Source organism: Symphalangus syndactylus, chromosome 13 (genome assembly GCF_028878055.3).
Source record: "Symphalangus syndactylus isolate Jambi chromosome 13, NHGRI_mSymSyn1-v2.1_pri, whole genome shotgun sequence".
Classification (NCBI taxonomy): Eukaryota; Metazoa; Chordata; class Mammalia; order Primates; family Hylobatidae; genus Symphalangus; species Symphalangus syndactylus.
In genome coordinates this window covers 32682984-32812051 of record NC_072435.2, presented here as the reverse complement: position 1 = coordinate 32812051, position 129068 = coordinate 32682984, and the positions used below count along the sequence as shown (strand labels likewise).

At 51.4% G+C, this 129068-nt stretch overlaps 5 protein-coding genes across 30 annotated transcripts; 4 read left to right on the top strand and 1 right to left on the bottom strand.

The window, feature by feature from the left end:
• The first annotated feature begins 3872 nt into the window (after window positions 1–3872).
• SH2D3A (SH2 domain containing 3A) lies at window positions 3873–22954 on the top strand. Of its 11 annotated transcripts, none has more exons than XR_010115263.1 (10): window positions 4487–4609; window positions 8200–8336; window positions 10991–11340; window positions 12173–12249; window positions 16488–16972; window positions 17072–17187; window positions 17378–17751; window positions 18163–18348; window positions 19050–19589; window positions 22899–22954. XR_010115263.1 is itself a non-coding variant. In XM_055240221.2 (10 exons), the coding sequence occupies exons 2-10, from the start codon at window positions 8268–8270 to the stop codon at window positions 19208–19210; spliced, it is 1728 nt and encodes a 575-aa protein (XP_055096196.1). In that variant the 5' UTR covers window positions 4487–4609; window positions 8200–8267; the 3' UTR covers window positions 19211–19645. The 11 variants fall into 11 exon arrangements, 10 of the variants coding, with proteins under 10 accessions (XP_063471900.1, XP_055096196.1, XP_055096195.1 ...); XM_055240221.2 differs by lacking the exon at window positions 22899–22954 and having other exon boundaries at window positions 16491–16972; window positions 17378–17552; window positions 17640–17751; window positions 19050–19645; XM_055240220.2 differs by lacking the exon at window positions 22899–22954 and having other exon boundaries at window positions 17378–17552; window positions 17640–17751; window positions 19050–19645.
• On the bottom strand, window positions 20284–33308 carry TRIP10 (thyroid hormone receptor interactor 10). 9 transcript variants are annotated; one of them, XM_055240234.2, is made up of 15 exons: window positions 32158–32273; window positions 30819–30934; window positions 30663–30719; window positions 28826–28973; window positions 28685–28747; window positions 28342–28446; window positions 28115–28243; window positions 27251–27397; window positions 26966–27160; window positions 25743–25910; window positions 25378–25487; window positions 21719–21851; window positions 21350–21489; window positions 21149–21270; window positions 20284–20731 (listed from the first exon to the last, which is right to left on the bottom strand). In XM_055240234.2, the coding sequence occupies exons 1-15, from the start codon at window positions 32179–32181 to the stop codon at window positions 20583–20585; spliced, it is 1806 nt and encodes a 601-aa protein (XP_055096209.1). In that variant the 5' UTR covers window positions 32182–32273; the 3' UTR covers window positions 20284–20582. The 9 variants fall into 9 exon arrangements, with proteins under 9 accessions (XP_055096209.1, XP_055096211.1, XP_055096210.1 ...); XM_055240236.2 differs by lacking the exons at window positions 25743–25910; window positions 32158–32273 and adding an exon at window positions 33061–33308; XM_055240235.2 differs by lacking the exon at window positions 25743–25910 and having other exon boundaries at window positions 20284–20760.
• Window positions 33309–34242: 934 nt separating this feature from the next.
• Window positions 34243–42345, top strand: GPR108 (G protein-coupled receptor 108). Of its 7 annotated transcripts, none has more exons than XM_055240244.2 (18): window positions 34243–34504; window positions 35246–35365; window positions 36007–36057; window positions 36257–36339; window positions 37946–38070; window positions 38195–38244; window positions 38336–38404; window positions 38770–38874; window positions 39133–39266; window positions 39372–39447; window positions 39882–39955; window positions 40048–40165; window positions 40273–40403; window positions 40494–40537; window positions 40907–40956; window positions 41148–41231; window positions 41376–41443; window positions 42017–42345. In XM_055240244.2, exons 1-18 carry the CDS (start codon window positions 34385–34387, stop codon window positions 42087–42089), a joined length of 1575 nt encoding a protein of 524 aa, XP_055096219.1. In that variant the 5' UTR covers window positions 34243–34384; the 3' UTR covers window positions 42090–42345. The 7 variants fall into 7 exon arrangements, with proteins under 7 accessions (XP_055096219.1, XP_055096216.1, XP_063471920.1 ...); XM_055240241.2 differs by having other exon boundaries at window positions 34246–34504; window positions 41116–41231; window positions 41319–41443; XM_055240242.2 differs by having other exon boundaries at window positions 34247–34504; window positions 41196–41231; window positions 41319–41443.
• A 9107-nt stretch (window positions 42346–51452) lies between these two features.
• Window positions 51453–94071, top strand: C3 (complement C3). Its single transcript, XM_055240183.2, has 41 exons — window positions 51453–51641; window positions 52736–52928; window positions 53816–53981; window positions 54064–54134; window positions 57812–57906; window positions 58010–58092; window positions 58176–58266; window positions 58826–58928; window positions 59020–59146; window positions 59711–59826; window positions 59918–60067; window positions 61433–61642; window positions 61784–61990; window positions 62702–62860; window positions 64622–64751; window positions 65014–65085; window positions 65276–65473; window positions 70175–70283; window positions 70542–70627; window positions 74617–74759; window positions 74855–75067; window positions 75743–75809; window positions 75937–76023; window positions 77788–77991; window positions 78719–78794; window positions 79125–79284; window positions 81419–81517; window positions 84933–85089; window positions 85546–85709; window positions 86746–86904; window positions 87058–87117; window positions 87242–87332; window positions 87453–87504; window positions 89663–89750; window positions 89861–89950; window positions 91635–91740; window positions 92402–92491; window positions 92691–92774; window positions 93452–93535; window positions 93619–93754; window positions 93883–94071. Exons 1-41 carry the CDS (start codon window positions 51568–51570, stop codon window positions 94022–94024), a joined length of 4992 nt encoding a protein of 1663 aa, XP_055096158.1. The 5' UTR covers window positions 51453–51567; the 3' UTR covers window positions 94025–94071.
• A 7659-nt stretch (window positions 94072–101730) lies between these two features.
• Window positions 101731–111023, top strand: TNFSF14 (TNF superfamily member 14). 2 transcript variants are annotated; one of them, XM_055240280.2, is made up of 4 exons: window positions 101731–102092; window positions 104485–104521; window positions 104781–104822; window positions 106568–111023. In XM_055240280.2, the coding sequence occupies exons 1-4, from the start codon at window positions 101874–101876 to the stop codon at window positions 106990–106992; spliced, it is 723 nt and encodes a 240-aa protein (XP_055096255.1). In that variant the 5' UTR covers window positions 101731–101873; the 3' UTR covers window positions 106993–111023. The 2 variants fall into 2 exon arrangements, with proteins under 2 accessions (XP_055096255.1, XP_055096256.1); XM_055240281.2 differs by having other exon boundaries at window positions 101775–101984.
• Window positions 111024–129068: the final 18045 nt, after the last annotated feature.

The window sequence follows — 129068 nt, the reverse complement described above, 5'->3', positions numbered from 1 at the left end:
CCTCTTCACTGTGTTCCAGCCACATAGGCCTCTTCACTCTTCCTCCAACATGCCAGGAACATACAGCCTTGCCCCAGGGCCTTTGCACGGGCTGTGTCCTCCACCTTAAGCAACTTCATGGCTAGCTCCCTCACCCCTACAGGTCTTTGCTCAAATGCTACCTTCTCATGAGGTCTTCCTAAACCCCCTGATTTCAAATCACAGCCTTTTCCACATTCCATCAGCCCTACCCACCTCCATAGGTTAAGCTCTGATCTTCGTCCAACAAATCTGATTTTTTTATAGTTATTTTTTTCCTTCCTTCCTTTCTCTCCCTCCCTTCATTCCTTCCTTGCTTCCTTCCTGCCTGCCTGCCTGCCTTCCTTCCTTTCTTTCTCTCTCTTTCTTTCTCTCTTTTTCTTTCTTCTTTCTTTCCTTTTTCTCTTTCTCTCCTTGTTTCTTTCTTTCTTTCTTCTTTTTTTTTTCTTCTTTTGAGATGGAGTTTCACTCTCATTGCCCAGGCTAGAGTGCAGTGGTGTGATCAGCTCACCACAACCTCTGCTCCTGGGTTCAAGCAATTCTCCTGTCTCAGCTTCCCAAGCAGCTGAGATTACAGGCATGCATCACCACGCCCAGCTAATTTTGTATTTTTAGTAGAAACGGAGTTTCTCCATGTTGGTCAGGCTGGTCTCGAACTCCTGACCTCAGGTGATCCACCCGCCTCAGCCTCTCAAAGTGCTGGAATTACAGGCATGAGCCATCGCGCCTGGCTTTTTTTGTTTGTTTGTTTGTTTTGTTTTGTTTGTTTGACAGGGTCTCATTCTGTCCCCCAGGCTGGGGTGCAGTGGCATGATCTAGGCTCACTGCAAGCTCCGCCTCCCAGGTTCTCCCCCACCTCAGCCTCCCAGGCAGCTGGGATTACTGGCGCCTGCTACCATGCCCAGGTAATTTTTGTATTTTCACAGAGACAGGGTTTCAGCATGTTGGCCAGGCTAGTCTCAAACTCGTGACCTGAAGCGATCTGCCCGCCTTGCTCTTCCAAAGTGCTGGGATTACGGGCTTGAGTCACTGTGCCCAGCCTCTTTCTTCTGTCACCCAGGCTGGAGCTCAGCGGCATGATCATAGCTTACTGCAGCCTCAAGCTCCTGGGCTCAAGTGATCGTCCCGCCTCAGCCCCCCAAGTAGCTGGAACTACAGGCTTGTGCCACCGTGCCTGGCTAATTTTAAATTTCTTTGCAGAGAGGGGCTGTTACTATGTTGCCCAGGCTAGTCTTGAGCTCCTGGCCTCAAGCAATCCTCCCACCTTGGACAGATGTGGCCCACGGTGCCCGGTCATCCTTGTTTCTTTATTGTCTATTCAGGAATTTGTGTCTCTTTGGTTCACTACTGACCCTCCCTTATGCAGCACCTGGCACGTATGCATGCCCCATAAATACCTGTTGAATGAATAAATAATTGAAAGCTCTATTGACTGCACCTGACATTTATCCCAAATCCATCCCTTTATCCCCATGTCCATGGCCACCACCCAAATTCAAGCCACCATCATTCCTCTCCTTATAGACTGCAATAGTGTCTTTTTTTTTTTTTTGTCTTGCTCTGTTGACCAGGCTGGAGTGCAGTGGCACATCTCGGCTCATTGCAACCTCCGCTTCCCAGGTTCAAGCGATTCTCCTGCCTCAGCCTCCCGAGTAGCTGGGATTATAGGTGTCACCACGCGCGACTAAATTTTTGTATTTTCAGTAGAGACAGGGTTTCACCATGTTGCCCAGGCTGGTCTCAAACTCCTGGCCTCAAGTGGTCCACCTGCCTCAGCCTCCCAAAGTGCTGGGATTACAGGCATGAGCCACCGCGCCAGGCCCAATAGTGTCTTTCATAAACTCATTCAACAAACATTTACTGGCTTCCCAGCCATTACCTTATCATTAGCTGAAATCATCTTCATGAGATTAGGTCTCTCTGCCCCCACCCCTAGCTTCCACCCCAGTAGAGTGTAAGCAGGGCCCTCCCCCTCCACCTAACACGTGGCCCTCGTCATGGAGTTTCTTTTTAAATTGTCATTATTATTATTATTATTATTATTATTATTATTATTATTAGGAGACAGAGTTTCACTCTGGTTGCCCAGGCTAGAGTGCAATGGTGCAATCTCTGCTCACAGCAACCTCCGCCTCCCAGGTTCAAGTGCTTCTCCTTCCTCAGCCTCCCTAGTAACTGGGATTACAGGTGCATGCCACCACACCCAGCTAATCTGCTCACAGCAACCTCCGCCTCCCAGGTTTAAGTGATTCTCCTTCCTCAGCCTCCCCAGTAGCTGGGATTACAGGTGCATGCCACCACACCCAGCTAATTTTGTATTTAGTAGAGACAGGGTTTCACTATGTTGGTCAGGCTGGTCTGGAACTCCTGACCTCAGGTGATCTGCCCACCTCGGCCTCCCAAAGTGCTGGGCCCCCTTTTTAAATTATTATAACCACGAGGAGGCGCTAGACCCCTTCCCTGGACAGGCCCCTACCCTCTGACTGTACCAATACTAGACTGGTGGGGGATAAGGAAGAAACTTCCTTCCCCTCTTGACCCGGGAGTCTCTTTCACATCTGCCAGGGCCGGTGGGGGGAGCCCAGTCTGGAAATTCCCTGCTTTGCAACCTACAGGCATCAAAACTTTTCATCTCCAAGCATCCTTGGCCCTCTAGGCCTCAATTTCCTCATCTGTAAAATGGTAGGTGAGTAACTTTCACCGCAAAGCAGCATCTTGGAGAAAGTGGGCCTGCGAAGATTGAAAGGGAGGCAGACAGGATAAAGCTCCAGGGCTGCGGGTTTGAATTTCTCCTCTACCACTTACAAGCCAGGTTAACTTGGGCAAATGGTTTAGTTGCCCTGTGCCTCAGTTTCTCCATCTGGAAAATGGAAGTAATGAAAATACTACCTACCATCCTTACAGGGTGGTCTGTTTGAAAATTAAAATAGAGGCCTCATGCCTGTAACCCCAGCACTTTGGGAGGCCGAGGCAGGTGGATCACATGAGGTCAGGAGTTTGAGACCAGTCTGGCCAACATGGTGAAACCCCGTCTCTACTAAAAATACAAAAATTAGCCTGCAATCCCAGCTACTTGGGAGTCTGCAGCAGGAGAATCGCTTAAACCCGGGAGGTGGAGGTTGCAGTGAGCTGAGACTGCTGCCACTGCACTCTGGTCGGGGCAACGAGAGTGAAACTCCATCTCAAAAAATAAAATAAATAAAATAAAATAAAATGAAATGAAATGAAATGAAATGAAATGAAATGAAAATAAAATAAAATAAAGGCAAGTTGACAGAACAGCCCTTGTGTACAGTAAGTGCTCAATAAATGTTAGCTGCTGCTACTGCTTTTAAGACTGTGGTTACTGGAGCCAAGCACAGTGGCTCATGCTTGTAATCTCAGGGCTCTGGGAGGCCAAGGCAGGAAGATCGCATGAGCCCAGGAGTTCCAGAGCCTAGGCAGCATAGTAAGACCCCATCTCTACAAAAAATAAAATAAAATCAGCTGGGATGGTGGTGTGCACCTTTAGGCTCAGCTGCTTGGAAGGCTGAAGCGGGAGGATAGCTTGAGCCCAGGAGGTTGAGGCTACAGTGAGCTATGATCACGCTGCTGCACTCCGGCCTGGGCAATATAGCAAGACCCTGTCTCTACGAGACAAGACTGATGTTAATATGAGGAACTCATGAATAAACGTGGCCAAAGCGTCCTCTCTCTTGCTCTAGGTCCCTGTCACCTTTTCTCTTGTTCGTCTCCAGGCATCACGATGGAAGTCCTCCCCACCCTTCCTCCCACCTGGGAAACCACCTGAATGATTTGCCTTCCACCTCCCCCAAAGTCCCGCCCCGCTCCAGCGTGCTGTCACTGAAGGAAGCTGTCGCGTTTTCCCGGACGTCTCTCCACAAAACCCGCCACCAAATGGGGCTTCTTTCCGGAAAATCCGGGAGGGCGGTCTGGAGGAAGCGCACCCCTCCTTACGTCACAGCTGCCGCAGCTACCCCAGCCTGGCGTAAGAGCCCGAGGGAGTTGCCCTGCCCTGACCCGGAGCCTTGGCGGGGAGGGGAGAGAGACACCCCACCCCACCCCGCCCTGGTACCAAAGGGCCCTGGGTGCCCGGGGCCGCCCGGGTGGAAGGGAGGGGCAAGGTTCTAAGGGGCGGGAACGTTGGGATGAAATTTGTTCTATTTCCCTAAGGAATGGGGCTAAGAAGGAGGTGGTTGCGGGTGGGCGCAGTCACTCGGCGATGGGCGTGGCTATGTGCAAGGGGCGGGGCCATTGGCAGGAAAGGATGCACCATTGGCAGGAAAGGATGCCCTAGTGGGCAGGGTCTATGGAGAAAGCGATGCGATGCAAAAGGGGGCGTGGCTAGTAGCAAAAAATTGTTTTGAGGGGGCGGAGCAAGGGCCTGGGAAGTTAGTTTGAGGCGGGGCCCGCAGGGGGCGGGGTCTGCAGGAGGCGTGGTCAGGTAACTGGGCTGGGTTCCCACTAGGTGTGGTCTGGGAAGTCTGGGGCGGTGGCAAGGTGGAGGGCGGGGGTGACAGCAGCCCGGAGCCGCAGAGCCTCAGCTTCCGCCTGGACCCAGCCTCGTGGGAGCCCCGCGGGTCCTGCCCAGGTGAGTGGAGCCCCGGGGCAGATCCAGAACCGGGATTATTGGGATGGGGAGTCCTCTCTTTCCAGGTGGGGCCACCGGCTCGCAGGGAGGATCTGGGGTAGAAGAGGTCGCCTCGCGAATGAGTGGGTCGCTGTGCGTTACGCGTGTCGGTGTGCCCGGGCTTACCTGGGCGTGCCTCTCTAAGTGTATTTCCTGTGCAGCACAGAAAGCCATTGTTTCCATTTCTGCCCGAGTGATCCTTTTAAACGGCGAATCAGATCGGGCCCCTCCTTCACTTAAAACCCTTGGGCCATAGAGATTAAAATTCAAAGTCCACCAGTTTCTGCCTGGTCTCTCCTGATCTCTCTAACCTCGTTTCCCTCCTATCTACTCCTTGCTCATCGTATTCCGGCTACACCAGCCGCCTTGATGATGTAAAATATAAAAAGCAAGTCCATCTCAGCTCCAGGCCTTTGCCCTTACTGTACCCCTCATCCGGGCGACTCCTCCAAATCTTTGCCTAACTGCCTCCTTCTGCACTGAGGTCTCAGTTCCAATGTCACTTTATAGGAGAGGCTGTCCTGTCCAGCCTCCTCTATCACATCTCCCTGGCTTGTCACTTTCATTGATAACTCTTAGAAATGGTCTGTCTTCTCCATTCATCTTGTGCTTGTTTGCAGTCTGTCTTGCCCAGCCTACTGCAAGCTCTGGAGGGCAGGGCGGTGCCGGGCTTTAGTCTCCTTAGTCACTGTATCTCTAGGTCCTAGAACAGAGCCTGGTGCACAGCAAGTGCTCCAGCAATGTTCGTCCAATGTCAAAAGCGAGTCCTGCATACATCTGTGTTTGTGTTGCCTGTACTGGTGGTTCCCACCCTCCACGTCCTCCCCACACGTGGACACATGTTTATGATCCAACTGGAACATGAATAATCCCCTCTCTCCTCTCCCTATGCTTGGTCTGATTCCTGATTCTGCCCCCTTCTTCTCTTCCGTGCCCACATAAATGATCCCAAAGGACTCAGAGGCAGGAGGATGACTTAGTTGGCCTTTGGCTGACCTATGGCCACCCTGTGTCCCCAAACTAACCAGAACCTTGCTATTTACTCAACTTCACTCTCACTAAGGGAGACACAAGACAGGAACTTGGGGTTGGGAGACTCTGAGACTGAGGCTAGCCCTGGTCCAGGTGACAAACAGGAAGCGCACAGGCATTCCAAAGACACACCTGGCTTCAGGTATGCGGCACTGGCAGCTGGCTCCCTGCCCAGCGCTCCTCCCCTAAAGCCACCTAGGGCTGGTCTGGGAACTTCCTGCTGACTCAGGAGGCAGGAATTTCTCTGCAGACCCTACCAGAAGACTTTGCAGGGCTGCGGGGAGAGCTTGCAGGAGAGTAAGAAGCAGATTATCTTCTTCTGGACCATCCAGAGAAATCTCCCCAACCAGACACCTGAGACACACTGGCCCTGAGGCCTGTGAGATTATCAGGAAACTACCAAAATGTCTGAGATCTAAATTGGATCATCATGATAACCAAATGTATGGGCTCCGAAATAGAAGGATCTGCAAAGGCAACATTGCTGTTTGCTGACATTGCTACGAAATGTGACCTTTTAAAAATCTTAACCCTGGGGTTACATTCTTTTTTTTTTTTTTTTTTTTTTTTTTGAGACGGAGTCTTGCTCCGTCACCCAGGCTGGAGTGCAGTTGTGTGATCTTGGCTTACTGCAGGGTCTGCCTCCCGGGTTCAAGTGATTCTCTCGCCTCAGCCTCCTGAGTAGCTGGGACTACAGGCCCACGCCACCATGCCTGGCGAATTTTTGTATATTTAGTAGAGACGGGGTTTCACTGTGTTGACCAGGCTGGTCTCAAACTCCTGACCTCAGATGATCCACCTGCCTCTGCCTCCCAAAGTGCTAGGATTACAAGAGTGAACCACTGTGCCTGGCCCCCAGCGTTGCTTCTAAAGCAAAAAATAGGGGTTAGACTTGCACCTATCCAGAGAACCTCTGAGTGTGCGCATAGGTTGCCAAGAAGCCATGGATGTTTGTAAGTTAAATTCCCCCTGACTGGGATGTTTTTTCACCCAGAGAGTCACCTGGCACACTCCCCAGAATTCCTTCCAGACTTTACTCAATGAGACCTTCCCCGGCCACATGATCAAAAATGTTCACCCAGCCTGGGCAACATGGCAAGACCCAATCTCTACATATATATATTTAAAAATTAGCCAGGCACGGCCAGACGCAGTGGCTCATGCTGGTAATCCCACTGCTTTGGGAGGCTGAAGCGGGTGGATCACCTGAGGTCAGGTGTTCAAGACCAGCCTGGCCAACATGGAGAAACCCCATCTCTATTAAAAATATTTGAAAAATTAGCCGGGCGTGGTGACACACACCTGTAGCCCCAGCTACTCAGGAGGCTGAGGCACGAGAATTGCTTGAACCCAGGAGGTGGAAGTTGCAATGAACTGAGATCATGCCACTGCACTCCAGCCTGGGCAACAGAGTGAGACTCGGTCTCAAAAAAAAAAAAAAAAAAAAAAAAAATTAGCTGGGTACAGTGGCCCATGCTCATAGTCCCAGCTACTCAGAAGGATGAGGTGGGAGGATCACTTGAGGCCCAGGAGGTCAAGGCTGCCATGAGCTGTGATTGCACCACTGCACTCCAGCCTGGGTAATAAAGCAAGACCCTGTCTCAAAAAAAAACGAACAAAAAAAAGAGTGTTCACCCCAGCACCTGTAGTTTCATTATATCCCATCCATGGTTTAGTTTTTTTGTCTAGCACTCACTCATGTACGCCATCATCTAGTTCTTTTCGGAGGTGCTGCTCCCCAGTAGAATGTCAGCTTCCAAGGACAGAGATTTCCATCTGTTTTGTTCAATGCTATGTCTCCAGGGCCTGGAACAGAGCCTGGGACCCCATAAGGTGCTGAATAAATAGGGGTCCAGTGAATTCATTAATTACATTTCTGCAAGATGGGGTGGCATGATGTTATCTTCAGTCATTTTTTTTTCCCTCAATTGCATTATATTTGGAACAGGCATGATGGTGACATCTGTAATCCCAACTACTTGGGAGGCTGAGGCTAGAGGATTCCTTGAGCCCAGGAATTCAAGGCTAAAGTGTGCTATGATCATACCTGTGAATAGCACTGCACTCCAGCCTGGGCAACACATGAGACCTCTCTCTTTACATGTAAAAAAAAAAAAGTCTGGGTGCGGTGGCTTATGCCTGTAATCCCAGCACTTTGGGAGGCTGAGGCAGGTGGATCACCTGAGGTCAGGAGTTCAAGACCAGCCTGACCAATATGATGAAACCCCATCTCTACTGAAAATACAAAAAAAGAAAAAAATTAGCTGGGTGTGGTGGTGCACGCCTGTAATCCCAGCTACTTGGGAGGCTGAGGCAGGAGAATCGCTTGAACCTGGGAGGCAGAGGTTGCAGTGAGCCAAGATTGCACCATTGCACTCCAGCCTGGGTGATAGAATGAGACTGTCTCAAAAAAAAAAAAAAAAAAAAGATTTGACGGAGCTGTCTCCAAAATTAAGAAGAGGATGGAAGGAGCTGACCCAGACATTCAAGAAGAAGGGCTAATTATTCCCATTTTACAGATGTGGAAGACTGAGGTCTGTTGAAAGTGCAGAGCTCAGCCCTGGCACCTTCTGTCCGCAAGAGCTCCATGCAGGTGCCACAGGATGGAGAAGACCTTGCTGGCCAACCCTGGTACCACGGCCTCCTGTCCCGCCAGGTACCACCCACAGCAGGCCCTCCCCTGGTGGGGAGCCTCTCCCACCCTTGCTGAGGACTCCTGGGTACCTGAATGAGGGACTTAGTGCCAAGGTCTATTGGGACAGGTGGCAGAGGGCTGGGGACTGTCTTGAAGGTTGGCTGGCTGGGGACTGTCACTATATTTAAATTATCACTTTCTTTGGGATGATGAGATTGGTGATGGAGCTTAAGGAGAGTCCTAACGCCCCCAAACTACTCTTGGCTCTGGCCGTCTCTCCCTCTGAACTCCATCTACCTCCTGGTATTTCCCTCTAAATGTGAGGCTCCCAAGCCAGGCACAGTGGCTCACGCCTGTAATCCCAACAGTTTGAGAGGCTGAGGCGGGCGGATCACTTGAAGTCAGGAGTTCAAGACCAGCCTGGCCTACATGGTGAAACCCCATCTCTACTAAAAATACAAAAATTAGCTGGATGTGGTGGTATGCGCCTGTAGTCCTAGCTACTTGGGAGGCTGAGGCAGGAGAATCTCTTGAACCCGGGAGGCAGAGTTTGTAGTGAGCCAAAATTGTGCCACTGCACTTCAGACTGGGTAACAGAGCGAGACTCTGTCAAAAACATAAATAAATAAACAAACAAACAAATCTGAGGCTCCCACCTCCATCTGAAACTCAGTTGTCACCCCTAAAAATTCTGGGACCCTGAGCATCTCATGAAATCATGAGAGGCAGTAGAGCTTAATAGTTAAAATCCCATAATCTAGACCCAGACACCCTAGGTTCGAATCCAAACCCTACAGCTTATATTGTGTGTGACCTTGGGCAGGATATTTGACCTCTCTGGGCCTCAGTCTCCCCATCTTTAACACAGGGATAGCAAGCCAGGCATGTTGGCTCATGCCTGTAATCCCAGCACTTGGGGAGGCTGAGGCAGGAGGATCACTTGAGGCCAGGAGTTCCAAACCAGTCTGGGCAACATAGCAGAACTCTGTCTCTACAAAAAAAAAAAAAGAAAAAGCAAAAATTAGCCAGGCATGGGTGGCATGTACCTGTTGTCCCAACTACTCAGGAGGCTGAGATGGGAAGATTGCTTAAGCCCAGGAGGTCAAGGCTGTGAGTGAGCCATGATTGCTCCACTGCACTCAGCCTGGACCATCGAGAGAGACCTTGACTCAAAAAAAAAAAAAAAAAAGGCCAAAAGAAAAAAATGGACCGAGCACAGTGACTCATGCCTGTAATCCCAGCACTTTGGGAGGCCGAGGTGGTTAGGTCACCTGAGGTCAGGAGTTCGAGACCAGCCTGACCTATATGATGAAACCCCATCTCTACTAAAAATACAAAACATTAGCCGGGCATGGTGGCACGCGCCTGTAATCCCAGCTACTTGGGAGGCTGAGACATGAGAATCACTTGAACCCGGGAGGCGGAGGTTGCAGCGAGCCAAGATCGTGCCATTGCACTCCAGCCTGGGCAACAAGAGTGAAACTCCGTCTCAAAGAACAAAAAAAAAAAGGTATAATAATACCTACCACCCTTGTTACAGGAATTACAGGAGTTAATACCCTTTACATTCAAAGCAGTGCTTGACATACAGTAAGGGCTACATACATGTGTCTGCTACATCTATTATTCAGTCCCCAGACCCCACGTTCAGCTCTGCTTTGCCTCTCTGTGGGGTCCTGGCCCTTCTACCTACCTACCCAAGCCTTTTTTTTTTGAGACATGATCTCACTCTGTCACCCATGCTGGAGTGTGATGGCTCCATCTCGGCTCACTGCAACCTCTGCCTCCTGGGTTCAAGCGATTCTCCTACCTCAGCCTCCTGAGTAGCTGGAATGACAGGTGCACATCACCACACCCAGCTAATTTTTATATTTTTTGGTAGAGGCAGGGTTTTGCCATGTTGCCCAGGCTGGTCTCAAACTCCTGATCTCAAGTGATCGGCCTACCTCAGCCTCCCAAAGTGCTGGGATTACAGGTGTGAGCCACTGTGCCCCACCCTTCCTACCCTATTTTGACACCAGCCACCACAGCTGGCATAAGACTGCTTGCAAATGTTTATAAAAGAGGGGGCCCCAATCTGGAAGCATCCAGCTAATGGCTTCTCTTGAAGCCACACTTGCGTAACAAGCCCAGTGCATTTACCAAATTAGATGTTGCATTGGTCAGCATCAGCTAGTGGCTGTAACAAACATTCCCAAGATATCACCAGCTAAACACAGTCAACATGTTAATGTCATAGTCCAAGGTGGTTGAGAAGTGGAGATGCAAATCTCCATAAATCAATCGGGAGCCAAGTGCATCTTATAGCTCTGTCATCCCTCTGGGCTTTGGGGAATATCAGCTGACAGATAAGGGACACAACCTATAAGATTGTGCAGCAGGGTTTTATGGGCCAGGTCTGGATATTTCCCATAGCCCTTCTACCCCACATCCCATTGGCCAGTTCTCATCACATGACAACCCTAGCTGCAAGGGAGCCTGGGAAATGTAGTCTACTTAGGTGCCAAGAGAAAGGGGGACACAACTTAGTGTGAAAGTTCCCAGTCTTTGCCTGCCACAGAAGTTTCACTGGGGTAGCTGTTCTTGGGTGGTGGGGGCGATGGTTGGGGGAGCCACCATTAACCACTGCTCTGGACTCATTCCTAATTCCCCTGCCCCCTGACCTCCATCCACAGAAGGCTGAAGCTCTTCTTCAGCAAGATGGCGACTTCCTGGTTCGTGCCTCTGGGTCCCGTGGGGGCCACCCCGTGATCTCCTGCCGCTGGCGGGGCTCAGCCCTCCATTTTGAGGTGCTCCGTGTGGCCCTGCGTCCCCGGCCAGGCCGACCCGCAGCCCTCTTTCAACTGGAGGATGAGCAATTCCCCAGCATACCCGCTCTGGTTCACAGTTATATGACAGGCAGGCGCCCACTGTCCCAGGCCACAGGGGCTGTGGTCTCCAGGCCTGTGACTTGGCAGGGGCCTCTGCGACGCAGCTTTAGCGAGGACACCCTGATGGATGGCCCAGCTCGGATACAGCCTCTCAGGTACTCACAGTCTCCCTGCCTCCTTGAGAACACCCAACACTCCCAGGGTTTTCCAACTCAATGGTTGACTTTTTTTTTTTTTTTTTTTGACTGAGTCTCACTCTGTTGCCCAGGCTGGAGTGCAGTAGCATGATCTCAGCTCACTGCAACCTCCACCTCTCAGGTTCAAGCAATTCTCCTGCCTCAGCCTCCAGAGTAGCTGGGATTACAGGAGTGCACCACCACGCCCAGCTAATTTTTTTACTTTTTTATTTCTATTTTTTTCCTGAGTGGAAGTCTCACTCGTTGCCCAGGCTGGAGTGCAATGGCACAATCTCAGCTCACTGCAACCTCCGCCTCCCGGGTTCAAGCGATTCTCCTGTCTCAGCTTCCCGAGTAGCTGGGATTACAGGGGTGCACCATGCCTGGCTAATTTTTGTATTTTTAGTAGAGACAGGGTTTCACCATGTTGGCCAGGCTGGTCTCAAACTCCTGACCTCAAGTGATCCACCCGCCTCGGCCTCCCATAGTGCTGGGATTACAGGTGTGAGCCACTGCACCCGGCCTTGGTTGACTTTTGAGGCCCAAACATTCTTAGTTGTGGGGGAGGAGGTGGAGATATCCTGTGCATCGTAGGATGCTGAGCAGCATTCCTGAGCTCCATCCAACTAGATGCTACTAGTCGTGACAACTAAAGATGTCTCCACACGTTGCTAAGAGTCCCCTGGACGTAGGTCACCTTGGTTGGTTGAGACTTATTGGTACAAAGTAACTGGACACAGGGTTTTCCAGATATTGGTGGGGGACACTGCTTAGGTGGGGACTACAGGTCTCTCCCACTTCTGTCCCCCAGGGCAAGGAAGTGGAGCAACAGTCAGCCTGCAGATTTGGCACATATGGGGCGGTCAAGAGAAGACCCCGCTGGGATGGGTGAGCGTCTGCCAGAATGGCCTGTGGTTCAGGGATTGGCTCTGCCACTCACCACCTAAGAGAGCTTGGTCAGGTGCAGGAACCTCTTGGAGCGTCAATTTCTTGCTTTAGAAAATGATGACAATCACGATGACTTAAAACACGCAGGCACTTTATGGGTGCTTAAAATGTGTGTTTACAAGGCTGAGCGCGGTGGCTCATGCCTGTAATCCCAGCACTTTGGGAGGCCAAGGCCGGTGGATCACTTGAGGTCAGGAATTCGAGACCAGCCTGGCGAACATGGTGAAACCCCATCTCCACTAAAAACGCAAAATTAGCCGAGCGTGGTGGCACGCACCTGTAATCCCAGCTACTCTGGAGGCTGCGGCAGGAAAATCGCTTGAACCTGGGAGGCGGAGGTTGCAGTGAGCCGAGATGGCACCACTGCACTCCAGACTGGATGACAGAACAAAACTCCATCTCAAAAAAAAAAAAAAAAAAAAAAAAGTGTGTTTACAATTATTCCAAGGAGCTGTACCTGTTCTGACCACAGCTTACCTTGCTAACAACTTCTGCTACATACCCTCCTCATGCTGGTCACACAGCCCTCCTTGCAGTTGTTCGAACCCTCAGGCTTTTATTCCCGCCTCGGGGCCTTTGCACTTTACATTTCCACCAGTGATGGGAACATTCGCATTCCCCTAATTGTTTCCTGAGTGGCTCCTCTCCATCCAGGGTAAGTTCCTCAAAGCAGTTGAGTCTGACGGTCTTACCTAAAGGAGGACTCAACTGAATGCCCCCTCATGCCCCTTTTTTCCCATCCTTCTCCCAACCCCATTCAACATGAGCCCTCTCTGCATCCCAGGCCCTGCACAGAGTGCTAGGATACATCAACGAACCAGAAAGAGACAAAGATCCCTGCCCGATGGGAGCCAACAGTCTATGAGAGGACAACAAACCATGAACCACAAAAATAAGGCAATTTTGTTTGCTTCAAGATGAAAATTAAAACACAGTAAGGCAAGGCCAGGCACAGTGGCTCAGGCCTATAATCCCAGCACTTTGGGAGGCCGAGGTGGGTGGATCACCTGAAGTCAGGAGTTCAAGACCAGCCTGGCCAACATGGTGAAACCCCGTCTCTACTAAAACTACAAAAATTAGCCGGGCGTGGTGGCGCATGCCTGTAATCCCAGCTACTCGGGAGGCTGAGGCATGAGAATTGCTTGAACCCAGGAGGCGGAGGTTGCAGTGAGCCAAAATCGCACCACTGCAGTCCAGCCTGGACAACAGAGTAAGACTCTGTCTCAAAAAAAAAAAAAAAAACAAAAAAACCAGTAAGGGAAGGGTGAGGTGGCTCGGGTCTGTAATCCTAGCACTTTGGGAGGCCCAGGTGGGTGGATCACTTGAGGTCAGGAGTTCGAGACCAGCCTGGCCAACATGGTGAAACCCCATCTCTACTGAAGAAAAAAACAAAAATTAGCCAGGTGTGGTGGCTTATGCCTGTAATCCCAGCTACTTGGGACGCTGAGGCAGGAGAATTGCTTGAACCCAGGAGGTGGAGGTTGCAGTAAGCCAAGATTGCACCACCGCACTCCAGCCTGGGCGACAGAGTGAGACTCTGTCTCAAAAAAACCAAAAAAACAAAAAACAAAAACAAAACAAAAAAACAAACAAAAACAGAGTAAGGGAGGTAAGGACTATAAAGATGGAGATGTATATTGCAATTTTATTTTATTTTTAATTATTTATTTTTGAGATAGAGTTGTGCTCTTGTTGCCCAGGTTGGAGTGCAATGGCGTGATGTCGGCTCACTGCAAACTCCAACTTCTGGGTTCAAGCGATTTTCCTGCCTCAGCCTCCCGAGTAGCTGGGATTACAGGCACGTGCATCACACCCTGCTAATTTTGTATTTTTAGTAGAGATGGGGTTTCACGACATTGATCAGGCTGGTCTGGAACTCCTGACCTCAGATGATCCACCCACCTCGACCTCCCAAAGTGCTGGGATTACAGGCGTGAGCCATTGTACCTGGGCAAGCAATTTTAAATAGTATTCAGGAAAGGCCCCATTGCAGAAAAAAATAAAATAAAATTGAAGGAAATGAGGGAGGTAACAAGGTGGATAACTGGGGGATAAGCAGGCAGGAAGAAGAGGCAGTGCAAAGGCTCTTGGGTCAGAACAAGAATTTAAGCTGTTCATTCAACCAAAAAATGAGGGGGCAGCTGGGTGTGGTGTTGCACGCCTGTGGTCTTAGCCACTTGGGAGGTTGAAGCAGGAGGACTCCTTGAACCCAGGAAGTCAAGGCTGCAGTGAGCCGTGATCGCACCATTGCACTCCAGGCTGGGCCACAGAGTGAGACCCTGTCTCAAAAGAAGAAGAAAAGGAAGGGCTGGGTGCAGTGGCTCAAGCCTGTAATTCCAGCACTTTTGGGAGGCCGAAGCAGGCAGATCACGAGGTCAAGAAATCAAGACCATCCTGGCCAACATGGTGAAACCCCGTCTCTACTAAAAATACAACAATTAGCTGAGTGCGGTGGTGCCTGTGGTCCCAGCTACTCGGGAGGCTGAAGCAGGAGAATCACTTGAACACAGGAGGCAGAGGTTGCAATAAGCCGAGATGGCGCCACTGCACTCCAGCCTGGTGACAGAGTGAGACTCTGTCAAGAAAGAAAAGAAAGGAAGGAAGGAAGGAAGGAATGAAGGGAGTGAGGGAAGGAGGGACAGATGAGTGTAGCTGAAGCAGAGGGAATGAGGGGAGAGTCAGAGAGGGAGACCGTGGGGCTCAGATTGTGAGGATTTTTCAGCTACTGTGAGCACTTTGGACCTTAACTCAGAGTGAGCCAGGCACTGTTGGATGATTTCAAGTTCCCAGAAAAGAGCGTATTCAAAGGCCTGGTAAATACAGTCTCCCAAAAGTCTTAGTACAGTTTTAAGTACTAATAGTCCAGGAGGTCAACATGCCATCAACTCACAAAGGACATCATTTGAAAGTTTAGGGTGAGGGGAGGGAACTTAGAGGAGGGGTCAGTAGGTGCAGCAAACCACCATGGCACACGGATACTCAGCCTCCACATTCTGCATGTGTATCTTGTTTTATTATTTTTTTTAGAGGAAATTAAAAAAAAAAGAAAAAGTTTAATAAGCTTGGTTTCTTTGACACTTATCTGAGTGTCATACCATACATAGCTTTGTGAATTTTTTATACTTTGTCTCTCTATAGATATCTATATTAATTATATATATATATTTTATATAGATATATCTATGGAGAGATATAATATATATTATCACAAAAAAGTAAAATATCTATCATATATAAATGTAATTATATATAGTATATAGGGCAACATTATACATTTAATGTTAATTTTATTTAACATATACTTAATTTTAATATATATTATATATTTATATAATATATAGATATCTATCTCTATAGATATGATATAGAGAGATATATCTATACTTAATTGTAGATAGACAGATATCTTTTTTTTTTTTTTTCGAGACAGGGTCTCACTCTGTCATCCAAGCTGGAGTGTAGTGTTGTAGTCATACCTCACTACAGCCTCTGGCTCAAGTGATCCTCCCACCTCTGCCTCCCAAGTAGCTGGGACCACAGGTGCATGCCACCATGCCCAGCTAATTTTCTAACTTTTTGTAGAGACAAGATCTTGCTATGTTGCCCAGGCTGGTCTGGAATCCCTAGCCTCAAGCAATCCTCTCACCTTGGCCTCCCAAAATGCTGAGATTACAGGCGTCAGCCACCACGCTCATCCTTTTTTTAAAAAAATTTTTAATTTCTTTGGGTCACTGCTTACCATCTTTCAGTCAGAGGGGCAAAAACAAAGAATTCAAATTTAGAATGTAGTATTCAGAATTCATAGGGTCAGGCAAGGTGGCTCATGCCTGTGATCCCAGCACCTTGGGAGGACGAGGAGGGAGGATTGCTTGAGACTAGGAATTCCAGACCAGCCTGGGCAACACAGTGAGATCCCATCTCCATAAAATAAAATAAAATATTTAAAAAATAACTTACAGAACTATAGAGATGCCAAAGTTTTCCAACCATGTGTAAGCATGTAGCATTTCTACTGTCAAGGTGGTTGAAATTCAAAACTGCACCCGGATAGGTTGTTATACCCCATTATTGGAATGAGTGGATAAATCAGGTGGGTGGTAGCCGATGAAGCTCTCACCCCCGCCTATTCAGCAGTCTTCTCTGTGTATTCCCATTGACCCCTCTTGTATGACCTCTAGGAGCCTCCACCATGCCTGTATCTGCCTTGCCCCGAACGGGCAGTGACCCCGCGTTGCTGAAGGCCCCCGCTCCCCTAGGAACTGTTGCCGACAGTCTCAGGGCCTCCGATGGGCAGCTTCAAGCCAAGGCACCAACAAAGCCCCCCCGGACACCCTCCTTCGAACTGCCTGATGCCTCTGAACGTCCCCCAACGTACTGCGAGCTGGTGCCCCGAGTGCCCAGTGTCCAGGGAACATCCCCGAGGCAAAGCTGCCCAGAGCCAGAGGCCCCATGGTGGGAGGCCGAGGAGGATGAGGAGGAAGAGAATAGATGTTTTACAAGACCACAGGCTGAGATCTCTTTCTGCCCCCCTGATGCCCCCTCCTGCCTGCTGGGCCCCCAGAATCGGCCCCTGGAACCCCAAGTCCTGAATACTCTCCGTGGCCTGTTCCTGGAGCACCATCCTGGGAGCACCGCCCTTCACCTGCTATTGGTAGACTGCCAGGTGGGTCACCTTCTGGGATGCTCCTCCCCAGGCCCAGGGCAAGACCCAAACATACCTACATAATCACTCTTCACCTGACTTCCCCATTCGCTTCTGCAGGCCACAGGCCTCCTGGGAGTGACCAGGGATCAGCGGGGCAACATGGGAGTCTCATCTGGCCTGGAGCTGCTCACTCTTCCCCATGGACACCGCTTGAGGTTGGAACTGCTGGAGAGGTGAGCCAGCAGCTTGGAATCTTGGTTGGGGGAGGCCAATTCCCCCCACTTCCCAAGGTCTCCAAACAGCTCCCCACTCATGGCTCCCCAGGGAAGAAGGGAGATGGGGCAATGCCACCTCCTGTCCCCCCTCACCCCTGCATTACAAACCTCCCCACTTCCCCCAGACCCTTGCCCTCCGCCTCTGCAGGCATGAGACACTGGCGCTGGCCGGGGCGCTGGCGGTGCTGGGCTGCTCGGGGCCGCTGGAGGAGCGCGCAGCCGCACTGAGGGGCCTGGTAGAGCTGGCGCTGGCGCTGCGGCCAGGGGCGGCGGGGGACCTGCCCGGGCTGGCTGCGGTCATGGGCGCCCTGCTCATGCCCCAGGTTCGTGGGGAGCAGGGACTGGAGGAAGCTGGAGTGCGGGTGACTGGGAAGACTGGAAAGGAGGCATGCGCAGGTCTCTTCTCTCAGGTGTCCCGGTTGGAGCACACGTGGCGCCAGCTCCGAAGGAGCCACACGGAGGCTGCGCTGGCCTTTGAGCAGGAGCTAAAGCCGCTGATGCGGGCTCTGGACGAGGGCGCTGGTGAGTGAAGGTCTGGGGCTTGGCATCCCTGGGGGCCCAGACCAAATTTAACAGGACTCAATCTAGTCCTATGCCCAGTCCCTGCATCTGTTCTAGGCCCGGTCCCTTCACCATAGGCCCCGCCCTCCACATGAGGGTTGGTCCTGGCCCTTTCCCTAGGCCCCGCCCTCCACACAAGACTTGTTCCTAGGCCACGCCCCCCCACCAGCCTTTGTCCCAGCCCCTTTCCCTAGGCCACGCCCCTTCGCCATAGACCCCGCCCTCCATACGGGGCGTCTGGTCCTGGCCCCTTTCCACAGACCCCGCTGTCGCTCAGTCCTAAGCCCCGCCCCTGCATTTGTCCTAGGTTCCACCTCCGCCCTATGCCCCATCTACAGCCCCAAACCCTGATCAGACCCTCCACCTCCGCAGGACCTTGCGACCCCGGCGAGGTGGCGCTGCCGCACGTGGCGCCCATGGTGCGCCTGCTGGAGGGCGAGGAAGTCGCGGGGCCGCTGGACGAGAGCTGTGAGCGGTTGTTGCGCACCCTGCACGGGGCTCGTCACATGGCCCGGGACGCACCCAAATTCCGCAAGGTGGCAGCCCAGCGCCTGCGAGGTGAGCGTTCCCTCTGCGCTGGACTGCAGACTTCAGAGCACCCTGCAAGTTCTAACCGGATCCCCCAAACCCAGCCTGTCCCAGGAGGGGAGCCTCTCGCCACGCCTCCCGGAGCCCCACCCAAACTGGGATGGCTGCACTCCAGGAAGGTTCTCACCCCAAGCAAACGCTGCATCCAGCGGTGTTGATAGGAACAGGGCCTTCCACCTCAAAACGGGCTGCCCTGCCCCCAGAGCCACCTCCGCGGGTCCCCACTCTCCCTTCCCACCTAAGACGATCCCGCCCCGCAGGGATCTCGATCCCCAAGAACGCCCTGCTCCCTCCAAAACGACTCCTCCCTCTTATCCTAGGGCAGCCCACCCGGCAAGATCCCCCACCTTCCCCGACAACCTGGGATCCCGTCCCCGGGGCAGCCCCACGTCCAGCCACAGCCCCTAAGGCGGGACCCCCAGGATCTGGCACCTGGAACAGGCCGCCCCCTTGCACTGCAGTAGAGCCCCTCAGGCACCCCACCCCCATTCCTGCAGAGAGCTGGAAGCCCCCTCCCCTCTGACCCCGCCTAGTCATCCCGCAGGTGGGGCAGGTCCTTCCCGGGCCCCTGTTGGGTCAAAGTCCTCTGGGGAGAGGAAGGTGCGGGGAGGTTGGGAGGGGCAAGGCGGGCGCCTGGGCCCAGCCCCCAGCCCACCTGACCTTGCTTCCAGGATTCCGGCCTAACCCGGAGCTGAGGGAGGCCCTGACCACCGGCTTCGTGCGGAGGCTGCTCTGGGGTAGCCGGGGCGCGGGAGCTCCGCGCGCTGAACGCTTTGAGAAGTTCCAGCGCGTCCTCGGCGTCCTGTCGCAGCGCCTGGAGCCTGACCGCTGAGAGCGCAGATACCCTTCTTCACACCCGGGACCCCCAGGTTTTTGCGAACCCCAGAAGAGACCAAAGAAGTCGTCCCAGGCTCCTCACACCTCAGGTGGAATCCTGCCCTGTGCCTCACAGAAGAGGTGGGGAGCGCAGTCAGGGTCACCTGGGTCATGGTGAACATGTGACCTGCAGATCTGGCATCAGAGGCCAGAGTTCGAATGTGACTCCACCTCTTAAAAGCCGTGATTTCTAGCAGATGACTTCACCTCTCTGTGTCTGCCTTTAACAAAATCATAGCGGTACAGCAGCTCAGGCCCATAATCTCAGCACTTTGGGAGGCCGAGGCGGAAGGAAGGCTTGAGGCCAGGAGTTCAAGACCAGCCAGGGCAACATGGTGAGACCTCATCTCTACAAAAACTGAAAAATAAAAAACTCTTAAAAAATGTAAAAGTTGAGGCTGTGTACTTTCTAAGAATTGTGGCCGGGAATGAGACGGCAGGTGGAGAATGCCTGGCACACAGTAGGTCTTCAATAAGTGCTACCCATTCTCAGAAGCTGCAGTGCATTCAGAAGGGATGAAACTTGGTGTCCTGGCCAGGCGCGGTGGCTCACGCCCATAATCCCAGCACTTTAGGAGGCCGAGGCAGATGGATCACTTGAGGTCAGGAGTTCGAGACCAGCCTGGCCAACATGGCAAAACCCTGTCTCTACAAAAAATTAGCTGGGCATGATGGTGTGTGCCTGTAATCCCAGCCACTTGGGAGGCTGAGGCAGAATTGCTTGAACTAGGGAGATGGAGTCTGCAGTGAGCTGAGATCATGCACACCACTGCACTCCAGCCTGGGCAACTGGGTGAGACTGTCTCAAAAAGAAAAAAAAAACTTGGTATCCTTCTCCAGACCTGAGTCACAAGCAGACACCCACTGACAATGACATAGGCCAACTTCCAGAAAGGGGCAGGGTTGACTCAAGGTGTGCCCAAGATCACCTCCCCTTCCTCATTCCCTGTGTGGCCTGTAAGAAACGTGGCGTTAGGTACTTCCAGTCCCAGTATTTAAATCCTCTAATAAGACACCGACTCCAGGAACTTGATATGATTTCTTTTTTTTTTTTTCCATTTTTGTATAAAACAAAATGGCCGGAGCCGAGCGGCAGGAAGAAAAGATGTAAAACATGAGTATGTACATCAATGGTGGAACGATGGTAGAAGGCACAGCGGGTCCGTCCAGAGTGACAGGGGGGGATTGGTTTGGGGGTGGAGGGGGCAGCAGGTTACACAGGTCTCAGCCGAAGCCACGGGGTCAGAAATAAAGTGCATAGGTCCTGGGGCCCCCCGTGGCCCAGAAGCAGCAGCCGACAGCCCCCCTCTTCCCATCTCTGGCAGGGTTCAATTGAGCGTGACTCGGAGGTAGGAGGTGGGCACGTAGCCCTCGCCTCCCTCTTTCCGCCTGACCCGGGTCCAGCCGTCCCCTTTGTCTTCTTCCATAAGACTGAGGTCTTCACCCTCGGCCATAGAGATGGTGCCCTCGCTGGACCCTGTGATGGGGGTGGGGGTGGGCCCAGATCTGCTTTAGGCAAATTTATTATTTTTGAGACAGGGTCTCGCTCTGTCACCCAGGCTGGCGTGCAATGGCGCGATCTCGGATCCCTGCAACCTCCGCCTCCCAGGTTCAAGGGATTCTCCTGCCTCAGCCTGACGAGTAGCTGGGATCACAGGCGTGCGCCATCACACCTGGCTAATTTTTGTATTTTCAGTAGAGATGGGGTTTCACCGTGTTCGCCAGGCTGGTCTGGAATTCTTGACCTCAAGTGATCTGTCTGCCTCAGCCTCCCAAAGTGCTGGGATTACAAGCCTGAGCCACCCGCCCAGCCTTGCTTTAGGCGAATTTAAACTGAACCTAGCCAGAGACACTGCCGCCCATCCCCCACCAAGCCCACTCTGGCCGTTCTCACCTTCAAAGTGGTAGATGGCCACGCAGTGACCTATGGGAGATGTGGGTTCCTCCTCGAAATCCTCATCAAACTCCGTGTAAATGGGGGTGTCCTGGCTCTCTTCTGAGGGAGGCTCTTCAGAGCTGTTTGGGGAAAATTCGGCAGATAAAGACAGGCCCTCCTGGGACACTGGAACAGACCCACTCTGGCGTCACCCCTCACCTCTCCTTGGTGTCCTGTGATGCGCTGTTGCTGCTGCTGTCTGGCGGGGCACTTGCGGGGGGGTCGGGGGGCCGGGCGTGCCGGCTCAGGCTGTCTCCCCGGTTGCTAAGGACTCGAGTTTCAGCTTCTGCCAGCCACGCCTGGGAGGAGGGGACAGGAAAATCGTTCCAGGGCAGAGCTCCGGGGTCAGCCCACTCTGGACCCAGAGATTCCCTGAGATCACCCACGCACAGCCAAGGCTGTGATGGAAAACAGCTGGAGACCCCCTGCTCTGAACACCTCCCCAGTCCCCGACCCCCCCCCCACCCCACCCAGCAGTGACTCAGCCAGGCCCGCTGGCTCCCGCCCCTCCCCAGGGTCTTTCCTGACCTCATACTTCTGCACTTCCAATTTCAGCCGTTCAATGTTGCTCAGGGTTTCAGCGATCTGGGGCTCCAAGCTGGCGGGGTCCCCCATCTGGGGTGTCTTCTCATAGACACCCTTCATTTTCTTTAGGGCTTCCCTATGACAAGGGAGACAGGTAGACAGGAAAACATAGTTCCGTGTGAGTTTTTTTGTTGCTGTTGTTTTGTTTGAGTCAGGGTCTCGATCTGACTCTTTACCCAGGCTGGTGTGCAGTGGTGCAATCATGGCTCACTGCAACCTTGACCTCCCAGGCTCAAGCGATACTCCTGCCTCAGCCTCCTGAGTAACTGGGACTATAGATCCGCATCATCACACTTGCCTGACTTTTCAAAAATTTTTAGTAGAGATGGGGTCTGGCTATGTTGCCCAGGCTGGTCTCAAACTTCTGAGTTCAAGGGATCCTCCTGCCTCAGCCTCCCAAAGTGCTGGGATTAGAGGCATGAGCCACAGCACCAGGCTCCATGTGATTTAACAAGCAAAACACACGGGTTTTGCATCAGGGAGCAAATAGCAAGGCAGGACAATGGTTAAGGATGCAAATACTAGTGCCCAACTGCCTGGGCTCGAATCTCAGTTTGAATATTTCCTAGTTGTGTGAGCTTGGCTTAAATCATTGAACCCCCACTGCTGTTTGCTTATTTTGGAAAGGGAGATAATGATGTAGGATTAATACAATGCCTGATACCTAGGAAGTCCTCACTATTACTCATATACATATTGAGTACCTACTGCGTACAGATCCTATTCCAAGCATCAGAAATATAACACTGGGCTGGCCGTGGTGGCTCACATCTGTAATCCCAGTATTATTTTGAGAGGCTGAGGTGGAAGGATCACTTGAGGCCAGGAGTTCAAGACCAGCCTGGGCAACAGTGTGAGACCTTGTCTCTAGTAAAAAATCAAAACAATTTTTAAAAAATAAAAAAGGGGGGGCGAGCTGGGGAAAAAATAAATAAAGATAAATATAACACTAAACAAGACAGGATCTTAAGTCTGCATACAATCTCTCAGGAAAACTTGAAAATTCGAATAAATCCATGTACACTGTTTAGAATAGTGCCTAGAATGCAGTAAGTGACTAATAAATACTATTATCATTATCATTAGTTTCTTATCCCTGTCTCCTCTATATCTATATATACAGGTAGTCACGACTATAATGGACCTTTGGAAAAGACCAGATCTGAGCTCAACTTCCTTCCAGTTATTTTTTATCTTTTTTTGAGACACAGTCTCACTCTGTCGCCCAGGCTGGACTGCAGTGGCGCAATCTCGGCTCACAGCAACCTGTGCCTCCCGGGATCAAGTGATTCTCGTGCCTCAGCCTCTGGAGTAGCTGGGACTACAGGCACACGCCACCATGCCTGGCTAATTTTTATATTTTTAGGAAGGACAGGATTTCCATACGTTGGCCAAGCTGGTCTCAAACTCCTGGCCTCAAGCCACCTGCCTGCCTCGGCCTCCCAAAGTGCTTGGATTACAGGTGTAAACCACTGCACCCGGCCAACTTCATTCCAGTTCTAATACCTGATCCACTTTACAGATGAAGAAACTGAGGAATTAAAAGGTGAAACAAGCTGCCCAAGACCTGAGATGAAGCTGGAAATCAAGTCCAGTTTGTCGTGACTCTAGAACATGCACCCTTAACCCCTCCACCATAGAAACCCAGGAACTAGAGAGTTCTGAATGGAACTTTACACCAATAAAAGCCATTCTGTCCAAGAGGTTACATGCAAATGGCAAAATATAATTCGGCTGCCTGTTTGCAAGTGGCAAACATCATTCCTATTATGTAACAGGACTGGGAGAGGATTTTATTGCTTGGAAAGAGTGAGTAAAGATTTTTTTTTTTTAATCTGGCAGATTTTTTTATTGTCAATATTTTAAGTGTTTGAGCTGTTAAACAGATAACCATATGCTGCTTTTTTTTCTTTTAGCCAATTAACATGGTGAACTAGATTGATATATTTTTTGATATTGAACTATCTTTGCATTATTGGGATAAAACCCAACAAATGGTGGAATTTTTTTTTTTTTTTTTTTTTTAGTTTTTAAAAAATTTATTTGGGTTTTTCTTTCTTCTTCTTCTTCTTCTTCTTGTTCTTCTTCTTCTTCTTCTTCCTTCTTCTTCTTCTTCTTCTTCCTCTTCCTCTTCCTCTTCTTCTTCTTCTTCTTCTTCTTTCTTCTCCTTCTCCTTCTCCTTCTCCTTCTTCTTCTTTCTTTCTTTCTTCTTCTTCGAGATGGGGTTTTGCTATGTTGCCCAGGCTGGCCTTGAACTCCTAGGCTCAAGTGATCCTTCTACCCAGCCTCCCAAAGTGCTGGGCTTATAGGCATGAGCCACTGTGTTCAGCTAATGTATTATTATGATTATGATTATTATTATTATTATTTGAGGTAGAGACTCGCTGTGTTGCCCAGGCTGGAGTGCAATGGTGCAATCTTGACTCACTGCAACCTCCGCCTCCCAGGTTCAAGTGATTCTCCTGCCTCAGCCTCTTGAGTAGCTGGGATTACAGGCACGTGCCACAATGCCCAGCTAGTTTTTGTATTTTTAGTAGAGACAGGGTTTCACCATGTTGGTCAGGCTGGTCTCGAACTCCTGACCTCACATGACCTGCCCGCCTTGGCCTCCCAAGTGATGTATTATTTTTTAAACACTGGATTTGCTTGGCTAGGATTTTGCCTCTATGATCATAAATAAGGTAAAATGAGCCCTCAATTTTATCTTATTGAATTCTTGGCCACTGATTTGGGAATCTGGATTCTTCAGCCTAAAGAGGTTGACAGCTTTCACTCTTTTTCTGTTTCCTGGAATGACTTGTATAAGACAAGAAGTTAACTGTTTCTTCTTTTCTTTTTGAGACAGGGTCTCACTCTGACACCCAGGCTGAAGTGCCAGTGGTGCAGTCACAGCTCACTGCAGTCTCAATTTCCCAGGTTTACTGTCCTCCCACCTCAGCCTCCCAAGTGGCTGGGACTACAGACACAAACCACCACACCCAGCTAATTTTTTTATTTTTGCTAGAAATGGGGTCTCACTCTGTTGCCCAGGCAGGTCTCAAACTCCTAGGCTCAGATGATCCTCCTGCCTCAACCTCCCAAAATGCTGGGATTGCAGGCATGAGCCACTGCACCTGGCCAAGAAGTAGTAACTGTCTAAGTGTGGTAGGAATCACCTGTAAAACCGTCGGGGCCTTGGGATTATTGGGGAGATCTTTGAGCACCATTTAAATGTCATTCATTTACAGACCAGGGCACTGGCTCATGCCTATAACCCCAGCACTATGGGAGGCTGAGGCAGGCAGATCAACTGAGGCCAGGAGTTCAAGACAGCCTGGCCAGTATGGGGAAACCCTGCCTCTACTAAAAATACAAAAATTAGCTGGTGCATGCCTGTGGTCCTAGCTAATTGGCAGGCTGAGGCACAAGGATCGCTTGAACCTGGGATGTGGAGATTGCAGTGAGCTAAGATCACGGCACTGCACTCCAGCCTGGGCAACAGAGTAAGACCCTGTCACAAAATAAAATATAATCAAATCAAATAAAATAATAAACAAATAAATGAAATTCATTTACTATTTTATCATGTTCCTTGCCTGTCCCCCCCTACCCCACCACCTTACCTCTGGTCAACCTCCTTCTGAAGTTCACGACTGCGTTCTTCCAACTGCTGTTGAAGCCGCTTTCGCTGCTGCTCTGGGGGCAAGTGGCTAAAATCCTCGGTCACCACTGTCTGCAAGGTGGGTAGAGGGCTGAATTTGGGATCAAGAAGTCTAGGCTGCCAGACTCTGCACCCTTCTGAGATATTTCACTCCCTTCCCCAGCCATGGTTCTTGGCAGCGAGGCCATGCACAGAGCAAAGCAGGTCTGGGTTGGGCAACCAGGGAAGCGGGGCCCAGCCAGCGGCAGGAAGCGAGCCCAGGGTCCCGCCACCCGCCGCTGGGCAGGCTAGGGCCACCACCTCCTCCTGCCCCGAGGCCTCACTTACCCCACGGCTGCCTCGAAGGCTGCGGAAGGATGCTAGCCTCGGTTTGACCGACTTACTGATCTCGCTCAGTATGGCCAAGGGGTCACGGCCGGAGCGGGGGGACGGGGGTCCGTTAGGCAATGCCGAGGGTACGGGGCCCCCCAGGGGGGAGAGGGGTGGGGGGCGAGGCTACCGGCGGGGGCCGGGGAGGGGAATAGGTTGAAGGGGTGGGGGGGCATAGGAGGATGTAGAGAATGAGGATGAATGGACGGAGGGATGGACGCACGGATGGACGGATGGACGCAAAAAAGAAAAAAGGAAAAACAAAATGGAGAAAGAAAAAAACGGTAAGAAAACCACAACTCAAGATGCACAACCACACAGAGAAAACGCATGCAGGAGCGACACAAAAAAATCTGGAAGGTGGCGGGGAGGATGTTGAACTGTAAGCCCGAAAGCCAGAACTCTCACTCCCCCGGTATCTCCTAGGTCTCTGGAATGTTATGTCCGGGAGCAAGCATGGGGTCCAGGAGGCAGGGAGGCCCATGTCTCTCTGTCCACTTAGCTTTCTGGGCTGACAGTCTAGAAGACGCATGCAGGAATCAAGGTCTCAGACAGGTATGAGGCCACAGAGGACAAAAATAAATAAACAAAAATAAAACCACAAGCTGAGAAGGAGTGGAAGGCAGGAAAATGAGAGGGGTTAGGGGCCTCAGAGGTTTAAGCTTTTAAGCTCGGGGATCACAGGTGTAAGTCAAGGAGAGGTATGAGTGTGTAAGTCAAGCGGGACCCAAAGTATAAATCAAAGGTATAAACCAAGGGTGCTAAGGTATATTAAAATCCAAAACCCCAAGAAAACAGGACGTGCAGGGTGGCTCCCAGAGTCCCATCAGCAGGATGGAGAGAGAAACTCGGGGAGTCCCCAGGGATGGTGTCACCAGCCCTCAGGCCAGCCCCGAATTCCACCAGCAGGTTTTCTCCCAGCATCCCGAGAAGCAGCAGACAAACGCCACAGACCTCCCCACCGCCACAGACCTCCCCACCCTGCCCCCGCCTTCGCCTCCGGGGACTCCCAGGCCAATCGGCCCGCCCGCCTTCCTTCCCTCCAGCCCGGGCTGGCAGCCAAGAGGAAAATTCCTGCCCGGGACTCGGCGTTCAGGCGGCTGGGGCTGACTCAATAGGGGCCCCACTGTCCCCACCTCACTGTCCTTCTCCCCCACCATCCCAAGGGTCCCGGCCCCCACCTTGTTTTTCTTGCCAAAAGGCCAGCGCTTGGTGCGGCTGCGGCCCGGGCCTCGGAGTTCAGGCCGTCCATCCGAGGGGGTGCCCAGACTGCTGTCCGAGGGTGCACGGTTCATGGGCTGGCTGAAGTCCTCGAATTCCACGTCGCCCGGGCGGGCAAAACCTGACTTGTGCAGCTCTATAAGGACTTGGGAGTCCTGGGGGAGGGGGACAGTGGATGAGTAGTCAGGTGCCTAGCCTATGGAGACCTCCCTCTGCCCTTCCCATAGCCCAGACCAGGCACCCACGTTCTTGGGATCCACAGCATTTGCAGCCACCTTCATGCCCTCCAAGCACTTGGCTATGATGGGCACCACCTCCAGCTCAGCCTCCGACAGGAGCCCATACCCGGCACCCAGGCGGGTGGCCCTGCGTTCATCCATGTCTTGGAGCTTCTGTAAGGATGGGAACAAGGGTGGCTCAGGGGTGCTAACAGAGGGACTAGAAGCACAGTGATTCACTCTGCAAATATGATCGCGCTCCACGCTGGCCCCAGCCCCAAGCCAGTCTGGAGGGGAAGACAGAGTCGGGAAGAGAGACTCCAGCCCAGTGTGGTTGGGGAAGAGACACAGGGCCAGGGGCATCTCAGAGGGGGACGCCTGCCTAGGGGGTCAGCAAAGGCTTCTCAAAGGAGGAGACAAAGGAGCAGGGATTTGAAGAAAAAGCAGAACCAGCCCTGATACTCCCAGGGCCAGGGATGGGACAGAGAGTGGAGCACTAGATTGAAACAGGAGAGGGGAAATTCGAGACCTTTCAGAGGGGTTGTTAGAGGTGGAGCTTAGAAGAATAAGTAGGAATTTCAAAAGGAAAGAAAGGTCACTTGAGCACAGGGGTTCCAGGCTGCAGTGATCTGTGATTACGCCACTGCACTCCTGCCTGGGTGACAGAGCCAGGCCCCATCTCTCTATAGAAGTAAATAAACAAACAAGTAAAAGGCATGCCCAGCAGGAAGAACAGCCGACTAAAAGCACAGCTCACTGTTACTATAGGTTTCTGATTCCCTTTCAATCTAGGGACTGGGACATTACAGCTGGGGTTCTGATGAATGAGTAGGAGTTGGCTAACATTTAGAGGCTTTCAGGAAGGTAGATCTGAGAACTGGGAGTACTCACATCGAATATCTGGGGCATCTGTGAAAAATAGAAGTGGGCTTGGTCTCGGTTGAAGCGCTGCAGTTGAGCCGCATATTCGTTTTTGCTTTCTTCGGCCATATGACTCCGAAGGTGGGCTTGCTGCTTGGCCTGAGGAATGCAGAGGTGGAAGGTACTGCCAGGTTCTGGTCACGTCCCACTTGGACCCCCCAAAGCTTGTCCCAGACCCCACCCCCCGCCACACACACCTTCTCCACATCAGCCTTGGTGGCGTTGATATCCTGGTCTAGCCGTTCAGCAGTCTGGGCTGCCTTCTCTGCCTCCCGGCAGTCCCGCTCAAATTTACGCTTACTCTGTGTAGGGGACAGAACCGGAGTGAGGGAGCCACCATCCCGAAGACAGCAGGGTGGGAAACCAAGGTTTCGGGGATTATTTGGATGTCATCCAGTAAGTAGGGGACAAGGGCGTACTGGAAGCCTATGGGGGAGGGAAGGTCCAGGTCTGACAAAGAGGGCAGCTCCCTGACTCTGGGATCGGCAACCCTGCCCCCGTGCCTCCGGGCCACAGTCACTGCCACCTCTGCAAACTCACATTCTCCAGCTGTTTGAAGCCATTTTCCAGCTGCTGCTGGGCCCGCCGCCCTTCTTGGAAGTGCTACAGAAAGAAGAGTGATAAGGCTCGCCAGGGTTCCAGCAGGAGCCCTTTGCAAAACCTGAATCGGGGGGTCCTCACCATTTTCCTCTCCTGTTTCATCTCTTGTGAGTACTTGGTCAGCTCAAGACATACACAGACACTGAGGTTCTCGGCCACCAGCTCCCGCTGGCCTGCAAAGTCATTCACCTCCTGGAGAATCTGTACGAAGGACTGTTGCTGGCTGAATCTGGGGTCGGATGAGAATCAGGGAACAGGGAGTCAAGCCCCCTACCCCCGCCCCCGAGCAGGCTGATGCCCCAGGACACACCTCCAGGTGGAAAAGGGTTAAGCCCCAAGAATTTCATCCTTGAAGCGATGACAAATTCTGGTCCATATTCCTTAACCCCAACCCTTGAGTAGAATTTTTTTTTTTTTTTTTTTTTTTGAGACAGGGTCTTGCTGTCACCTAGGCTGCAGCGCAGCGGCATGATCGCGTCTCACGGCAGCCTCAAACTCCTGGCTCAAGTGATCCTCCCACCTCAGGCTCCCAAATAGCTGGGACCACAGTCACACGCCACCACACCTGGCTATGTTTTTTTTTTCCCAGATGAGGTCTCAAACTCCAATCCTCCCGAGCTCTGCATCTTCCTGCCTGGCCCTCCCAAAGTGCTGGGAGTACAGGTGTGAGCCACCACACAGGACCTCGAATGTATATTGGAACACAGAATTTTCCAGTTTTTAAAGATGGTGTACAAGGCTTATACCATCTTTTATGCATCATCTCAGTGGAGTTGGGGACATCATTTTGTAATCAAACACCATATCTTTTTTTTTTTTTTTTTGGAGACAGAGTCTCCCTCTGTCGCCCAGGCTGGAGTGCAGTGGTGCGATCTTGGCTCACTGCAACCTCCGCCTCCCGGTTTCAAGCGATTCTCATGCCTTAGCCTCCTGAGTAGCTGGGATTACAGGTGCGCACCACGACGCCTGGATAATTTTTGTATTTTTAGAAGAGACAAGGTTTCACCACGTTGGCCAGGCTGCTCTCGAACTCCTGACCTCAAGTGATCCACCTGCCCGCCCTCCCAAGGTGCTGGGATTACAGGTGTGAGCCACCGCGCCCAATCCTTTTTTTTTTTTTATTTTACAATGAGAGGTGTTAACATTGTAACACTAAGTGGGATAAAAGTCAAAACTACAATTACCAGCCTGGCTAACATGGTGAAACCCTGTCTCTATTAAATATAAAAATTAGCTGGGCATGGTGGCAGGTGACTGTAATCCCAGCTACTAGGGAGGCTGAGGCAGGAGAATAGCTTGAACCTGGGAGGCGGAAGCTGCAGTGAGCTGAGATGACGCGCCTGGGCGACAGAGTGAAACTCTGTCAAAAAAAAAAAAAAACAACTACAATTAACAAAAAGTTAGTTCAGGTCAGACATTGCCTCCAAACAAGTGACCAAAACAACTTGATTTCCAGGGCTTTTTTGGATTTTGGAATTGAGGACTCAAAGTCAAATGCACCTTACGGCGTTTAATATGGACTGCACACTGTTTTAATACATTAACTCAGCTCATGTTCATGAAAGCCCTACAAAGCTGGAGGAATCGTCATCATTCCATTTCACAGATGAGGAAAACAAAGGCGCAAAACTTTAAGTCATCTGCCCAAAGTTACCGCTTTTGTAACTGCTGGGGCCTCTGTATTTAAGTTAAGGAAAATAGTGGCAGAAAACCTGAGTCACAAGCCCAAGGCAATTCATCTACATAGCAGTGGACTCAGGATTCCAAGGCAGATAATCCCGCATCTTGCATCCATGCTCTCACCTCTAGAGGGGGAAGTGAGAGGAGCGGTGGGGTGTCCCAGCTGAGGGAGAGGATGTAAGACCCACGCACCGCCTTCCCCCACAAATCTAGCCCTGCAGCCCCTCTCCAACCTTACTTGGACTCAGGATCATCCTTGGCAGGTCTCTTGGGCAGATATTTTTTCACCAGGCTCCTAAGGGGAGACAGAGGTAGGAGGGCTGAGCCCGCAGCCCTCCCACCGCTCCCCGTCGCCCTAGGCGCGTCCTCCGTAGCGTCCACCCCAGGGTCTCACCGCAGTTGTTTGGCGTAAGCCTGTTCCACTTCGGTGCGTTCTTTCACGAACTTTACATATCTGTCCAACAGGTCCAGCCCCCACTGCGTGTGGCGCTCGAGCACCTCGAACTGATCCTGACATGGGACATGGTGGAGGAGGAGGGGAGAGGCTGGGGTCACGATTTTGGGACCCCACAGCCCGCCGACCAGACTCCCAGGGAGCGCCAAGGCTCTACGTTCCTAGAAGGAGTGGCTTCCCGGCGCCGCCCCGGCGTGGCGCGGGGGGAGGCAGGAAACTGGCGGGAACCCCCTCCCCTTCCCGGGAAGGGCCGGAGAACAGCGCCCAGGCCCCAGCCACCCCGGCCGGGAGACGGAGGTCTCCGACATAGGACCGCCAAGAGGGGCGTGGAAGGGGACAGGGCCACTCCCCCAGCTCGGGCTCCCCTAATCCCCCCGGATTCCGGAAAATCCGGCCGGCCCGGCGTGAGTCAAGGCCAGAGGGGCAGGGTTCCTGGCAGATTGGGGGCCCCTGAGTGGCCAGGGGGCAGGCACCAGGTTCCCTGGATCTCCCTGCTTCCAGGGATCCCCCAATGGGTGACTCAATTTACCCCACTGACCCCACTACACATCCAAAAGAAATCGCAGAGGTGGAGGAGGGGGTGGCAGTCTAGTTACCCCCGCTGCACTAAGAACTCAGGGATTCCACCGCCCCCAGGAAGGGGAGGGGTCAGAGGTCCGGCTAGGATGGGGGAAATTTCTGGGGCTTCCAGGGCTGAGGTTATAAGCGACCAGGGGGCGGTCGCGCCCTGGGCCTCGGGTGAGCAGGGGGAAGCCAGGGAGGGGGAGATCAGACCGAGCTTAGCATCCCCCTTCCCCTCCATGAGCGTCCCCAGCCCCTAGGTGTTGATTAAAGGCGAGGGAAAGGGCGGTCAGGACTTCTAGGTCCCACGTGGGTGGGGATGAGGGTGACCAGAGGGTCCCCTCCCCCCTCCCAGCCGGACAGGCGGACGACGGGCAGGGACCCAGGGGCCGTAAGATAAGCCGCCTGCCCGGCCAGGGCGCCCAAAATAGGTGACCTCTCTCAGCCGCCCCGGCCTGGCCCCAGGATTCCTTCTGCCCGCCTCATTCTCAACCCTGTGCCTCAGTTTCCCCACGCCGGTCCGGCAAAGTCGCCCTTCGCCCCTGAGCGTGCTGAAACTCCCAGATAAACTTCGAGAGAGGGCGGAGGGTGGAGGCCGGGGACCCAGAGGTCGGTGGAAAGGAAAGGCGCGGAGCCCCCTCTAAGATACACTGGGGACAAAAGGGGGGTGCCTGGACCTCAGCAAAGGGGAACTTAGAGGCGGGCCGATTGGACTTACCCACAGCTCAGTGCCCCAATCCATGCTGCTCCCGCCGCCGCCGCCGCCGCAGCCACCACCGCACCCGGTCCCCGCCGCCCGCCGCCCGCCGCCCTCCGCCCTCCCCGGGGAGACTCAGCCGAGGGCGGTGCGCCTGGCCCCGCCCCACCCCGCCCGGCCCCGCCCACCCCAGACTCTTCCACGCCCCCCTGCACGCTCTGCCACGCCCCCACCCGCGCGGAGCCCTAGCCCTGCGCTTCGGGGGCGGGGTCGAACGGACGCTCCGCCCCCTTTTAAAGCAACGTTGCCACTCGACTCCGCTGGACCGACCCCTTAAAAAACCCGCACCCATTTTTTCCAAATCCCCGGGGTCCCTCTCGTCCTCTCATCTTCCTTAACCGCTCCAAACGTTTCTTCCTATCTCCTTTTCCCCTTTCCCCGCAATTATTCCTTAAAGGGCCAAGACACTAAAACCCTAAACTCAAGAAGTCCTTCCTCAACCCCATTTCAGGGGCAACCTGAGGTCACCCCGTTCTTGCGAGCCGGCCCAGCTCCAGGCGTCTAGGTTCGTCCCACTAATGGTCTGGTCCCTCCGGCCACAGGGCGGATGAGAGGGCTTCGATCCAACCCAGGACGCGCCTCCGCCAAGGCCGGGTCCATTAGCTCCCGCACCGCATCCTGCCTTCCCTCCCCCAGAGTCTCCGCTGGGAAACTGAGGACAGGCTGTCCTTGGGGCGCCAGGCCCAGGCCCTTCCCCAGCTGCCTTCCAGTTCGCGCCTGCATCTGCCCATTTTCCAGTTTAACCTGGTTTCATTCTCAGTACTGCCCCTGAGATTCCGACTCCGCCCCTCCTCCAGACATCTGGGCCATCTGGGCCCTGGAGAAGGGAAGTCTGTCACCTCTCCCATAAAAGTCTGTTCACACCTTGTAAATCCCTTTGAGGTGCTGGGATGAAAGAGGAGAGGAGGCACTGGGGATTCCCACTCCCATTCTCTCCGGCCTTTGGCGCTTTCTCTGCAGCCTCAGACAAGGCGGGGCGTCTTGCAGGGGGGGCCCTTGGGGATACGTTCCCCTTACACAGAGCACCCAGGCTCCCAGAACAGAGAGATACGGCTGAACCCAGGAGGAGAGCTTTGGGAGCCCACACTGGGACTGATGTCTCTGCTGAGACCTGGCCCCACCTGCCGGTGGCTTCTGAGCTAGAAAATGTCTGATTGCAGTTGGGCAACTGAACCCAGTGAGTTCAGTGGCTCGTCTCAAATGGGGGCTCAGCCTAGCAAAGTTCTGAGTTCACCTCTGCTCAGAGACTCAAACTGGAATTGGGGTTCAGCCCAGGTCAGCACCACCGTGGGGATAGGGTCTCAAACTGAGGCCAGAGGCTTAACCAGAAGGATTAGCAACCCGGTAAGGGGTCAGGTCCAGTCTGGAGTCAGGGCTAGTCCAGATCGGTGGCCTAAACCAGAGATTAAGCCTCAGTGTGTGGTGTGGGGGACGAGGGGGTGTCAGAGTTTCGGGATGAAGTTAGGACTCAACTTGCAGAGAGGGAGTTCACCTGGGGTCAGCGTTCAGCCTGGAGTCCGGTCTAGCCTGGAATCTGGGGGTGGGGCTCCAATTGCCTCACTCTGGAATAAAAGGCTTAGCCTAAGGCTGGGGTCTCAGCCTGGGGTCATAGGTCATCCTAGGGTCAAACTTTAACCTGAGGCCAGCTTTAGGCCTCTCTGTGGACCAGGAAGATTAGGAAAACAGGTCAGGCCTGAACAGATGCGTGTGTTTACCAAAAGCCTGAGCTCTGGCTGGGAGCCACATCTCTGGGGCAAGAAGAGGAAGTCCGTCCTTGGGGATACTGGGAAATGTAGTTTATTTAATGCTTTGTGGACCTTGTCTGCGGCCGCTGCACTCTGGGTAATGTAGTTCCAGACCGTTAAGAGTGGGTGGAGAAATTCCGCTTCAAGGGCCGGATATCAGATCCATGACAATTGGTTAGATAAACTGCTCATTAAATCACATCCGGACAATCTTTATAGCGATTGGTAAGAGTGAGCCCGGCGGTTAAGCGTTATCGGCACTCCCATTCGGAACCGGTGCTGTCCATCGGGTGACGTAAGCAGGCGGGCTTGCGGAGAGGCAATTGCTGACTGGTTGGCGGACTGCAAATCCCGAAGCGCCGGGCCCCGCCGTGCTGCGATTGGCTCATCGGTGGGCGGGCTTGGGCGCCAGAGGCGGAGTCGGGGAGGCGGTGGCTCCAGAGATGGCAGTGAGCGAGAGGAGGGGGCTCGGCCGCGGGAGCCCCGCGGAGTGGGGGCAGCGGCTACTTCTGCTGCTGCTGTTGGGTGGCTGCTCCGGGCGCATCCACCGGCTGGCGCTGACGGTGAGGCCCGCCGCGCGAGGGTCTGGGGTCGGGGGCGCAACTTTGTCTCGGAGAAGCCCCCTGGCTTGGAGTGGTCTCGTCCGCCCTCCCCCCCCGACGCGGTGGAGTGGTCCGGCGCCCCCCGTTTCCGGGCCCGGAGTGGCCTAGTCCCGGGATCCCCTTCGGTCCTCCGGATGGAGTTGCTGGGCCAGCCTCGCTGTGGTCGGCCCCCTCCCTTCGGGGGCGGGGCTCCATCTCTTGGGGACTACACCCCCCTCCCCCCAACTGGGTCTTAGTCCTTTAAATTCTTGGAATCACTTTTGGGGCGCTAGAGACCCTGGAGCCGCACAGCGGGGTCCTGGGGGGCTATAGAGTGGGGTCCTCTGGGCACGTAATGGGATTTGGGGGGTTCCGTTGAAATGTTGCTGGGAGCTCAACTGGAATCTAAAAGTTCTTCGGGGAGGTGAAGGCCAGGCACGCCGAGGTGAATAACTGTTCTCCGGGTGGTGCTCACCCCAATGGGGAGACTTCCAGGTGCCCCAGGATCTCTGTTCCTGGGCTGTCAGAACAGAGGTCGCAGAATGCAGGGCCACCCTTTCCCTGCAGGGAGGAAGTCTCTCTCAACTTTCTCTTGTCATCCTCTGGGCCTGTCCTAAATAGAGGGGTACCAGGAGGCCCTTCTGGAGGTCCTCGTGCCAGACCCCTGGGGCTGGGCAGGCGGAAAGAGGTCTGAACTGCCTCTGCCTCCTTGGTCTCCGGCAGGGGGAGAAGCGAGCAGACATCCAGCTGAACAGCTTCGGTTTCTACACCAATGGCTCCCTGGAGGTGGAGTTGAGCCTCCTGCGGCTGGGCCTCCGGGAGGCAGAAGAGAAGTCCCTGCTGGTGAGGGACCTTGAGGAGTTTGCTGGAGGAGAGCAGGGTGCAATCCCCCGGTTCTGGGTTCCCAGCTCTGCCGCTACCCATGTGATCTTGTACAAGTCCCGTGATCTCTCTGAGCCTGTTTCGTCATCTGTAACTGGGAGTAATGATGTCTTACACAGGATGTGCTAGGCACTTTTCTTAAGACTTGGGGGACAGGCGGGGCGCGGTGGCTCAGGCTTTGTAGTCCTAGCACTTTGGGAGGCCAAGGTGGGAGGATTGCCTGAGGCCAGGAGTTCAAGACCAGCCTGGGCAACATAGTGAGAACCCCCGTCTCTACAAAAAGTTTTTAAAATTAGCCGGGCGTGGTGAGGTGTGCCTGTAGTCCCAGCCAGTCGGGAGGCTGAGGTGAGAGGATCGTTTGAACCCGGGAGTTCGAGGCTGTAGTGAGCTATGATCCTGCCACTGTATTCCAGCTTGAGAAACAGAATGAGGTCCACCCACCATCCCAACTGTAAAAAAGAAAAAGAGAGAGCGTGTGAGATCTAGCACATGTTAGGTGTTCAGTAAATGTGAGGTGAGGTTTCTATTGCTACTGAAAGGGATAGCTGGGAGGTCTCTACTGTCCCTCACACCCTCCCCCTTTTTGTTTTTCCACCCACCAGGTGGGGTTCAGTCTCAGCCGGGTTCGATCTGGCAGAGTTCACTCCTATTCAGTGAGTGGAGGGAATGGGGAAGACGGGAGAAGGGGCTGGAGGGAGGGGGTAGGGTCTGTCCTCTGCACCTGTAACCCAAGGGCCCCTGTTCTTTGTCAGAGGCAGGAGCCAGAAGATCCCGTGGGTGGACAGGGAGGGAGACAGGGTGGAGCTGGACCAGGAGAGGAGTAACCAAGACTGCCTCCTGCCCACCCCCCAGACCCGGGATTTCCAGGACTGCCCTCTCCAGAAAAACAGTAGCAGTTTCCTGGTCCTGTTTCTCATCAACACGAAGGATCTGCAGTGAGTTGGGGACCGGGGGTCGCTCAGATCCTTCATCTGCGTTTCCCTGGTGTGATGCCCACAGGCACCTGGGCTGATCAGGTGGGATGAGAAGCAGAGAGAGAAAGCCACTTACTTTTTAGTTTTGCCTTCAAGTCTTCTGATTGTTGGAAGGAAGGAGAGAGGGACTCAGCGGGTGTTGGTGTCTCAGGGCAGAAGACCCGGATACAGAGGGTTGTTGTGAGAATGAATAACAATTGTTCACACATATTGAGCGCTTCCGGTGTCCCGGAGCTTTAACACATTAACTCATCCATTCCTTATCCTGTGATCATCTCGGCTCTTCAGACAAGAAAACTGAGTCCCAGGAATTGGGATTCTGGGGCCAGAGTGACAAAACCATGTTGCTTTTCTGTAGATAAAATGTTTGCTTTTTAAATAATATACTTAGGGCCAGGCAGTGGCTTATGCCTGTAATTCCAGTACTTTGGGAGGCTGAGGCAAACGGATTGCTTGGGCTCAGGAATTGTAGACCAGCCTGGGCAACATGGCAAAACCTTGTCTTTGGCCGGGCGCGGTGGCTCACGCTTGTAATCCCAGCACTTTGGGAGGCCGAGGCGGGTGGATCACGAGGTCAGGAGATCGAGACCACAGTGAAACCCCGTCTCTACTAAAAATACAAAAAAAAAAAATTAGCCGGGCGTGGTGGCGGGCGCCTGTGGTCCCAGCTACTTGGAGAGGCTGAGGCAGGAGAATGGCGTGAACCCGGGAGGCGGAGCTTGCAGTGAGCCGAGATCACGCCACTGCACTCCAGCCTGGGCGACAGAGCGAGACTCCGTCTCAAAAAAAAAAAAAAAAAAAAAAAAAAAAAAACCTTGTCTTTACTAAAAAAACAAAAAATGTACAGGAATTAGCCAGGCATGGTGGTGCACGCCTGTAGTCCCAGCTACTCTGGAAGCTGAGGTGGGAGGATCTCCTGAGCTGGGGAGGTGGAGGTTGCAGTGAGCCAAGTTTGCACTGCTGCACTCCAGCCTGGACGACAGATCAAGAGCCTGTCTCAAAATAATAATAATAATAATAATAAAGTAGGGCTGGCCACGGTGGCTCATGCCATTAATTCCAGTGCTTTGGGAGGCTGGCTGAGCCAGGAGGATCACTTGAAGCCAAGAGTTCAAGACCAGCCTGGGCAACATAGGGAGACCCCTGTCTCTATAGAAAATTTAAAAATTATCCAAGTGTGGTGGTGTGCGCCTGTGGTCCCATCTACTCTGGAGGCTGAGGTGGGAGGATTGCCTGATCCCAGGAATTTGAGGCTGCAGTGAGCTGTGATTGCACCACAGCACTCCAGCTTGGGCGACAGAGCAAGACCCTGTCTCTAAAGAAAAGAGAAAAAGAGTAGATTAATGTCATGGGAAATGACAAATAATTGCTGATGCAGGCAGCACAGGAAGGCGGCAGCCGCCTTGACGGTGGGAACCAAAGGCTGAAACTCAGTGATAACTGACTCAGCTGGACCCCGCCCCTCAGGGAGGACACGCAGAGGGTCCCAGAGGCCACTGAGTCCTTTGCGAGTACCTGAGCCAGGTTCAGAACCCCAGCCTCATTCCCCACCCCAACCTCACCCCAGGGTCCAGGTGCGGAAGTATGGAGAGCAGAAGACGTTGTTTATCTTTCCCGGGCTCCTCCCGGAAGCACCCTCGGAACCAGGGCTCCCGAAGCCACAGGCCACAGTCCCCCGCAAGGTGGATGGCGGTGAGTCAGGCTGGCTGTGCAGACAGGGGTGGATGGGCAGGTCTGCCCTTTGCACCCTCCATCCCATTTTCCCACTGCCCCTCTATCCATCCATCTCTTAAAATCACTGCCCGGTCTTTTACAGGAGGGGCCTCTGCAGCCAGCAAGCCCAAGTCAACACCCGCAGTGATTCAGGTTTCAGGGAGGCAGGGCAGGAGGGAAGACGCACACCCGAGGGCCCTGCGGGGACCCAGAACCAGCTGATGGAGGGGCTCTGTCCCTTCAGGGTCCTAGCGGGAAGGACAAGGACCTCGTGTTGGGCCTGAGCCACCTCAACAACTCCTACAACTTCAGTGTGAGTGTTTGCAGCGCCTGCGGCCCTACCGTCACCCCAGAGCACGGGACCCCAAGCTGAGCCTTCCTGTGGCCCTACCGTCACCCCAGAGCACGGGACCCCAAGCTGAGCCTTCCTGTGGCCCTACCATCACCCCAGAGCACGGGACCCCCAAGCTGAGCCTTCCTGTGGCCCTACCGTCACCCCAGAGCACGGAACCCCAAGCTGAGCCTTCCTGTGGCCCTACCATCACCCCAGAGCACAGGACCCGCAAGCTGAGCCCTCCTGCAGCCCTACCGTCGCCCCAGACCACGGGACCCCCAAGCTGATTGTCGCCCCAGAACACGGGTCCCCCAGGCTGAGCCCTCCTCTCTCCCCCCGCCCAGTTCCACGTGGTGATCGGCTCTCAGGCGGAAGAAGGCCAGTACAGCCTGAACTTCCACAACTGCAACAATTCAGTGCCAGGAAAGGAGCATCCATTCGACATCACGGTGAGCGGAGGAGAGGGCAGCAGGGCCAGGGAGCGGCCACTGCGGGCCCGGAGCGCCTCGCCCCGCTTAGCTTCTCCCAGCCCTCCCGGGTGCGAAGTAGCTGTTACACCCATTTGAGAGATGGGGCCAACTGAGGCTCAGAGTGGATGAGTGGCCCAGTAGAAAGTGAGAGAGCTGGAGACCCCCACTTGCTGCTCTCCCAGGCCAGCGGTCAGGCTGTGCCCCTGCCACCGCCGCCCACCACTGCCCCCTCCGCAGGTGATGATCCGGGAGAAGAACCCCGATGGCTTCCTGTCGGCGGCGGAGATGCCCCTTTTCAAGCTCTACATGGTCATGTCCGCCTGCTTCCTGGCCGCCGGCATCTTCTGGGTGTCCATCCTCTGCAGGAACACGTAATGCCCCTGCCCCTGGGTGTCCCCCACGTCCCTTCACCAGACCCCCATCCCTATGCCCTGCTGATGCCCCTCACCCCCATCTCTCCCTGACCCTCCCACCAGGTACAGCGTCTTCAAGATCCACTGGCTCATGGCGGCCTTGGCCTTCACAAAGAGCATCTCTCTCCTCTTCCACAGCGTGAGAGTCTTGGACCGGGGAGCAGCGGGGGGTGGGCTGAAAGGAAGAGACCATCCGGGCCATCCCCCAAATCTCCGCAGACCCTGAGCTTGTGGGAGGGCCATCCGCCAGCTATCCACGTGTCCACCCATTTTACCAGTGTGGCCAGCAGCCCGTCCGCCAGTCCTGCTGGGCAGCTCTGTCCACCACTGTCCCTTGGTTCAGCTGTGACTGTCCGTCTCATTGATTGTCCAACCATTCACCCCTCCAACTGTGACTTCCCTCCATTTTTTCAGCCCCAATTACCAGTTTTGAGTCCCACCCACCGTCCTCATTATTCAACTTTCTGACCACCCATCTGATGGTGACGGTCCGTGTTCCTAATCCCACCCCCACTACCACCAGCCTCCCACCCCTCTGTGCACCTCACTGTCCGTCTGTCCGTCCACCCCCAGATCAACTACTACTTCATCAACAGCCAGGGCCACCCCATCGAAGGCCTTGCCGTCATGTACTACATCGCACACCTGTGAGTGTTCCCCACTCTGCTGGACAGCTGGGGGGAGGCGGGCAGGGGAGGGTGGGCCCCCCACCTCATCACGCCCTCCCCTGCTCCTTCAGGCTGAAGGGCGCCCTCCTCTTCATCACCATCGCTCTGATCGGCTCAGGCTGGGCCTTCATCAAGTACGTCCTGTCGGATAAGGAGAAGAGGGTCTTTGGGATCGTGATCCCCATGCAGGTGCGTATGGAGCAGCCTCCGGAGCAGGGCGGGGAGGGCTGCACAGGGAGGTGGGGGCAGAGGGGAGCGTGCCAGGCAGTGCCCACCCACCCCCGCCACCTGCGCAGGTCCTGGCCAACGTGGCCTACATCGTCATCGAGTCCCGCGAGGAGGGCGCCAGCGACTATGTGCTGTGGAAGGAGATTTTGTTCCTGGTGGACCTCATCTGCTGCGGCGCCATCCTGTTCCCCGTAGTCTGGTGAGGACCCTGCCCCCGGGCTGAGGCTCTGCCCTGTGCACGTGGGCGATGTCCGCACTGACCGCACCCTGTGTCCTCCACTTGTCCCAGGTCCATCCGGCATCTCCAGGACGCGTCTGGCACAGACGGGAAGGGTGAGGCCCTGCGCCTGCGGGTCCTCTGCTCATGGCCCCCTTCCTGCCCCAGGCCCTTCTTTCTGCCCCTTAGATGCCCCTCCTGGCCTCTCTGCCCAGCCCCCAGGCCTCTGCCTCCCTGCACGCCCCAGTCTGGCCTCTCTTTCCCCCGAATGCCTCTATCTGGCCTCTCTGCCCTGTTGGGTGGCCCTTCCCTCCTCTCTGATCTCCCCCTTCGGCCTTTCTGCCCCACCTAATGTCCCCTCCAGACTTTCTGCTTCTTGGACACTCCCTCAGATATTCTGTTTGTCGCCTCTCCCAGCCCCCAGCCCCCTCCCCTTCCTCCCACCCTCAGTCTCCCCTGACTGCCCTCTCTGTGCCCACTCTCAGTGGCGGTGAACCTGGCCAAGCTGAAGCTGTTCCGGCATTACTATGTCATGGTAGGAGCCCGCCTCGCTCACAGCGGGTTTGGGGGGGATTACTGGCCTGCTGCACACCCACCCCAGCCCCTCAGCTGCTGCCCCATCCCAAGGCCCCCATCCAGGCTCCCCAGCCCGCAGTCCTGCAGTCCAGCCACATGCCTGCCCGTGCCCCTACAGTCCTGGCCCCACGCCTGCTCGCACCCCTGCAGGTCATCTGCTACGTCTACTTCACCCGCATCATCGCCATCCTGCTGCAGGTGGCTGTGCCCTTTCAGTGGCAGTGGCTGTACCAGGTGAGCCCGAGGCCCAGGTGGGACGGGAGGGCGGCCACGGTGGGGGTGGGGGTGCGCCTGACGCCCCCACTCTGCCCTGTTCCCCAGCTCTTGGTGGAGGGCTCCACCCTGGCCTTCTTCGTGCTCACGGGCTACAAGTTCCAGCCCACAGGGAACAACCCGTACCTGCAGCTGTCCCAGGAGGACGAGGAGGATGTTCAGATGGAGCAAATGTGAGCCGGGCACCATAGGCAGGGCCGGCGGCTCTGGGGATGGAGTAGGGGGTGGGCAGCTCTAAGGGCAGGGTGGGCAGGGGGGAGGGACTGTAGCAGCCCTGGGGACAGTGTTAGGGCAGAGCCTGCTGTTGAGGAGGGATGGAGGGGAGATGGGGGGCAGCCAGGGCAGCTGTGGAGTACCTAAGGCCAGGCTGAGCTAGGGGTGGGGTTAGGGCCGCTAGGGAGACACCCAGGGCTGCTCTGGGGGCGGGGGTGGGCGGGGCCTAGGTAGTTCGGGTAGGACGGGTGGGGCCTGGGCTGCTGTGGGCGTAAGGTGGGCGCGGCCTGAGTGGTTACGGGTAGAGTGGGTGGGGCCAGGGCTGCTGGGGGCGGGGCCTAGGTGGTTGGGGTAGAAGGGTAGGGCCAGCGCTGCCGTGGGAGTGAGGTGGGTGCGGCCTGGGTGAGTCTGGGGTAGAGTGGGCAAGGCCAGGGCTGCTGTGGTTGGGGGGGCGGGGCCTGAGTGGTTCCGGGTAGAGTGGGTGGGGCCTGCTGCCCTGCAACGCTGGACGCCTCCTTGCTGTCTGCCCCCAGAATGACGGACTCTGGGTTCCGGGAAGGCCTCTCCAACGTCAACAAAACAGCCAGCGGGCGGGAACTGTTATGATCACCTCCACATCTCAGACCAAAGGGTCCTCCTCCCCCATCGTTTCTCACTCCTGCCCTTCTTCCACAGCGTATGTGGGGAGGTGGAGGGGGTCCATGTGGACCAGGCGCCCAGCTCCCAGGGACCCCAGTTCCCGGACAAGCCCATTTGGAAGAAGAGCCCCTTCCTCCCCCAAGTATTGGGCAGCCCTGTCCTCACCCTGGGACCACCCCTGCCTTCCAGCTATGTGTACAATAATGACCAATCTGTTTGGCTACGCCGGTGTCTTGCCTTTTTGGGGGTTGGGGTGTACACGGAGGTTGTGTTTACAATGTAGAAACCTGTTTTTGCTGTGTAGGGGGGGGGCGGGCACAGGGTCCGTGTCTTTGCATATTCAATAAATGTTCAGCAACCGCTGCATGCAGGGCCCAAAGCCAGGCTCTGGGACGGAGCGGTCACGAAGACCCACCTGGTCACAGCCCTCAAGGGGCTCCCAGTGCCCAGGGTGGGGGTCAGGCAGAGGGACATGTCACCTGGCAGTACCATCACTGGGTCGTCAGCACCGTGACGGGAACTGCGCAGGGCTCTGACCCAGCCTTGGGAGCCAGGACAGGCCAGTAGAAACATGGTGGAAGAGCTCATTCCCAGATGAGGAAACTGTCAGCATGAAAACTGGGGGCGGGGGGACAACGGGGATTTGAAGGCCCCTAAGTGGCTCAGGCTACAGAGGAAAAGAAAGAATAGGATGGGCGTGGTGGTTCACGCTTGTAATCCCAGCACTTTGGGAGGCCAAGGTGGACGGGTCGTTTGAGATCAAGAGTTTGAAACCAGCCTGGTCAACATGGTGAAACCCTGTCTCTACTAAAAATATAAAAATTTGCTCGGTGTGGTGGCAGGTGCCTGTAATCCCAGCTACTTGGGAGGCTGAAATGGGAGAATTGCTTGAGCCAGGGAGGTAGAGGTTGCAGTGAGCAGAGATTGTACCATTGCACTCCAGCCTGGGCAACAGAGCAAGACTCCATCTCAAAAACAAATAATAATAATAGAAGCTAACCATTGCTACGCCACACTGTATATTAAGGCTTCTGTGGATTTTGATTTGTTAAAAAGCCTGTGAGGCACAGAGAGGGTAAGAAACCTCCTTGAGGTCACACAGCTAATGAGTGAGTGGGAGACTCGGCTCACAGCCAGACACTGACTATATGCATTGCTGCTCCATAGCTAGACTCCCTGGGACCAAATCTCTCAGCCTGTTGCCATTTGCTGTGTGACCCTGGATCACTGGCTTACTGTCTCTGTTTCCTTGCATATAACATGGGGCCTCCTAAGTTTGTTGAGTATCACATACAATAGCAGGTGTCAGTGGCTTGGCACAGCACCCAGCTGCACAGCCTCGACCTGACTTCTAGGAAACGAGCCCTGAATCTTGAGAGGCGACTGAGGAATTGGAGATCTGCTTGTGTGCACACTTAAGGGCAGGTTCCCAAGATGGGTCTCCACCCCCCACCCACCTGCCCTTCAACTAGAGCACCCAGAATGCCTTTTGGAGCTTGGAGAAGGCTTCCTCGCTGGAGACCACAAGCATGGGACAGCGGCAGGGAACAGGGCTGGGGTGAAGGCTTCCTGTAAGCAGAAACAAATATAGCTGGGGCCCAGATGAATAAATAGCCCGGTCAGACAAAGAAGGAAGTGGGAGGCATTGCAGACTGGGGAAGTTACATGAACATGGCGGGGAAGGCTGGGATGGCCCGCAAGGCTGGAGGGGGCAGGAGGAGGGTGAGAGAAGCTGGCAGAGGCCTAAGGACAGGCAGGCACATGGGGCTTTATCCAGGGGTCCACAGGAGCCATAGAGGAATTTAAAGCAGGGAGGAGCATGGCCAGAGAGACTGCATGTGCATGCTGCAGTCGGCTGAGTCATGGTCCCCTCAAAGATGGGCACATCCAGCCGGCGTGGTGGCTCACACCTGTCATCCCAGCACTTTGGGAGGCCGAGGCAGACGGATCACTTGTCAGGAGTTCGAGACCAGCCTGGCCAACCTGGCGAAACCCCATCTCTACTAAAAATACAAAAATTAGCTGGGCGTGGTGGTGGGAACCTGTAATTCCAGCTATTCGGGAGGCTGAGGCAGGAGAATCACTTGAACCCCGGAGGTGGAGGTTGTAGTAAGCTGAGATCGCACCACTGCACTCCAGCCTCGGTGACAGAGCGAGAGACCTGTCTCAAAAAAAAAAAAAAAGATATGCACATCCGAATCCTCAAGACCTGTGGATGTGATATGTTCTGTCACACGGCAAAAGGGACTTTGTGTGTGGGATTAAGGCTCTTAAAATGGGGGAGATTATCTTGGATTATCTGGATATGCCCAATATCGTCACAGGGGTCTTTATAAGAGAGAGGTGGGAGGGTCAGAGTTAGAGAAGGAGATGCAGTGACAAAGGCAGAGACTGCAGTGATTCCAAGAAAGGGGCCACAAGCCAAGGAATGCAGGCGGCTCCTAGACACTGAAAAAGGCAAGGAAATGGGTTCATCTGCTTCCTCCAGAAGGGAACACAGTCCTGTTGACACCTTGATTTTAGACATCTGATCTCCAGAACTGTAAGATAATAAATATGTTGTTTTAACGCACCGAGTTTGTAGTCATCTTTTGCTGCAGCAGTTAAGAACTCATGCAGTTTAAGAGCACGTACTCTATAGGGCCCAGCTGAGTTCAGATTCCGGCACTTACCAGCCGCAGGATCTCGGGCAAGCGGCCAAAGCCTCTGTTTCTTCATCTGTAAAATGGGGCAATGATAGCACCTACGGCGTGTGGCGTAAACAAGGGTTAAAATACATGAAATAGATAAGTTGCCGCCACCCGCATCTCATAGGCGTTTGTGAGCATAAGTGTGCATTCCTGTGTTATACATCATGATTGGTCAAAGGAATACAAAGGCAGGGGTTTTTTTGTTGTTGTTATTTGAGACAGTCTCGCCCTGTTGCCCAGGCTGGAGTGCAATAGTGCGATCTCGGCTCACTGCAACCTCCACCTGCTGGGTTCAAGTGATTCTCCCGCCTCAGCCTCCCGAGTATCTGGGATTACAGGCATGTGCCACCACGCCCAGCTAATTTTATATTTTTAGTAGAGATGGGGTTTCACACTGTTGGCCAGGCTGGTCTCAAAATCCTGGCCACAAGTGATCCACCCATCTCGGCCTCCCAAAGTGCTGGGATTATAGGCATGAGCCACCACGCCCGGCCCAAAGGTGGATTTTAGAAAGGAAGGAGTCCCCAAGCCAGGCATGGTGACGTGTACCTTGTCCCAGCTACTCAGGAGGCTGAGGCGGGAGGATTGCTTGAGACCAGGAGTTTGAGGCCAGAGTGGGCTATGATTGCACCACTATACTCCAGCCTGGGCGACAGGGCCAGACCCTGCTTTTAAAAGAATAAAATAAGGCCAGGCGCGGTGGCTCACGCCTGTAATCCCAGCACTTTGGAAGGCCCAGGTGGGCAGATCATTTGAGGTCAGGAGTTCAAGACCAGCCTGGCCAACATGGTGAAACCCCATCTCTACTAAAAATACAAAAAATTAGCCAGGTGTGGTGGCTGGCGCCTGTAATCCCAGCTACTCGGGAGGCTGAGGCAGTAGAATTGTTTGAACCCGGGAGGCGGAGGTTGCAGTGAGCCGAGATCACACCATTGCACTCCAGCCTGGGTGACAGAGTGAGACTCCGTCTCACAAATAAATAAATAAATAAAATTTAAAAAAATATATTAAATAAATAAAAGTAAAGAGTCTCCAGCTGCTGCAGAATAAATGGGGTGGTAGGGAGGAGGCTGGGGCAGAGGTGAGGGCAGAGATCACAGGTGTGGAGAGGGAGGATAAGCTGGGAGACTCCAGGCAGGGGCTTGGCCAGCAGGTGAATTCTGCGAATGAGAGGAAGGGAGGAGTCCAGCGTGGAAGCCTGGTGGGGCCGTCACCCAAGCAAGGCTGGGTGTTAGCAAAAATAAAAATACAGTTCATCAGGAGTTTGAGGTCAGCCTGGCCAGCATGGTGAAACCCTGTCTCTACTAAAAATATAAAAATTAGCCGGGTATGGTGGCAGGCGCCTGTAATCTCAGCTACTTGGGAGGCTGAGGCAGGAGAATTGCTGGAACCCAGGCGGCAGAGGTTGCAGTGAGCCAAGATCGTGCCATTGCACTCCAGCCTGGGCCGACAACAGCGAGACTCTGTCTCAAAAAACAAAAACAAAAACAAAAAATACAGTTCAAGTGTACTGAGCGCTCAGTATGCACAGGGCGCTAGGCTAAGGATTGTTTCCTGGGTGCCGCTTGGGACTTCCATGCCAAGACTAGAAAGGAGGCTCTAGGCTGTGGATCTCCAGTTGACAGATTAGGAACCGAAGCTGGGAGGAGGGGTTGGACCTTCCTAAGGGCCCTGCAGAGCTGGAATCAAAACCCACTGCTCTCCATTTTCCCAGGGCGGGAGTCTACAGGGCCCCAGCTTGTTTCTGCTGAGTGTACCAGAGGGAGAGGAGGGAAAGAGCCATTGTTGCCAGGCAGATAGATTGATTCAGTCAGGTCAAGGTTAACTTGAATTAATCAGTAATAGGGTGGGAGAAGGGGATGGCCTGGCTGTGGGTCCTGGAGAAAAATTCTAGGAAAGCAGGCACCTCAACCTGGAATTAGACAATGGGATAGGGGGTTTCCCAGCTGCTCCCAGGCCTGGCTGCCCCTTTGTTGGGGAAGGGGAGGGATGGGATATAGGGGACAGTGAGTGAACTCAGGCAGGTGTGAGCTGGGAGCACCTGGGTCCCCCACCCAGAAATCATTCCCACTTCCTTCCTCTCATTTTCTTTCTTTCTCCTTTGTCTTGCTCTGTCATCCAGGCTGGGGGGCAGTGGTGCAGTCATAACTCAGTGCAGCCTCTAACTCCTGCATTAGCCTCCCGAGGAGCTGGGACTGCAGGCACGCCACCATGCTCTGCTAATTTTTTTTTTTTTTCAGTTGTAGAGACGAAGTCTCACTGTATTTCTCAGGCTGGTCTCGAACTCCTGGACTCAAACGATGCTCTCACCTCGGCCTCAACTCAAACGATGCTCTCACCTGGGCCTCCCGAAAGTGCTGGGATTACAAGCACGAGCCACCGCACCCTGGCCCCTTCTCATTTTCCCCTTGCACCCCAGCTAGGATTGCCAAACAGAATACAGGACGCTCAGTTACATTTGAATTTCAGATAAATAACAACTACTTTTTCAGTATATGTAGCTTCCAGATAACGCACGAATAGTCAGCCCAGGTGGCCGCACTCTCCCTCCTTGATTCTGGGAATGCTGGGCTGGGTGGGCCTGCAAATGGAAAGTACCCCAACACACACCCAGACCTCCTTCTCTCCCTCCCCTGCTGGCTCATCTTTGTGTACCATCCCCCTCCCAAACCTCTGGACACCAATGCACATCTCCCAGAAAAAAGTCACGAGGTTCTGAAGAATTCCCCGTCTCATCTCCCTCCCTCCCTCCCTCCCTCCCTCCCAGCAGGCTACCATCCGCCCCAGCCTCCAACTCCCTCACTTCTCATCCTGCCCCTCCCCTCTGGTCACTTCTTGGAGGTCAGTGTAGGGCCAGACCCTTTCCAGGTTCAAGTGATTCTCCTGCCTCAGCCTCCCGAGTAGCTGGGATTATAGGTACCTGCCACCATGCCCAGCTAATTTTTTGTTGTTGTTGTTTGTTTTGTTTTGTTTTGTTTTGAGACAGAGTCTCGCTCTTGTCGCCCAGGCTAGAGTGCAGTGGCACGATCTCGGCTCACTGCAACCTCCGCCTCCCAGGTTCAAGTGATTCTCCTGCCTCGGCCTCCCCAGTAGCTGGGATTACAGGTGCCTGCCACCACGCCTGGTTAATTTTTGTATTTTTAGTAGAGATGGGGTTTCACCATGTTGGCCAGGCTGGTCTTGAACTCCTGACCTCAGGTGATCCGCCCACCTCGGCCTTCCAAGGTGCTGGGATGACAGGTGTGAGCCACCGTGCCTAGCCAGCTAATTTTTGTATTTTTTAGTAGAAACAGGGTTTCACCATGTTGGCCAGGCTGGTCTCAAACCCCTGACCTCCAGTGATCCCCCAGCCTCAGCCTCCCAAAGTGTTGGGATGACAGGCGTGAGCCACCGCACCTGGCCCCTCTGAGCCTGGTGGCTTCTAGGCATCCTGTTTTCTTTAATTGTCACAACAACCAGAACTATCTTCAGTCGCATTGTTTAGTTGGATTAACCGAGGCTCAGAGAAAAGAGGAACCCAGGCTTGCCGCTAGACAGAGGCCAGACAGGAATTCCTTCTCAAGGTTGTCAAACCACGGGGCCGAATGCTTGAGTCTAGAATGACACCAGGAAATGGGGTGGCTTGAGGAGAAAGTGGGGGATAGAAGATGGAATGGGGCAATTGGGAGATCCAGTTTCTTTCCTTTTTTTTAATTTTTATTTTTTTTTGGCAACAGGGTCTCTCTCTGTCACCCAGGCTGGAGTGCAGTGGTGCAATCTCAGCTCACTGCAACCTCTGCCTCCCGGGTTCAAGCGATTCTCCTGCCTCAGCCTCCCGAGTAGCTGGGATTACAGGCATGCACCACCACGCCCAGTTAATTTTTGTATTTTTAGTAAAGACAAGGTTTCACCATGTTGGCCAGGCTGGTCTCCAACTCCTGGCCTCAAGTGATCTGCCTGCCTCAGCCTCCCAAAGTGCTGGGATTACAGACGTGAGCCACTGCACCTGGCAAGGGGATGCAGTTTCAAAAGCTGAACCCCAATTCTGGAGAGCAAGCAGGTGTTTTCATTCTCTCTCCTCCTCCTCCTCCTCCTCCTCCTCCTCTTCCAAAGAGTGTGTCGAAATCATTGCAGACAGACGCTAGGTTTGTTCTCATGCTCCACGCCTCCCCCTACCTCTGGCACGGAAAAGAAAGTGGTTTACAGGAAATCAGAGAAAACTCCCCATTAACCCCTTCAGTGGAGTTTCAGAAACCGCCTCTCCAGGGATAAGGGGACCCCACCCACAGACCCTTCTCCTGCCTTCACCATCCACCTCCTATGCCTGGACAGTAATGCTGCAGAACATCAGAGGAATGCCAGTTAAAATGACACCAGCTGCCGGGGTGTGGTGGCTCACATCTGTAATCCCAGCACTCTGGGAGGCCGAGGTGGGCGGATCACCTGAGGTCAGGAGTTTGAGACCAGCCTGGCCAACATGGCGAAACCCTTTCTCTACGAAAAATACAAAAAATAAAAAATAAAATTAGCCAGGTGTAGTGGCGCATGCCTGTGATCCCAGCTCTTTGGGAGGCTGAGGCAGGAGAATCACTTGAACCCGGGAGGCAGAGGTTGCAATGAGCCGAGATGGCGCCACTGCACTCCACCCTGGGTGACAGCGCAAGACTCCATTTAAAAAAAAACAAAACAAAAAAATGACACCAGGGTACCAGTTTTCACCCATAAGGCTGGCAAAAATCTTCAAGTTTATCGACATGCCCTTGTGATGAGGCAGTGGAAGAAACTGACAATTCATTTTATGCAGGGGTAATAAGTGTGTAAATCAATACAACTTCTGTGCAGGGGAATTTGGTGATATCTAGCAAGATTACCAATGTATTCAGAGATTGACCCTACGTATTTCCTTTCATTGCAACAACAACTCTATGAAGTAGGTGGTAAAGGTTTCCTTTTCCATGAACAAACAGGCTCAGGGCGGTAATCAGTAGCTTGCCCAAAGATCACAGCTAGTTTCAGAGCCAGAAAATAATGCAGGTTCAAGCTTATTCACTGCAGAGAGCCTGGTGTGAAGCCACAGATGTCAGTCTGTCCATCAATAAGAGGCTGGTGGCTGGACACAGAGGCTCACGCCTGTAATTCCAACACTTTGGGAGGCCGAGGTAGGTGGATCACTTGAAGTCAGGAGTTCGAGACCAGCCTGGCCAACATGGTGAAACCCCGTGTCCACTAAAAATACAAAAATTGCCAGATGTGGTGGTGCTCATCTATAATTTCAGCCATTCCGGAGGCTGAGGCAGGAGAATTGTTTGAACCCGGGAGGTGGAGTGTGCAGTGAGCTGAGATAGCACCACTGCCCTCCCGCCTGGGTGACAGAGCAAGACCCTAAAAAAAAAAAAAAAAAAAAAACCCAAACGAACAAAATATCCCCCCCAAAATAGCAGGCTGGTTACTTTCTCACAATATAACAAGAGGCCCGTAACCTGTAAGAATGAGGAAGTTCTTTGCGCACTGAGGTGAAATAGCCTCTGAGGTATATTGTTCATGAAAAAACAAAACAAAACGAAACCCAAGATTTAACTGAAGAGACCAGGAAGAATAGTATGTACTATGTGCTGTCCACAGGGCACAGTGGTTCACACCAGCACTTTGTGAGGCTGCTACGGGATGATCACTTGACCCCAGGAGGTTGAGGCTGCAGTGAGCTGTGATTGCACCGCTGCGATTTAGCCTGAGTGACAGAATGAAAAAAAAATTTTAAAAAGGAAAACACAAAAAGAATATGCTGTCAACAGGGATGGGAGGAAGACTACCTTTCCCTCTACACACATTTGTACATTTTAGATGTTAATCAATATGCATGTATTATACACACAGACACACACACACACACACACACAAAATACGATTTAATATCCTAAGAGGATGTTGACATAAGACAGGTACAAAAGCTCTGGAAATGAGGACTTTCCTCAGTGATGACTTTTTTCACCATCAAAGTCACTCAGGCATCCTGACAAGGGTAAGTGAGGGGAGCTTCCTTGGAAAATAAACTCACTTGGATAGTGAACTCCTACACATACCTCAAAGCCCATCTGAAATGTCCCCTCCTACAGGAAGTTTTCCCTGACTCTCCAAGAAGCAGAGTTCTATTTCACTGGGGAAAACATTTCTCCTTCTTCTTCTTTTTTTTTCCCTGCCCTGCACATGAGCTAGAAAACATTTCATGAGACTGGGAGTTTCTGTGCTGGGCTCTGTCCCTCCCCCATGCTACTTCCCCTCCCTCAGCATGGAAGCCTCTGGAAGTGGGACTCCGACTCCCAGCCTACAGAGAGATTCCTAGGAAGGGTTTGACTGATAAACGCATGGCCAAAAGTGAACTGGGGATGAGGTCCAAGACATCTGCGGTTGGGGGTTCTCCAGACCTTAGTGTTCTTCCACTACAAAGTGGGTCCAACAGAGAAAGGTCTGTGTTCACCAGGTGGCCCTGACCCTGGGAGAGTCCAGGGCAGGGTGCAGCTACATTCATGCTGCTGGGGAACATGCCCTCAGGTTACTCACCCCACGGACATGTTGGCCCCAGGGACTGAAAAACTTAGGAAATGGTATTGAGAAATCTGGGGCAGCCCCAAAAGGGGAGAGGCCCTGGGGAGGAGGGGGGGCTGAGTGGGGGAAAGGCAGGAGCCAGATAAAAAGCCAGCTCCAGCAGGCACTGCTCACTCCTCCCCTTCCTCTCCCTCTGTCCCTCTGTCCCTCTGACCCTGCACTGTCCCAGCACCATGGGACCCACCTCAGGTCCCAGCCTGCTGCTCCTGCTACTAACCCACCTCCCCCTGGCTCTGGGGAGTCCCATGTGAGTGGTTATGACTCTACCCACAAACAGGGCTGCTTCTGGGGCGGAAGCAGGCATTGGGGGTCCAGGTCCCTGTAGAGTTCAGGATGCATTTGGATGTTTGTGGATTCAGGGGTTAGCAGGTTGGGAATGTTTATATACATTTGGGCTGCCTGTGAGTTTGGGTGTTTGTGGTTGGGTGTCTGTGGAATCCAGGTATCGTGGAATTGGAGTTTATATACATTTGGGCTGCCTGAGAGTTTGGGTGTTTATGGGTTGGGTGTTTGTGGATTCAGGTGTTAGCAGGTTGGGAATGTTTATATAAATTTGGGCTGCCTGTGAGTTTGGGTGTTTATGGGTTGGGTGTTTATAGAATCCAGGTATGGTGGAATTGGAGTTTGGGATGTTTCTAGAATCAAGGTCATCTGTTGGTTTAGGGTGTACGTGGTGTTCCGCGATGGTGCGGTTGGGGTGATTTGGAGACTCGGAGGTTTGGACTTTACAAGATTTGGGAGTTTGCAGCTTGGGGACTTACAATTTTCAGTGTGGGTTTAAAGATTGGCTACTTCGGGTTCATGTATAGTTGGGGTATTTGGAATTGATTGTATTTATTAGGACTGGGGTGTTGGAGGTTTAGGCTGGGTTTGGGGTGCTCTAAGATTTGAGGTTTAGAGGTTTTGGTGTATGTGGGTTTGGGTATGTAGAGTTTAGGGTGTCTGGGAGTTTGAGTGTTTAGAGAGGTAGGTTTAGGGTTTGGGGCATGTGTGGGTTTAGGTGATTGTGGGTCTGGAAGTCCAGAGACTTGGAGGAGTGGCTGACTCTGGTTTGGAGGTTCAGGGGTTGGTGGGATGCATGGCCCCTCGTTGCCCAGGCTTTCAAAGGCCAGGCCCAGCTGGCTGAGAGTGGGAGTCATGGTGGCTGCTGTCCTGCCCATGTGGTTGAGACGGTGGCAGTGCCCAGAGAAGATATTGGCATTGGCAAGTGCGCCGGCAGTCACTGGATCCTCTCCAGGACCAGGGGCTGGGGCACACAGCCTGCCAGGCGCTGACTCCAGTGAGGACTGGCGTCTCACATCCCAGGAATGACAGCCCCACTCCCGCGCCCCACTCCGACAGGTACTCTGTCATCACCCCCAACATCTTGCGGCTGGAGAGCGAGGAGACCGTGGTGCTGGAGGCCCACGACGCGCAAGGGGATGTTCCGGTCACTGTCACTGTCCACGACTTCCCAGGCAAAAAACTAGTGCTGTCCAGTGAGAAGACCGTGCTGAGCCCTGCCACCAGCCACATGGGCAACGTCACCATCAGGGTGAGTGCAGACTGGCGCAGGACCCTGCTGACACCCACAGCCACGCCCACTCCCCCTCCTTCTGGGCCCCTCCCCTTCTGTCTTCTCCCTTTCTAAGCCCTGCCTTTCCCTGAGTCTCCACTCCTTTTGAGGCTCCTCTTCTAAGCCCCTCCCTTCTCTGAGCTCCTCCCCTTCTGTCTCCTCCCCTTCTAAGTCCTTCATTCCCTGAGTCTCCACCGTTTTTGAGACTCCTTCCCGTCTAAGCCCTGCCCTTCCCTGAGACTCCACCCCTTCGGAGTTGCCTCTCCTTCTAAGCCCCTCCCTTCTCTGAGACTCCACTCCTTCTGAGTCTCCTCCCCTTATAAGCCCCTCCCTTTTCTGAGACCCCACCGCTTCTGAATCTCTTCCCCTTCGAGACCCCACCCCTTATGAGTCTCCTCCCCTTCTAAGCCCCTCCCTTCTCTGAGACTCCACCCCTTCTGAGTCTCCTCCCCCTCTAAGTCCCTCCCACTGAATTGCTTCCTTTTCCAAGCCCCTCCCCCTCGAAGTCTCCTCTTCGGAACTCCTCCCCTCTTAGTCTCCATCACTTTCTAAGTTCCCTCACCTGAGTCCCTCCCCCTTTCTGAACCCCTCCCATGTCAGCCCCTCCCCTTTCTGAGTCCCTGCCCCTTCTGAGCCCCTTCTCCTATAAGCTCTCTCCTCCTTGTGACCTCTTCCCTCTGAGTCCCCTCCCTGGTCCCCCCTCTCCCCTCGCACCTCCTTCACATGTCCCTCCCTCCCCAAAATGGCCACTCCGGGAGACCAAGAATAATGGGCAGGCAAGGAGGGACCTAGCCCAAGATCCAGAAGCTGGATCGTGGGTACGGGGCCTTAGAACAGACCCCTGACGATGCCCTGCCCACGCCTAGATCCCAGCCAACAAGGAGTTCAAGTCAGAAAAGGGGCACAACAAGTTCGTGACCGTGCAGGCCGCCTTTGGGGCCCAAGTGGTGGAGAAGCTGGTGCTGGTCAGCCTTCAGAGCGGGTACCTCTTCATCCAGACAGACAAGACCATCTACACCCCCGGCTCCACAGGTGAGGCTGGGGGCGGCTGGAGAGGGCGGGGCACCGGCGTGGGTGGGCCAGGGTCTCACCAGGCCTCCTTGTCTCTCCCCAGTTCTCTATCGGATCTTCACCGTCAACCACAAGCTGCTACCCGTGGGCCGGACGGTCGTGGTCAACATTGAGGTACCAGCCAGAGGGTGCCCCAGGGGTAGCAGGGTCACAGGCTTAGGAGAGACAAAGAGATCGGGAGAGACAAAGAGATCGAGAGAGACAGAGAAAGACACACGGGAAGAGGTGCAGTGGCAGAGGCACAGAGGCAAAGAGATGTGCAGACACACACCCACACAACACACACATCCACACAACACACACATACAGCACACAATGCGCACACACACAGCACACAACACACACACACAGAGGCAAAGAGATATGCAGACACATGTGCACACACACAATGCAACACACAACACACAAACACAACATACACGACCACACAACACACACAACACACAACACAATACACACAACACAACGTGCATAACCACACCACACGCAACACACAACACAACACACACAACACAATACACACAACATACACAACCACGCAATACACACAAAACACACACAACACAACATACATAACCACACCACACACAACACACAACCACACAACACAACATACATAACCACACAATCACACACCACACACACAATACACACAAAACACAACACACACAACAAACACAACCACACCACACACAACCACACAACATACACAACCACACAACACAATGCACACAAACATAGCACACACAACACACAACCCAACACACAACCACACAATACACCATATGGCACACACACACACACACACACACACACAGGTCGGAAGACAAGGTGGAGATCCAGGGAGACCCCAGGGAGCAGTGCAAGTGTCTCTGGATTCTGCTTTCAGTTAAACCCCTGATCACTTCACCTCCCTGAGCCTCAGTTACCTTATCTGAATATTGGGATCATGACAGATAATTCTATGTCATCTATTCTGCCGACGGCAGCCAGGGGACGCCTGTGAGCACCTGAGTCAGGGCCCATCCCTCCTCTGCCTACAGCCCTCCATGGCTCCCACCTTCCTATGGGTCAAAGCCCAAGTCCTCCCTGCAGCCCACAAGGCCCTGCACACCCTGCCCTGTCCCTTCCCTGCCCTCCCCTCTTCCCTGTGTCCCCCTTGCTCACTCTGCTGCAGCCACATGGGCCTCCTCCCTGTTCCTCCAACACCCAGGTGCAGTCCTGCCTTGGGGCCTTGGCACCTGCCGTGCCCTCTTCTCAAGAAAACCCTCTTCTTCCAAATATCCACACAGCTCGTCGTCTCTCCTCCTCTAAGTCTTTGCTCGAATATCACCAATGTCTCCATTTTACAATGAAGTCTCTCTGAATAACCTATAAAGTCGCAAATACCCACCCTGAGCGCCCCCCCTCCCCGCCCACACACACTCCTCCTTCCTGCCATGTCCTGCAAATGAGATTTATTCATTTGATAATTGCTTCTCCCCTCGCCTCACCCTCTATTGAACCTAAATCCACCCAGGAAGGAATTGTTACGTTTGTTCAAGGGTTTTGTCACCTGAACTTAGCACAATGCTGGTATATAGTTGGGCTGAATAAAAAACTTACCGGAAGAAGTGAGAAGGATGGGAGGAGAGAAGGGGAAGGAGGGTGTTCTCATAGAATTATCATGAGGATATATTGAAATCATACAAGGCTAGGTGCAGTGGCTCACACTTGTAATCCCAGCTCTTTGGGAGGCCAAGGCGGGAGGATCGCTTGAGCCCAAGAGTCCGAGACCAGCATGGGCAACATAGCCAGACCTTGTCTCTACAAAAAAGAAAAGTTAAAACAAAAAAACAGCTGTGTGTGGTGGTGCATGCCTGTGGTCGCAGCTACCCCAGGAGGCTAAGGCAGGAGGATCACTTGAGCCCAGGAATTCCAGGCTGCAGTGAGCCATGATCCCACCACTGCACTCCAGTGTGGGTGGCAGAGTGAGACTGTGTCTCAAAAAATAACTGGGGTAAATGCAATGGCTCAAGCCTGTAATTCCAACACTTTGGGAGGCAGAGATGGGAAGACTGTTCGAGGCCAAGAGTTCAAGACCAGCCTGGGAAAGGTAGGGAGACTGCATCTCTACAAAAAAAATTTAAAAATTATCTAGATTTAGGGATTGATGTGGTCTGTGGGGAACAGAGACCACACACCTCTTTTAAAGGCACAACAGTTGCCCATCTCCAATTAGATGTCTCCTGCTAACCAGAGTACACTATCCACAGAAATGTCCTTGTTTCCAACAGAAGCTAGAAAAACAGACTTTTGGCCAGGTGCGGTGGCTCACTCCTGTAATCCCAGCACTTTGGGAGGCCGAGGCAGGCAGATCATGAGGTTAGGAGATCGAGACCATTCTGGCTAACATGGTGAAACCCCGTCTCTACTAAAAGTACAAAAAAATTAGCTGGGCGTGGTGGCGGGCGCCTGTAATCCCAGCTACTCGGGAAGCTGAGGCAGGAGAATGGTGTGAACCTGGGAGGCGGAGCCTGCAGTGAGCCAAGATCTCGCCACTGCACTCCACCCTGGGTGACAGAGCAAGATTCTGTCTCAAAAAAAAAAAAAAAAAAAAAGAAAAACAGATTTTTATGTGTTTTAATTCCTAAAGCCAGCTCATGGACTTCAGACATGCCACTTGCCTGATCCCTGTTACCTCTCTACAATTTCTTTTAAACTATTTATTTATTCATTCATTCATTATCATTATTTTTGAGACAGGATCTCTTCTGTTGCCCAGGCTGGAGTGCAGTGGCACAATCACAGCTCACTGCAGCATTGACCTCCTGGGCCCATGTGATCCTCCTGTCTCAGCCTCCAGGGTAGCTGGGACCACAGACGTGCGCCACCACATCCAGCTAATTTTAAAAATATTTTGTGGAGATGGAGTCTCCCTATGTTTCCCAGGCTGGTCTTGAACCCTTGACCTTGAGCAGCCTTCCCACCTCTGCCTCTCAAAGTGCTGGGATTACAGGCTTGAGCCATTGCGCTCGCCCTAATAAATTACTTTTTGAGATGGAGTCTCGCTCTTTCACCCAGGCTGGAGTGCTGTGGTGCAGTGATGTCTCATGATGTTTAAATGTTGGCAGCAGATGAAATGACACTACTAGTTATTAGTATTCAGAGAGACACTGAAAAAACGAGCCCCTACTCATACGAACTATGTCCCAAGCCAATACAGTAGGTGCCATTATTATCTCCTGTTTCTAGATTTGCACATTGAGCACAGAGAGGTTAGGTAACTTGCCCAGGGTCACACAGCTTGTAAGTGGCACAGCAGGGATTCAAACCTAAGGTTGACTGACTCCGGTCCTTGTTTTTTTTTTTTGTTTTGTTTTTTGTTTTTTTGAGACAGAGTCTCACTCTGTCTCCCAGGCTGGAGTGCAGTGAAGTGATCTTGGCTCACTGCAATCTCCACCTCCCGGGTTCAAGCGATTCTCCTGCCTCAGCCTCCTGAGTAGCTGGGATTACAGGTGCCTACCACCATGCCTGGCTACTTTTTGTATTTTTAGTAGAGACAGAGTTTCACCATGTTGGCCAGGCTGGTCTTGAACTCCTGACCTCAGGTGATCCGCCTGCCTCAGCCTCCCAGAGTGCTGGGATGACAGGCGTGAGCCGCCGCGCCCACCCAGGTCCCTGTTCTTAACCACAGTAGACACTGTGCACAGAGAATGTCCAGACACAGAGAGGTCAGGGAGAGCTGAGAGGCTAAGCCCAGCCTCTGAAGAGCCACTTTATCCTGTATCCTTCCCTCCTGCCTCCCACAGAACCCGGAAGGCATCCCCGTCAAGCAGGACTCCTTGTCTTCTCAGAACCAGTTTGGCATCTTGCCCTTGTCTTGGGACATTCCGGAACTCGTCAAGTATGTCGGGTTCTTGAGGAGGGGGCTCAGGGCTCCCCTATCCCAGGAGAGGGAGCGGGGGGCTCCGAGGCCTGAGCAGACCACTCATCCGCCCTCCTCACAGCATGGGCCAGTGGAAGATCCGAGCCTACTACGAAAATTCACCGCAGCAGGTCTTCTCCGCTGAGTTTGAGGTGAAGGAGTACGGTAAGAGGAGGAGGGGCTGGGGGGAGGCAGCGCCCGGAATGCCTGGCCCAGCGCCGGCCCCACCAGCGCCGTCTCTCCCCCAGTGCTGCCCAGTTTCGAGGTCATAGTGGAGCCTACAGAGAAATTCTACTACATCTATAACGAGAAGGGCCTGGAGGTCACCATCACTGCCAGGTGAGGGACTGGGGGTGGGGCCAGGTAAGGGCCAGGTGAGGGACCAGGTGAAGACCAAGTGGGGGACTGGGGGGTGGGACCAGGTGGGAGGCTGCAGGTGGGGTAAGGTGAGGGGGCTGGGGGTGGAGTCAGGTGAGGGGCTGGGGGTGGAGTCAGGTGGGGGGCTGGGGGTGGACTCAGGTGAGGGACTGGGGGTGGAGTCAGGTGAGGGGCTGGGGGTGGACTCAGGTGAGGGACTGGGGGTGGAGTCAGGTGGGGGGCTGGGGGTGGAGTCAGGTGAGGGACTGGGGGTGGAGTCAGGTGAGGGACTGGGGGTGGAGTCAGGTGGGGGGCTGGGGGTGGACTCAGGTGAGGGACTGGGGGTGGAGTCAGGTGAGGGGCTGGGGGTGGACTCAGGTGAGGGACTGGGGGTGGAGTCAGGTGGGGGGCTGGGGGTGGGGCCAGGTGAGAGGCCAGCAGTGGGTTGGGGGCTCCAGTCTTCAGCACAGGCAGGAGAAGCTGGGGGAGATCCCGTTCTCCAGGAGGGACGGACCTGAAGCCCTCCCTATCTGCCCCGTAGGTTCCTCTACGGGAAGAAAGTGGAGGGAACTGCCTTTGTCATCTTCGGGATCCAGGATGGCGAACAGAGGATTTCCCTGCCTGAATCCCTCAAGCGCATTCCGGTACCACAGACAGAAGCCGCTTTGATCCCTGCCCCAGTTCCCGCCTCCTCTGAGCCTGCTCCCCTCTCTGAGGCCTCCTCTCCCTTCCCAGATTGAGGATGGCTCGGGGGACACCGTGCTGAGCCGGAAGGTACTGCTGGACGGGGTGCAGAACCCCCGAGCGGAAGACCTGGTGGGGAAGTCTTTGTACGTGTCTGTCACCGTCATCTTGCACTCAGGTGAGGCCCAGTCTGAAGGTCAGGCTCAGGACCACCAGGTGGGCCGGTCTGAGAGGGGAGACCAGGTCAGAAGAGAAAGCCTAGTCTAAGGAGGGAGGCTCAGAGTGAAAGTGGGGTCCAGTCTGATGGGGTAGGCCCAGTCTGAGAGGGCAGGCTGAGTATGAAGGTGGAGTCCAGTCTGATGAGGGAGGCAGGGCCAGTATAAAGATGGGTCCAGTCTGATGGGGGCACAGGCCCAGTATGAAGTCTGTGTCCAGTCTGATGAGGGAGGCAGGGCCAGTATAAAGATGGGTCCAGTCTGATGGGGGAGGCAGGGCCAGTATAAAGGCGGGGTCCAGGCTGATGGGGGGCACAGGCCCAGTATGAAGCCTGTGCCCAGTCTGATGGAGTAGACAAGGCCAGTATAAAGGTGGAGTCCAGTCTGATGGGGGGCACAGGGCCAGTATGCAAGTGGACTCTACTCTGAGGGACGAGGCCTAGTCTGATGGTGGGGTCCATTCTGAGGGAGGAGGTCTAATCCTGAGGGGTGGCCCAGGAGCCTACACTCACAGCTGGTCCCCTCAGGCAGTGACATGGTGCAGGCGGAGCGCAGCGGGATCCCCATCGTGACCTCTCCCTACCAGATCCACTTCACCAAGACACCCAAGTACTTCAAACCAGGAATGCCCTTTGACCTCATGGTGAGACCCAGGGCGGGAAGGGGTCCCACTCCTCCCTCCGAGATCACTAGCCACACCCCTAAACTTCCCCCACCTGCACCCCACATCACAGGTGTTCGTGACAAACCCCGATGGCTCTCCAGCCTACCGAGTCCCTGTGGCAGTCCAGGGCGAGGACGCTGTGCAGTCTCTAACCCAGGGAGACGGCGTGGCCAAACTCAGCATCAACACACACCCCAGCCAGAAGCCCTTGAGCATCACGGTGCGTCTGGGCCCAGCCTCAGAATCGCATCACTGGGAAGACGCTACAGGGGTCCTGGTGTTGGCACAGTGGGGTCCTGCCATTTGCATAGAGATATTCTCATCTGCATAGAGGGGTTCTCTCCTGCGCAGTGGGGTCCTGCCATTTGCATAGAGATATTCTCATCTGTATAGAGTTTCTTGCAGAGTGGGATCCTGCCATTTGCACAGAGATACTCTCATCTGCATAGAGGGGTTCTCTGCTGCACGGTGGGATCTTTCCATTTGCACAGAGATATTCTCATCTGCATGGAGGGGTTCTCTCCTGCACAGTGGGATCCTGCCATTTGCACAGAGATATTCTCATTTGCATAGAGGGGTTCTCTGCTGCACGGTGGGATCTTTCCATTTGCATAGAGATATTCTCATCTGCATAGAGGGGTTCTCTCCCGCACAGTGGGGTCCTGCCATTTGCACAGAGATATTCTCATCTGCATAGAGGGGTTCTCTCACGCACAGTGGGGTCCTGCCATTTGCACAGACATTCTCATTTGCCTAGGGAGGTCCTGTCCTGCACAGTGGGGTCCTGCTGTCTGCATAGAGGGGTCCACAGTTTGAGAAAACAGAAATCTTCCTCTTGCATGCCCTGCTCCTTCCACTTACACGGAGAGGCGCTCCATCCACGCACGGCCTTTCCACTCCCACGGGGGAAGGAGCCTGAATCTCACAAGGAGGGTTGTGTAGTGTTTGGGACAGGCCCATTGTTGTGAGGTGCTCTCAGTTCTCCTGGCTTCTGTGCACGTGGCTCTGTTGCCCCTCACTGGGAGGGAAGCAAGTCTCACGACAGCTGCAGAGGTTACAGATGGCCTCCCAGTCCCCCTGCAGCTCCCAGGCTGGGTACCCCACTTACCCCTTGCTGTGCTCAGCCTATGCATGAATTTCCGGTGGCTGCCATAAAAATGGCCACAGCCTACTGATCTAAAGCAACACACATTTATGGGTCTATAGTTTGAGAGGTCAGAAGTCCTGGCTCTGGGGGAAAGTTCGCTCCCTTGCTTTTTCCAGTGTCATGAGGGCGCCCTAAAGGCCTGGTTCATGGCCCCTTCCTCCACCTTTAAAGGCAGCAGCATAGCATCTTCCAGTGTCTCTCTTTTTCTCTCTGTCTCTGTCTCTCCTTTCTCCCCTGCCCCCGCTTAATAAAGACCCGTATGATTACATTAGCTCCACCTACATAATCCAGGATAATGATTCCATCTCCAGATCCCTAACTTAATCCCATCTGCAAAGCCCCTTTTGTCAAGAAAGGCCACCAATTCCCAGGTCTCAGGGATTCGAGTGAGGGTATTCTTGGGCGGCGACCAGCATGCATCCCTCTTTCCCCACCCAGGTGCGCACGAAGAAGCAGGAGCTCTCCGAGGCCGAGCAGGCTACCAGGACCATGCAGGCTCAGCCCTACAGCACCATGGGCAACTCCAACAATTACCTGCATCTCTCAGTGCCACGTACAGAGCTCAGACCCGGGGAGACCCTCAATGTCAACTTCCTCCTGCGAATAGACCGCGCCCATGAGGCCAAGATCCGCTACTACACCTACCTGGTCCGTGGCCACCTGGAAACCTCAGCCCCCGCCTCCTCCTTGCTTCTTCTGCAGCCCCGGGACCCCTTCCCCCATCCCGGTTCCCTCCCTGCGTTCCCTCCCACTCACCCTCCCTAGCCTGATGCCAGCCTGTCCCCCCAGATCATGAACAAGGGCAAGCTGTTGAAGGCGGGACGCCAGGTGCGAGAGCCCGGCCAGGAGCTGGTGGTGCTGCCCCTGTCCATCACCACCGACTTCATCCCTTCCTTCCGCCTGGTGGCGTACTACACGCTGATCGGCGCCAGCGGCCAGAGGGAGGTGGTGGCCGACTCCGTGTGGGTGGACGTCAAGGACTCCTGCGTGGGCTCGGTGTGTCCTGGGCTCGCTTGCCCCCTCTCTCCCTCTCTCCTCTTTCTCTCTGTCTCCCTTTCTCCTTTTCTCTCTCCTTTCTCTCTCTCCTTTCCTCTCCCTTTCTCTGCTTCCTCTCTGTCTCTCTTTTTATCTCTCTTCCCCTCTCTCTTTATTTCTCTTTCCTTCTCTCTTTCCCTCTCTCTTCCTCTCTCTCCCTCACTCGCTCTCTCTTTCTCTCTTTCTCTCTCTCCTTTTCTCTCTCCCTCTCTCCTTTTCTCTCTCCCTGTCTCTTTCCCTTTCCCTCTCTCTTCCCTCTCTTTCTCTCCCTCTTTCCCTCTTTCTCCCTCTCTCTCCCTTTCTCTCCCTCCCTCTCTCCTTCTCTCTCCCTCTTTCTCTCTCCTTCTCTCTTTCCCTCTCTCTCTCCCTCTCTCTTTCCCACTCTCTCCCTCTCCCCTTCTCTCTCTCTTTCTCTCCATCTCTCTTTCCCTCTCCCTCTCTCCCCCCTCACTCTCCCTCTCCGTCTCTCCCTTTCTCTCTCTCTCTCTCCCTGTCTCTCCCTTTCTCTCTCTCTCCCTCCCTCTCTCCCTTTCTCTCTCTCTCTCCCCCTCCCCACCCCCAAGGCTCCCCCCAACCTTTCTGTCTTTCCACTGTAGCCCAGCACCCCCTCCATCCCAGGCACTCCTCTCTCCCAGGGCTGACTTCTTTCTGCGTCTCCGCCCCTCCCCACAGCTGGTGGTAAAAAGCGGCCAGTCAGAAGACCGGCAGCCTTTACCTGGGCAGCAGATGACCCTGAAGATAGAGGGTGACCATGGGGCCCGGGTGGGTCTGGTGGCCGTGGACAAGGGCGTGTTCGTGCTGAATAAGAAGAACAAACTGACACAGAGTAAGGTAAAGGCCAGTGTCCCAAGGCCGCTGAGAAGAGGCGGAGGCACAGAGCGGGGCTGGGGGAGGTGGGTGGGACTGGAGAGGGCAGTGCAGTGGGGGCGTGGCTGAAAGCCGAGATCGGAGCAGACCAGACACAGGGATGGTTGAAGCTGAAGATGGGAATGAGGTTGGACATGGGTTCCAATTGGGGATGGTCATGAGAATTGGACTTTTTTTTCTGTTTGTTTGTTTGTTTTTGAGACAGAGTCTCTCTCTGTCACCAGGCTGGAGTGCAGTGGCACAATCTCGGCTCACTGCAACCTCTGCCTCCCAGGTTCAAGCGATTCTCCTGCCTCAGCTTCCCTAGTAGCTGGGACTACAGGCGCCCATCACCACGCCAGGCTAATTTTTGTATTTTTAGTGAAGACGGGGTTTCACCATGTTGGCCAGGATGGTCTCGATCTCTTGACCTTGTGATCCACCCGCCTCGACCTCCCAAAGTGTTGGGATTACATACGTGAGCCACTGCACCTGGCTGAGAATTGCACACTTTCAACTGGGGCTTTGAGAGGCTGGTGGCAGCACACCCAGGGTCATCCAGTGGGGAAGGTTTCCAGAGTAGGGACGAAGACAGAGGTGGGGTTGGCTTGGGATCAGGAGTGAGGATGGGAATGCAGATGGAATCAGAGGGGGAATGGAGATAAGATTTGGAATGGAGGCCGGGTGCGGTGGCTCACGTCTGGAATCCCAGCACTTTGGGAGGTCAAGGTGGGAGGATCACTTGAGGCCAGGAGTTCCAGATCAGCTTGGGCAACATGGCAAGACCCCGTCTCTACAGAAAAATTTTAAAATAGCTGGGCATGATGGCGCATGCCTGTAGTCCCATCTGCTTAGGAGGCAGAGGTGCGAGGATTGCTTGAGCCCAGGAATTTGAGGCTGCAGTGAGCTATGCTTGCACCACTGCACTCCAGCCTGGGAGACAGGGGAAAATCCCAACTTAAAAAAAAAAAAAAAAAATGGAAAGAAAGGAGAAAAAAAAAGAAGAGAGAGAGAAACAGAGAAAGAAAATGAAAAGAGATAAAGAGGAAGGGAGGGAGGGAGTGAAGAATGAAGGAAGGAAGGAAAGAAGGAAGGAAGGAAGGAGGGAAGGAAAGGGGGAGCAAAGGAAGGAGGAAAGGAGGAATGGAGGGAGGAAGGGAGGGAGAGGAAGGAAGGGAAAGAAAGAAGACAGAAAGAAAGAAAAGAAAAAGAAGGCCAGGCATGGTGGCTCACTCCTGTAATCCCAGCACTTTGGGAGGCCAAGACAGGCGAATCATTTCAGGTCAGGAATTCGAGACCAGCCTGGCCAACATGGTGAAACCCCGTCTCTACTAAATATACAAAAATTAGCCGGGCATGGTGGCCTGCACCTGTAGTCCCAGATACTCGGGAGGCTGAGGCAAGAGAATCGCCTGAACCTGGGAGTTGGAGGTTACAGTGAGCAGAGATCACACCACTGCACTCCAGCCTGGGTGACAGAGCAAGACTCCATCTTGAAAGAAAGAAAAAAAGAGAGAGAGAGAAAGAGAGAGAAGGAAGGAGAGAGAGGAAGGAAGGAAGGAAGGAAGGAAGGAAGGAAGGAAGGAAGGAAGGAAGGAGAGAGAAAGGAAGGTCAGAAGCAGGAATGAGGGAGATGAGAGCGGGACGGGGTGGGGTCATTTGGGAAGAGATACACAGGTGCATATGTGGGGGATCCCAATTGTCAGCCTGGCCTCCCTGCGTCCTGCCACCCCATGCCCCCCGCAGATCTGGGACGTGGTGGAGAAGGCAGACATCGGCTGCACCCCAGGCAGTGGGAAGGATTACGCCGGTGTCTTCTCAGATGCAGGGCTGACCTTCACGAGCAGTAGTGGCCAGCAGACCGCCCAGAGGGCAGGTGAGGTCGCCACCAGGGGCCGGTATGGGGACAGACAGCACCTCCACCTCCCAGATGCTGGGAGCAGAGCTCTGGAATCCGGGGTCCTGGGTTCAAGCCCCGCCTCCACCACCACCTAGTAAATCCCTCCCCTCTGAGCCTCAGTTTGCTCTTCCATCAAATGGGAGCAGGAACACCCCCACCTCACACGATCGTGAGGGGTGAACTGAGGACACCTAGTAGGTGCCTCATCCATCTTCTCCTCGGTCCTCCTGCCCTGCAGAACTTCAGTGCCCGCAGCCAGCCGCCCGCCAACGACGTTCCGTGCAGCTCACAGAGAAGAGAATGGACAAAGGTGGGAGCCTTTCCTACCCACTCCTGCCGCTGAGCCCCACCCTAGGAGACCCCAGCCTGGCCGTGTAGGAGCCAGAGAGGGAGGAGGGGAGGCCCTGGCGGCGGGGAAGTCCTCCCTGGGGTCTGTCCCGCGTCCCTCCTGCTGCCGGCCCCCGGCTGAGGGTGTGGCCTGGGGGAATGTGCTCCCGCAGTCGGCAAGTACCCCAAGGAGCTGCGCAAGTGCTGCGAGGACGGCATGCGGGAGAACCCCATGAGATTCTCGTGCCAGCGCCGGACCCGTTTCATCTCCCTGGGCGAGGCGTGCAAGAAGGTCTTCCTGGACTGCTGCAACTACATCACAGAGCTGCGACGGCAGCACGCGCGGGCCAGCCACCTGGGCCTGGCCAGGAGTAGGTCCCACCGGGTGGGGCGGGGGGGCATCTGATGGGGGAGGAGACTCCTGTCTGAGGAGGGAGGATGCCCTGTCTGGCGGGGTGGGGCTGGAGGAGGCCTCTATCGGAGGGGGGAGGAGGCCTCTGTCTGAGGAGGGAGGAAACCTCTGTCGGAGGGGGGGAGGAGGTCCCTGTCTGAGGAGGGAGGAAACCTCTATCTGAGGGGGGAGGAGGCCTCTGTCTGAGGAGGGAGGAAACCTCTGTCGGACGGGGGAGGAGGTCCCTGTCTGAGGAGGGAGGAAACCTCTATCTGAGGGGGGAGGAGGCCTCTGTCTGAAGAGAGAGGAGGTACCTGTCTGAGGGGGGAGGAAACTTCTGTCTGATGGGGGAGGAGGCCTCTGTTTGAGGGGGGGAGGAGGCCTCTGTCTGAGGAGGGAGGAAACCTCTGTCTGAGGGGGGAGGAGGCCTCTGTTTGAGGGGGGGAGGAGGCCTCTGTCTGAGGAGGGAGGATGCCCCTGTCTGAGGGGTGGGCCGAGGCCCCTGTCAGTTGGGAGAGGAGGCCCCTGTCTGAGGGTGATGCAGATGAGGTGATGCCCTGCCAGCGTGAGGTAGAGAAGACCCAGGTCTGAAGAGGGGAGGATCAAGTCGGAGAAGCGTAGATGCCCATCTGAGATGGAGGAGGCTCCCGTCTGAGGGGAGGGGACACTCCTGTCTGGAAGGGGCAGAGGCCTTCAGATGAGGAGCCAGGAGGCCCAGGCCTGAGGGAGGAGAAGAGCCTAGTCTGATGGGGAGAAGGGCCCTTGCCTGAACGCAGAGCAGTTTCCTGCCTGGGAAGGTCATCCCAGCCCCACCCATCAGTCTGAATTTGACATCACCAGTGCCCAGGACACTTGAGGTCTGTGGGAAAAGTCTAGAAAGATGATGGGGCTGGTCACACACTAATTACCAATGGGAAGGCTTAGGTGAGTTCCAAGTTTGGCTTCACCAGAGAAAACTAATTTGTGTGGCCTTCCAGAAAGAACTGCCAGACTCGATGAGTTAACAGGCAGCCCTTCTTCATTCATTCATGCATTCAGTTTTTGAATAAGATGAGACTTCAGATCTCGTATCAAATAAGTCTTAAGGGAAGCAAAGAGAAATTTATCTTATAATAAGAGCAAATTGGCTGGGCATGGTGGCTCACACCAGCAATCCCAGCACTTTGGGAGGCCGAGGTGGGTGGATCACTTGAGGTCAGGAGTTCAAGACCAGTGTGGCCAACATGGTGAAACCCCATCTCTACTAAAAATGCAAAAATTAGCCTGGCGAGGTGGCGGGCGCCTGTAATCCCAGCTAATCAGGAGGCTGAGGTGGGAGAATCGCTTTAACCTGGTAGGTTTAGGTTGCAGTGAGCTGAGATTGTGCCACTGCACTCCAGCCTGGGCAACAGAGCAAGACTCCGTCTCAAAAACAAAACAAAACAAAACAAAAAAAGAAAGGAAAAAGAAAATTGGCCAGGCACGGTGGCTCACACCTGTAATGCCTGCACTTTGGGAGGCCGAGATGGATGGATTGCTTGAGTCCAGGAATTTGAGACCAGCCTGGGCAACACGGCAGAACCCCATGTCTACAAAAATAAAATAAAATAATTAGCCAGGTGTGGTGGTGCACACCTGTAGTCCCAGCTACTCAGGAGGCTGAGGTGGGAGGATCGTTTGAACCCAGAAGATGGAGGCTTCAGTGAGCCAAAATCACACCACTGCACTCCAGCCTGGGCGACAGGGCAAGACCCTGTCTCAAAAAAAAAGAAAAGAAAATGAAAATGAAAAGAAAAAAAGTCAAGCAAATTTAGAATGATCTCCTTCACAAAGAGGCGATAGTGTGAGGGCCACTGGGAAAATTAGACAAAAAGTCTGGTCTACTGAAATATGGTTTACATCCACATGGATGGTGGGTTCTATTTTTCCCCAGAATTGTGTAACTCCTTTAGCCCATTGGGGGTCAGAAAAAGAATGGCTAAATGTTACTATCCCAAGGCACTCGGATTGATTATTCCAGGGTATGAGTAAATTCAGGTATCTCTTTAGGAATTCCACCGACTTTGGGCTGGGCTTAGTGGCTCACTCCTGTGATCCCAGCACTTTGGGAGGCTGAGGCAGCAGGATCGCTTGAGTTCTGGAGTTCGAGAGCAGTCTGGGCAATATAGTGAGACTTCGTATGGATGAAAAATTTTTTTTTTTTTTTTTGAGATGGAGTCTTGCTCTGTTGCCCAGGCTGAAGTACAGTGGCACAACCTCAGCTCACTGCAACCTCCACCTCTTGGGTTCAAGCGATTCTCCTGCCTCAGCCTCCTGAGTAGCTGAGATTTTTTTTTTTTTTTTGAGACGGAGTCTCACTCTGTCACACAGGCTGCAGTACAGTGGTGCAATCTTGGCTCACTGCAACCTCTGCCTCCTGGGTTCAAGTCATTCTCCTGCCTCAGCCTCCCAAGTAGCTGGGATTACAGGCACCCGCCACCAAACCCAGCTAATTTTTGTATTTTTAGTAGAGAAGAGGTTTCACCGTGTTGGCCAGGCTGGTGTCGAACTCCCGACCTTAGGTGATCCACCCGCCTTAGCCTCCCAAAGTGCTGGGATCACAGGCGTGAGCCACCGTGCCCGGCGGATTTCTGTATTTTTAGTAGAGATGGGGTTTCACCATGTTGGTCAGGCTGGTCTTGAACTCCTGACCTCAGGTGATCCGCCCACCTCAGCCTCCTAGAGTGCTGAGATTACAAGTGTGAGCCACTGTGCCTGGCTGAAAAATATTAAAATATATGTATGTATTTTAAGGGATTCCAGCTACTTTGTTGTTATGGAGAACCAGAACCCAATTAAAGCCCATCTATCATGTTTGAGGAAAGTGCAATTTGAATCAAAGCCTAGTCCAGTACAATTTCATTTACTTGCTGGTAGTGTCAAGCTGTTTTTGTTTATTTATATATTTATTTCGAGGCAGGGTCTCGCTCTTTCGCCCAGGCTGGAGTGCAGTGGTGCGATCACAGCTCACTGCAGCGTCAACCTCTTGGGCTCAAGGGGTCCTTCTGTCTCATCCTCGGCCTTCTGAGTAGCTAGGACTACAGGTGCATGCCAGCATGCCAGCTAATTTTTAAATTATTATTTGTAGAGAGAGGGTCTCAATGTGTTGCCCAGGCTGGTCTCCCAACTCCTGGGCTCAAGCCATCCTCCCACCTTGGCCTGTCAGAATGCTGGGATGATAGCACCACAACCAGCCTACCAAGATGTTTTTGTGTGTGTGTGTGTGTTTTTTTTTTTTTTTTTTTTTTTTTTTTTTTTTTTTAGTTTGAGAGGGAGTCTCACTCCATCGCCAGGCTGGAATGCAGTTGCACAGTCTCGGCTCACTGTAACCTCCACCTCCTGGGTTCAAGCTATTCTCATCCCTCAGCCTCCCGAGTAGCTGGGATTACAGGTGCATGCCATCACACCTGGTTAATTTTTGTATTAGATGGTTTTTAAAGGCCACTGCTTCTTCAGTGTTCTGCACCAGGTCTGGGAATGTTCTCAGCTCACCTTGTCATGTTCAGAATGGACAAATCCCTCAGAGGAAGCAGACACAGTTTCTCAGGACCGTGATCCTTTAGAGGCACATATGTACGTGCTTGCTTTCTTTTATTATTATCTTTTTTTGAGATGGAGTCTCACTCCATCACCGAGGCTGGAGTGCAGTGACACAATCTTGGCTCACTACAACCTCTGCCTCCCAGGTTCAAGCCATTCTCCTGCCTCAGCCTCCCGAGTATCTGGGACTACAGGTGCCTGCTGCCACGCCTAGCTAATTTTCGTATTTTTAGTAGAGGCGCGGTTTTGCCATGTTGGCCAGGCTGGTCTCCAACTCCTGACCTCAAGTGATCCACCCGCCTCGGCCTCCCAAAGTGCTGGGATTACAGATGTGAGCCACTGTGCCTGGCCAAATGCTTTCATTTCTTTAAAAATCAAAGGGAAAGGAATGACTATAATCCAGTCTGCATTGTATATGTCCTTATATCAGTACATTTGTGGGATGTAATTTTTAGGTTTTTTTTATGGAGAAGAAGTTCCCAAGGCAGATGTGTCCGGGGCTCGTGAGAATTCATCCTGCAGTCCTCCATGTCCGGGATGTATTTCACTGCTAGGAATCCCTCCTGGGCAGAGGTAGGATCTAAAGGTGTGACCGCTGAGGAAGTAGGTCGGCTCTTTTTTTGTTTGTTTTTTGTTTTTTTTGTTTGTTCGTTTCTTGTTTTTGTTTTCAGATGGAGTCTGTCTCTGTCGCCCGGGTTGGAGTGCAGTTGTGCGATCTCGGCTCACTGCAACCTCCACCTCCTGGGTTCAAGTGATTCTGTTGTCTCAGCCTCCAAAGTAGCTGGGATCACAGGCATGCGCCACCACGCCCAGCTAATTTTTGTATTTCTAGTAGAGATGGGGTTTCACCATGTTGTCCAGGCTGGTCTCAAAAGTCCTGACCTCAAGTGATCCACCCACCTCAGCTTCCCAAAGTGCTGGGATTACAGGGGTGAGCCACCGTGCCCAGCCTTAATTTTTGTATTTTTAGTAGAGATGGGTTTCACCATGTTAGCTAGGCTGGTCTCCAGCTCCTGGCCTCAAGTGATCCACCTGCCTTGGCCTCCCTAAGTGCTGGGATTTCAGGCATGAGCCATGGTGCCTGGCCTGCTCTGTTCTAAATGCAGATCTAAACCCCCTGCAGGTAACCTGGATGAGGACATCATTGCAGAAGAGAACATCGTTTCCCGAAGCCAGTTCCCAGAGAGCTGGCTGTGGAAGATTGACGAGTTGAAAGAGCCACCGAAAAATGGGTAAGGCCGGAGTACCCCCCATGCAACCCACCCCAGAGCCAGACCATTTAATTTGCCTGCACCTGCTACCTTTCGTCTTCTCTGGAATCACAGTGCAACCCCACAGCCCAGCCTAGAAACATCAGGAATTGGGTGACCTACATGGAGGCACCCCCAGACCCTTCCAGCCTGTCCCTCGGGGTCCCTCTGCACCAGCTCTCCCCCTCTACCCCCCTGCTAGATGACATCTCCTAATGCCCCAACCTCTTCTCCATCCAGAATCTCCACGAAGCTCATGAATATATTTTTGAAAGACTCCATCACCACGTGGGAGATTCTGGCTGTGAGCTTGTCGGACAAGAAAGGTGAGAGAGGATGCTGGCTGGTCCCCGGAAGGCAGGGACCCCAGGGTGCCTGAGTGTCATCTCATTTTATCCAAACTCAATCAACCCTATGTTTCTTGGCACTTTATTCTCTGCCCTGGTTACCACAGAGGTGGTGTTACCAGGAACTGCGGGAATCCTTAGTTCTTGTCTGACTTGGAAGAAAGAATTCAGCCAAGAAACACATAGCAAGGGTTAAGTAGCAGAGTTTATTGAAGGAAGAAACAGCTCTGGGCTGGTGCCCCTGGAAAAATAGTAGTAGCAATGCTTATTTAAAGAGACAGGGCCAGCCTCGGTGGCTCACACCTGTAATCCCAGCACTTTGGGAGGCCGAGGCAGGGGAATCACTTCAGGTCAGGAATTCAAGACCAGCCTGGTCAACATGGTGAAACCCCATCTCTACTAAAAGTACAAAACAATTAGCCAGGCAGGGGGTGGCGGGCACTTGTAATCCCAGCTACTCGGGAGGCTGAGGCAGGAGATTCGGTTGAACCTGGGAGGTGGAGGTTGCGGTGAGCTGGGATTGTGCCACTGCACTCCAGCCTGGGCAACAAGAGCAAAACTCCTTCTCTAAATAAATAAAAAGTGACAGTATACTCTGAAAGATGACACAGACATGGCTGCTGAAGAGAATGAGCCAGCAGCAGATAGTGCTGGTGGACTCTTTTTATGAGACTCTTACATGATTTTTCGTGAAGGGGCGTGAGCGGGTGTCACTTGTAAGCATGTTTTGGGAGGTCTCTTTGGGCGAGCAGGCTCTGTGGCTGTATGTACTAGCATGCACGTGGCATGTCTCATTAGCATCTAAAATCTCCACCCACGGGTGTGTTTTTTACTATGATAATGAGCAAAAGACAACTCTAGGGTGTTTTCGGAGCAGTGCACATGCTCATCATCGGGGAAATTCCCTAGCAAAGTTACTTCCAGCTAGGACCTGATAAGTCCACTTCTGGGCCAGAGGACCCCAACCACAAGGCCACGTGTAGCTAACATAGCCGTCATCCTTTTCGCTGACTGCCAGTGAGCAGCGCTATCAGTAGGCAGCCTGTCTGGGACTTCTTTTCCCAGAAAGCTCCCCTGCCTGCTCATTTCCGCCTATCTGCCTACTCTAACAGTGTCAAAAGCTAGATGGGGTGGGGGTACAGTCTCTAAAATTGATGCTTTTCTTTCTTTCTTTTTTTTTTTGAGAAGGAGTCTCGCTCTGTCATCCAGCCATAATTTATATGGTTTATTATAATTTATAATAAATTTAATTATAATATTTATTTATATATTTATTAATTATAATATATGTTTATAATAGTTAATTATAATATAATATATAATTATATATTGCATAATATATTTCATATCTACATATTACATATATATTACATATATACATATTACATATGTAATATATAAACATATGTATTATAATTTATAATAAATTTAATTATAATATAATTTAATGAATTATAATAAACCATAATTCATTATAATTTAATACATTATAATAAACCATAATTTATTATAATTTAATTTAGTTATAATACATAATTATAATTTACTATTAATATGTCATTTGTTATTGTTGACATATTAACATATATAACGTATATTTTATTAGATATATAATATAAATGATGTATCATTTATTATTGATTACATATCTATAACTATACCATATCATAACTTATTACAAAACATTCCATTTAACTTAAATATACTCAAAATAATATCATTTCAACATTTTGTAAAAAGTTGCAAAACCACAACCCACTAATAATGTGACTATAACCTTTTAATATTTGATAATAATCTACTAGTATATCAAAATTACTGATGATATATTTTACTTCTGTTTGCACTAAGTCTTCAAAATCCAGCATATATTTTACAATTCAGTGCATCTCATTTAGGATACTAGATTTTCTTTCTTTTTTTTTTTTTGAGACAGGATCTTGCTCTGTCACCTAGGCTGGAGTGCAGTGGCATAAACAGGATGCTAAGTTTTCTTTTTTTAGTAGAGACAGGGTGTCGCCATGTTGGCCAGGCTGGTCTCAAACTCCTGGCCTCAAGCGATCTGCCTTCCTCAGCCTCCCAAAGTGCTGGGATTACAGGCGTGAGCCACCGTGCCTGGCCCAGGATGCTAGGTTTTCATTGGAAATACTTTGATCTGTATTTTAGGTTTCATAAATTTTACAGTTGAAAAGGTAGATTCTCAGGCCGGGTGCAATGGCTCACGCCTATAATCCCATTACTTTGAGAGGCTGAGGCGGGCAAATCATTTGAGGTCAGGAGTTGGAGACCAGCCTGGGCAACATGGCAAAGCCCCGTCTCTACAAAAAAAAAAAAAAAAAAGAAAAGAAAAGAGAAAGTAAAGGTAGATCCTCATACTCAAATTGTTGCAAAAATACTTAAACGTTTTCCACTCATCATTTTTAAAAAATTAAGATTTAATTCACGTACTATATGTCACCCTTTTAAAATGTACAATTCAGGTCGGGCACAGTGGCTCACACCTGTAATCCCAGCACTTTGGGAGGCCGAGGCAGGAGAATTGCTTGAACCCAGGATATGGAGGTTGTAGTGAGCCAAGATCGTGCCACTGCACTCCAGCCTAGGTGACAGAGTGAGACCCCATCTCAAAAAATAAATAAATAAAAAATAATAAAATATATAATTCAGTGGTGTTTCATATATTTACAGTGAGCATCAGTTGTTTGTTTTGTTTCGTAGGGTTTGGTTTTAGAGACAGGATCTCACTGTGTTGCCCAGGCTGGAGCACAGTGGTGTGATCATAGCTCACTGCAGCCTTGAACTCTTGGGCTCAAGCAATCCTCCCTCCTCAGCTTCCCAAAGTGCTGTGATTACAGCCATGGCCACCGCACCTGGCTAGATCATCAGGTTTAAAGTTTAAGTCTGAATTAAATTAAATACATTTAAATACATCAAATAAAAGTACAAATCCAGTTTCTCACTCAGGCAAACCCCATTTCAAGTGCTCAGCGCTCCCCCACGGCTTGGGGCTACCATTTCAGACATGCAGATATATTTTGGAGATTTCTCTTCCTCCCTACACGTAGATCTCTGAGTCAAACTACAAACAGAATGTAAATCATTAAATAATGGTAACTCCGGCCAGGCGCAGTGGCTCAAGCCTGTAATCTCAGCACTTGGGAGGCTGAGGCGGGTGGATCATGAGGTCAAGAGATCAAGACCATCCTGGCCAACATGGTGAAACCCCATCTCTACTAAATACACAAAAATTAGCTGGGCATGGTAGTGCGTGCCTGCAGTCCCAGCTACTGGAGAGGCTGAGGCAGAAGAATCTCTTGAACCCAGGAGGCGGAGGTTGCATTCAGCCGAGATGGCACCACTGCACTCCAGCCTGGTGACAGAGTCTTGCTCTGTCTCAAATAATAATAATAATAATAATAATAATAATAATAATAATAAGAAGAAGAAGAAGAAGAAGAAGAAGAAGAAGAAAGAAGAAGAGGAAGAGGAAGAAGAAGAAGAGGAAGAAGAAGAGGAAGAAGAGGAAGAAGAAGAGGAAGAAGAAGAGGAAGAAGAAGAAGAAGAAGAAGAAGAAGAAAAGAAGAGGAAGAAGAAGAAGAAGAAGAAGAAGAAGAAGAAGAAGAAGAAGAAGAAGAAGAAGAAGAAGAAGAAGAAGAAAGAAGAGAAGAAGAGGAAGAAGAGGAAGAAGAAGAAGAAGAAGAAGAAGAAGAAGAAGAAGAAGAAGAAGAAGAAGAAGAAGAAGAAGAAGAAGAAGAAGAAGAAGAAAACAAATAATATTGGTAACTCCCAGCCACCACCTTCATCATCTGTCATTTGTTACTATTGACAGCATTTAGTTCACGGGCTTCAGCAAAGACAGGCTGAGTTAGGGAGAGCTCCTGCGGTGCGGACTAAGAACTGAGACCCAGGAGCCTGGCCTTGTCCACTCCCCGACCTTGACACTCCGTGTTCTGTCTCTGCCCGGGCAGGGATCTGTGTGGCAGACCCCTTCGAGGTCACAGTAATGCAAGACTTCTTCATTGACCTGCGGCTACCCTACTCTGTTGTTCGAAACGAGCAGGTGGAAATCCGAGCCGTTCTCTACAATTACCGGCAGAACGAAGAGCTCAAGGTGGGTCCCGGGGTGGCAGAGGCTTCTTGGAGGCTGCAAGGGGGTACGTAGCCTGTTGCACACACACTTGCCCTGATACTTTCTCTCCCTGGCAGGTGAGGGTGGAACTACTCCACAATCCAGCCTTCTGCAGCCTGGCCACCGCCAAGAGGCGTCACCAGCAGACCGTAACCATCCCCCCCAAGTCTTCGCTGTCCATTCCTTATGTCATCGTGCCCCTAAAGACCGGCCTTCAGGAAGTGGAAGTCAAGGCTGCCGTCTACCACTATTTCATCAGTGACGGTGTCAGGAAGTCCCTGAAGGTCGTGGTGAGTGCTTGGGGCACCCACAAACCCTTGTCCTTCAGAGAGGGCTCCTGGTCTTCATACTATTGACTCAGGTTGGAGATCCAGGCTCTGAGACACTAAGAATCATAGTGTCCAGCTTAGGGAATTTGGAAGTCCCAGAATTTCAGAAGCAGAGCCAGGATTGGGGTAAAGTGAGTGAGATGACCCCAGGCATAGAATTTTAGGGGGTGCCAAAAAGCTCATCAACCATCACCAATCAATAATTTTTTTATACTCAATTTAAAAATATTTATTTATTCATTTATTTATTTTTTGAGACAGAGTCTCACTCTGTTGCCCAGGCTGGAGTGCAGTGGCGCGATCTCAGCTCACTGCAATCTCTGCCTCCCGGGTTCACACCATTCTCCTGCCTCAGCCTCCCAAGTAGCTGGGACTACAGGCGCCCACGACCACGCCTGGCTAATTTTTTTGTATTTTTAGTAGAGACAGGGTTTCACTGTGTTAGGCAGGATGGTCTCGATCTCCTGATCTCGTGATCCACCCGCCTTGGCCTCCCAAAGTGGTGGGATTACAGGCGTGAGCCACCGCGCCTGGCAATGCTAGGGTAATTCTAAGGACAGTGCCCTGCTGACCATCTGTGTGTCGGTCTGTTCTTTTATTCATCCAACGACTCCCCCCACCTCCAACACTGCGTAGCCGGAAGGAATCAGAATGAACAAAACCGTGGCTGTTCGCACCCTGGATCCAGAACGCCTGGGCCATAGTGAGTCAGCTGCAGGGGGAGGGGCTGAGGGGCTGGTGGGGTGAGGGGGGGAAATGACCTGGGCTTAGTGAGGTAGGATAGGGCGGGAGGGAGCTAGAGCCATCGGTGCCTCTCACTCACCCTGCAGAAGGAGTGCAGAAAGAGGATGTCCCACCTGCAGACCTCAGTGACCAAGTCCCGGACACCGAGTCTGAGACCAGAATTCTCCTGCAAGGTGAGATACCCTTGACCCCGACCCCATGGGTCCCAGGAAGGCATGGAGGGAGCCAAATTCCATCTCATTCTGGAGGTGTTTATCCCGCACCTTTCTATTCCCCTTCAGCTAGAACAGCCCATCTGTGATCCGTTTTCCCTCTTTTAAATTTTTTTTTTTTTTTTTTTTTTTTTTGAGACAGAGTCTGACTCTGTCGCCCAGGCTGGAGTGCAGTGGTGCGATCTCAGCTCAATGCAAGCTCCGCCTCCTGGGATCACGCCATTCTCCTGCGTCAGCCTCCCGAGTAGCTGGGACTACAGGCGCCCGCCACCACGCCTGGCTAATTTTTTTTGTATTTTTAGTAGAGACAGGGTTTCACGATGTTGTCCAGCATGATTTCGATCTCCTGACCTCGTGATCCACCCGCCTCAGCCTCCCAAAGTGCTGGGATTACAGGCGTGAGCCATCGTGCCCGGCCTAAAAATTTTTTTAGCCATACAGATATTATTTGCTATGATTGGTTTTATAGAAGCCTCCAGATAGCATTTAGTTCAGCAAAGAGCTTTCGCTGATACATCAGTTTATTTATTTTAATTTTTTCTAGAACTTCTGTGCTTCTTAGATGGGAATTCAGCTTAAATGAGAAGCAATAGCCTGTAATCCCAGCACTTTGGGAGGCCAAGGCAGGCAGACCACCTGAGGTAGGAGTTTGAGACCAGCCTGGCCAACATGGTGAAACCCTGTCTCTACTAAAAGTACAAAAATTAGCCGGGCATGGTGGCACATGCCTGTAATCCCAGCTACTCGGGAGGCTGAAGCAGGAGAATCGATTGAACGTAGGAGGCGTAGGTTGCAGTGAGCCGAGATCACCGCCACTGCACTCCAGCCTGGGCGGCAGAGCAAGACTCCGTCTCAAACAAAAACAAACAAACAAACAAACAAACAAAAAGACAAGCAACATAGTACAAGAGCAGAAATTCTGGAGCTCATTTCTTGCCCCAGGAGGGAAGACTGGAGAAAGAAAGGGCCTTGCAACCTGTAAGCTATAAGGCTTTGGGGCAAGAGCCTTGGTATTTTCACCTTTGGTAGGGGAAGAATAATAGTATCTACCTCCAAGGGTTGGTGTGACGATTTTTTTTTTTTTTTTTTTGAGGTGGAGTCTCACTCTGTCGCCAGGCTAGAGTGCAGTGGCGCGATCTCGGCTCACTGCAACCCCTGCCTCTCGGGTTCAAGTGATTCTCGTGCCTCAGCCTCCCGAGTAGCTGGGACTACAGGCACCTGCCACCATGCCCAGCTAATTTTTGTGTTTTTAGTAGAGACGGTGTTTCACCATATTGGTCAGGCTGGTCTCGACCTCCTGAGCTCAGGTGATCCACCTACCCCGGCCTCCCAAGGTGCTGAGATTACAGGCTTCAGCCACCTCGCCCAGCCTGGTGTGACGATTAAATGAGATACTCCATGGTGTTCTCTTAGAACAGTCTGGGAAGTAACATTAAGTGCGATATAAGTATTCCTGAATATTGTTACTGGAATTATTTTACTACTGGTGAAACGAGACCCAAGGACCAGGGTGCCCCTGTGAAGCACGTCCCATTCCTAACAGTGCAGACCCCCGAACAGCCACTCAGCCACGCAGCCTCCCCTCCCCGCAGTCACATCCTCCCAGCCCTCGCCTGGCCCTAACCCCTTGGCCCTGGCTGGTTGGGAGGCTGAAACCCTTTTCACCCCACCCCAAGGTGGGTCACCCACCCGGCTTGAGCAACGTTCTCTTCCCACCTGCTGCAGGGACCCCAGTGGCCCAGATGACAGAGGATGCCATCGACGCGGAACGGCTGAAGCACCTCATTGTGACCCCCTCGGGCTGCGGGGAACAGAACATGATCGGCATGACGCCCACGGTCATCGCTGTGCATTACCTGGATGAAACGGAACAGTGGGAGAAGTTCGGCCTAGAGAAGCGGCAGGGGGCCTTGGAGCTCATCAAGAAGGGTGGGCTCCGTGCCCCTCTTGGAGACCCCAGGGACCCCTTTCCGAGCGCCCCCCTCCCCTAAGACCCCACCTCATCGCAAGACCACGCCCTCCCCTGAGGCTCCACCTCCTCTCCTAGCCACTCCCCTCATTTGAGGCTCCACCTCTTCTCAAGGCTACGCCCTCTGAGGCCCTGACTACTCCCAGGCCAGGCTCTTCATGAGACCCCGCCTCTTCTCAAGGCCACGCCTATCCCCTGAGGGCCCCCACCTCTTTTCAAGGCCACGCCCTCTGAGGCCCTGCCTCCTCCCAGGCCAGAATCATGAGACCCTGCCTCTTTTCAAGGCCACGCTCATCCCCTGAGTCCCCACATCTTCTCAAGGCCACACCCTCCTGTGAGGCCCCACCTCCTCTCCCAGCCACTCTCATCTGAGGCCCCACGTCCTCCCCAGGCCATGCCTCTTCCCTGAGACTCCACCCCCTCTCTGAGAGCCCTCCCCTCCCTGAAAGCTCCCCACCCTCAAGATCCTTCCCCTGTCTGAATCCCTTGTCCTCTGAGAACTCTTCCACCTCCTCGTTCTGATCCCCCACCCTCTTTGAGTCCTTCCCTCTTTAAGGTCCCCTCCTCCCAGAACCCCTCCGCCACTCTGAGGCCCTGTCCCCTCTCTGCACCCCGCCTCTGCCCTTTCTGGCCTGCCCCCTCTGCTCAGCCTGGGCTCTTTTGGGGGTTCCTCTCTCTTCCCTGCAGGGTACACCCAGCAGCTGGCCTTCAGACAACCCAGCTCTGCCTATGCGGCCTTCCTGAATCGGGCACCCAGCACCTGGTGAGTCCCAATAGCCAGCTCAGGCCATGCATACTCCCCACCCTCAACCCCCAGCAGGGCCCGGACCCTGGCCAAGGGTGGTCCCCTAGGCCAGCCTTGCCCAAACAGCCCTGGACTTGCAGGGTCCAGGCAAGCACTGGCTGGGTGGCCAGCGGTCATTAAGCATCCTTAAGCACGGACCGCGTGCAACAGCTGGGTCCTGGGGTCCTGGGAAGGCAAACCAGGCAAACTGGGCCAGGCCCTGGTCCCTCCCCCCCCGCTCATTGGCTGGTTGACATGGCAGTCTCTGGATCTCAGAGCCGACTGGCTCATGCTCTGTGCCCACTCCAGGCTGACCGCCTACGTGGTCAAGGTCTTCTCTCTGGCTGTCAACCTCATTGCCATCGACTCCCAAGTCCTCTGCGGGGCTGTTAAATGGCTGATCCTGGAGAAGCAGAAGCCTGACGGGGTCTTCCAGGAGGATGCGCCCGTGATACACCAAGAAATGATTGTAAGAGGCTGGGATTTAGGGCAAAATGGAAGAGAAGGGCTCCTGAGTCTCACAGGATGAACATGAGAGAGAGGCCCACCTCCCTGTGCCGACTGCCCAATTCCCTTTACAAAGATCGGGCTGGGGGATGGGGGCAGGGAGACAAATGAGCCAGAGGCATCACTCCAGCATTGCAAAACCAGAGACCTGCGAAGCCCAGTGCAAAATGAAGATGCACGGCCCCTCGCTCAGAAATTATTAAGAATTTCATTAAACCAAGTGCAGGGATCCTGCCTGGGAATCCCTTTCTCACAGTCAATCCATCAACACCTGCATTCTCCCATGATGTTACAGGAATCACCCCCTTCTCTCCATCCTCATGGCCAGCCCCTGGTCCAAGCAACACTCTCCCTGCCCCTCCTTATTTGGAGACCTTGTAGAAGCCACCTCCTGGTCATCATCCTGGTGGCCTCCCACTTTTGTTGGCTCTCAGACACTCACCACATAGCAGCTGGGGTGATTTTTTCAAATCCAGCTGGATCAGTTCTTAGAAAGTCCCGTGGCTCCCCCTATGGCTCTTCGAGCACTGGTTCTCGAAGTGTAATCCTCAGACCAGCAGCAGCAGCAGCACCCATGACTTACTAAAACTGTGCATTCTGTGGCTGGGCTCGACGGCCCATGCCTGTAATCCCAGCGCTTTGGGAGGCCGAGGCAGATGGATGGCTTGAGCCCAGGAGGTCGAGGCTGCAGTGAGCCACGATCGTGCCACTGCACTCTAGGCTGGTAACAGAGCGAGACCCTGTCTCAAAAACAAGACATATTCTGAGACCGGACCCCAGACTCACTGAATCAGAATTCTAGGGGCAAGATCCAGGAATCTGAGGGGTGTGTGTGTGTGTTTGAGATGGAGTTTTGCTCTTGTCACCCAGGCTGGAGTGCAATGGCCCGATCTTGGCTCACTGCAAACTCCACCTCCCAGGTTCAAGCAATTCTCCTGCCTCAGCCTCCTGAGTAGCTGGGATTACAGGCGCCCGCTCCACCGTGCCCGGCTAATTTTTGTATTTTTAGTAGAGACAGGGGTTCACCATGTTGGCCAGGCTGGTCTTGAACTCCTGACCTCAGGTGATCCGCCCACCTTGGCCTCCCAAAGTGCTGGGATAACAGGCATGAGCCACCGCACCTGGCCTAGGAATCTGAGTTTTTAAAAGTGCCCCCATTCCTCCAGGTGATGCTAATGTGTGCTGGAGATGGAGAATCACTGCCTCAGTCTCACCTTTCAGGCTTCCAGACTTCCAGCCTTTCTTTTCTTTCCAGGCTCCATCCATTGATAGCAGCCTTGCTCTATTGTTCTACAGGGCCTTTGCACATGCTGTTTCTGCCACCTAGTATGCTAATCCCTGCCCTCTGTGAGAGTTGACTCCCTCAGGTACACTTTTTTCGACCTCCCCAACTGGGTCACACTCCCACAGTTCATTCTCGCTGCTATGTCCTCTTCCCTTGCACAGAACTCATCCACTTATAAGTATATATCTCTCTTGGCTGGGTGCAGTGGCTCATGCCTGAAATCCCAGCACTGTGGGAGGCAGAGGCAGGTGGATCACCTGAGGTCAGGAGTTCAAGACCAGCCTGACCAACATGGGAAACCCCATCTCTACTAAATACAAAAAAAATAGCTGGGTGTGGTGATACATGCCTGTAATCCCAGCTACTTCGGAGGCTGAGGCAGGAGAATTGCTTGAACCGAGGAGGCAGAGGTTGCAGGGAGCCGAGATCACGCCATTGCACTCCAGCCTGGGCAACAAGAGCAAAACTGTCTCAAAAAAAAGTATATATCTCTTGAGGAGCTGGGTGGACCATATCCATCTTCCCTACTAGACAAAAGCTCTATGAGGGCTAGAGCCTGTGTCTGGTTTTACAATGGATCAAACCATTGTACCCATTGTACCAGCACAGAGGCCCTTCATTGACATTTGCAGAAGGAATAAATTATTGCATGAATTAATACTAAGAAGTTTGACCTTCCTGGGGCAGCAGGGTGACACCTAGAAGAGACTCAGCCCTGCCCAGACCCCCTGATTCTGAATCTGCAGGGGGGATGACTGGCATGTGTGGACACACCGGTGACCCCATCCTTGCTTTCTGCTCTCCATCCCAGGGTGGCTTCCGGAACACCAATGAGAAAGACATGGCCCTCACGGCCTTTGTTCTCATCTCGCTGCAAGAGGCTAAAGATATTTGCGAGGAGCAGGTCAACGTAAGTGCCCTCCATCTTCCCACCCTACCCTACCTTACCCGATGCAGAGCACAGCCACCTTGGAGAGTGAGAGGTTGCCTTCGGGGAATTTGCAGCTCTCCCAGTGCAATAACAGACATCACTGCAGTCATGATAATACCTAACATGTATTGAGCACTTCACTCATCTAATACAGACCCCCCCTCTAATAGATTCACATGTTAAGTCTCATAATCCTTTTAGCAGCCTGAAAGGTAAGTTACTCTTATTATCCCCAGTTTGCAGATGAGAAAACCGAGACACAAAGAGATCAAAGGTGGGGATTCTTTCTGCCTGCCTTACAATTTTCAGAGGGTTTTCAGCCCATTTCCAAAAGTGCTTTCTACATCATTGCCACATGATCAGTACAGTTGCGTCCCTGCTGCTTCCTTAAAGAAAACTTGGGATACAGAGCTACGACTATTTCCTTAGTCCCAAGGATCTTTCAGGTGTTTTTCAAAGGGATCCGTGACTCCAAACAGGAAATGGTGAAAACTGTTGGCTCATCACTGTCTCTTTCCTCTGGTTTTGATTCTGAAGCAGAGAAGTTTGGAAAGATGGGCCGCTGAGAGTCTGGAATGCCTTTGTCTGCTTTATTGTGGTGGTTTGTTTGTTTGTTTTTTGTGATGGAGTCTCACTCTGTCACCCAGGCTGCAGTGCAGTGGCATGATCTCAGCTCACTGCACCCTTCGCCTCCCAGGTTCAAGGGACTCTACTGCTTCAGCCTCCAGAGCAGCTGAGATTACAGGCACCCACCACCACACCCGGCTAATTTTTGTCTTTTTAGTAGACATGAGGTTTCACCATATTGGCCAGGCTGGTCTCCAACTCCTGACCTCAGGTGATCTGCCCGGCGTGGCCTCCCAAAGTGCTGAGATTACAGGCATGAACCACTGCACCCAGCCTAATTTTTGTATTTTTAGTAGAGATGAGGTTTCGCCATGTTGGCCAGGCTGGTCTCGAACTCCTGACCTCAAGTGATCCACCCACCTTAGCCTCCCAAAGTGCTCAGATTACAGGCGTGAGTCACTGCGCCTAGCTGATCGTGGGGTTTTCAGTGGGTTGTTTAAATGTTTAGCCTTCTAAGTGGGAAGCCCAGGATTCCACCCCCAGCTAGTGCCTTCTCCCCCCTTAGGAAAAGAGATGGAGGGGAGGGGCCAGTGAAGAGAAAAACAAACACAGGGCTGTTGCCTCTAACGACCAAGGCCGAGAGAGAGAGAAAGAGAGAGAGAGAGAGAGGAGAGAGAGAGAGAGAAAGAAAGACAGAAAGAAAGAAAGAAAGAAGGGTGGGGGACTGTGGGGTCAGACAAGTCTGACTTCAAATCCTGGCTCACAGGCACTTCCACCCTTGAGCCTCACTCAGGATGTACATCTGTAAACTGGGGATAATAAATAACGATCTCTGTATTTTTAGGCCTCTGAGTTGTCCCAGATAGAACACACACGTGACCCAGATTATACAAAAATTGATGGGAATTTATGTTCAGGCACCAAAGGCATCAAATACAGAGATGAAGGCAGCCTCAGGGACTCTGCCAGGATGATTTGCTCCTCTCTCCTATGATCTTCATTCCGTTCTTGGCCAATAATTCAGTTCAGGCAGAATATGGCTGCCTTCCTTAGAGAAAATATCAGATCAAGGTTAGGGCCCCCATATTCCCAGGGAAAGCCTCCGATTGGCTCAGCCTGGGTCAGATGACTACATCTGGACCAATCAGCTAAGGACAGGAAGTAGTCTCAGTGGGCAGACATGGCTGTTTCCACCGTGGCCACGTGAATGGAAGGGAGAAGAAATTCTTACAAAAGGAGTGGATGTCAGAGAGGCAAGTGGGCGGGAATAAAAGAGATTTTTTTCTGCTACAACATAGCAACATTGTAGCAGAGTATAGCACAGGCTGTGAAACCAGACTCCTGGGGTCAAGAGTATGCTGTAATCCCAACTACTCAAGAGGCTGAGGCAGGAGAATCGCTTGAACCAGGGAGGTGGAGGTTGCAGTGAGCTGAGATTGCACCACTGCACTCCAGCCTGGGCAACACAGCAAGACTCCATCTCAAAAAAAAAAAAAAAGTGTACTATAACCAGCTTGGTAGAGCCCAGTGTTAAATTTCCAGGAATTTTTCAAGCTGGTCATTAAATACAATTATTATTAAAATCTAAGTATTAGGCCAGGCGCAGTGAGCCTGTAATCCCAGCACTTTGGGAGGCCAAGGCCGGCAGATCACCTGAGGTCAGGAGTTCAAAACCAGCCTGGCCAACATGGCAAAACCCCGTCTCTACTAAAAATACAAAAATTAGCTGGGCATGGTGGAGGGGGCGCCTGTAATCCCAGCTATGCAGGAGGCTAAGGCACAAGAATCGCTTGAACCCAGGAGGCAGAGGTTACAGTGAGCCAAGATTGCGCCATGCACTCCAGCCTGGGCCAGAGCGAGACTCCGTCTCAAAAAACAAACCCAACCAACCAACCAAACAAAAAAACTAAGTTATAAAACTTACAGTTAAATAAATTATATTAAACACAAAGGTTAGAAACACTCAAACTCATCACTTCCTAAATGCCTTACTCTCATAATCTATACTCTTAGGGTTACTTATGTCTATTGGATCTGTATAGTGAAAATACTATATGATACTGTGCTACTGCAAAGCTCTTCCCAACTCTACATTCAATGACGCCATATTGGTAGGTTGAAATCAGTGATGGAAGTATTTACATCATGGAAATGAGAAAACAGTACAAATCACGTCTTCCTCCATCCCCAGAAGGCTGTGTTTGGATCCTAACTCTGCCACTTACTTCCTAGGTGGTCTTTGCAAAATTACTGCATCTCTCAGGGCTCAGTATGCTCATCAGGTTTTATGAGATTAAATGTGTGGCTATCTGAATGACACAAAGTAAGTGTGAGCTATGATGATGAAGATAAAGATGATGATGATGATGATGATGATGATGACTGGATGAGGTGTTCACAGTGATGTACTGAATCTGGCCCATACTAGTTTATGAGTAACAATTTGGAGAATGTCTCACCAACACTTTGTTCAGTGATGTCACATTGACACCGTGAAATTGGCCCTGGTGGGTGTATTTATACCACAGAAATTGTAAATCATTATAAACCAAGGATCCCTCAACCCTCCCACTGGAGAGCTGGTTGTTAAACGTTTACCAGCACACCATGGGGTACATGGATTTCTCCAGATACATAATAGATATGCAGCAACAAGGCAGCTCATGGTGGCTAAAATATCTGGGAAATTCTCAAAAATGGACAAATCTAAGACAGACATATCCCAAGGACAGAAATCCCTGATGCTTAGGAAGTGCTGCTCGTATGATCCTTAGTAATGTGACAGCAATGCCCACATGACCAGGGAATCTGATCCTCTTTCTCATAGAGCCTGCCAGGCAGCATCGCTAAAGCAGGAGACTTCCTTGAAGCCAACTACATGAACCTACAGAGATCCTACACTGTGGCCATCGCTGGCTATGCTCTGGCCCAGATGGGCAGGCTGGAGGGGCCTATTCTCAACAAATTTCTGACCACAGCCAAAGGTGAGGGTTGGCCTGGACGGGTGAAGGGAGATGCATGGCTGAAGTTTAGGGCAGGAGATACTGAGCTGGGATGCATGGCCTTTAGCTGAGCTGGGATGGATGACCCTAAGCCAAGCTGGGATGGATAGTCCTAAGGTATCAAGCTGGGATGCATAACCCTGAGCTGAGCTGGGATGCATGGCTGTAAGTTTTAGCAGGTCCTCATTGTAAACCACACAAGAAAGTTTGTTGCGTCATTTATTCAACAAATGCATATTAAGCATTCATTTCAAAGGGAGAAGTGAGAGTTGATGAAACGAGAGGTAAGGTAGGAGCCAAATAATTGAGAGCCTCGAATGTTAGCCAGGACACCCGAACACCAGGAAGTCTAGCACGCATCTCTTTCTGAGCTTTCGCTGAGCCATCCCCAGGCTGGACAGAGCAGTGAGCACTGGGGATGGGGTATCTTCTTTGCAGATAAGAACCGCTGGGAGGACCCTGGTCAGCAGCTGTACAACGTGGAGGCCACCTCCTATGCCCTCTTGGCCCTACTGCAGCTAAAAGACTTTGACTTTGTGCCTCCCGTCGTGCGTTGGCTCAATGAACAGAGATACTACGGTGGTGGCTATGGCTCTACCCAGGCAAGTGGGCCCACAGCCCCTAGGCACGTGCATCCCTGTCTCCTGTGGCTTCCCACTGGCCTCCTAGAGAAGACACTGAGGCCCAGCGAGGCAGTTCTTCTTTCCCACGAGCCAGTGTGATTGGAGTGGAGTTGAAAATCAGTTTTTCTTAGTTGCAAACCCATCTATAGATTCTAGAATACAATCTGGATACTCCAAGCTGTGTGTTGAGCCTTCTTCTTGCCCCAGGTGTCTAGATCATGTTCTCAGGGCCCAGGTTCAGGTCTAAGCCTCTGTCTCCACCTGGTGGGTTCTCGACCAGGTTTCCGGTTCCACTAGGCTCACAGTCTTACTCTGTCTCACTGGTGGGCTCTAGACCAGGTTCCCAGTTCTATCTCACAATCTTACCCTGTCTTGCTGGTGGGTTCTAGACCATGTTCCCAGTTCTGCCAGGCTCCCAATGTCACATTGCCCCACTGGCGGGCTCTATACTATGTTCCCAGTTACCCTGGGGCATTATGCAAACCCTCTTCTAGGCCATGGTTTCAGTAACTTCAGGCTTCGGCAACTTCAGGCTCCAGTTGACCTCCTTTCTTTCTGGTGGTCTGTCAATCATGTTCTCAGTGTTGCAGTGTCACTCTTGGGTTGTGGATTATATGCTCAGTATCCTCTGGCTACAGTTTTATTCTGTTTTTCATGAGTGGGTTCTAGACATATTCCCAGTGTCTCCAAGCTCTGGTCTGAGACTCTATCCTCTTGATGGGTCTAGACCACATCCTCAGGGTCGCTAGACCTTCAGTCTTATGTTTGGACTTTCTGATGGATTCTAGACATGTTCTCAGCATCTCCAAGTCCTGGTGTAAGTTTCTGTCCCTTGGAGAGTTCTGAACATGTCCTCAGAGTCCAGTGTCCTCCAGTTATTACCCCTGCACTCTCTAGTAGGTTCTAGGCCACACTTTGATGTCCCAGCTCTGATTTGAACCTCTTTATCCCCCATTGGATTCTAGCCACTTTCCCAGGCTCCCAGATCACCATCTTTCTCTCTTGTGGGTTCTAGGCCACCTTCATGGTGTTCCAAGCCTTGGCTCAATACCAAAAGGACGTCCCTGACCACAAGGAACTGAACCTGGATGTGTCCCTCCAACTGCCCAGCCGCAGCTCCAAGATCACCCACCGTATCTACTGGGAATCTGCCAGCCTCCTGCGATCAGAAGAGGTACAGTCACCCAGGAAAGCCCTCCTCGCTGTCCCTGTCTCCCCCTACACTAGCCAGGGTTTACTGGGAAGGAAGAGGGAGGGCCAGGTGACCATCACAGGCAGCATAAGGTTTAATTCCCAACATGCTGTCTTCTCTCTTTTCACTCTGCAGACCAAGGAAAATGAGGGTTTCACAGTCACAGCTGAAGGAAAAGGCCAAGGCACCTTGTCGGTAAGGAACAGAAACCCACACCTGCCTGGCCCTTGCCCCTCTGCCCCAGAGGGCCCATCTCCTCTTGTCCTCAGCAGTCCTAGTCCTGTGGGCTGACATGGTGTCTCCTCTCCCATCTTACCAGGTGGTGACAATGTACCATGCTAAGGCCAAAGGTCAACTCACCTGTAATAAATTCGACCTCAAGGTCACCATAAAACCAGCACCGGAAACAGGTAAAAGGAATCAAGGCCTTATCTGTCACCTTCCTCCTACCCCTCTTCTAATGTCTTCCCCGCTCCTGAATCAACACACAGGTATACCTTCTCCCATCTTTCTCTCTTCTGTGTTTCTAGAAAAGAGGCCTCAGGATGCCAAGAACACTATGATCCTTGAGATCTGTACCAGGTAAGAAGCTACGTCACTGGGGTTCATCTTGGCCATCCCTCTATCTCTAGCAAGAATTCTTGCAAATAACATCCATGATATTCAATACTTTCCAAGTACATTGTGTATCTGATGCTGTTCTAAGTATCCACCATGTGTCCTAGAAGTAGAGAACACAGACAGTCCTTGCTTTGCATGTTAATGTGAGACCACAGAAATGACTATGTAAGTTGAAACTGTCAAACATCTTAGCAATCAATGGAGAAAAGTACACAATCATTCCACGACCTTTAAAGTTTTCTTTTTTTCTTTTTAGAGAGATAGGGTCTTGCTCTGTCAGCCAGGCTGGAGTGCAGTGGCACAATCATAGCTCACTGTAACCTCAAACTGCCTGGCTCAAGCGATCCTCCTGCCTCAGCCACTCAAGTAGCTGGGACTACAGGCGTGTGCCATGACACCTGGCTAATTTTTATCTTTTATTCTTTCTAGAGGCGGGGCTTCACTGTGTTGCCCAGGCTGGTCTCGAACTCCTAGCCTTGAGCATTCCTCTGCCTTGGGCTGCCAAAGTTTTGGGATTACAGGCATGAGCCACTATGCCCAGCCTAAATGTTTCTATTACAACATTTAAAATTATCATACTGCCAGTTATAAAGATACAGGGAAATGGCCGGGTGCGGTGGCTTCCACCTGTAATCCCAGCACTTTGGGAGGCCGTGGCGGGCAGATCACGAGGTCAGGAGATCGAGACCATCCTGGCTAACACAGTGAAACACTGTCTCTACTAAAAATACAAAAAAATTAGCCGGGCATGTTGGCGGGCACCTGTAGTCCCAGCTACTCGGGAGGCTGAGGCAGGAGAATGGCATGAACCCAGGAGGCGGAGCTTGCAGTGAGCTGAGATTGCGCCACTGCACTCCAGCCTGGGTGAAAGAGCAAGACTCCATCTCAAAAAAAAAAAAAAAAAAATAGAATAAAATAAAATAAAGATACAGGGAAATGAAATTCATAGTAAGATGAGTATTTGACTACAATGTAATTTAAAACATTAGAACATTGAGATGGAAGGCGTATTTGTTTTTTTTTGTTTTTTTTCCTTTGTATGACACGGAGAGTACTTTAGTTCAAAAAATGCTTGCCTTCTTCTCTTTGTATAATTTACAACATGGAGTAAACATCTTTTCTATGCCTTAGTACATTGTCTTGCTCCTTTCTAAGTTTGGATCAGCTTCCAATGTTTTATCCTTTGAGCTTTCCATGTCACAAAATTCCTCCAAGAGTTCCTTTAAAGTGACTTTGTATTCTATAACGTCCCTTCCTCTGGGACATCTTCATCCTTTTTGTCCCCATGACCTTCCTTATTTATGCTAATACATTTGCTTTCCCTGAGTTCCTCTACGCCACCTATCTCTCAAATGGCAGCAGGGTCAGCATCCCCATAGTCTGCTATTCTTCGATAATTCCATTTATGCTCTCTTTGAAGTTCACTTCTGGCATTATCACTTTTCATTTCTTTGCCGCATTTTTATCTTTGTTGGTCAGTTCCCTCTTTTGGTGATACATTGTTGTAAAATCTTATTGGAGTTAGCCACCTGGAGACAGGGAGGCAACACAACTACACACTTTGCTGTCTGTGCATAAATTGAAGAGCAGAAGCTCAGTGACCAATCACTGATGGACTTTGAAAGGAGTGACAGTAATTGGCCCTCAGTTATGATGCTTATCTTTTATTTATGTAGTGATTTCTAGACTGAAGAGTTAGCAACAAAGTTTATACAACTACTCATGATCAATATACCAAGGTTCTGAAAGTGAACCATGTCACTGGGCTACTAGTGTTATTTAACTGAATCATGCAAAGTGAGGGCTGCCTGTATTCTTGCCTTTGTTTTCTAGAACTGAAGCATGGAGGGGGTCAAATAATGCATCCAATGTTATTTAGAGCTGGAATTTGAATCCATGCAGTTGGGTGCAGAGTCTGAGCTCTTAGTCACCTTGACCATTATATTACCTTGCTTTTTATTTCCTTTGGGGAAATGTTTCCTAAAAAATGTAATGCCCCTCTGTGCTGCTATGTGGGAATCGGAAGTCTCAATGCCTGATCAGACCTCCTTGTCCAGGAACAGACCCTTGGGGCTGACCCCTCCTTGGGACCCAATGCCCTTCTTTCTGCACTATCCAGGTACCGGGGAGACCAGGATTCCACTATGTCTATACTGGACATATCCATGATGACTGGCTTTGTTCCAGACACAGATGACCTCAAGCAGGTATGAAGGCTCAGGAGCTGGGATAAGTGGAAAGGAGCCTGGGTTCTGGAAGAGGCTGCAGGGAGAGAGGGGTCCAGGAGGGATTTTTCACAGGCTCCACCTTTCCCCAGCTGGCCAACAGCGTTGACAGGTACATCTCCAAGTATGAGCTGGACAAAGCCTTCTCCGATAGGAACACCCTCATCATCTACCTGGACAAGGTAAGGCTGCATCATCCTCCCCTGAGAGGCTTCCATGGGCACCTTGACCTCTATCTGGCTGGTCTTTTCTTTTCCTTTCAGCTTTTGTCTCTGGGTCAGACTAGCCCTGGGCTAGAGGAGACAGGGTCTGTGCTGCTGAGTGATAGGGGAAGGAGCCTGTAAAATAAGGGGGTCAACCCAGCATCTTCTATAAACATCTCATCTTCTGACCATTTGCCTCCTCCAGCTTCTTATCAAAGTCTTAAACAACCATTGAAAAAAAGCCCCTTTTTTTGGGGGGTTTTTTTTAAGTGCTTTGTAGAGAGCAAGTTCTTGCCTTGTTCCCTAACCCAATCCTGAGCTTTGTTTCTTTCTTTACATCTATTTCTCTCTTCTGTTGTTTTCTTTCTTTCAAGAGACAGGGTCTTGCTCTGTCACCCAGGCTGGAGTGCAGTGTCTTGATACTAGCTCACTGCAAAGTCAAATTCCTGGGCTCAAGAGATCCTCCTGCCTCAGCCACCTGAGGAGCTGGGACTGCAGGCCTGCGACACTGCACCCAGCTAATTTTTTTCATAAATATTATGCTTTTGTACCCAGCTTTTTTTTTTTTTTTTTTTTTTTTTTTTTTTTTTTTAACTGCAGCCTTGACCTCCCAGGCTTACATGATCCTCCCACCTCTGCTTCCTGAGTAGCTGGGATTACAGGTGCATACCACCACACCCGGTGAATTTAAAAAAAACGTTTGTAGATATGGGGTCCCACTGTACTGCCCAGGCTGGTCTTAAACTCCTGAGCTCAAGTGATCCTCCCACCTCAGCCTCCTAAAGTGCTGAGATTACAGGCATAAGCCCCTGGTGCCTGGCCCCAGTTGAATTTTTGTTCTTGTTTCTTCATAAATATTCTGTGTAAGTACCCAGCTGATTGTTTCATTTTTTGTAGAGATAGGGGTCTTGATATGTTGCTCAAGTTGGTCTCAAACTACTGGCCTCAAGCAATCTTCCTGCCTCAACCTCCCAAAGGGCTGGGATTCCAAGCATGAGCCACCACATCTGCCCCCCTTCTGTTATTTTCTCTCCATCTGGCATTCTCTGACTCTCATCTCTACCATAATTTGGGCTTTCTCCTCTCCCTTCTCTATTTCTTCCCATTCTCCTATCCCCATATCCTCCCTGCTAACTCCTGATACCCACAGGGCCCCTCAATCCCATTTTAGTCAGCTTAAGTAACAATAGCTACTAAAACAAAACCCCTAAGAATATGGGGTCTTAACACAACAGACTTGTATTTCTCACTCATGTAAAGTCCAATTGGCATGGGGGGATAAGGAAGGGTCCCTCTGCTCCATGTAGTCACTCAGGGATCCAAGCACCTTCCATCCTGTGGCTCTGCAATCCTTAGGATCTTTTGTAGTTCTCTGCAGGATTCATTCATTCTAGATGAAAATAAGATTGTGCATGGGTTGTTTTTATGGGCATAGATAGCAATCTGTTCAGCCACCTGGCCACACCTAATTGAAAGAGGAGCTGAGAAAGGTAGTCTCACTGTGAGCCTAGGAAGAAAAGTAAATGGATTTGCTGAATTGTTCATTCATCTTTGCCACTTCCTCCTTGATCCTTCAATTTCTCCACCACTGCCTCAGCTCCCAAGACAATGCTGGACTCCCTCCCACATCACCCCACTGACCATGCTCCTCCTTCCCCCTCAGGTCTCACACTCTGAGGATGACTGTCTAGCTTTCAAAGTTCACCAATACTTTAATGTAGAGCTTATTCAGCCTGGTGCAGTCAAGGTCTACGCCTATTACAACCTGGGTGAGCAGCCAACCTAGGGCCTGGGGTCTGATGGTTCCAGGGGCCTGAGAGTCCCAGGTATATATGAATTGTGGAGATCTGAGAATGAAGGTCTAAGGAGTCCAGGGATTTGAGCATTAGTAGTATGACGGTCCCACGGGTCTGAGGGTCCCAAGGATCTATGAGTTGAGGTTCTGAGGTTCTGAGGGGATCTGGGAATGATGGTCTGAGCAGGCCAGGGATTTCAGGATTAGTAATCTGAAGGTCCCAGGGGTTTGAGGGTCCCAAGGATCTATGAGTTGGTTCTAGGGATCTGAGAGTTGGGGTGTGATGGGTTCAGGGGTCTTGGGGTCCTGGGAATATGTGAGTTGCAGGGGGTTCTGAAAATAAGGGTCTAAGGATTCCAGGGATATGAGGGTTAGAGGTCTGAGTGTCCCAGGAATCTATGAATTTGGGGTCTGGGGGTCCCAGGCTTCTGTGAGTTGAAAGTCTAAGAGACCCAACGGTCTGAGAATCCCAAAGATCAGAAAGTAGAGGCGTTCTTGGGGTCCAAGGGATCTGAGGGTTTGAAGACCTAGCATCTCCAGGTCTGAAGACTGAGAATTGGGGATCTGGGCCTCCCAGGCATGGTCTTTGGAGGGAGGCCCTTATCCTCTCATCTTCACATCACATCTGCCTGCAGCGGAAAGCTGTACCCGGTTCTACCATCCGGAGAAGGAGGGTGGAAAGCTGAACAAGCTCTGCCGTGATGAACTGTGCCGCTGTGCTGAGGGTGAGTTCCCTGGAGCCGGGAACAGGTGGGCCTGAGGAAGCCACACTTCCCCAGGTCATCTATCCCATGGCCACGGACCCCCAAAGCCATACCCAGGGGATACCAAGAGGGGTAGGCTCCCAGGGCTGGCCACACCCGTGGGCAGTAGGCCCCAGATAAGGAGTGGGACTTAGACCCTGTCTCTACCCCCACCCTGCAGAGAATTGCTTCATACAAAAGTTGGATGACAAGGTCACCCTGGAAGAACGGCTGGACAAGGCCTGTGAGCCAGGAGTGGACTATGGTGAGTGGGTGATGGGCGGGGGTCACACATGTTTAGCTGTGTGTGTCCAATTGTGTGGTGGGTGGTAGGTATGGTTGTCATGGTGTGGCTTCAGGCTGTGGGTGTGGGTGACTGTGGTGTGTGTGTGAGCATGTATTGTGAGGGGCCATGATTGTGTGGGGAACCATGACTGTGAGTGGCCTGGGTATGCTCATGTGAGAAAAGGTGGATGTGGTTGTATGCATCATTGCGTGGGTGGCTGTGAGTTGTAATTGTGTGTGGCTGTGGTGGTGTGAGGCTGTGGTTGTGGATGACAGTGAGTGTGAGGTCCTGGAGTTACATATATGACCGTAGTTTTCGGTGGCTATGGTTGTGTGCGTGGTTATGCCTGTGGCCATGAGGCTACAGTATTTTGTGCATATGAGTCGCTGTCATTGCATAGTATGAATAGTATGTTACTATACACTGTGGGTGGCTGTGACCTCTGTGCATGCCTATGAGCATGACTGTATGTGGATGGTGACATGGGACCATCTGTGGTTGTGTGTGTAATGAGGGGTGGGCCATAGTGTGACTGGCTGTGATTCTGCAACTTTCCCTTGGGGGAGAGAGCCACATGCCCGGGTGCACTTGCAAACCAGGGTGCCCCTCATGGTCAACCTAGCCCACCACCCACACTGTCCGCCTCTCCCCCACAGTGTACAAGACCCGACTGGTCAAGGCCCAGCTGTCCAATAACTTTGACGAGTACATCATGGCCATTGAGCAGATCATCAAGTCAGGTCAGGCTCAGCACGCTGCCTCCCGTGGCTCTTCCCGGCTTCCTCCCCACCGCTCAGCTTCTTCCCTCTCCCCTTCACTCCAGGCTCGGATGAGGTGCAGGTAGGACAGCAGCGCACGTTCATCAGCCCCATCAAGTGCAGAGAAGCCCTGAAGATGGAGGAGAGGAAACACTACCTCATGTGGGGTCTCTCCTCCGATTTCTGGGGAGAGAAGCCCAAGTGAGTGCTTTTCCTGCGTGTGTGCCCGACCGCCCAACCGCCCCGCCCATGCCACGCCCACACCATTACCACGCCCCTGCACCACGCCCACACCACGCCCCTTCCTGACCTGCCATTCCTCCTTGCAGCCTCAGCTACATCATCGGGAAGGACACTTGGGTGGAGCACTGGCCCGAGGAGGAGGAATGCCAAGACGAAGAGAACCAGAAACAATGCCAGGACCTCGGCGCCTTCACCGAGAGCATGGTTGTCTTTGGGTGCCCCAATTGACCACACCCCCATTCCCCCACTCCCAATAAAGCTTCAGTTATATTTCACGTGTCTGGAGTTCTTTGCCAAGAGCGAGAGGCTGAAATCCCCAGCCGCCTCACCTGCAGCTCAGCTCCATCCTACTTGAAACCTCACCTGTTCCCACTGCATTTTCTCCTGGCGTTCACCTGCGAGTGTGCTGACTTCTTTAGCTAAGGAGCATGGACCTGCCTCACCTGCACGTAGCATGCACCTGCGCCTCACCTCCATTTCACCTGCACACTCACAGGCAGCTCACAGCCCCTTCACCTGAGTTCTCACCTCTTCGCTTACCAGCATCCTCACCTGTTAATCTTACCAATTTTTTTTCTTTTATTATTATTACTATTTTAAGTTCCAGGGTACATGTGCAGGATGTGCAGTTTTGTTACGTAGGTCAAGTGTGCCATGATGGTTTCCTGCACCCATCAACCCATCACCTAGGTTTTTTGTTTGTTTGTATGTTTGTGTGTTTTGAGGCAGAGTCTTGCTCTGTCTCCCAGGCTGGAGTGCAGTGGCACAATCTCGGCCCACTGTAACCTCCACCTCCCGGGTTCAAGTGATTCTGCTGCCTTAGCCTCCTGAGTCGCTGGGATTACAGACGCCCACCACCTTGCCTGGCTAATTTTTGTATTTTTGGTAGAGACAGGGTTTCACCACATTGGCCAGAACTCCTGTTGGTCTTGAACTCCTGATGTCAAGTGATCCGCCCACCTCGGCCTCCCAAACTGCTGGGATTACAGGTGTGAGCCACCGCACCGAGCCCCCATTACCTAGTTACTAAGTCCAGGATGTATTAGGTCTTTTCCCTAATGTTCTCCCCGCTCCCAATGTTACCAATATTTTCATCTGAATCTTTACCGGCTCGCTCCTCTGCACCCTCAGCTGAATCTATGTATGGGTTTTTGTTGTTGTTGTTTTGTTTTTGTGGGGTTTTTTTTTTTTTTTTTGAGATGGAATTTCACTCTTGTTGCCCAGGCTGGAGTGCAATGGCACAATTTCAGCTCACTGTGACCCCGCCTCCTGGGTTCAAGCGATTCTCCTGCCTCAGCCTCCCGAGTAGCTGTGGTTACAGGCACATGCCACCATGCCTGGCTAATTTTTGTATTTTTATTACAGACGGGGTTTCATCATGTCAGTCAGACCGGTCTCGAACTCCTGACCTCAAGTGATCTGCCCGCCTCGGTCTCCTGAAGTGCTGGGATTACAGGCGTGAGCCACCATGCCCCGCCAGGGTTTTTTGTTTTTGTTTTTTAGCATCCTCACCTGGCCCCAACACCTACATCTCTATCTTAAGCTTACCTGTATCTTTACCTTAATAGCATTCTTACCTATATTCTCACCTTTTTCCACCTACATCCTCTCTGGTGAGTGTATTTTCTCTGCATCTTCATCTGGGTCCTCACCTGCATCTTTACCTGCATGCTTTTCTAGATATTTTCTTGTGTTCTTGCCCGCATTCTCACCTGCAGATTTACCTGTCTTCTCACTGTAACTGCCCAATGGGTTCACCTTGCCCGCTAGGTGACAGAACCGATTTATCAGACAGGGGGGTTGCAGTGGAGAAAGAGTAATTCATGCAGAACCAGCTGTGCAGGAGACCGGAGTTTTATTATTACTCAAATCAGTCTCCTCGAGCATTTGGGAATCAGCGGTTTTAAAGATAGTTTGGTGGGCCAGACGCAGTGGCTCATGCCTGTAATCCCAACACTTTGGGAGGCCTAGGCAGGCGGATCACCTGAGGTCAGCAGTTCGAGACCAGCCTGGCCAACATGATGAAACCCCGTCTCTACTAAAAATACAAAAATTAGCCAGGCGTGGTGATGCACACCTGTAGTCCCAGCTACTTGAGAGGCTGAGGCAGGAGAATCGCTTGAACCTGGGAGGCGGAGGTTGCAGTGAACCGAGATCGCGCCACTGCACTCCAGCCTGGGTGACAGAGCGAGACTTCATCTCAAAATAATAATAACAATAATAATAATAATATAGTTTGGGAGGTAGGGGTTTGGGAAGTGAGGAGTGTTGATTGGTGAGGTTGAAGTTGGAATCATAGGGGGTCGAGGTGAGGTTTTCTGTCTTCCGTTCCTGGGTGGGATCACAGAACTGGAGGGGTCAGATTACTGGTCTGGGTGGTGTCAGCTGATCCATTGAGTTCAGGGTCTGCAAAATATCTGGAGCACTGATCTTAGGTTTTACAATAGTGATGTTGTCCCCAGGAGCAATTTGGGGAGGTTCAGACTCTTGGAGCCAAAGGCTGCAGGACCTCTAAACTGTAATTTCTAATCTTGTAGCTAATTTGTTAGTCCGGCAAAGGCAGACTGCTCCCCAGGCAAAAAGGGAGTCTTTTCGGGAAAGGGCTGTTACCAGTTTGTTTCAGAGCCAAACCATGAACTGAATTCCTTCCCAAAGTTATGCCCAGGAATGAACAAGGACAGCTTGAAGCTTAGAAGCAAGATGGAGTCGGTTAAGTCTGATTTCTTTCACCGTCATAATGTCCTCAGTTATGATTTTGCAAAAGCAGTTTCATTACCTGCACCTCCCCCGGCATCTGTCCTTGTAGATTCGCCCGCACCATCAACCTGAAGGCCTGCTCTGCCCTCTCACCTGCATCCTCATCTGTCCTCATTTGCATCCCTTCTGCCCTCCTGCAGCCTCACCTCACTCTCCCAGACCCCGTTTCTAGATGGGCCCGAGCCAGGAGTCCATGCTTTGGGGTGAGCTGTGTCTGGTGACTGCACCCGAGAGGGGGCAGTAGGGGCTGGCAGGCAGGGCAGTGTTTCCGGCTGGAGCCCCAGGGAGGGGAAGACATGAGTCAGCAGTTAGGGAGGGAGTGTGGGGGCTTTGTGGTCACAGCATCACCAGCACCGCGTGGGGAGCAGCAGCCTTGGGTGTGGAGAGCGGGGGCACTGTTGCTAAAGGGGACTGGGGCACCGAGCACCTCCTCTCACTGCACCGCTGGTCCTTTGGGGACTGGGAGGGTGTCTGTATGGAGGGTGGGATGCAGCCTCCCAGCTCTGCACCAAGTCATAACGAAACACCCACTGAGGCTGAAAGTCACACCTCCACAGCCTCTTTTCCTAAGACGCCCCACAACTGTAGGGGTATGGGCAAAATAGATGCACAGCTTACCCTACTCCTTCCAGCTCCTAAATGACAAAGCCTCCTGTCAAACGCCTTGCAACTCACTGGCTATCCCGGCTGACATCTGCCAAGACCACCACTCTACGTCACATCCTTCTTCTCATTTCTTTTTTCTTTTCTTATTCATTCCTCCTTTCTTTTCTTTTCTTTTCTTTTCTTTTCTTTTCTTTTCTTTTCTTTTTTTTTTTTTTGAGAGGAGTCTTGCTCTGTTCCCCAGGCTACAGTGCAGTGACATGATCTCAGCTCACTGCAATCTCTGCCTCCCAGCTTCAAGCAATTCTCCTGCCTCAGCCTCCCAAGTAGCTGAGATTACAGGTGCACACCACCATGCCCGGCTAATTTTTGTATTTTTAGTAGAGATAGGGTTTCACCATGTTGGCCAGGCTGGTCTCGAACTCCTGACCTCAGGTGATCCACCCGCCTCGGCCTCCCAAAGTGCTGGGATTACGGGCATGAGCCACTGCACCTGGCCTTCACTCCCCCTTTCTTCTGTTTGGGATTCATTTCATTCATTTCTTCAACATATGGGGGTGTTTGGTGCTTTTGTTCGTGTTTGCTTTTATTTTGAGCTAAAACCTATCACTTGAGGCTGTGAACAGTGCAGATAGGATCTTATGAAACTTATATTCTAAAAGGGGGAGCAGGATAGGACCCATGAAGACAGCATGGGACCAGGTGTGGTGGCTCACGCCTGTAAGCCCAGCACTTTAGGAGGCCGAGGTGGGCAGATCATTTGAGGTCAGGAGTTCGAGACCAGCCTGGCCAACATGGAGAAACCTCATCTCTACTAAAAATACAAAAAAGTAGCTGGGCATGGTGGCGGGCACCTATAATCCCAGCTATTCAGGAGGCTGAGGCAGGAGAATCGCATGAACCCGGGAGGCGGAGGTTGCAGTGCGCTGAGATGGCACCACTGCACTACAGCCTGGAAAACAAAGCAAAACTCCATCCCCCACACCTGCTCCCCCAAAGAGAAGATAGTGTGGAATGGATTTTGGATGGTGAGGATATCCAAAAAGGGAAGTTCACCCACACAGTGGGTCCAGCGGTTAAGAAGATCACTTAGAGTGGCATGAGGGCTAACGTATGAGATAACATAGCTAGGCTATATAACTAGGCATTTGGTAAAACACTAGTCTAAATGTTGCTAGAAAGGTATTTTAGCCAGGTACAGTGGCTCACGCCTGTAATCCCAGCACTTTGGGAGGCCGAGGTGGGCGGATTACCTGAGGTCAGGAGTTCGAGACCAGCCTGACCAACATGGAGAAACCCTATCTCTACTAAAAATACAAAATTAGCCAGGCATGGTGACACATGCCTGTAATCCCAGCTACTTGGGAGGGTGAGGCAGGAGAATCACTTGAACCTGGGAGGCTGAGGTTGCAGTGAGCCGAGATCGCACCATTGCACTCTAGGTTGGGCAACAACAGCAAAACTCTGTCTCAAAAAAAAAAAAAAAAAGAAAGAAAGGTATTTTATATTTCTTTACTTTTTTGCCTTTTTTCTTTTTTTCCTTTTTGTTGAGAACAGGGTCTCACCATATTGCCCAGGCAGGTCTCAAACTCGTGGGCTCAAGCAATCCTCCCGCCTCTGCCTCCCTAAGTGCTGGGATTACAGGTGTGAGCCACAGCACCTGGCTAGAAAGGTAATTTTCAGAAACATCAACAACCACAGTTGACTTTCAGGACAGGAGATGAGCCTAGGTAATGTGAGTGGACCGCACCTGATCAGTTGAAGGTCTGAGGAGTAAACACCGAAGTTTTCTGAAGAAGGAATTCTGCCTCAAGGTTGCAACTTAGAAATTCTGCCTGAGTTTCCAGGCTTTAGGCTTTAAGACTGTAGTGTCACCTCTTACCTGAGCCTCCAGCCTAACTGGCTTGTCCTGTGGACTTCAGACTTGCCAACTCCCATGATTGTGTGAGCTAATTTCTTAAAATAAATGTGTTACACACTCTCTCTGACTCTATACTTCTCTCTCTTTCTCCATCTGTCTTTGTATCTCTGTGTCCCTGTCTCTCTAGCTTTCCGTGTCTGTCTCTTCTCTGACTCTGTATTTCTGTGTCTCTACAGATCTTTTTTTTTTTTTTTTTTTGAGACAGTCTCTGCCATTGCCCAGCCTGGAGTGCAGTGGCACAATCTCAGTTCATTGCAACTTCTGCCTCCCAGGTTCAAGTGATTCTTGTGCCTCAGCCTCCCAAGTAGCTGGGATTACAGGAGTGTGCCACCACACCCAGCTAATTTTTTATGTATTTTTTGTATTTTTGATAGAGACAGGTTTCCCCATATTGGCCAGGCTGGTCTCAAACTCCCGACCTCAGGTGATCCACATGTCTCAGCCTCCCGAAGTGCTGGGATTAGAGGCGTGAGCCACCGCACCCAGCCTATAGATCCTATCTCTATCTCTCTGTCTATCTTCTATTGGTTCTGTCTCTCGGGAGACACCTGACCAATTCAGGGAGGGCTCCTGTGAGGAGAAGTTTCTTGAGTCAAGATGCAGATGAGCAGAGGGAGCCGGCTTTGGAGATCTAGGGAAGATGGTTCCCAGCAGCAGGAAGAGGAAGTGCAAAGACCCAGGATGTCTGCCTGGGGCAGAGTGAGCAAAAGCACAAGGGTCCAACCACAGAGGCCCCAGTGAAGGTCACTTGGTGTCTTAGCCTAAGCTCAGGGGCAAGCTGACAGCAAACTGTATCTATAAAGGGCCAGATAAGTGTTTTTGGCTTTCAGGGCCAAGAGGTAAAATCAAGGATATTACAAAGATACTTATGAAACGAGACAGAAGCCAGGTGCAGCGGCTCATGCCTGTAATTCTAGCACTTTGGGAGGCTGAGGTGGGCAGATCACCTGAGGTCAGGAGTTCGAGACCAGCCTTGCCAACATATAAACAACATATATGTTACAACATATATAATGGTCAACATATAATACAAAAATTAGCTATGCATTGTGGTGGGCGCCTGTAATCCCAGCTACTCAGGAGGCTGAGGCAGGAAAATTGCTTGAATCTGGGAGGCAGAGGTTGCAGTGAGCCAAAATGGCACCATTGCACTCCAGCCTGGGTGACAGAGTGAGACTCTGCCTCAAAAAAAAAAAAAAAAAGAAATAAAAAGGCCGGGTGCAGTGGCTCATACCTGTAATCCTAGCACTTTGGGAGGCCAAGGCAGGCAGATCACGAGGTCAGGAGATTGAGACCATCCTGGCTAACACGGTGAAACCCCATCTCTACTAAAAATACAAAAAATTAGCCGGGTGCGGTGGCGGGCACCTGTAGTCCCAGCTACTCAGGAGGCTGAGGCAGGAGAATGGCGTGAACCTGGGAGGTGGAGCTTGCAGTGAACCGAGATCGCACCACTGCACTCCAGCCTGGGCGACAGAGCGAGACTCCGTCTCAAAAAAAAAAAAAAAATCCACGCATGAATGCATGCACACTTATACACGGACCTCCCCACACACGTTAACATACCCGTGCAAGCGCGCGCACACGCACAAGCACCAATGCACAGGAACACACACATGCACACACCTGCACACAGCACATATATGCACACCCACTTGCACTTGCGATGCATGTTCACACATACACACACGTGCACATGCATGCAAGTACATGGACCACATGCACATGCACACAGATGCACCACACACACGCATGCACCTGCCCACATATGCATGCACATTTACATGCCAGCACATGTATGATACACAGGCATGCACCTGCACACGTGTACATGATACACACTTGCATGCACACAACTGAATACACACATCCACATGCACACACTGCACACATATATGCATGCAGACTCAGGCACACACACAGAGCACACACCCACTCCTTTATTCCACTCTCGTACTTTTCACTGCACTTGTCACATCAAAACACAACAGAAGGCTGGACATGGTGGCTCACGTTTGTAATCCCAGCACTTTGGGAGGCTGAGGTGGGTGGATCGCTTCAGGTCAGGAGTTCGAGACCAGCCTGACCAACATGGTGAAACCCCATCTCTACTAAAAATACGAAAAGCAGCCAGGCGTGGTGGTGAGCGCCTGTAATCTCAGCTACTCAGGAGGCTGAGGCAGGAGAATCACTTGAACCTGGGAGGTGGAGGTTGTAGTAAGCTGAGATCGTGCCACTGCACTCCAGCCAGGGCAACAGAGTGCGACTCCATCTCAAAAACAACAAAAAATAAACAAACAGACAAAAAAACCCACAACATATTATTTTCTTGTTTATGAGGCTTCTTGTCTCTCTGGCTCCGCCAAAAGAGGATCACCATCGGAGCAGGGACCCTTCTTGCTGTTGTTCACTGCTGCATCCCCCACACCTAGAGCAGAGCCTGGCATGGACAGAAAGTCCTCGGTAAATATTTGGTGGCCCCAAGCGAATGAAGCATCGAAGAAGGGAAAGCTGGGGGCTCCCCACTGCACTTGCCACCTGAGTCACATTTTCAGAAGCCTCTGGAAAGTGTGAGAGTCTGCATGAGTGAGAGTGAGACAGGGCCAAGTCCGGGGGCGGTGGGGACCGGAAGAAGAGGAGGGTGAGTGGGGGAAGGGGTGGGGCTGAACCCCAGCTCTAAAGGCGGCCCACGGGTGCCTGTCCGCAGCGTGCACAGCCCAGGAGTGTTGAGCAATTTCGGTTTCCTCTGAGGTTAAAGGACCCAGGCGTGTCAGCCCTGCTCCAGACACCTTGGGCATGGAGGAGAGTGTCGTACGGCCCTCAGTGTTTGTGGTGGATGGACAGACCGACATCCCATTCACAAGGCTGGGACGAAGCCGCCAGAGACAGTCGTGCAGTGTGGCCCGGGTGGGTCTGGGTCTCTTGCTGTTGCTGATGGGGGCCGGGCTGGCCGTCCAAGGCTGGTTCCTCCTGCAGCTGCACTGGCGTCTAGGAGAGATGGTCACCCGTCTGCCCGTGAGTGGGACCGGGGGGCTGACAGTAGGTGGAGGCGAGGGGGGCTCTCCTGTGTCACTGTGGGTCACTGTGTGTCTGTGTGTGTGTCTGTGTGTGTGTGTGTGTGTGTGTGTGTGCAGGACAGGGCACAGGCTGAGAGCAGCTGGCTTGACTGGTTGCTGCTCCCAACTTTGGGCAAGTGAATTCACCTCTCTGAACCTCAGTGTCTTCATCTACAAAATAAGGGCAGTCTCTTCACAGGGATGAAGTATGCTATGGCGTGTGTAGTACCAGACGGTGCCAGCTTCACCCGTCGGAACGGACACCCCAGCACTGCCATGCACACCCCTGTGCACACACACATGCATTTTCTCTGTACTTTTTTATTTTTGAGACGGAGTTTCACTCTTGTTGCCCAGGCTGGAGTGCAATGGCTTGATCTCTGCTCACCACAACCTCCGCCTCCCGGGTTCAAGTGATTCTCCTGCCTCAGCCTCCCGAGTAGCTGGGACTACAGGCATGCACTACCAAGCCTGGCCAATTTTGTATTTTTAGTAGAGATGGGGTTTCTCCATGTTTGTCAGGCTGGTCTTGAACTCCCGACCTCAGGAGATCCGTACACCTCAGCCTCCCAAAGTGCTGGGATTACAGGTGTGAGCCACCGTGCCTGGCCTTCTCTGTACTCTTATTACTGTTACTGCAATTGTCATAAATTCTCTGACCATTTCCATCTGTGGAAATCTCTCGGGCTGCTTCCAGCTGGCTGTGGATGTGTCCGCCTGTCTGTGTGCCTCACCTGGGGGTCTATGTGTGCCCAACACCATACCCATGTGGGCTTGGCCCCTTTTGTGTCCTGGGTCTGGATCCAGTGGCCACACATTCGTGTCCACGTACCAATGTGGACGTATGTGCGTGTACCCACATGTCCACGCACCCGTCTAGCTGCAGCCAGTGTGTTCGCATTGTCTTTGTATGTGGGTCTCTGTGTCTGTAGATGCACATGGATCCATAAACCACAAACCACATGTCCACGCATCTGAGGCCACATGTGTCTTCTCAGCATCATGATGATGTTAAGGTCTGTGCCCTGTGGCAGGTGCTATATCCCAAGGGTGGTGTCCATGTGTCCAGCCATCTCGCTGTCTGCATTTTTTTTTTTTTTGAGACAAGGTTTCTCTCCCATCACCCAGGCTGTAGTGTAGTGGTGCAGTCTTGGCTCACTACAACCCCACCTCCCAGGTTCAAGTGATTCTCCTGTCTCAACCTCCTGAGCAGTAGCTGGGATTACAGGCATCCGCCACCGTGCCTGGCTAATTTGTGTATTTTTAGTAGAGATGGGATTTCACCATGTTGGCCAGACTTGTCTCGAACTCCTGACCTCAAGTGATCCACCTGCCTCAGCCTCCCAAAGTGCTGGGATTACAAGTGTGAGCTACCATGCCTGGCTTTGTCCATGTATTTTTAAATATTACTTATTTATTTAATTAACTACATATTTATTTATCTTAGAGACTGGGTCTCACTCTGCTGCCCAGGCTAGAGTGGAGTGTCACGATCATAGCTCACTGCAGCATTTAACTCCTGGGCTCAAGCAAGCCTCCTGCCCCACCACATACAGGCACACACCACTATGCGTGGCTAATCTTTAACATTTTTTGTAGAGATGAGGTCTTGCTGTGTTGCCCAGGCTGGTCTTAAACTCCTGGCCTCAAGCCATCCTCCCACTTTGGCCTCCCAAAGTGCTGGGATTACAGGTGTAAGCCTCCGTGCTGGGCAATGTTACTTATTTATTAAACCCTTTTATTTATTTATTTATTTATTTATTTTTGAGATAGAATCTCACTCTGTCACGCAGGCTAGAGTGCAGTGGCACAATCTGGGCCCACTGCAACCTCCCGGGTTCAAGCAATTCTCCTGCCTCAGCCTCCAGAGCAGCTGGGATTACAGGCACCCACCACCACGCCCAGCTAATTTTCGTAGTTTTAGTAGATACAGGGTTTTACTGTGTTGGCCAGGCTGGTCTCGAACTCCCGACCTCAGGTAATCTGCCCACCTCGGCCTCCCGAAGTGCTGGAATTACAGGCATGAGCCAATGCACCCAACCTATTAAACCTTTCTCTAGTGCATACTATGTGCCAAACACTGTAATAATGCCTTACATATATTAATTCATTAAAGGCCAAGCAGACACGATTTGTAACTCCATTTACATAGAGGGAAACTGAGGCACCAAGTGGTTGTGAGGCTGCTGGACAGGAGGTGTGTGTCTGCAAGTGAGAGTATGTGGCCCTGTGTACGTGTCTGAGGGTGGTGTCGGTGGCTATGGTCCTCGTGTCTCAAAGCCGTGTGTGAGCAATGCGAGGGTGTGGCCCCCGCTGCAGGTTCTTACCGCTGGCCCCTTCTGCATTTTCAGGACGGACATGCAGGCTCCTGGGAGCAGCTGATACAAGGTGAGTCAGAGTCCTGGTCCCAGGGAAGGAGGTGAGATGATTCCCACGCTGCCCTCCCCGCCTCGGTCAATTGCCCAATATGATTTGCACAACTGGCCAAATCCTCACAGGTGCCCCTCCCCCAGGCCTGAGAAGCAGAAGTTTGGGTCACTCCGGAAGGGGTGGGGTTGATTCCAGGAGGTATACACGGTGACCCTTTAGGAGGCTGGCTTTTTACCTCCACTGTCTTCGTCTCTAACCTCTGACCCTCTTTCCCCAGAACGAAGGTCTCACCAGGTCAACCCAGCAGCGCATCTCACAGGTGAGGGGGACCCTGGATCCTGGCAAGGGGCAGGGGTCAGGGCATCTCGGGAAGACCAGATAAACACCATACATACCAGTGTATTCATTCATTCATTCCTTATTTACTCACAGAGTTGCTCAGAACATAGGCTGCAAGTGCTATGTATTTCCAGTTTTATTTATTTTATTATTTTTTATTTCTATTTATTCATTTATTTATTTATGAGACAGTCTCGCTCTGTTGCCCAGGCTAGAGTGCAGTGGCGTGATCTCGGCTCACTGCAATCTCTGCCTCCTGGGTTCAAGCGATTCTTCTGCCTCAGCCTCCCGAGTACCGGGGATTACAGGCATGCACCACCACGCCCGGTTAATTGTTTTGTATTTTTAGTAGAGACACGGTTTCGCCATGTTGGCCAGGCTGGTCTCAAACTCCTGATCTCAGGTGATCCTCCTACCTCAGCCTCCCAAAGTGCTGGGATTACAGGCGTGAGCCACCGCGCCCGGCCTAGTTTTATTAATTTAATGAACTCTCATATAGTGCTTATGCTGTGTTATGTGCTGTGACACACTTTCTACATATTAATTCATTACATTCCAAGCAGGTGCTATTAATACGTCCATTTTACAGAGAGGGAAACTGAGGCACACAGCAAGTACGAGGTGCCGCCTTGGTTTCTTGGTTTTGCAAACTTGCATGTTTGGACACTTTTTTTTTTTTTTTTTTGAGACAGGGTCTTACTCTGTCAACCAGGCTGGAGTGGCCCTATCATGGCTCACTGCACCCTCAACTTGCCAGGTGGAGGGATCCTCCCACCTCAGCTTCCCCGGCACCTGGGACTACAGGTGCGTGCCATCATGCCCAGCTAATCTTTTTGTTTTTTGTAGAGACAGGGTCTCCCTATGTTACTTCATCTGGAACTCCTGGCCTCAAACTCCTGGGCTCAGGGGATCTTCTTGCCTCAGCCTCCCAAAGTGCTGGGATTATAGGGGTGAGACGCCACACCCAGCAAAGTTTTGACACTTTTGGCAAGTCACTTAATGTTTCCATGCCTCAGTTTCCCCACCTGCAAAAGGGGGATGCAAAGCGTTGAGAGGTAGACTAAGCAAGTTAATTTGCTTCCCTGTGCCTCAGTTTCCCGCATCTGCAAAGCAGGGATAAAGCAAATTAATACGTACAAACAGGCTAGGCAGGGTGGCTCATGCCTGTAATCCCAGCACTTGGGAGCCTGAAGGATCAGTTGAGTCCAGGAATTCGAGACCAGCCTGGGCCACATTGCGAGACCCCCACCTCTACAAACACACACACACACGCACGCACATGCACACACACACACATGCACACACACACACAAACAGCCTAGTGGTGACTGACCTGGATTCACACAGCAGGAGTAAGACATGTGAGGCCAGGCGTGGTGGCTCACACCTGTAATCCCAGCACTCTGGGAGGCCGAGGCAGGCAGATCACCTGAAGTCAGGAGTTCAAGACCAGCCTCAGCAACATGGCAAAACCCCATCTCTACTAAAACTACAAAAAGTAACTGGGTGTGGTGGTGGGCACCTGTAGTCCCAGCTACTCAGGAGGCTGAAGCAGGAGAACCGCTTGAACCTGGGAGGCGGAGCTTGCAGTGAGCTGAGATCACGCCACTGCACTCCAGCCTGGGCTACAGAGCGAGACTCTGTGTCAAACAAACAAACAAACCAACCAACAACAGAGAAAGACATGTGCTGACCGGCAGCCCCCTTTCTCTCTCTCCCCAACAGGGGCCAACTCCAGCTTGACGGGCAGAGGGGGGCCACTGCTATGGGAGACACAGCTGGGCCTGGCCTTCCTGAGGGGCCTCAGCTACCACGATGGGGCCCTTGTGGCCACCGAGGCTGGCTACTACTACATGTACTCCAAGGTGCAGCTGGGCGGTGTGGGCTGCCCGCTGGGCCCGGCCAGCACCATCACCCACGGCCTCTACAAGCGCACGCCGCGCTACCCCGAGGAGCTGGAGCTGTTGGTCAGCCAGCAGTCACCCTGCAGACAGGCCACCGGCATCTCCCGCGTCTGGTGGGACAGCAGCTTCCTGGGTGGTGTGGTGCACCTGGAGGCTGGGGAGGGGGTGGTCGTCCGTGTGCTGGATGAGCGCCTGGTTCGACTGCGTGACGGCACCCGGTCTTACTTTGGGGCTTTCATGGTGTGAAGGAAGGAGCGTGGTGCATTGGACATGGGTCTGACACGTGGAGAACTGAGGGTGCCTCAGGGGAAAGAAAACTCATGAAGCAGAGGCGGGGTGCGGTGGCTCACGCCTGTAATCCCAGCACTTTGGGAGGCTGAGGCAAGTGGATCACCTGAGGTCAGGAGTTCGAGACCAGCCTGGCCAACATGGCAAAACCCCATCTCTACTAAAGATACAAAAATTAGCCAGACGTGGTGGTGCCTGCCTGTAATCCCAGCTACTCAGGAGGCTGAGGCAGGAGAATTTTGCTTGAACCCGGGAGGCGGAGGTTGCAGTGAGCCAAGATCACACCACTGCACTCCAACCTGGGAAATGGAGTGAGACTTTGCCTCAAAAAAAAAAAAAAAAAAAAAAAGAAAGGAAGAAAGAAGAAAACTCAGGAAACAAATCTTGGAGGACATGCCAGGGAACCCAAAACTCAAAGGCGAAGAGCTCAGTGGGCACCACCAGGGACCAAGAACTCAGCCATCTCGAGGGGCTGAAGCCCCGCAGGCACCTTCAGAAGACCCACGTAGACTGCAGACCCTGCCACGGACAATACTAAGGACAAAAACCCAGAGACTTGGGGTCTGTGGGCCCCCAAACATTGGGTAAAGTTGATTTGCCTGATATTCAGGAAGAAGGGGTGAGGGGTGGGTATTTATGCTTTTGATTCAGAAGAAAGTGGGACTTGGGATTCCAGGGACTTGGCTGGGGATGGGAAACTTCCTCCACTTCCCTACTCTCATTATGAGTACGGACAGGGTGGGCGGGAGACTGATCATCAGGACTCCTCATGAAAAGCCCAGCCCCACCCCACCTACAGTCAGAGTCACATACTCAGATCCCACCCACAGACTGGTGGCCACACCTCAGCCTGGTCACAGTTAACACTCATATACATGAGCACAGCAGTGTGCTCGTAACTGTTTAACAACTAGCTGTCCTGGGAGGGGGACAGCTTTGTAATGTTTGCCAGTTTCCATGGGGTAAATGCTACCACCATGGCTGATTTCATCACTGCCAAGCATAGACATCCCTAACAGGACACCACAGATCTGTCCCCGGCATCCAGCCCAGGGCCTGGCACAAAGCAGGCTCTAGGGAAATGCTTGCTGATCGAAAGGAAGGAAGAAAGAATGACTATACAGTCACACCTATGGCATCCCACAGAATCTGTCACATGGCTGCATAATCTCAGCCACTCTTTCACAACTGTAGACTCATACACGCAAAGTGCCAGATTCATGCACAACCACACAATCACGTGGAAGTCATAGACGGCATCACAGACAGTCGCAGCACTGTGTGTATGTTATAACACAACCACACAAAACTCAGCATCCCAGCTACACAGCCACCCCCAGAGGTGTCACCGTCACACTTGGTAATTAATACTCATTACATCAGACACAGACAGACCAAGTTATAGTCAGACCTGGTTACACACACATACGCACACACAACATCACAATGACAAACACACAACATTACACACACAACATCACAATGACAAACACATATTACACACACAACATCACGATGACAAACACATCACACACACATCACAATGACAAACACACATTACACACACACAACATCACAATGACACACATTACACACACATCACAATGACACACATTACACACACACAACATCACAATGACAAACACATCACACACACATCACAATGACAAACACACATTACACACACAACATCACAATGACACACATTACACACACAACATCACAATGACACACATTACACACACACACATCACAATGACAAACACATCACACACACATCACAATGACAAACACACATTACACACACAACATCACAATGACAACCACACATCACACACACACATCACAATGACAAACACATCACACACACATCACAATGACAAACACATCACACACGCATCACAATGACAAACACACATTACACACACATCACAATGACAAACACACAACATTACACACATATACATACAGCCTGAGGGCCCTCCCTAGCCCAGACTAACACATCTTGGGGTGAGGACCAGACCTTGTTCATGACCCTGGGCCTCTTAACCACCGATCTTTGAAATAAATGGCAAATAGTTGTACCTGGATCTGTCTAGTTCTTAGGGGAAGAAACCGAAGAAGGGTGGAGAGGAATTGTCAGGCCTAAAGAGCCCCACAGGGAAAGGGAGGAGTCGGATGGGGGGCAACCATCCGCAACAAGTCATGGCTCCTAGAGGCAGAGGGATGGAGGTAATGACCCATGGAGGTCATTTTACAGATGAGGAACCTGGTCCCAGTTGGCTCAAGTCCATGCAGGGAATGTGGGGGAAACCAGAGACCTCACGTCTGGATCTGGCTTCCTCTCCAATCCACAATTCCTGAGGAAGTAGAGGCTACATCCCGCAAGACGCCCTTATTAGACACATCCAGGACAGAGTGACAATCCGCCAAGTCAGCTGGAAGCATAAAACACAGGGAGCTGGTGGGTTGGGTGGCGGCAGATAATGATATGCATACAAATTAGAGGGTCTATGCAAATGAGCATTGCTGCAGTGTGGCTGGAGGGAATCCTTAGTTCCTAGGATTCTAGGATATGGGTTTCCACCCCAGAGGTGAATGTATTGTTATTATTGTTTTGTTGTTGTCGTGAATGACAAGTCAAAATTTGTGGGTTATTGTTGTTATTGCCAATGGTATTCTTGTCATTATTGCACAGTACAGGGATGAAGGAAACAGACTTTGTAATCAGATGATCCTGGGTTCTGAGTCCACTCTGCCACTCACCAGCTATATGACCTCGAGCAAGTTCCGTTACCTCTCAATGCTTCAGTTTCCCCATCGGCAAAATGGTTGTGTGGGGAGAGGAACAACAGTACAGATTCACCATCCCAAATTCGAAATGCTCCAAATCTAGGCCGGGCGTGGTAGCTCATGCCTGTAACCCCAGCACTTTGGGAGGTCAAAGTGGATGGATAACCTGAGGTCAGGAGTTCCAGACCAGCCTGGCCAACATGGCGAAATCCCGTCTCTACTAAAAATACAAAAAGTTAGCTGGGTGTGGTGGGGGGCTCCTGTAACCCCAGCTACTCGGGAGGCTGAGGCAGGAACCCTGGAGGTTGAGGTTGCAGTGAGCTGAGATCACACCATTGCACTCCAGCCTGGGTGACAGAGCAAGACTCCCATCTCAAAAAAAAAACAAAAAACAAAAAACAAAAAAAATCTCCAAAATCTGAAACTTTTTGAGCCCCAAGTGTGATGCCACAAGTGGGAAATTCCACAACTCATCACATGTGACAGATTGCAGTGGAAATGCAGGCACACACCACGAAGTTTACTCAGCATCCTCAAAGGAAATCCCCGTCAGCAGCTATATATCATTTTCTCACATGCCAGATAGGTATCTCTCATCTTCTACTGTTAAGTACTTATGTGTGAATAGGTGGAGGAAAATGATTGCTGGTTCGTAGCATATAAATTCAGAGTCAGGAATGATGGTGATGTTGGCCGGGTGCGGTGGCTCATGCCTGTAATCCCAATGTCATATCCTACCTTGTTTTTAACCTGATTGACTCTCCGTTAGCTGAGAGAGCCAGGCAGACTCCATTTTGGCTCCTTCATTTGCAGCCCCTTACCCAACCCCCTTCCTCAAGGACTTAAGCTGACTCCCAGCACATCCAAGAATGCAATTACTGACAAGATACCGTGGCAAGCTATATCCACGGTTCCCAGGAATTCGTCCGGTTGATAGTATCCAAAACCCCCGCGTCTATCACCTTGTGATAGATTTAAAGCCCCTGCACCTGGAACTGTTTGTTTTCCTGTCACCATTTGTCTTTTTAATTTTCTTGCCTGTTTTGCTTCTGTAAAATTGCTTCAGCTAGGCTCCCTCCTCCCCTTCTAAACCAAGGCATGAAAAGAAACCTAGCCCCTTCTTCGGGACTGAGAAAATTTTGAGCGCCAGCCATCTCTCAGTCGCCGGCTAATAAAGGACTCCCGAATTAGTCTAAGAGTGTGGCGTTTCTCTATAACTCGCTTGGTTAAAACATTTGGAGGCCACAGCGAGATCCGCCACCGGGTGAAAGCTGGACCCATTCCGGGCTCCCCTGGACAGACGGCAAGCTTATAGGGGAGTCGCCACCTCAAGACGTTCCAGGGCCATGTAGGCCACCATCTTCCGGAGGGGAACGGATCGCCTGCCGGTGTGCCCAACAAAATTCAACTCCTGAGTCCTCAGTTTCTGGTCCCGGGAAGGTAAGTCAGATCTGACTCCGTTTCTCTGGGAGGGAGGCGGCCCTGATGAGGGCGTCCCTCTGACTCTATCCATATTCCAGGATGCTGGAGGACAGAGTCCTGGTTTCTGTCAGGCTTCTCTGTAAGACTAGTCTCTTTCTCTCTCTCACTATCTATCTCTTCTCCTTCTCTCGTTGAGGTCCCAAGGAGACCTCTGTTTTAAAACGGGTATTAAAGAATTGTAATAAACTCTGTGTGAGTGAGTGAGTGAGTGTGCAGGTCAAGGGCTTGTGCTTGAATTTCCAGTTCGTAGCTCCACGGCGAAAGTTACGGAATTCGAGTAGGCCCTCACCTGTGGTTCCGTGGCGACCTCATATGACTTAGGGCAGCATCGAGCATAGCTCAATCCGAGCCGGGGGTTTATACCAGCCTGCCAATGCTAAGAGGAGCCCAAGTCCTCACAAGGGGAGTGGCCAGGCAGGCATCTGACTGATCCCATCACGGGACCCCCTCCCCTTGTCTGTCTATAAAAATTGTCATGATTGTCTATATACCCCAGTGTCTATTGTCCTGTTTAGTGTCTATTGTCCTGTTTGGTGTCTGTCTAAATTTCATAGGTCAGGTCGCCGATATTGCCCAAGACAACTGGGTAAGGACTTCAAAGTCCTTGTTGCAGACTTTCTATCACAGGAGGTCTCAGGCGTGTCTCTTCGGGTTGCCAGGCCCAGGGGCCACTCCTCCGCCAGTTTAGAAACGAAACAGCCTCCTTCCCCCATAGCAGGGGCTCCCCAACCCACGGATGAGGAGTGGGAAGTGACGGTGCCCGACCCCCTCCTCAGGGACCCCGGCTCCCGTGCCTTCAGGCGTCAAAGACCCCAACTTCCCCGAGCACCAGCGCGTCCGCACCCGGCTCAGAACGCAGGGGCCCGGACTGCTGCAGTGACCTTGGTCCCGGCCCGGGCTTCTGAGCTGGGCTTGCAGCGCCTGACGGGGCCTGGAGGTGGGGCGGGGGGACTGCGGAGTAGTCCTGGAGACCCAGCGCTGCCCAGCAGGGCTCCTCCCAGCCCGAGAAGATCCGAGTGGCCCCTTTTCCTCCTCATCCCCATCCCTTACCCCGCACATCTACCTCTGTTCTTCCAATACTGCAGCCCCCCAGGCTGTGAATTTCTCTGTCCCTGCTGGGTTTAATATTTCTGCTTAAACCTTGTTAATTGCCTCCAGAATGGGAAAGTCTTCTTCTCAGCCCTGTAGAAATTGGAGCCCTCTCCAACGTATGTTACAGAATTTCTCCGCCGTGCGCGGTGGCTCACGCCTGTAACCCCAGCACTTTGGGAGGCCGAGGCGGGTGGATCACGAGGTCAGGAGATCGAGACCATCCTGGCTAACACGGTGAAACCCCGTCTCTACTAAAAATACAAAAAAATTAGCCAGGCATGGTGGCGGGCGCATGTAGTCCCAGCTACTCCGGAGGCTGAGGCAGGAGAATGGCGTGAACCCGGGAGGCAGAGGTTACAGTGAGCCGAGATCGCGCCACTGCACTCCAGGCTGGGCTACAGAGCAAGACTCCGCCTCAGAAAAAAAAAAAAAAAAAAAGTTCCAGAAGGAAGGACTCACTCCTGCCTGGAAAGGACCTCATACTGTCATCCTCACCACGCCCACAGGTGTCTGAAATTGGACAGCATTCCTGCTTGGATTCATCATTCTCACATCAAAAAGGCCAACCAAGTCCAGCAAGAAACATGGGACCCCAAGCCTTGGTCGGGCCCCTTAAAACTGCACTTAAGTCGAGTGAAGCCATTAGATTAATTCTTTTTATTTACCTCTTTTGTTTGTTTCCACCTGTCATGCCCTCTGCTCCTTCCTACTCTTTTCTCCTTACTTCTTTCACGACAGGACGTGTATTTGCAAACACCACCTGGAAGGCGGGGACCTCCAAGGAAGTCTCTTTTGCAGTCGATTTATATGCTTTGTTCCCAGAGCCTGCCCGCACCCATGAAGAGCAACGCAATCTGCTGGTCATGGGAGCAGGGAACGTCGACCTTGCAGCAGGGTTTGGACACATAGGAAGCCGGACTGGATGTGGAAGCTCCAAAGGTGCAGAAAACGGACTCCAGTGTGCTGTCTTTTACCTCTGTCCTGGAAATCACCCTGACTCTGGTTGTCGAGATTCTTATCAGTTTTTCTGCCCTCACTCGTCATGTGTAACCCTAGCTACTTACCCTGGAGGATCAACCCGGTCCTCAACCCTCTCGATAACTCTCACTTCCCATCCTAGACTGTGTAGTATGAGAAATTGTAACCCTCTTACCATAACTATCCGTAACCATGGTACAGCTCAATGGTATTATGGTATGTCATGGGGACTAAGGCTTTATATCTCAGGATTCGATGTTGGAACTATGTTCGCCATCCAGAAAAAAACCTCGTCCCGTGGAGCCCTCCTAAGCCAATGGGACCTTTAACTGATTTAGGTGATCCTATGTTCCCAAAACACCCAGACAGGGTCGATTTAACTGTCCCGCCGCCGTTCCTGGTTCCTAAATCTCAGCTGCAATGACAACACCTCCAACCCAGCCTGATGTCCATTCTGGACAGGGTACTTCACCTCCTTAATCTCACCCAGCCTAAACTAGCCCGAGATTGTTGGTTGTGCCTGAAGGCCAAACCCCCATATTATGTTGGATTAGGAGTAGAAGCTGTGCTTAAAATGGGCTCTCTTTCGCCGGGCGCGGTGGCTCACGCCTGTAATCCCAGCACTTTGGGAGGCTGAGGCAGGTGGATCACAAGGTCAGGAGATTGAGACCATCCTGGCTAACACAGTGAAACCCCGTATCTACTAAAAATACAAAAAATTAGCCGGGCATGGTGGCGGGCGCCTGTAGTCCCAGCTACTCAGGAGGCTGAGGCAGGAGAATGGTGTGATCCCGGGAGGCAGAGCTTGCAGTGAGCCAAGATGGCACCACTGCACTCCAGCCTGGGTGACAGAGCGAGACTCTGAAAAAAGCAAAACAAAATGGGCTCCCTTTCTTGTCATACACGCCCCCAATGCCCTCACACTAGGAGACGTGTCCGGGAACGCTTCTTGTCTAATTAGCACTGGATATAACTTACCTGCTTCTCCCTTTCAGGCTACCTGTAATCAGTCTCTACTTCCTCCCTTAAGCGCTTCAGTCTCCTACCAGGCACCTAACAGTACCTGGTTAGCCTGCACTTCCGGTCTCACTCACTGCATCAGTGGGACTGAACCAAGACCCCTCCCGTGCATGTTGGTTCATGTGCTCCCCCAGGTCTATGTGTACAGTGGGCCAGAAGGACAGTTTCTCATCGCTCCCCGTGAATTACATTCCAGGTTTCGCCAAGCTGCCCCACTCTTTGTGCCCCTTCTGGCTGGCCTTAGCATAGCTGAATCAGCAGCCATTGGCACGGCTGCCCTGGTTCAAGGAGAGACTGGACTAATGTCCCTGTCTCAACAAGTAGATGCTGATTTAAGCAATCTCCAATCAGCCATAAATATACTGCATAGGCAGGTAGAGTCTCTAGCTGAAGTAGTTCTTCAAAACCGCCGAGGCTTAGATCTGCTAGTTCTCCCCCAAGGAGGGCTATGCGCAGCTCTAGGAGAGAGTTGTTGTTTCTATGCCAATCGGTCTGGAGTCATAAAAGATACTCTCCAAAAAGTTCAAGAAAATCTAGATAGATGCCAGCAGGAACGAGAAAATAACATCCCCTGCTACAAAACATGTTTAACTGGAATCCATGGCTGACTCCTCTCATTACTGGATTGACAGGACGCCTTCTCCTTCTCTTGTTAGAGTTAGTCTTCGGGCCTTTATATTAAATTGGTTTCTTAACTTTATAAAGCAGCGCATAGCTTCTGTCAAACTTATGTATCTTAGGACCCAATATAACCCCCTTGTTATAACCAAGGAATCGATGATTTGATTCCCCAAAACACAAGCGGGGAATGTCATATCCTACCTTGTTTTTAACCTGATTGACTCTCCGTTAGCTGAGAGAGCCAGGCAGACTCCATTTTGGCTCCTTCATTTGCAGCCCCTTACCCAACCCCCTTCCTCAAAGACTTAAGCTGACTCCCAGCACATCCAAGAATGCAATTACTGATAAGATACCGTGGCAAGCTATATCCGCAGTTCCCAGGAATTCATCCGGTTGATAGCACCCAAAGCCTCCGTGTCTATCACCTTGTGATAGCTTTAAAGCCCCTGCACCTGGAACTGTTTGTTTTCCTGTTACCATTTGTCTTTTTAATTTTCTTGCCTGTTTTGCTTCTGTAAAATTGCTTCAGCTAGGCTCCCTCCTCCCCTTCTAAACCAAGGTATGAAAAGAAACCTAGCCCCTTCTTCGGGGCCGAGAGAATTTCGAGCACTAGCCGTCTCTCGGTTGCCGGTTAATAAAGGACTCCCGAATTAGTCTAAGAGTGTGGCGTTTCTCTATAACTCGCTCAGTTACAACACCAGTACTTTGGGATTCTAGCCGAGGCGGGTGGATCACCTGAGGTGAGGAGCTCGAGACCAGCCTGGTCAACATGGTGAAACCTCGTTTCTACTAAAATACAAAATTAGCTGGGCGTGGTGGCACGTGCCTGTAATCCCAGCTACTTGGGAGGCTAAGGCAGGAGAATCGCTCGAATCCAGGAGGTGGAGGTTGCAGTGAGCTGAGATCACGCCACTGCACTCTAGCCTGGGAAACAGAGCACAACTCTGTCTCAAAAAAATAAATAAATAAATGAATAAATAAATAAAAGGAATGATGATGATGCCAAGCAACCACAGATTGTTCACATGGGTGGCTGACAGTGACCTTTGCTTTCAAATGGTTCAATGTACACCAACTTTGTGTCATGCACAAAATTATTAAAACTATTGTGTGAAATTATCTTCAGTCTATGTGTACAAGGTATGTATGAAACATAAATGAATTTCTTTCTTTCTTTTTTTTTTTTTTGAGGCTGAGTCTCCCTCTGTCTCCCAGGCTGGAGTGCAATGGTGCGATCTCGGCTCACTGCAACCTCTGCCTCCCGGGTTCAAGTGATTTTCCTGCCTCAGCCTCCCGAGTAGCTGGGATTACAGGCACCCACCACAACCGGCTAATTTTTTTTCTTTTTATATTTTTAGTAGAGACAGGGTTGCACCATGTTGGCCAGGCTGGTCTCGAACTTTCAACCTCAGGTGATCCACCTCCTTAGCCTCCCAAACTGCTGGGATTACAGGCTTGAGCCACCGTGCCCGGCCTATTCGAGGCCTAGGCGTCTTGTGTGATTTATACATTTATATACATCCTTTGCTTTTGGGCAGGAGCTGTTACTGTCTGCACATTTTAGATGCAGAACTGTAGCCCGAGAGAGGCAAGGATGCCCTTTACCTCTGCCAAGGGTACGCAGTGGATTCAGGGCAGTTTCCTGCCTTCCCTGCCCTTGCTGGGCTGGTGGGGGGTAGGAGAGCCCCCAGCGCCTGGCCCCAACCCCCACTGGAGTTTCCTTCACTCTCATCACGGTCTTTCTGTTTCTGTGGCTTTGATGAGGAAACCAAGGTGTGGAGAGCATGTATTGATAAAAGTCACCAGCAGCTACCAACTTCCGCGTGGGGATGGAACCTCTTGCTAAGTTTAGCCTCCAAAACTCATTCTGGGAGGGGTCTCTCAACCTGGAGGAGCTGGAGAGAGAAGAAGAAGGAGACGTAGGTGAGGAGGAGGAGGATGGAAAGAGATGGGGAAGGGCAGACGAAGAAAGAGGGGGAAAGGAGGAGGAGGTGGAAGGAGGGAGGAGGAGGATGGAGAGGGAAAAAAGGGGAGAGCCAGAGGAGGAGCTGGAGGGGGGGAAGGAGATGAAGGGGAAGGAGAGGAGAGAAAGGAAAGACAGGGAGGGGAGGAAAAGATGGGAGGAGAACAAAGAAAAACCCCACAAAGACAGAAGCTGGTGCAACAAGAGACGGTACACCCGTACTTGACCTTCAATAAAGTATAGTGACAGAGACCTCCTATACCAGGCTGCTAACCTACTTTTGACTTCTGAGAAGTTTATCTACCTCATTTCCGCTTTTCGCCTCCTGCGCTCCAGCGTCTTTTCAGATTGCATCCTTACTGCACCCTCCAACCCACCACCACCATCACCTCTTCCTCAGGACCTGAAGTCCACCGTCCTCACCCTACCCCCACCCCCTGGGCAGGAAATCCTCCCCCCTCTTCATCTCTTGCCAAGACCAAGAGGTGGTAGAAGTAAAAAAGCAATGATGAGAAAACAAATTATTATTATTATTTTGAGACTCAGTCTCGCTCCTTCGCCCAGGCTGGAGTGCAGTGGCGCGATCCCGCCTCACTGCAACCTCTGCCTCCCAGATCCAAGCAATTCCCCTGCCTCAGCCTCCTGAGTAGCTGGGATTACAGGCACATGCTACCATGTCTGGCTAATTTTTTTTTTTTTTTTTTTTGTAGTTTTAGTAGAGATGGGATTTCAACATGTTGACCAGGCTGGTCTTGAACTCCTGACCTCAGGTGATCCACCTGCCTCAGTCTCCCAAAGTGCTGGGATTACAGGCCACCATGCCTGGCCGAGAAAACAAATTATTAATCTCATAGTAGGATGCTATGTTCCTCCTGCTGAATGCCACAGCATTTGAACACTTGAGATGCATCGTTGCGTTGCAGAGAATCAGGATGGTTCTTATACTGGAGCCTGATGACCAGAATGTGAGACAGAGGCAAGAGCCAATTAATCAAGGTTTCTGAAGCCAGCTTTAGCACACATCTGGGAAAATCACCAGCCACAGATGCCTCTGTGGCTGTTTTTCCAAAGAAGTTTCAGGAGGTTTTGTATTTACACATTTTTCTTTTCTTTTCTTTTCTTTTTTCTTTTTTTTTTCTTTTTTTTTATTTTTGAGGCAGAGTTTTGCTCTTTCGCCCAGGCTGGAGTGAAGTGGCATGATCTCGGCTCACTGCAACCTCCACCCCCTGGGTTCAAGCAATTCTCCTGCCTCAGCCTCCCAAGTAGCTGGGATTATAGGAGCCCACCACCATGCCCGGCTAATTCTTGTATTTTTAGTAGAGACGAGGTTTTGCCATGTTGGCCCGGCTGGTCTCAAACTCCTGACTGACCTCATTGATCCACCTGCCTCGGCCTCCCAAAGTGCTGGGATTACAGGCATCAGCCACCGCACCCGGCCTACACATTTCCTTAAAGAGGGGAATGGCACTGAGGAAGAAATTCAGATAGGCAGTAAGACAAACCCTTACATTCTTTTGAGACTTTAGTTAGTGCACAGTAAATCTACATTTTACATAAGATAAAGTGAATGTTTGGAGGAAGGGAGGAATGATCAATCTTGTCTTGTCTTTGTCCTCCACCTGGGAAGATAAGCTTGTAATCGACATTGTCACTGTGAAATGGAACAGACTTTAGCTTTAGATTGCAGATCTAAAGTTAACATTTTCATGTTCTTGTTTATAGGAAGCCAGCAAAGAATTTCCTGAGGAAAGATCTATGGGGATTAGCCCTTCATAGATGCTTGAGGCCTTTTACTTTTGGGGGTGGGGGGATATAGCTGATACATAAAACCAGTGACAGCTATTCATTGGATGAGGGTGTGACAATGACTCAGCCTGCAAGCTTAGCCTTCCCTTTTGCACAAAGAGGTTGAGGGTTCTGATATTTTCTATTTTCCTTTACAAGCCAGACCCCCTGAGGTCAAATCCCTACTCTGTCACTTCCCAGATGGGTGACCTTAGTATTCATCCTTGGCATCTCTGGGCCTCAGTTTCCTCGTCTGTAAAAGAGGATGAAAAGTGGCCTCTACCTTACCCTGGTTATTGTGAGATTACATGGCTTGAACCCTTAGGTACTTTTACAGAGCTTGGCCCACAGTGAGCTCTTGAATCCTTATTAGCTATTTTTTTTGTAAGCATGTTATAATCATGTGCACATTTAAATTTCTGATTCTTTTCAGTTATCACATCAAAAGTGGCCTTACATTCACAGGCCACATCTAGTGTGTTTTTCAAAGGGTAATTGGTAACCAGTATGTAAACATTCAAAAACGTTGCACATGGATATCTCACACCTGTAATCCCAGCACTTTGGGAGTCTGAAGCAGGTGGATCCCCTGAGGTCAGGAGTTTGAGACCAGTCTAGCCAATATGGTGAAACCCTATTGGTGTTTCACCCAAAAGCCAGGCATGTTGGTATGTGCCTGTAGTCCCAGCTACTGGGGAGGCTGAGACAGGAGGATTGCTTGAACCCAGGAGGTGGAGGTTGCAGTGAGCCAAGATCACACCACTGCACTCCAGACAGGGAGACAGAGCAAAACTCCATCTCAAAAAAAAAAAAAAGAAAGAAAATTTTCACATAGACATGGACAAATCCAAATTTCTGGGTTTTCTTGGGAAGGTGGAAGCTATGACAACAGCCCAGGTTGGATAGTGGCTGTCTCCTTTGGATAGGGCATGGGCTCATCAGCTCACCACAGTCCCCACCACTCCCAGTTTCTCTTACACTGAGGCTGAATGCCAGTGGCCTTCATCATCATACTTGTGCTGTTGTTTTTAAGTAATAGTAATATTAATTATACTTCACATTTCTGGAGGACTCACTATGTACCATGATAAGTGTTACTCCTCCACTTTAACTTATTTAATTCTCACAATAACCTTGCAGGGAGGTACTATTTTTTTTTTTTTTAGACAGTCTCGCTCTGTCACCCAGGCTGGAGTGCAGTGGCACAATCTCGGCTCACTGCAAGCTCCGCCTCCCAGGTTCACGCCATTCGCCTGCCTCAGCCTCTCCGAGTAGCTGGGACTACAGGCGCCCGCCACCACGCCCAGCTAATTTTTTGTATTTTTAGTAGAGATGGGGTTTCACCATGGCCTCGATCTCCTGACCTCCTGATCCGCCCGCCTCGGCCTCCCAAAGTGCTGGGATTACAAGCGTGAGCCACCGCGCCCGGCCGCAGGGAGGTACTATTTTGACTCCTATTTTATGGATGGGGAAATCCAGGCACAGAGAGGTTAAGTCACTTCTCCATCAAAGGTGAGAAAATATTTAACAGCCTGACCAAAAGTTTTAAGAAAAATGAGAGTTCATCGTTACATTAGTTCCCTGTTGCTGCTGAAACACATGATCACAAACTTAGTGGCTTAAAACAACACTATTTTATTTTCTTACAGGTCTAGAGGCCAGAAGTCCAAAATGAGTCTTATGAGGCTAAAATCAAAGTATCAGCAGAGCTGTATTTTTTTCTGGGAGTTCTAGGGAATAATTCATTTTCCTGACTTTTCTTTTCTTTTCTTTCTTTTTTTTTTTTTCTTTGAGACGGAGTTTCACTCTGTCACCCAGGCTGGAGTGCAATGGCATGGTCTCAACTCACTGCAACCTCCGCCTCCTGGGTTCAAGTGATTCTCCTGCCTCAGCCTCCCAAGAAGCTGGGACTACAGGTGCCCACCACCATGCCCAGCTAATTTTTGTGTTTTTAGTAGAGACGGGGTTTCACCATGTTGGTCTGACTTGTCTCGAACTCCTGACCTGGGGTGATCCACCCACCTTGGCCTCCCAAAGTGCTATGATTACAGGCATGAGCTACTGCGCCTAGTCTTTTCCTGCCTTTTCTAACTTCTGGAGGCCACCATCCATCCCTAGCTCATGTCCACCTTCCTCTGTCTTCAAAGCCAGAAGTATAACACCTTCAAATCTCTCTCTCTCTCCGTCCACTGCTCCCATTATCACATCTCTTTCTTGGAATCTGACCCCTTCCTGCCTCCATTTTATATGAACCTCTGACTGGGAACTGCTATAATCCCAGCATTTTGGGAGGCCGAGGAGGGGAGTCTCACTTGAGGCCAGGAGTTCAAGACCAGCGTGGGCAACATAGTGATACCTCATCTCTACAAACATTAAAATTAAAAAAACAAAAATAGGCCAGGCATGGTGGCTCACAACTGTAATTCCAGCACTTTGAGGGACTGAGGTGGGAGGATCACTTGAGGCCAGGAGTTCAAGACTAGCCTGGGCAAAATACTGAGACCTCATCTTTACAAAAATTAACATTAAAAAAAAATTAGACCAAGAATGGTGGCTCACGCCTGTAATTCCAGCACTTTGGGAGACTGAGTTGGGAGGATCACTTGAGGCCAGAAGTTTGAGACCAGCCTGGGTAACATGGTGAGACCCCATCTCTACAAAAAAAAAAATTGTTTTTAATTAGCCAGTCATAGTGGCATGCACCTGTAGTCTCAGTTACCCAAGAGGCTGAGGTGAGAGGATCAGTTGAGCCCAGAAGGTGGAGGCTGCAGTGAGCTGAGATTGCACCACTACACTCCAGCCTGGGCAATAGAGCAAGACACTGTCTCAAAAAAAAAAAATAGCCAGGGGTAGTAGTGCATGCCTGTAGTCTCAGCTACTTGGGAAGTTGAGGCAGGGGGATTGCTTAAGTCCAGGAGTTTAAGATCAGCCTGGGCAACATAGTGAGACCATGTCTGTATAAAAAATCAAAAATTAGCTAGATGTGGTGGTGCATGCCTATAGTTCCAGCTACTTGGGAGGCTGAGATGGGAGGATTGCTTGAGCCTAAGAGTCCAAAGCTGCAGTGAGCTATGATTGCACCACTGCACTCCAGCCTGGGCAACAGTGATACCCTGTCTCTCACCAAAAAAAAAAAAAAAAAAGGACAAAAAACAAAAATCCTTTTGACCAGGTTGGACCTTACCCGCATAACCCAGGATAAGGTCCTTAACTTAGTCACATCTACAAAATCTCTTTTGCTGTGTAAGGAAACAAACATATCCATAGATCCTAGGAAGTAGGATGTGGACATCTTGAGGTGTGTGGTTGGGGAGAAATTGCCTTATTCTGCCTGCCATGACTGTCCTTTGTGGCAAATAAAGAATGTTTTCTACATTTTGAATAATCAAGGTGTGTGCCTCTGAGTGTTAAAAACAGAATCCAGCTTACTTTATATGTTTATGTCAATTACTTGGCCCCTGTAAGCATTTGAGTTTGGAATCCTTGAATGGTTAGATAACATGGCTTGTGACCAGGATTTGGGAATGCAAAGGATTCTGGCATTTAATCTTTGAGTTGATAAAACAAAGAGTGGAGGGCCGAGGGCTCTAGGCAGAGGGAGCAGCTTGTGCAGAGGCTGTGAAGCAGGAAGGAGCTTGAAGACATCCAGGAATCAAAGGAAACCCAGAGTCTCTGGAGTCCAGAGGTGAAGGGTGAGGAGGAGGGCGGGGTGCAGTGAGCAGTGGCCAGATGGGTGGAGGAGATAGGAGATGAAGGACTTTGTATAAGCCATTAGAATTTTATTCTAAGTGTAATGGAAGACTTCTAATGGAAGACCATTAGAATACTTTTTAAAAATTGTTAATGCCTAGAGATTTTTATAAAAACTTATTAGGTCCGGGCACAGTGGCTCACATCTGTAATCCCAGCACTTTGGGAGGCCACGGAGGGCGGATCACTTGAGCCCAGGAGTTCAGGACCAGCCTGGGCAACATAGCAAAACCCTGTTTCTACAAAAAATATGAAAATAAGCTGGGCATGGTGGCGCACACCTGTAATCCCAGCTACTCGGGAGGCTGAGGCAGGAGAATCGCTTAAGCCTGGCAGGGGTGGAGGTTGCAGTGAGCCGAGGTTGTGCCATTGCACTCCAGCCCGGGTAACAGGGGTGAAACCTTGTCTCAAAAAAAAATTATTAGGGCAATTTATGAATATACACAAAAAAGAGAGGAAAATTGTCTAAGAAACTCCCATAAATGCATCACTTTGTTTCAATGTCCTGCCATGCTGACTTTATCAACTACTCTCTTTCTAAATGTGATATTATTTCAGATATCATCCCATTTCACATCCCCCCTTGAATATTTTGAATGTATCTCCAAGGGGTTGAAGGTATATCTCCTTCATGTATGTATAAAACCATGCCGCCATGATCACATTCAACAAAATAACATTTCCTTAATAAAACCAATTCCCCAGAGTCTAGCTTCACCCACAGGGCGTTTTAATCTCCCTTACAGGGTTTTTAAATCTCCCTCTGCCTCCCAGGATTGAACCCGACTCTGATCAAGTCTCATGTTCAGATTACCAGTTTACAGCAGGGGTCAGCAAACTGGCCCAAGGACCCAATCCTGCCCCACCTCCAGTTTTTGTACAGCTCACAAGTTAAGAATAGTTTCACATTTTTAAGTCAAAAGGAGAATAATATTTTATAACATGAAAATTATATGCAATTAAAATTCCAGCATCCATAAAAATTTTTATTGGTCTACAGTGACTCCCATCTATTTGTATGCTGTCTATGACAGCTTTTGCACTTAAATGGAAGGATTAAGTTGCCATGACAGGGACTGCATAACTCACAGAGCCAAAAGTACTTAGTATTGGGCCCTTTATAGAAAATATTTGCCAAGCTCTGGTTTACAGGGTTAGGGGATAGAAGAATATGTGAATGGCACCACAAGGGTGAAATCACATTGGGAAAATCTACAGGACAAACAACCTGGTGTATCCAATAGCTTAAGAAAAAACAGCAGTAGGAGTAGAGAGTGTAAAGGGAAAATATTTGTCGATTTTTTTTAGTAGGAAATGCATCCAACAAATCCAGTGTGCAAACCTTCCTCTCCTTCCAAAAGGAGAGGACAACAGTCTAAGAAACGCCTATAAATCCATCACTTAAATACAGTAGTTTCAATGTCCTGCCTTGCTGAATTTATCAACTACCCTCTTTCTAAATTTGATATTGTTTCAGATATCATCCCATTTCACATCCCCCCCTTGAATATTTTGAATGTATCTCCAAGGGGTAGAAGGTATATCTCCTCCATGTATGTGTAAAACCATGTTGCCTCAAGTGATTCTCCTGCCTCAGCCTCCCAAGTAGCTGGGATTACAGGCATGCGCCACCACACCCAGCTAATTTTTGTATTTTTTGCAGAGACAGGGTTTTGCTATGTTGCCCAGGCTGGTCTTGAACTCCTGGGCTCAAGTGACCCGCTCTCCTTGACCTCCCAAAGTGCTGGGATTGCAGATATGAGCCATCATGATGGCATGAGCCATCATGCCCGCCTCCCAAAGTGCTGGGATTACATTTGGATCTAGATTCAAATGTAGTCGTGTTAGTCAGGGTTCTCCAGAGAAACAGAACCAAGTAGGGGAAGGTAGAGGCCTTTCCAGCGGCCAGGAAGACTCAGAATTTAGGTGCTCCATGTCCTCAACTTCATCCTTGTCTTCCCACATATCCCAATTCCAGTTTCCAGGATACCATTCTTACAGGATACCATTGATACTAATCAATGCCCTCAGTTTATCAGTAGACATCCTTGGAAGCTGGGAATCCAACTTGCACTGAAATCCAGCCAATCACAGAATAAGATTCTGTGTTTGCTTTTCACCACTCTCAGCCCTGAGGCTACAGGAGATAAGGATGTCCTTCAGGGCACACATAGAAGCTGTCAGGTTGCTTATGCAGTGCTTGAGCTGTGAATTCAAATCCCTAAGTTCATCTTCTTCTCTCGACACTCTATCCAGTGACATTAGGAGCAGCCAGCCAATCTCATTATATTCATTCGATTTCCAAAACTTCTCAAAAGTATCAAATACACAGTAACAAGATCTTTGCTTCTTATAGACAGTTAATTAGGAGTATACAGTGGTGATATTTACATCTCTCTATTGCCAGATCATGCCATGGACCACCAGTGCTCTCTTACTACTGTAAAGACTCATTAGCCTCTTTCAGTTTAATCAGATTAGAGAGCCAATTTCGGAAGCCCGAGAAGCAATTCAGAAAGCTCATTCTTCCTCTAGAATCATTTTTTTTTTTTTTTGAGTTGAGGTCTCACTCTGTTACCCAGGCTGGAGTGCAATGGCATAATCATCGTTCACTGCAGCCTCTAACTCCTTGGCTCAAGGGATTCTCCCATCTCAGCCTTCCAAGCAGCTAGAACTACAGGTACATGCTGCCACACCTGGCTAACTTTTTTTTTTTTTCGAGATGGAGTCTTGCTCTGTTGCCAGGTTGGAGTGCAGTGGCACGATCTTGGTTCACTGCAACCTCCGCCTCCTGGGTTCAAGTGATTCTCCTACCTCAGCCTCCCAAGTAGCTGGGACTACAGGTGTGTGCCACCAAGCCCAGCTAATTTTTGTATTTTTAGTAGAGATGGGGTTTCACCATGTTGGCCAGGATGGTCTTCAATCTCTTGACCTTTTGATCCACCCACCTCGGCCTCCCAAAGTGCTGGGATTACAAGTGTGAGCCACCGTACCCAGCCACATCTGGCTAATTTAAAAAAAATTTTTAGAGATGAGGTCTCACTATGTTGCCTAGGCTGGTTTGAACTCCTGGCCTCAAGCGATCCTCCTGCCTCAGCCTCCCAGAATGCTGAGATTTCCAGCATGAGCCATCACACCCAGTCTAGAACAACTCTTGGTACTAAAATCTGTATTAGTCAGGATTCTCCAGAGAAATGGAACCAATAAGTTATATATATATATATCAAACATTAGAGGTCTTTCAGCAGGAGACTGATATGGTTATATCACACCAGTGATCTAATGGTGGGGGCCAGAAGAGTGGATTCATAGCAGCCTGTTAGGATAGGGGTGAGACATGAAGAGAGAAGATTCTGAGCAGAGAATGAACAGCAGGCTCCAGCATCAAAGTTGGGAGGGAGGTTTTGGGGTAAGGAGACAAAAAGAGAAGCTCAGACTTCCTCCATAAAGCTTTTTCTGAATCTCACCCACATCCCATCTCCTCCATTCCTGGCCTCCATCCCTGGGGCTCCATTCTCCCAACCTTGACCACACAGAGCTGAAAGCATCTTGTCCAGCTGTGACTCCCCCACCCATCCCAGAGGATCCTCAAAAAAAGAGCCTGGACATGAGTTATTCTAGGGTCCCCTACACCCAGTAAGGGGTCCAGGAAAAATGTTCTGCAGGATTTCTGCAAAGGGAGAGAGCTCAGTGGTCTGAGGCCATGGAAGGCTGGATGAGGATCAGGAAGACCTCAGTGAACAGGGAGGAAATTCAGGGCCATTGCTGGTCTAAGGCTGCAGTGGAGGGTGACCATGGCAGGGGTCACAGAGGAAAATGAGGCAGGGCAAGGGGAAATTGTAAATGCCAGGGTAAAGAATTGTGGTGTCAGTTATAGGCAACAGAGAGTTTCCATCATTAACACCACAAGGAGAGGAGCAGCATTTAACCAATGATGGATGGGATTTAGTGGATAAATACCCAGCTTCCCTGTCCCCAGGGGGGGACAACTCCAAGGCACAGTCTACACAGTCACCCCAAAGTCCCCAATGGGATAGCCCATAGCAGACACCCGTGCACTAATACACCCTGTATTAGTTCCTACCCATACCTCTTCTCACATTTCCTGAGGATGCCTTTGTGGTGTACAGACCCTGGGGTGATTTCCCAATAATTTCTACCTCCCGGCATCCATGCCTTTGTATAATCTCCTCTCCTTGAGTTACAGCAGAACCTGACTTGCTTCTAACCAATAGAAGATGACAAAGACGGCCAGGTGTGTGGTGGCTCGCACTGATAATCCTAGCACTTCGGGCAGCCAAGGCGGGAGGACTGCTTGAGCCCAGGAATTGAAGACCAGCCTGAGCAATATAGTGAGATCGCATCTCTACAAAAAATTTTTTAAAAGTTAGCTAGGCATGGTGGTGCATGCCTGTAATCCCATCTACTCAGGAAGCTGAGGCAGGAAGATCACTTGAGTTCAGGAGTTCAAGACCAGCCTGGGCAACATGGCAAGACCCTGGCTCTACAAAAAATTTAAAAACGTAGCCAGGTGTGGTGGCACACGCCTGTAGTCCCAGTTACTCAGGAAGCTGAAGTAGGAGGATCGCTTGAGTTGAGGAGTTCAAGACCGGCCTGGGCAACATAGCAAGACCTTGGCTCTACAAAATTTTTTTTTTTATTTTATATTTTATTTTATTTTATTTGAGACAGACTCTCACTCTGTTGCCCAGGCTGGAGTGCAGTGGCGTGATTTCAGCTCACTGCAACCTCTGCCTCCCAGGTTCAAACAATTCTCCTGCTTTGACCTCCTGAGTAGCTGGGATTACAGGCATGTGCCACCACGCCCAGCTAATTTTTATAGTTTTAGTAGAGACGGGGTTTTGCCATGTTGGCCAGGCTGGTCTCAAACTCCTAACTTCAGGTGATCTGTCTGCCTCGGCCTCCCAAAGTGCTAGGATAATAGGCGTGAGCCACTGCGCCCAGCCTACAAAAAATTTTTAAAATTAGCCAGGCGTCGTGGCACATGCCTGTAATCCCAGCTACTCAGGAGGCTGAGGTGGAAAGACTGCTTGAGTCCAGAAGTTTGAGGCTGCAGTGAGCTATGATCGCACCACTGCACTCTAGTCTGGGCAACAGAACGAGACGCTGTCTCAATTTAAAAACGTAAAAATAAAGATAAAAATTTTAAAGATGGCAAAGATGATGGGCTATCACTCCCTTGATTAGGCTACATTATACAGGACTATCAGACTGGAATGAGAGGTTCCCTGATGGCCTTGAAGAAGCACATTGCCAGTTGTGAACTGCCTATGGAAAGGGTCATATGGCACAGAACTGCAAGAAGCCTCTAAAAGCTGAGGGCCTCAATCCTACCACCACAAGGAACTGAATTCTGCCAACAACCAGCTGAGCTTGGAAACGGACTCCAAACTCCAGGAAGGAATGTAGTGCAGTTGCCATCTGAACTGTAGTCTTACGAGAGCCTTGGCAGAGTGCTCAATTAAACTGTCCCTCTACCTGGACTCTTTTTTTTTTTTAGACAGAGTTTCACTCTTGTTGTCCAGGCTGGATTGCAATGGCGCAATCTTGGCTGACTGCACCCTCCACCTCCCAGGTTCAAGCCATTCTCCCGCCTCAGCCTCCCAGTATCTGGGATTACAGGCACCTGCCATCACGCCCAACTAATTTTTGTATTTTTAGTAGAGGCAGGGTTTCACCATGTTGGCCAGGCTGGTCTCAAACTCCCCACCTCAGGTGACTCGCCTACCTTGGCCTCCCAAAGTGCTGGGATTACAGACGTGAACTTGTACCCGGACTTCTGACTGAGGACCCTGAGATAATGATAAAGATGTGTCGTTTTAAGCTGCCAGGTTCTTGATAATTTCATTTCTTATACAGCAATGGCTAGCTAATAAAACTCTTGCCCCCACATCTTTTTCCCAGGGTCTACTTTTATGGGAACTCAAACTAAGGCACAAAAGCAGTTTATATAAATCTCAATCCAGGCCGGGCACGGAGGCTCACGCCTGTAATCCCAGCCTTTGGGAGGTCGAGGCAGGTGGATCACCTGAGATCAGGAGTTCGAGACCAGCCTGGCCAACATGGCGAAATCCCATCTCTACAAAAATTAGCTGGGCATGGTGGCACATGCCCATGGTCCCAGCTACTTAGGGAGCTGAGGCAGGAGGATCCAGTGAACCTGGGACGTGGAGGTTGCAGTGAGCCAAGATCGTGCCACTGCACTCCAGCCTGGGTGACAAAGCGAGACCCTGTCTCAAAAAAAAAAAAAAAAAAAAAATTAAATCTCAATCCACAAGGAGTGCAAAGTTAACTTTCTTTTCTCATTAATGTAACGTTATTTATATTTCAAGACCCCTTTGTACCAGAATGCTGAGAACCTGCCAACAGTCCCTCAGAAACCATCTCTCCCTACATCCTGCTTTCCCAAGACTGTCAAGGTTCCAGGGAGCTTTGGAAGTGCGGAGGCATTAAGGGTGAGGAAAAGACTCATTCTCAAAATGCGTGTCCATAAAGTCCCCACCATCTGTCTGCTCCTGGCCTATCAGAC

Bases quoted from the DNA above. Each gene is read 5' to 3' on its own strand.
- SH2D3A (XM_063615830.1), top strand. From the start codon at position 8,268: ATGCAGGTGCCACAGGATGGAGAAGACCTTGCTGGCCAACCCTGGTAC. The intron at 11,341-12,172 runs GTACTCACAGTC...TCTGTCCCCCAG, and splicing joins GCTCGGATACAGCCTCTCAG to GGCAAGGAAGTGGAGCAACA. The intron at 17,752-18,162 runs GTGAGTGAAGGT...CCACCTCCGCAG, and splicing joins GGCTCTGGACGAGGGCGCTG to GACCTTGCGACCCCGGCGAG.
- TRIP10 (XM_055240234.2), bottom strand. From the start codon at position 32,181: ATGGATTGGGGCACTGAGCTGTGG. The intron at 30,935-32,157 runs GTAAGTCCAATC...GTCCCATGTCAG, and splicing joins ATTGGGGCACTGAGCTGTGG to GATCAGTTCGAGGTGCTCGA. The intron at 21,271-21,349 runs GTGAGGGGTGAC...TTCCCCAAACAG, and splicing joins TCACAGGACACCAAGGAGAG to CTCTGAAGAGCCTCCCTCAG.
- GPR108 (XM_063615850.1), top strand. From the start codon at position 34,385: ATGGCAGTGAGCGAGAGGAGGGGGCTCGGCCGCGGGAGCCCCGCGGAG. The intron at 40,166-40,272 runs GTGCGTATGGAG...CCACCTGCGCAG, and splicing joins GGATCGTGATCCCCATGCAG to GTCCTGGCCAACGTGGCCTA. The intron at 41,444-42,016 runs GTGAGCCGGGCA...GTCTGCCCCCAG, and splicing joins GATGTTCAGATGGAGCAAAT to AATGACGGACTCTGGGTTCC.
- C3 (XM_055240183.2), top strand. From the start codon at position 51,568: ATGGGACCCACCTCAGGTCCCAGCCTGCTGCTCCTGCTACTAACCCAC. The intron at 81,518-84,932 runs GTAAGTGCCCTC...TCTTTCTCATAG, and splicing joins TTTGCGAGGAGCAGGTCAAC to AGCCTGCCAGGCAGCATCGC. The intron at 93,755-93,882 runs GTGAGTGCTTTT...TCCTCCTTGCAG, and splicing joins TTCTGGGGAGAGAAGCCCAA to CCTCAGCTACATCATCGGGA.
- TNFSF14 (XM_055240280.2), top strand. From the start codon at position 101,874: ATGGAGGAGAGTGTCGTACGGCCCTCAGTGTTTGTGGTGGATGGACAG. The intron at 102,093-104,484 runs GTGAGTGGGACC...CTGCATTTTCAG, and splicing joins AGATGGTCACCCGTCTGCCC to GACGGACATGCAGGCTCCTG. The intron at 104,522-104,780 runs GTGAGTCAGAGT...CTCTTTCCCCAG, and splicing joins CTGGGAGCAGCTGATACAAG to AACGAAGGTCTCACCAGGTC.